Source organism: Ranitomeya imitator, chromosome 8 (genome assembly GCF_032444005.1).
Source record: "Ranitomeya imitator isolate aRanImi1 chromosome 8, aRanImi1.pri, whole genome shotgun sequence".
Taxonomy (NCBI): Eukaryota; Metazoa; Chordata; class Amphibia; order Anura; family Dendrobatidae; genus Ranitomeya; species Ranitomeya imitator.
The window spans coordinates 149145376-149289554 of NC_091289.1; the positions used below are offsets into that span (position 1 = coordinate 149145376).

General features: G+C 45.9%; 1 protein-coding gene across 1 annotated transcript; it reads left to right on the forward strand.

Annotated features, from left to right (window-relative positions):
• The first annotated feature begins 13927 nt into the window (after positions 1-13927).
• On the forward strand, positions 13928-94145 carry LRRC8C (leucine rich repeat containing 8 VRAC subunit C). Its single transcript, XM_069737536.1, has 3 exons — positions 13928-14155; positions 86755-86896; positions 91334-94145. The coding sequence occupies exons 2-3, from the start codon at positions 86759-86761 to the stop codon at positions 93584-93586; spliced, it is 2391 nt and encodes a 796-aa protein (XP_069593637.1). The 5' UTR covers positions 13928-14155; positions 86755-86758; the 3' UTR covers positions 93587-94145.
• Positions 94146-144179: the final 50034 nt, after the last annotated feature.

Genomic DNA, 144179 nt, shown 5'->3' on the forward strand with positions numbered 1-144179 from the left:
TCAGCCCTATCTCTGTACATGGAGCAGTGCATGCCCGGCCACAGAGCCCACCTCAGCCCTATCTCTGTACATGGAGCAGTGCATGCCCGGCCACAGAGCCCACCTCAGCCCTATCTCTGTACATGGAGCAGTGCCTGCCCGGCCACTGAGCCCACCTCAGCCCTATCTCTGTACATGGAGCAGTGCCTACCCGGCCACAGAGCCCACCTCAGCCCTATCTCTGTACATGGAGCAGTGCATGCCCGGCCACAGAGTCCACCTCAGCCCTATCTCTGTACATGGAGCAGTGCATGGCCGGCCACAGAGCCCACCTCAGCCCTATCTCTGTACATGGAGCAGTGCATGCCCGGCCACAGAGCACACCTCAGCCCTATCTCTGTACATGGAGCAGTGCCTGCCCGGCCACAGAGCCCACCTCAGCCCTATCTCTGTACATGGAGCAGTGTATGCCCGGCCACAGAGCCCACCTCAGCCCCATCTCTGTACATGGAGCAGTGCATGGCCGACCACAGAGCCCACCTCAGCCCTATCTCTGTACATGGAGCAGTGCCTGCCCGGCCACAGAGCCCACCTCAGCCCTATCTCTGTACATGGAGCAGTGTATGCCCGGCCACAGAGCCCACCTCAGCCCTATCTCTGTACATGGAGCAGTGCATGGCCGACCACAGAGCCCACCTCAGCCCCTATCTCTGTACATGGAGCAGTGTATGCCCGGCCACAGAGCCCACCTCAGCCCTATCTCTGTACATGGAGCAGTGTATGCCCGGCCACAGAGCCCACCTCAGCCCTATCTCTGTACATGGAGCAGTGCATGGCCGACCACAGAGCCCACCTCAGCCCTATCTCTGTACATGGAGCAGTGCATGCCCGGCCACAGAGCCCACCTCAGCCCTATCTCTGTACATGGAGCAGTGTATGCCCGGCCACAGAGCCCACCTCAGCCCTATCTCTGTACATGGAGCAGTGTATGCCCGGCCACAGAGCCCACCTCAGCCCTATCTCTGTACATGGAGCAGTGCATGCCCGGCCACAGAGCCCACCTCAGCCCTATCTCTGTACATGGAGCAGTGCGTGCCCCGCCACAGAGCCCACCTCAGCCCTATCTCTGTACATGGAGCAGTGCATGCCCGGCCACAGAGCCCACCTCAGCCCTATCTCTGTACATGGAGCAGTGTATGCCCGGCCACAGAGCCCACCTCAGCCCTATCTCTGTACATGGAGCAGTGTATGCCCGACCACAGAGTCCACCTCAGCCCTATCTCTGTACATGGAGCAGTGCCTGCCCGGCCACAGAGCCCACCTCAGCCCTATCTCTGTACATGGAGCAGTGCATGCCCGGCCACAGAGCCCACCTCAGCCCTATCTCTGTACATGGAGCAGTGCATGGCCGACCACAGAGCCCACCTCAGCCCTATCTCTGTACATGGAGCAGTGCATGCCCGGCCACAGAGCCCACCTCAGCCCTATCTCTGTACATGGAGCAGTGTATGCCCGGCCACAGAGCCCACCTCAGCCCTATCTCTGTACATGGAGCAGTGTATGCCCGGCCACAGAGCCCACCTCAGCCCTATCTCTGTACATGGAGCAGTGCATGCCCGGCCACAGAGCCCACCTCAGCCCTATCTCTGTACATGGAGCAGTGCATGCCCGGCCACAGAGCCCACCTCAGCCCTATCTCTGTACATGGAGCAGTGCATGCCCGGCCACAGAGCCCACCTCAGCCCTATCTCTGTACATGGAGCAGTGCCTGCCCGGCCACAGAGTCCACCTCAGCCCCATCTCTGTACATGGAGCAGTGCATGCCTGACCACAGAGTCCACCTCAGCCCTATCTCTGTACATGGAGCAGTGCATGGCCGGCCACAGAGCCCACCTCAGCCCCATCTCTGTACATGGAGCAGTGCATGCCTGACCACAGAGTCCACCTCAGCCCTATCTCTGTACATGGAGCAGTGCATGGCCGACCACAGAGCCCACCTCAGCCCTATCTCTGTACATGGAGCAGTGCATGCCCGGCCACAGAGCCCACCTCAGCCCTATCTCTGTACATGGAGCAGTGTATGCCCGGCCACAGAGCCCACCTCAGCCCTATCTCTGTACATGGAGCAGTGTATGCCCGGCCACAGAGCCCACCTCAGCCCTATCTCTGTACATGGAGCAGTGCATGCCCGGCCACAGAGCCCACCTCAGCCCTATCTCTGTACATGGAGCAGTGCATGCCCGGCCACAGAGCCCACCTCAGCCCTATCTCTGTACATGGAGCAGTGCCTGCCCGGCCACAGAGTCCACCTCAGCCCCATCTCTGTACATGGAGCAGTGCATGCCTGACCACAGAGTCCACCTCAGCCCTATCTCTGTACATGGAGCAGTGCATGGCCGGCCACAGAGCCCACCTCAACCCTATCTCTGTACATGGAGCAGTGCATGCCCGGCCACAGAGCCCACCTCAGCCCTATCTCTGTACATGGAGCAGTGCATGCCCGGCCACAGAGTCCACCTCAGCCCTATCTCTGTACATGGAGCAGTGCATGCCCGGCCACAGAGACCACCTCAGCCCTATCTCTGTACATGGAGCAGTGCATGCCCGGCCACAGAGCCCACCTCAGCCCTATCCCTGTACATGGAGCAGTGCATGGCCGGCCACAGAGCCCACCTCAGCCCTATCTCTGTACATGGAGCAGTGCATGCCCGGCCACAGAGACCACCTCAGCCCTATCTCTGTACATGGAGCAGTGCATGCCCGGCCACAGAGCCCACCTCAGCCCTATCTCTGTACATGGAGCAGTGCATGCCCGGCCACAGAGCCCACCTCAGCCCTATCTCTGTACATGGAGCAGTGCATGCCCGGCCACAGAGCCCACCTCAGCCCTATCTCTGTACATGGAGCAGTGCCTGCCCGGCCACAGAGCCCACCTCAGCCCTATCTCTGTACATGGAGCAGTGCATGCCCGGCCACAGAGCCCACCTCAGCCCTATCTCTGTACATGGAGCAGTGCATGCCCGGCCACAGAGCCCACCTCAGCCCTATCTCTGTACATGGAGCAGTGCATGCCCGGCCACAGAGCCCACCTCAGCCCTATCTCTGTACATGGAGCAGTGCATGCCCGGCCACAGAGCCCACCTCAGCCCCATCTCTGTACATGGAGCAGTGCATGCCCGGCCACAGAGACCACCTCAGCCCTATCTCTGTACATGGAGCAGTGCATGCCCGGCCACAGAGCCCACCTCAGCCCTATCTCTGTACATGGAGCAGTGTATGCCCGGCCACAGAGCCCACCTCAGCCCTATCCCTGTACATGGAGCAGTGCATGGCCGGTCACAGAGCCCACCTCAGCCCTATCCCTGTACATGGAGCAGTGCATGGCCGGCCACAGAGCCCACCTCAGCCCTATCTCTGTACATGGAGCAGTGCATGCCCGGCCACTGAGCCCACCTCAGCCCTATCCCTGTACATGGAGCAGTGCATGGCCGGCCACAGAGCCCACCTCAGCCCTATCTCTGTACATGGAGCAGTGCATGCCCGGCCACAGAGTCCACCTCAGCCCTATCTCTGTACATGGAGCAGTGCATGGCCGGCCACAGAGCCCACCTCAGCCCTATCTCTGTACATGGAGCAGTGCATGCCCGGCCACAGAGCACACCTCAGCCCTATCCCTGTACATGGAGCAGTGCATGCCCGGCCACAGAGCCCACCTCAGCCCTATCTCTGTACATGGAGCAGTGCATGCCCGGCCACAGAGTCCACCTCAGCCCTATCTCTGTACATGGAGCAGTGCATGCCCGGCCACAGAGCCCACCTCAGCCCTATCTCTGTACATGGAGCAGTGCATGCCCGGCCACAGAGTCCACCTCAGCCCTATCTCTGTACATGGAGCAGTGCCTGCCCGGTCACAGAGTCCACCTCAGCCCCTATCTCTGTACATGGAGCAGTGCATGCCCGGCCACAGAGCCCACCTCAGCCCTATCTCTGTACATGGAGCAGTGCATGCCCGGCCACAGAGTCCACCTCAGCCCTATCTCTGTACATGGAGCAGTGCATGCCCGGCCACAGAGTCCACCTCAGCCCTATCTCTGTACATGGAGCAGTGTATGCCCGGCCACAGAGCCCACCTCAGCCCCTATCTCTGTACATGGAGCAGTGCATGCCCGGCCATAGAGCCCACCTCAGCCCTATCTCTGTACATGGAGCAGTGCATGCCCGGCCACAGAGCCCACCTCAGCCCTATCTCTGTACATGGAGCAGTGCATGCCCGGCCACAGAGCCCACCTCAGCCCTATCTCTGTACATGGAGCAGTGCCTGCCCGGCCACAGAGCCCACCTCAGCCCTATCCCTGTACATGGAGCAGTGCATGCCCGGCCACAGAGCCCACCTCAGCCCTATCTCTGTACATGGAGCAGTGCATGCCCAGCCACAGAGCCCACCTCAGCCCTATCTCTGTACATGGAGCAGTGCATTCCCGGCCACAGAGCCCACCTCAGCCCCATCTCTGTACATGGAACAGTGTATGCCCGGCCACAGAGCCCACCTCAGCCCTATCTCTGTACATGGAGCAGTGCATGCCCGGCCACAGAGCCCACCTCAGCCCTATCCCTGTACATGGAGCAGTGCATGCCCGGCCACAGAGCCCACCTCAGCCCTATCTCTGTACATGGAGCAGTGCATTCCCGGCCACAGAGCCCACCTCAGCCCCATCTCTGTACATGGAACAGTGTATGCCCGGCCACAGAGCCCACCTCAGCCCTATCTCTGTACATGGAGCAGTGCATGCCCGGCCACAGAGCCCACCTCAGCCCTATCTCTGTACATGTAGCAGTGCATGCCCGGCCACAGAGCCCACCTCAGCCCTATCTCTGTACATGGAGCAGTGCATGCCCGGCCACAGAGTCCACCTCAGCCCTATCTCTGTACATGGAGCAGTGCCTGCCCGGCCACAGAGCCCACCTCAGCCCTATCTCTGTACATGGAGCAGTGTATGCCCGGCCACAGAGCCCACCTCAGCCCTATCTCTGTACATGGAGCAGTGCATGCCCGGCCACAGAGCCCACCTCAGCCCCATCTCTGTACATGGAGCAGTGCATGCCTGACCACAGAGTCCACCTCAGCCCTATCTCTGTACATGGAGCAGTGCATGCCCGGCCACAGAGCCCACCTCAGCCCTATCTCTGTACATGGAGCAGTGCATGCCCGGCCACAGAGCCCACCTCAGCCCTATCTCTGTACATGGAGCAGTGCCTGCCCGGCCACTGAGCCCACCTCAGCCCTATCTCTGTACATGGAGCAGTGCCTACCCGGCCACAGAGCCCACCTCAGCCCTATCTCTGTACATGGAGCAGTGCATGCCCGGCCACAGAGTCCACCTCAGCCCTATCTCTGTACATGGAGCAGTGCATGGCCGGCCACAGAGCCCACCTCAGCCCTATCTCTGTACATGGAGCAGTGCATGCCCGGCCACAGAGCACACCTCAGCCCTATCTCTGTACATGGAGCAGTGCCTGCCCGGCCACAGAGCCCACCTCAGCCCTATCTCTGTACATGGAGCAGTGTATGCCCGGCCACAGAGCCCACCTCAGCCCCATCTCTGTACATGGAGCAGTGCATGGCCGACCACAGAGCCCACCTCAGCCCTATCTCTGTACATGGAGCAGTGCCTGCCCGGCCACAGAGCCCACCTCAGCCCTATCTCTGTACATGGAGCAGTGTATGCCTGGCCACAGAGCCCACCTCAGCCCTATCTCTGTACATGGAGCAGTGCATGGCCGACCACAGAGCCCACCTCAGCCCCTATCTCTGTACATGGAGCAGTGTATGCCCGGCCACAGAGCCCACCTCAGCCCTATCTCTGTACATGGAGCAGTGTATGCCCGGCCACAGAGCCCACCTCAGCCCTATCTCTGTACATGGAGCAGTGCATGGCCGACCACAGAGCCCACCTCAGCCCTATCTCTGTACATGGAGCAGTGCATGGCCGACCACAGAGCCCACCTCAGCCCTATCTCTGTACATGGAGCAGTGCATGCCCGGCCACAGAGCCCACCTCAGCCCTATCTCTGTACATGGAGCAGTGTATGCCCGGCCACAGAGCCCACCTCAGCCCTATCTCTGTACATGGAGCAGTGTATGCCCGGCCACAGAGCCCACCTCAGCCCTATCTCTGTACATGGAGCAGTGCATGCCCGGCCACAGAGCCCACCTCAGCCCTATCTCTGTACATGGAGCAGTGCGTGCCCCGCCACAGAGCCCACCTCAGCCCTATCTCTGTACATGGAGCAGTGCATGCCCGGCCACAGAGCCCACCTCAGCCCTATCTCTGTACATGGAGCAGTGTATGCCCGGCCACAGAGCCCACCTCAGCCCTATCTCTGTACATGGAGCAGTGTATGCCCGACCACAGAGTCCACCTCAGCCCTATCTCTGTACATGGAGCAGTGCCTGCCCGGCCACAGAGCCCACCTCAGCCCTATCTCTGTACATGGAGCAGTGCATGCCCGGCCACAGAGCCCACCTCAGCCCTATCTCTGTACATGGAGCAGTGCATGGCCGACCACAGAGCCCACCTCAGCCCTATCTCTGTACATGGAGCAGTGCATGCCCGGCCACAGAGCCCACCTCAGCCCTATCTCTGTACATGGAGCAGTGTATGCCCGGCCACAGAGCCCACCTCAGCCCTATCTCTGTACATGGAGCAGTGTATGCCCGGCCACAGAGCCCACCTCAGCCCTATCTCTGTACATGGAGCAGTGCATGCCCGGCCACAGAGCCCACCTCAGCCCTATCTCTGTACATGGAGCAGTGCATGCCCGGCCACAGAGCCCACCTCAGCCCTATCTCTGTACATGGAGCAGTGCATGCCCGGCCACAGAGCCCACCTCAGCCCTATCTCTGTACATGGAGCAGTGTATGCCCGGCCACAGAGCCCACCTCAGCCCTATCTCTGTACATGGAGCAGTGCCTGCCCGGCCACAGAGTCCACCTCAGCCCCATCTCTGTACATGGAGCAGTGCATGCCTGACCACAGAGTCCACCTCAGCCCTATCTCTGTACATGGAGCAGTGCATGGCCGGCCACAGAGCCCACCTCAGCCCCATCTCTGTACATGGAGCAGTGCATGCCTGACCACAGAGTCCACCTCAGCCCTATCTCTGTACATGGAGCAGTGCATGGCCGACCACAGAGCCCACCTCAGCCCTATCTCTGTACATGGAGCAGTGCATGCCCGGCCACAGAGCCCACCTCAGCCCTATCTCTGTACATGGAGCAGTGTATGCCCGGCCACAGAGCCCACCTCAGCCCTATCTCTGTACATGGAGCAGTGTATGCCCGGCCACAGAGCCCACCTCAGCCCTATCTCTGTACATGGAGCAGTGCATGCCCGGCCACAGAGCCCACCTCAGCCCTATCTCTGTACATGGAGCAGTGCATGCCCGGCCACAGAGCCCACCTCAGCCCTATCTCTGTACATGGAGCAGTGCCTGCCCGGCCACAGAGTCCACCTCAGCCCCATCTCTGTACATGGAGCAGTGCATGCCTGACCACAGAGTCCACCTCAGCCCTATCTCTGTACATGGAGCAGTGCATGGCCGGCCACAGAGCCCACCTCAACCCTATCTCTGTACATGGAGCAGTGCATGCCCGGCCACAGAGCCCACCTCAGCCCTATCTCTGTACATGGAGCAGTGCATGCCCGGCCACAGAGTCCACCTCAGCCCTATCTCTGTACATGGAGCAGTGCATGCCCGGCCACAGAGACCACCTCAGCCCTATCTCTGTACATGGAGCAGTGCATGCCCGGCCACAGAGCCCACCTCAGCCCTATCCCTGTACATGGAGCAGTGCATGGCCGGCCACAGAGCCCACCTCAGCCCTATCTCTGTACATGGAGCAGTGCATGCCCGGCCACAGAGACCACCTCAGCCCTATCTCTGTACATGGAGCAGTGCATGCCCGGCCACAGAGCCCACCTCAGCCCTATCTCTGTACATGGAGCAGTGCATGCCCGGCCACAGAGCCCACCTCAGCCCTATCTCTGTACATGGAGCAGTGCATGCCCGGCCACAGAGCCCACCTCAGCCCTATCTCTGTACATGGAGCAGTGCCTGCCCGGCCACAGAGCCCACCTCAGCCCTATCTCTGTACATGGAGCAGTGCATGCCCGGCCACAGAGCCCACCTCAGCCCTATCTCTGTACATGGAGCAGTGCATGCCCGGCCACAGGGCCCACCTCAGCCCTATCTCTGTACATGGAGCAGTGCATGCCCGGCCACAGAGCCCACCTCAGCCCTATCTCTGTACATGGAGCAGTGCATGCCCGGCCACAGAGCCCACCTCAGCCCCATCTCTGTACATGGAGCAGTGCATGCCCGGCCACAGAGACCACCTCAGCCCTATCTCTGTACATGGAGCAGTGCATGCCCGGCCACAGAGCCCACCTCAGCCCTATCTCTGTACATGGAGCAGTGTATGCCCGGCCACAGAGCCCACCTCAGCCCTATCCCTGTACATGGAGCAGTGCATGGCCGGTCACAGAGCCCACCTCAGCCCTATCCCTGTACATGGAGCAGTGCATGGCCGGCCACAGAGCCCACCTCAGCCCTATCTCTGTACATGGAGCAGTGCATGCCCGGCCACTGAGCCCACCTCAGCCCTATCCCTGTACATGGAGCAGTGCATGGCCGGCCACAGAGCCCACCTCAGCCCTATCTCTGTACATGGAGCAGTGCATGGCCGACCACAGAGCCCACCTCAGCCCTATCTCTGTACATGGAGCAGTGCATGGCCGGCCACAGAGCCCACCTCAGCCCTATCTCTGTACATGGAGCAGTGCATGCCCGGCCACAGAGACCACCTCAGCCCTATCTCTGTACATGGAGCAGTGCATGCCCGGCCACAGAGCCCACCTCAGCCCTATCTCTGTACATGGAGCAGTGCATGCCCGGCCACAGAGCCCACCTCAGCCCTATCTCTGTACATGGAGCAGTGCATGCCCGGCCACAGAGCCCACCTCAGCCCTATCTCTGTACATGGAGCAGTGCCTGCCCGGCCACAGAGCCCACCTCAGCCCTATCTCTGTACATGGAGCAGTGCATGCCCGGCCACAGAGCCCACCTCAGCCCTATCTCTGTACATGGAGCAGTGCATGCCCGGCCACAGAGCCCACCTCAGCCCTATCTCTGTACATGGAGCAGTGCATGCCCGGCCACAGAGCCCACCTCAGCCCTATCTCTGTACATGGAGCAGTGCATGCCCGGCCACAGAGCCCACCTCAGCCCCATCTCTGTACATGGAGCAGTGCATGCCCGGCCACAGAGACCACCTCAGCCCTATCTCTGTACATGGAGCAGTGCATGCCCGGCCACAGAGCCCACCTCAGCCCTATCTCTGTACATGGAGCAGTGTATGCCCGGCCACAGAGCCCACCTCAGCCCTATCTCTGTACATGGAGCAGTGCATGCCCGGCCACAGAGCCCACCTCAGCCCTATCTCTGTACATGGAGCAGTGCATGCCCGGCCACAGAGCCCACCTCAGCCCTATCTCTGTACATGGAGCAGTGTATGCCCGGCCACAGAGCCCACCTCAGCCCCTATCTCTGTACATGGAGCAGTGCATGCCCGGCCACAGAGCCCACCTCAGCCCTATCTCTGTACATGGAGCAGTGCATGGCCGACCACAGAGCCCACCTCAGCCCTATCTCTGTACATGGAGCAGTGTATGCCCGGCCACAGAGCCCACCTCAGCCCTATCCCTGTACATGGAGCAGTGCATGGCCGGTCACAGAGCCCACCTCAGCCCTATCCCTGTACATGGAGCAGTGCATGGCCGGCCACAGAGCCCACCTCAGCCCTATCTCTGTACATGGAGCAGTGCATGCCCGGCCACTGAGCCCACCTCAGCCCTATCTCTGTACATGGAGCAGTGCATGGCCGACCACAGAGCCCACCTCAGCCCTATCTCTGTACATGGAGCAGTGTATGCCCGGCCACAGAGCCCACCTCAGCCCTATCCCTGTACATGGAGCAGTGCATGGCCGGTCACAGAGCCCACCTCAGCCCTATCCCTGTACATGGAGCAGTGCATGGCCGGCCACAGAGCCCACCTCAGCCCTATCTCTGTACATGGAGCAGTGCATGCCCGGCCACAGAGCCCACCTCAGCCCTATCTCTGTACATGGAGCAGTGCATGCCCGGCCACAGAGTCCACCTCAGCCCTATCTCTGTACATGGAGCAGTGCATGGCCGGCCACAGAGCCCACCTCAGCCCTATCTCTGTACATGGAGCAGTGCATGCCCGGCCACAGAGCACACCTCAGCCCTATCCCTGTACATGGAGCAGTGCATGCCCGGCCACAGAGCCCACCTCAGCCCTATCTCTGTACATGGAGCAGTGCATGCCCGGCCACAGAGTCCACCTCAGCCCTATCTCTGTACATGGAGCAGTGCATGCCCGGCCACAGAGCCCACCTCAGCCCTATCTCTGTACATGGAGCAGTGCATGCCCGGCCACAGAGTCCACCTCAGCCCTATCTCTGTACATGGAGCAGTGCCTGCCCGGTCACAGAGTCCACCTCAGCCCCTATCTCTGTACATGGAGCAGTGCATGCCCGGCCACAGAGCCCACCTCAGCCCTATCTCTGTACATGGAGCAGTGCATGCCCGGCCACAGAGTCCACCTCAGCCCTATCTCTGTACATGGAGCAGTGCATGCCCGGCCACAGAGTCCACCTCAGCCCTATCTCTGTACATGGAGCAGTGTATGCCCGGCCACAGAGCCCACCTCAGCCCCTATCTCTGTACATGGAGCAGTGCATGCCCGGCCATAGAGCCCACCTCAGCCCTATCTCTGTACATGGAGCAGTGCATGCCCGGCCACAGAGCCCACCTCAGCCCTATCTCTGTACATGGAGCAGTGCATGCCCGGCCACAGAGCCCACCTCAGCCCTATCTCTGTACATGGAGCAGTGCCTGCCCGGCCACAGAGCCCACCTCAGCCCTATCCCTGTACATGGAGCAGTGCATGCCCGGCCACAGAGCCCACCTCAGCCCTATCTCTGTACATGGAGCAGTGCATGCCCGGCCACAGAGCCCACCTCAGCCCTATCTCTGTACATGGAGCAGTGCATTCCCGGCCACAGAGCCCACCTCAGCCCCATCTCTGTACATGGAACAGTGTATGCCCGGCCACAGAGCCCACCTCAGCCCTATCTCTGTACATGGAGCAGTGCATGCCCGGCCACAGAGCCCACCTCAGCCCTATCTCTGTACATGTAGCAGTGCATGCCCGGCCACAGAGCCCACCTCAGCCCTATCTCTGTACATGGAGCAGTGCATGCCCGGCCACAGAGTCCACCTCAGCCCTATCTCTGTACATGGAGCAGTGCCTGCCCGGCCACAGAGCCCACCTCAGCCCTATCTCTGTACATGGAGCAGTGTATGCCCGGCCACAGAGCCCACCTCAGCCCTATCTCTGTACATGGAGCAGTGCATGCCCGGCCACAGAGCCCACCTCAGCCCCATCTCTGTACATGGAGCAGTGCATGCCTGACCACAGAGTCCACCTCAGCCCTATCTCTGTACATGGAGCAGTGCATGCCCGGCCACAGAGCCCACCTCAGCCCTATCTCTGTACATGGAGCAGTGCATGCCCGGCCACAGAGCCCACCTCAGCCCTATCTCTGTACATGGAGCAGTGCCTGCCCGGCCACTGAGCCCACCTCAGCCCTATCTCTGTACATGGAGCAGTGCCTACCCGGCCACAGAGCCCACCTCAGCCCTATCTCTGTACATGGAGCAGTGCATGCCCGGCCACAGAGTCCACCTCAGCCCTATCTCTGTACATGGAGCAGTGCATGGCCGGCCACAGAGCCCACCTCAGCCCTATCTCTGTACATGGAGCAGTGCATGCCCGGCCACAGAGCACACCTCAGCCCTATCTCTGTACATGGAGCAGTGCCTGCCCGGCCACAGAGCCCACCTCAGCCCTATCTCTGTACATGGAGCAGTGTATGCCCGGCCACAGAGCCCACCTCAGCCCCATCTCTGTACATGGAGCAGTGCATGGCCGACCACAGAGCCCACCTCAGCCCTATCTCTGTACATGGAGCAGTGCCTGCCCGGCCACAGAGCCCACCTCAGCCCTATCTCTGTACATGGAGCAGTGTATGCCCGGCCACAGAGCCCACCTCAGCCCTATCTCTGTACATGGAGCAGTGCATGGCCGACCACAGAGCCCACCTCAGCCCCTATCTCTGTACATGGAGCAGTGTATGCCCGGCCACAGAGCCCACCTCAGCCCTATCTCTGTACATGGAGCAGTGTATGCCCGGCCACAGAGCCCACCTCAGCCCTATCTCTGTACATGGAGCAGTGCATGGCCGACCACAGAGCCCACCTCAGCCCTATCTCTGTACATGGAGCAGTGCATGCCCGGCCACAGAGCCCACCTCAGCCCTATCTCTGTACATGGAGCAGTGTATGCCCGGCCACAGAGCCCACCTCAGCCCTATCTCTGTACATGGAGCAGTGTATGCCCGGCCACAGAGCCCACCTCAGCCCTATCTCTGTACATGGAGCAGTGCATGCCCGGCCACAGAGCCCACCTCAGCCCTATCTCTGTACATGGAGCAGTGCGTGCCCCGCCACAGAGCCCACCTCAGCCCTATCTCTGTACATGGAGCAGTGCATGCCCGGCCACAGAGCCCACCTCAGCCCTATCTCTGTACATGGAGCAGTGTATGCCCGGCCACAGAGCCCACCTCAGCCCTATCTCTGTACATGGAGCAGTGTATGCCCGACCACAGAGTCCACCTCAGCCCTATCTCTGTACATGGAGCAGTGCCTGCCCGGCCACAGAGCCCACCTCAGCCCTATCTCTGTACATGGAGCAGTGCATGCCCGGCCACAGAGCCCACCTCAGCCCTATCTCTGTACATGGAGCAGTGCATGGCCGACCACAGAGCCCACCTCAGCCCTATCTCTGTACATGGAGCAGTGCATGCCCGGCCACAGAGCCCACCTCAGCCCTATCTCTGTACATGGAGCAGTGTATGCCCGGCCACAGAGCCCACCTCAGCCCTATCTCTGTACATGGAGCAGTGTATGCCCGGCCACAGAGCCCACCTCAGCCCTATCTCTGTACATGGAGCAGTGCATGCCCGGCCACAGAGCCCACCTCAGCCCTATCTCTGTACATGGAGCAGTGCATGCCCGGCCACAGAGCCCACCTCAGCCCTATCTCTGTACATGGAGCAGTGCATGCCCGGCCACAGAGCCCACCTCAGCCCTATCTCTGTACATGGAGCAGTGCCTGCCCGGCCACAGAGTCCACCTCAGCCCCATCTCTGTACATGGAGCAGTGCATGCCTGACCACAGAGTCCACCTCAGCCCTATCTCTGTACATGGAGCAGTGCATGCCCGGCCACAGAGCCCACCTCAGCCCTATCTCTGTACATGGAGCAGTGTATGCCCGGCCACAGAGCCCACCTCAGCCCTATCTCTGTACATGGAGCAGTGCATGCCCGGCCACAGAGCCCACCTCAGCCCTATCTCTGTACATGGAGCAGTGCATGCCCGGCCACAGAGCCCACCTCAGCCCTATCTCTGTACATGGAGCAGTGCATGCCCGGCCACAGAGCCCACCTCAGCCCTATCTCTGTACATGGAGCAGTGTATGCCCGGCCACAGAGCCCACCTCAGCCCCTATCTCTGTACATGGAGCAGTGCATGCCCGGCCACAGAGCCCACCTCAGCCCTATCTCTGTACATGGAGCAGTGCATGGCCGACCACAGAGCCCACCTCAGCCCTATCTCTGTACATGGAGCAGTGCAGACTGTGCCCTCCTGCCGGCTGCTGACATCTCTGCTGACACTTGTGCTGCAGACTCTTCCTTTTTCCTGATATTGTTATCTATTTTTACCAGCTGCCCCCTCCCTCCGCGGTCACCAGGGCCCTCCGTGTTTTCGGCCGCGTGCAGGGGGCAGTCCCATCACACAGGACCCTCTCACCACCGCCCCCTGCTCCGTACAGGGGGGAGTCTGTGCGTCACTGCGGGGCTGGGCGGCTGCAGGACGGGAGAGGGCGGCGGGACACGGCGGCATCCCCACAGCCGGGCACCGGGCACCACGGGCATGAGGACAGGCTGAGTGCCCAGACGTCAGTCACGGTGAGTCGGGGCGGTGTGTGGGGGGCACGGCGTCCTCTGTGTGTGGGGGTGAGGGCTGTGGGGGGCTGCTGAGGAGGGCACCTGTGGGAATGTGATGCCCGGCAGCGGGGAATCGTCACCAGTGGCCACTCCACTCTGCCTCCCGGTCTGTGGCTAGCAGTGCGGACGATCGGTGAGATGAGGGCCATGCTCTCGTTAATGAGATCGGTGCAATGTCATCGTGCGATCTCCGATCTGGTACATGTCCTGGTGTATACGATGCCTGTCATCTGCCTGTGTCCGTCCAGCTATGGGGAACAGGACACATTGCCACACAAACTTTCCTAGGATTGTAGGAAGTCGCAGATTTCAGGTCTGTGTTGTCCGAAATGGGAAATTCTTGGTGGATAGTAGCAATCACCATAGCAACCGACCAACGGGAACGTGCTGGAGTGGTAGCAGATCCAGTCATCTCCATAGTAACACATCGCCCCGACCGCCCCTGCGGACCTAGAATGTCTGCTGTCTATGGCGGGACATTATCTACTGTCTTGGCTTGTGGTGTTTCTTTATGGTTCAACGTGTACAGGTGAAGCAGAGCACCGCAATGGCGCTATCTTTGTGTCTTGCATGGGACTGCGGGATAAAGGAAAACTTTCAGGTCTTTTGCATGGGAGTGCAGAATAAAGGAAAGCTGTCGGGTCTCTTGCATGGGACTTCAGGCTAAAGGAAAAGCGGTCAGGTCTCTTGTATGGGACTGCAGGATAAAGGAAAGCTGTCAGGTCTCTTGTATGGGACTGCAGAATAAAGGAAAGCTGTCAGGTCTCTTGTATGGGACTGCATGATAAAGGAAAGCTGTCAGGTCTCTTGTATGGGACTGCAGGATAAAGGAAAGCTGTCAGGTCTCTTGTATGGGACTGCAGGATAAAGGAAAGCTGTCAGGTCTCTTGCTTGGGACTGCAGGCTAAAGGAAAGCTGTCAGGTCTCTTGTATGGGACTGCAGGATAAAGGAAAGCTGTCGGGTCTCTTGTATGGGACTGCAGGATAAAGGAAAGCTGTCAGGTCTCTTGCATGGGACTGCAGGCTAAAGGAAAGCTGTCAGGTCTCTTGTATGGGACTGCAGGATAACGGAAAGCTGTCAGGTCTCTTGTATGTGACTGCAGGATAAAGGAAAGCTGTCAGGTCTCTTGCATGGGACTGCAGGCTAAAGGAAAGCTGTCAGGTCTCTTGTATGGGACTGCAGGATAAAGGAAAGCTGTCAGGTCTCTTGCATGGGACTGCAGGCTAAAGGAAAGCTGTCAGGTCTCTTGTATGGGACTGCAGGATAAAGGAAAGCTGTCGGGTCTCTTGTATGGGACTGCAGGATAAAGGAAAGCTGTCAGGTCTCTTGCATGGGACTGCAGGCTAAAGGAAAGCTGTCAGGTCTCTTGTATGGGACTGCAGGCTAAAGGAAAGCTGTCAGGTCTCTTGCATGGGACTGCAGGATAAAGGAAAGCTGTCGGGTCTCTTGTATGGGACTGCAGGATAAAGGAAAGCTGTCAGGTCTCTTGTATGGGACTGCAGGATAAAGGAAAGCTGTCAGGTCTCTTGTATGGGACTGCAGGATAAAGGAAAGCTGTCAGGTCTCTTGTATGGGACTGCAGGATAAAGGAAAGCTGTCAGGTCTCTTGCATGGGACTGCAGGCTAAAGGAAAGCTGTCAGGTCTCTTGTATGGGACTGCAGGCTAAAGGAAAGCTGTCAGGTCTCTTGTATGGGACTGCAGGATAAAGGAAAGCTGTCGGGTCTCTTGTATGGGACTGCAGGATAAAGGAAAGCTGTCAGGTCTCTTGTATGGGACTGCAGGATAAAGGAAAGCTGTCAGGTCTCTTGTATGGGACTGCAGGATAAAGGAAAGCTGTCAGGTCGTTTTATCACCAAGTCATTGTAGATGACCTGACAATGTTTGTAAATACGGCTGACACTCTGTTTTTCTTATATAGAAAATGCCATAACATATATATATATATATATATATATATATATATATATATATATTGAAGAAAACTATAATGTAACACTTTTGTTTTTCCTCCCTTTTATCATGAGCTGATCTCAAAGAGCTGAGACTATTTCTATGGACACAAAAGGCCTTTTTTTCTTTCAAATATTGTTCACAAATGTGTCTAGATCTGTGTTATATTGTAAGTGGCACATTTTAGATTGGCCTTTTATTGTGGCCAGCCTAAGGAGCACCTGTGCAATAATCCTGCTGTGTAGTCAGCATCTTCATATGCCACACCTGTCAGGTGAACGGATTATCTCTGCAAAGTGCTCAGTAGATTTAGACACAAAAGTATATATATATATAATGCCTCTTATCATATGCTAATGACATGTAGAGTCATGTTCACACTGTACAGAAGAGTCAGGTTACCCAGTATATAACCCTGCCCTCCACAGTGATGATGGACATCGCCCATTGCACCCAATGCACCCTTTTATCTGGAGCCGCTGGCAGCTTTGGCGGTAGTAGTGGGCTCCCTTACCTCTCGGGCTCCTGTGCAGGGGCATACGTTGCACCAATGTTATGGTTATGGTTAAGGGTATCTGTTATGGAATGCCGACGGGTTCACTTTAAAAGAGTATTCACAAAACATTTTATTACCTCCTATCATTAGGATAGATGATAACTTACCGATTGCTGTGGTTGTGACCTCTCTGACCCTTTGTAATCCCAATATCAGGGCTCTGAAACTTGAAAAAGCGCCCTCTATGTGTTCAAAAACATGTGACAATGTAGATGTAGCAGTCGGGTCTGTGTTACTTTAGGTTACAGCTTTTCTCCATTGCGAGATCTCCTGGAGTCCCATAGACAATGAATGGGGAGGGATGCCCATGCTTCACCTCTGCTCCATTCATTGTCTATGGGACTCCAGGAGATCTCTCAAAGGAGAAAAGCTGCAACCTAAAGTAACACAGATCCGACTCTGCTACATCTACATTGTGACATATTTGTGAACATTCTGAATATAGCACATAACACGAATATTCCTTGCTTCCCGATGGCGTCCCTGCTGGTGAGGTGGTGGGTACGTATAGTATTTGGAATATAGACTATCGAGTGGTAACCATCCTTGTATCACAACAAATGTCCTATATTGTGTTGTCAGGAAAACTACATCAGATCCCCGGTGGCGGCTGCTTCCTCCAGCTATGAATGCCTATTAAGTCAATTACAGTGTCATATCATACCGAGAGCCAGAAGACATTAATCTGATCTTCTGCCGCTCCTGGATTGTACATTGTATCCATACTGTCAGCGGCTGCATCATTGTATGCACAGGATGGGGACTTCATAGCCGCACGCACCCTATAAATGCAGGGTACAGTCGCTGGGGGAGGGTTGCACCCTGACTAGTGTTTATTGGCCAGTGCACCTTATTTTGGGAAGAGATTGTCCACTTCAGCAGCACTCCCCTACACTCCCCTCGCATTCCCCTACACTTCCCTCCCGCTGATGTACAGTGAACACAGCAACCATATGTGAGAGATCATATATAATTACACTGCATAGGCTACCCGGAATAAGCAATGTCTGCGATCACTCCTGGGGAACTACAAGTCCCTGCACAGAAGATTCATGTAGTTGTCCAGTCAAAGCAAGTTATTACTTATCCTTAAAATAGGTGATAACTTTCTGATAGGCGGGGGTCCGACTGTTGGGACGTGTACACATTGGCAGATCGTAGAATTTTTATCAGCATTACAAATTTTGTAGACTGTGAGCCCTCGCGGGCAGGGTCCTCTCTCCTCCTGTATCCTCACCCATCCCTTGTAGATTGTGAGCCCTCGCGGGCAGGGTCCTCTCTCCTCCTGTATCCTCATCCATCCCTTGTAGATTGTGAGCCCTCGCGGGCAGGGTCCTCTCTCCTCCTGTATCCTCATCCATCCCTTGTAGATTGTGAGCCCTCGCGGGCAGGGTCCTCTCTCCTCCTGTATCCTCATCCATCCCTTGTAGATTGTGAGCCCTCGCGGGCAGGGTCCTCTCTCCTCCTGTATCCTCATCCATCCCTTGTAGATTGTGAGCCCTCGCGGGCAGGGTCCTCTCTCCTCCTGTATCCTCACCCATCCCTTGTAGATTGTGAGCCCTCGCGGGCAGGGTCCTCTCTCCTCCTGTATCCTCATCCATCCCTTGTAGATTGTGAGCCCTCGCGGGCAGGGTCCTCTCTCCTCCTGTATCCTCATCCATCCCTTGTAGATTGTGAGCCCTCGCGGGCAGGGTCCTCTCTCCTCCTGTATCCTCATCCATCCCTTGTAGATTGTGAGCCCTCGCGGGCAGGGTCCTCTCTCCTCCTGTATCCTCATCCATCCCTTGTAGATTGTGAGCCCTCGCGGGCAGGGTTCTCTCTCCTCCTGTATCCTCACCCATCCCTTGTAGATTGTGAGCCCTCGCGGGCAGGGTCCTCTCTCCTCCTGTATCCTCATCCATCCCTTGTAGATTGTGAGCCCTCGCGGGCAGGGTCCTCTCTCCTCCTGTACCAGTTGTGACTTGTATTGTTCAAGATTATTGTACCTGTTTTTATTATGTATACCCCTCCTTACATGTAAAGCGCCATGGAATAAATGGCGCTATAATAATAAATAATAATAATGGCACTGCAGCCTGGAACCCCGACCATCTCTCCATCCAATTATTCTTTATAGGGAAAAAGGCGAGTGCAGCACCCAGCAGCCCTCTAGGGAATGAGTGCAGCGCCGGTTATGCATGTGCTCTGCCACTCCATTATAATGAGGATCAAAGCTCCTGGTTCTGCTTGTAGGTGGAGTTCCAGCTGTTGGGCCCCCACTGATAGGTGATAACTTATTTTAACTGGACAACACCTTTAACTTAAAGTAGACTGCTGATGTCTTTGATTATGTAAATGGAATACAAGCTTCCAATAGGTATGATATAGTGGATTGCCCCATGGGGCAGTGGAGTACTCAGTACCCGGTCCTGCGGTTCACAGGGAGATGTCACGGTGGCTGACCCGGTCCGTGGCCCTGGGACGTCCATGTAAAAGGGAAAGGTCTTTAAAGGGAATGTTCGTGATGCCACCGGTGGTATTCGGTCAGGGTGACCGACGCTGCTTCAAGGGGTCCGTTAGGGTGATGTTATGGCAGCTAGATGGTATACCTCCCCACAGGTCAAGTGTATCCCCAGGGCTTCCCGGTGTGTAGATGTTAGGATGGTAAGAGGCGCAGTGAAGAACGAGGACACAAGGTTGCAGTCTCTTTACCTTTACTGAAGACTTCAGCATCCACAGTCCAGGGCACCAGATCACAGTTCAGGCAGAGTCCCGCCGGTTTGGAGGCAAGTCCAGAGTCCCCTTGTCCAGGTGGAAATCAGTAGCCTCCCCTTGCGCTGCAGTGGTGTAGTTCCTTACTGCCTAAGGCTTCACATAAGGTCCTCACAGATGTAATGTCTTTCTCTCTGTCCCCCATATAGGATAGGACAAACCCGTATGACTGGTGGCTTGAGGCTGTTTATAGTGACTCAAGCACGCCCCGGCCTCCATAGGTTGCCACCGTGCCTCCTGGGTGTAGGGCGGACAGGTAACTTGCAATTACCTGTCCTGCCGGTCTCTGGAGCAAAGCATAAAGGTCCTTACTCCCTCGGTATTCCGGCTACTGGGATTCTGCGCCTCAGAAGGAGGCAGCCTGTGTAGGGCTGGTCCCCTTCTGGTATCCTCTCCTTTGCTACGACTTCCTTCACTCTCGCTGCAATACAGTTCTGCCTTCTGAATATATCTTTCTGGGAGCTGCAGCTCTAAGGGCATGCACAGCTCTGTGTCCTTTCCCCTTCGCTCACTGACAGGATCCTACCCCTGTCAGGGACCAACTAACTGACCTGAGCTCAGCCAGCAACTAACTTTCCCTACAGGCGACCATGTGGGGAGTGACCTAATAAATAGGAGAACGAGCTCCCCCTGGTGTCCTGGGGTATGAAATGTGTTGCATGTTTGTGATACCTGGTTGCAGTTATCCTTCTTTGCCTCCAAACGTAGCATCACTCTCCCCAAGAGGAAAGCAATACCACAGCGACGACCAGGACCCTGGGGCGCCGCACTAGCAACTCCAATTCCTTGATCCACCACAATCCTTTTTCTTGGGATTTTTTTTTTTTTTTGTGAGGCATAATTCTTTCTAATGGATGTATGTTCGGGTCAACTGAGCGTGCAGTTGTTTTCAATGGGGAGAGAGGAGTGAGCTTCTGCTACTACACACCCCTGGTGGAGCTTCACGGCATGTGAGATTCTTTGACTGATCCTTCCGTCCTTTGCCTACATTTTACCATTGAGGAAGAGCAGCCAGCCGACATCGTTCCCCTAGCCATAACCTGCCCACATTAAGGCAGGAAAAAATGTTCTAGCATTAATTTGGAATTTTCCTTTAAATCTGCCGTAATGTTTTAAGGAAAAAGCCCTTTAGATTTTCATTAGTTTCCCCATATCGGCTGCGGTCTGGAAATGATCATGGAGGACGGTGTATAATAATACCGCAGACACAGGAGGATCCGCTTTCGCTTTTGTAGCTGTCACAAATGCATAAAAGACTCCATTCAGTCACTTTTCATTGGACAATTCTTGGTAATATCAACCTGGACTGTGAGAAGACGCCTTGTAACCCAAGAAGGTCGTGCAGGGGAGTCGGTGTGTTCATCGCTCTTATGCTTTCACACATCAGGTTTTTGGTTTCAGGCACAATCCAGCAAATTTGCTAAAAAACGGATCCGGTGTAAATAGTGAAACAACGGATGCAAACTGATGCACTGGATCCGGCTCTATGTACTGCGCATGTTTTTTGAGTTCCTGGGCATGGAGAGGGAGAGAGAGATTTTTCTCCATGCTAGAATCAAAAACAAAGCTTCTGGGCATGCTCAGTGTGTTAAAAACGGATTTGGTCGCCGGAAATGTTCTTTCACACATCAGTTCCATGCGTTTATTGCCGGAAACGTCCCTTCAGGCTTTTTCGCCGGACACAAAAAACGTTGCAGGAGACGTTTTTTACATCCGGCAAAAAAGCCTGAAGGGATGGATCCGGCACAAAACGGATGAAACGCATGTCCTTCAGGCACAATCCGGCAGTAATACAACTCTATGGGGAAAAAACGGATCAGGCATCAGAAAAAAACTGATCCAGACTGTGCCTGAAACTGCCGGATTGTGCCTGAAACCAAAAACCTGACGTGTGAAAGCAGCCTTAGAGGAAAGCTAGCATCAGAAAATGCCCTATTGTTTAAATCAGGTTTTTGTGCTATATAGGCTTTTATTATATTTGTAGGAATGTTTATTTTTTCATATCACAATCTTTATTTAAAAAAAATATTAACCATACCATTTTCACATTGGCCACTGGAGCTTTTTTAGAATCATACTTCCTGATTTTTCAGGAAAAGTTTTCAGCAGGCTCGTTATCATCAGAGGCCGGATTCCAATGACATGTAACACCTCTATATACCAGTCACAATGGGCGATGTCACAGCTGACCATGCTCCCCTTCCATTATACATGCTCATTAGACACTTCAATACTAGTGATGAGCAAACGTGCTCTGATAAGGTGTTATCCGCCCTGCTCGGGTGCTAACTGAGTGACTTCGGCGTGCTGGAATAATATGTTCAGGTCCCTGAGCCTGCACGTCTCGCGGATTTTCGACATTTACAACACGTGCAGGAATTGCCTAACAAACAGGTAATTCCTGCATGTGTTGCGGCTGTCGTACAGCTGCGAGACATGGAGCCGCGGGGACCTGAACATATTTTTTGAGCACGCTGATGACACTTAGCACCCGAGCATGCTCAGATAACACCTTATCAGAGCATGTTTGCTCATCACTATTCAATACAAATGATAGGGTTGGGATTCGACCATTGTGTCTATGTACATGTGTTTTTTTCTGAAACAACAGGAAGTTAGTATCTAAAATAGTTTCCAGTGGCGGGTATGAAAATTGCAAGATTTATTTTGAAAACAGATTGTAATATCTAAAAAAAGCACATTGAAACAATAAAAAAATACATTTACCACAAAAAACTTATTTAGACAATAAGTCATTTTCTTTCCCTTTAATGATTCCTTTGTCTAATTCACTTGTTGCTGTTTCTTTTTCCTGTGTATACCTATTTTCCATGGTTTATTATCTACCCTTGGAATTGCACAATATTCCTGTTGCCTTGTACGCTGCAGCTGGAAGTACATAGTTAAGGCGATAAATGGCATATATTACCTAATGTGAAGTGTTTATATATCCACAGTGACTTATCTATAGGAGGAGCAGACAATTGCTTCCACATAAGGGCACTGTGACACTATAAGCAACTAATGGAGAAAACGGATGACATGAATGCAATTACATTAGAAGAATGTGGAAGATGTGTGTCTAAACCAGAAGCTTACTATATAAAAAGACACATATGCATGTTTTTTCTCAATATCTGACATGAAATCAGAATAAACCTTTCCCGTTTTAGGTCAATTAGGATTACCATAATTAATATTTGCCAAATTCCAGAATAATGAGAGAGAGAAAATGCTTTACGGTATTTTTATTAATTACAAGACGTCAAAAGTTTCCATACATTTCATTAGTATTTGGTACCATTGTCCTTAAACTGAATGACTTGGGTCAAACGTTTGGGATCTCCTTCCACAAGCTTCTCACAATAGTTGGTCGGAATTTGGGCCATCTCCTCCTGATACTGATGTAACTGATTCAGGTTTGTAGGTCGCCTTGCTCGCACCGGCCTTTTCAGCCTTGTCCATAAATCTTCAATAGGATTGAGATCAGGGCTTTGTGATGGCCACTCCAAAACATTGACTTTGTTATCCTTAAGCCACTTTACCATTTTGGCAGTATGCTTCTGTCATTGTCCATTTAGAAGACCCATTTCAATCCAAGCTTTAACTTCCTGGCTGATGTCTTGAGATGTTACTTCAGTATTGCCACATAATCTTTTCTCATGATGCCATCTATTTTGTAAAGTCCACCAGTCCCTCCTGCAGCAAAACAACCCCACAACCTGATGCAGCCGCCACCATGTTTCACAGTTGGGATGGTGTTCTTAGGCTTCCAAGTTTCTCCTTTTTTCCTCCAAACGTAACAATGGTCATTATGCCCAAAAACCTCAATTTTAGTTTCCTCAGATCACAGGACATGTCTCTAAAAATTAAGGTCTTTGTTCCTGTGTGCATTTGCAAACATTAATCTGGCTTTTTTATGTTTCTTTTGGAGTAATGGCTTCTTCCTTGCAGAGTGGCCTTTCAGCCCATGTTGATACAGTACTTGTTTCACTGTGGATATTGACACAATCTTACCACCTTCCGCCATGATCTTCACAAGGTCTTTTGCTTTTGTCCTCGGCTTGATATGCATATATCGGACCAAAGCACGGTCATTTCTGGGACACAGAACCCATCTCCTTCCTGAGCTATATTATGGCTGGACATTCCCATCTTGTTTGTACAGATGAACAAGGCACCTTCAGGTATCTTGAAATGTACCCAAGGATGAGCCAGGCTTGTGCAAGTCCACAATTCTCTCCCTGAAATCTTAGCTGATTTCCTGAGACTTTCCCATGATGCTACACAAAGAAGCAGTGTGTTTCAGGTGTGCATTAAAATACGTCCACAGGTGTGTCTCCATTTAACTCAGATGTTGCCAAAAAATCAGAAGCTTCCAAACACATGACATCATATTGGCAGTCCAGAATTGTGTAAAGACATGGTAATCTTATTATATGTAAACTTTTGACCTTGCAGTAAGTAATAAAAATGCCTTAAAACATTCTCTCTCTCATTATTCTGGCATTTGGCAAATATTAATAATTATGGTAATCCTAATTGACCTAAAACGGGAAAGGTTTATTCTGATTTCATGTCAGATATTGAGAAAAACATGCAGATGATATTTTATACACTGCTGATTTTGTTCTCCCACCTACAAAGAATGGAGAGGTCTGTATTTTTTATCAAAAGTACACTTCAACTGAGAGAGACAGAATCTAAAGAAAAAATCCAGAAAATCACATTGTATGATTTTTACATAATTAATTAGCATTTTATTGCATGAAATTAGTAATTGATGCAATGGAAAAATAGAACTTAATATTTGGTACAGAAACCTTTGTTTGCAATTACAGAGGTCAGACGTTTCCTGTAGTTCCTGACCAAGTTTGCACACACTGCAGCAGCAGGGATCTTGGCCCACTCCTCCATACAGATCTTCTCCAGATCTTTCAGGTTTCAGGACTGTCACTGTGCAACGTTGAGTTTCAGCTCCTTCCAAAGATTTTCTATTGGGTTTAGGTCTGGAGACTGGCTAGGCCATTCCAGGACAATGAAAAGCTTCTTATGGAGCCACTCCTTAGTTACCCTGGCTGTGTTTCGGGTCATTGTAGTGCTGGAAGATCCAGCCACGACCCATCTTCAGTGCTCTTACTGAGGTAGACGTTCCTGAGCATCCGCAGTATTGCCATTAGGGTCTTTAGAGGCATCCTCAACTTTTCTTATCTTTAGAGCCACATACAGCTTTCAAAGATGAGAATGAATGATGGGATGATGTCACCAATCAGGAGAAGGCAGCTGTACCAGCACTGTAACCATTTCATGGCTCCTTCACCTCATCCTCTTGGTGAGCTCCATCTTGCCATTAGTGCTGGGTCTGGTTTATGGTAGACCCAGCAGTAATGTACAGGGCTAGCAGTCAGCTATGAGCCATACATCAGGGGGCAATGAGCCACATTCTGGGGACAATTGCTGTAGTTCCTGGCCTTCTCCGCAGTGTGGGTTCACCTCCCCTTGTGTAATACGTAAATTCTTCAGTATAGTTCTGAATGAATGGTACACAATAAAGTTGTATATCTAACATTGTATAGCTATCGGTCTATCTATGTATATATCTAGGCATATATACATGTATTTTTATTGTAGGCTTTCTAGTTGGTTGCGTTTTGAGGTAGGCACAGGAAACTGTTTCAGTAAAATGTCCAGGCTGGTTTATTAAGACTCCATAAACCGCCCAGGATAACAAATCAGCCTTTTCCGGCACACTGTGAAAACATAAAGTAAATAGTCCATACAGTAATGCGGGTTCGCTCGCTCGGGTTAGTGTCCACCTCTTTAGTCCTCAGCAAAGACAAACAACACTGGAGATCTGGTCTCCTTTATATCTGCTAAACCAGGCCTGGGGTGGGGATATGCAAGCAGCCGGTCCCACCCATCTCTCTGACTGCTTGTATACCCGGCCCTGAAAGCTCTATTAACTCTCTCAGCACTTTATGGGCTTACATCACCGAGGCTGACAACTTCGATGATATACATCTCCCCTCGAGGACCTGTCCGGCAGCCATCTTAACATATATATACATATTTTGTATGATGCATCATACATGAGTTTATTTACTTACACACTGAAATATTGGTATTGTTATATTTACGTAGTGTGATTATATGTTTGAGGGGTATATCTGCAGTAGGTGCAGGGGTCCCAGTCGCACCCAGGCCCTTTAGATTATGTTCGGTCCATTTGGCCTCTATGAGAAAGCCAATACTGTTAGTACACATGGTTGTTGGGGGCCCTGCTGGAGATCTTGCATTGGGGTCCACAAGACACTGAACAGGCATATTCTATGGCAGCTTTTACTCTTCTATGTGAGACATTGGTTGAGATTTTTCTCTCCTACATTTAGATCTCACATTATGGTCTGAATTCTCTTACGAGATTTCATTTAATTGCACCTTTGATGTTATTCTTTTGGATTTTGATGCCTACAAGTTAGGACAATATATTGTGTAGAACTTTATTGAATATCATTAGATATTATAATAGTGTTTTATACTTGTGTTTCTCACTGTGGGGGAGTGTGTTTTGTAGTTTTCCATACCCTAGTGAAAGACAGTCTTTGCTTTCTGGTCGGGTTCACATAAGACCGTTGAGCAGAGCCCTTTGGCATGTAAGGTTTGTTTGTTCTTTGTTTTTGTTGTAATGTAAATATTTAGCAATTACTGTATGTATCTTTTCCATTGGGATGTGCGCGTGTGCTGTACACGTAGTTGGTGTTTATACATTTGCAGTTCTCCTAATCTGATGATTAGTCAGTGCCCGTTGGCTCCATAGCCTTAAACGTCATTAGTAGTTACATCGGACTATGATTTTTAACCTTATTAATAGAGTTAGTGTTCACAGTCCTAATACCGCCCCCCACTAAATGACCTTGTGAATATTTGAGTTGTGTCTGATAATAAAGTATTATTCACAAAAAAAAATCCAAAACTGCTGTTTTCTATAAGTTTCTTTAGTGGTTCCCAAGAAATTTGGTCTATTTTACCCAAAGTCTCCCTTTTTACTTGGAGCAACCCACACTCTCTATTTCTGAGAGAGTTGGAACTATGATGGTTTGATGAACATCCCAGTCTAAAGGCCTCTACATGTAGATGAAAGTCGGCCCAAACCAATAATATTGGCAAGATGATGTTGGGGAAGAGAAAGTTTCGGCCATTGGTATTTCGAAAGGCAATTCTTTTGTTTAGAGGGGAGATATCGTCTCTCCATTGAAAACATTAAAGTTGTGTATGAGGATTGGACACAAGAAGCAGTAGAATGAAACTGGAAGGGAGAAGATACAGATTAGATACTAGAAAAAACGTTTTGACAGTGAGAGTGATCAATGAGTGGAACAGGCTGCCATTAGAAGTGGTGAGTTCTCCCTCAATGGAAGTCTTCACATAGAGGCTGGACAGATATCTGTCTGAGATGGTTTAGTGAATCCTGCATTGAGCAGGGGGTTGGTCCCTTCCAACTCTAATATTCTATGATTCTATGGACGAACATTCAGCCGATGCTTTCGCATGTTGCCAGATTTAGATAACTTGAGTAGTAATTGGAAGGCGTATGATAAGAAAGTGTTCTCCAGAAATGTATCTTTAGTCCAGCCACAGAAACGTAACATCTTTATTGAATGTAGAGTAAAAACCTGTTGGAACAGAGTAACAACATAAAATGAGGTACAGAGCCTACGCGTTTAGAGCCGTTAACCTCCTCTTAGTCATGGGGTGATTAAGAGCGGATTCTCATAGGAATGCTACAGAGGAGCATTGTTCGTGCCTTGGATTTAAGTTACCGTCACATTAAGCGATGCTGCAGCGATATAGACAACGATGCCGATCGCTGCAGCGTCGCTGTTTCGTCGTTGTGTGGTCGCTGGAGAGCTGTCACACAGACAGCTCTCCAGCGACCAACGATGCCGAAGTCCCCGGGTAACCAGGGTAAACATCGGGTTACTAAGCGCAGGGCCGCACTTAGTAACCCGATGTTTACCCTGGTTACCATTGTAAATATAAAAAAAAAAAACACTACATACTTACATTCCGGTGTCTGTCGCGTCCCCCGGCGTCAGCTTCCCTGCACTGTGTAAGCGCCGGCCGTAAAGCAGAGCGGTGACGTCACCGCTGTGCTCTGCTTTACGGCCGGCCGGCGCTGACACAGTGCAGGGAAGCTGACGCTGGGGGACGCGACAGACACTGGAATGTAAGTATGTAGTGTTTTTTTTTTTTTTTTACATTTACAATGGTAACCAGGGTAAATATCGGGTCACTAAGCGCGGCCCTGCGCTCAGTAACCCGATGTTTACCCTGGTTACAAGTGAAGACATCGCTGGATCGGCATCACACACGCCGATTCAGCGATGTCAGCGGGTGATCCAGCGACAAAATAAAGTTCTGGACTTCTAGCTACGACCAGCGATGTCACAGCAGGATCCTGATCGCTGCTGCGTGTCAAACACAACGATATCGCTAGCGAGGACGCTGAAACGTCACGGATCGCTATAGTTATCGTTCTAAAGTCGCTCAGTGTGAAGGTACCTTAAGCCTATCTACACCCTGTGATCTGGTACACATTTTGCTTTTTGAAGATAGTGTTACCAGCTCTTGAAATTGGCTTTCAGCCTTAAGCCCCCCAACACATATTAATAATTCATTATCATTAGTTTCAGCTGATAATCTAAAGTGTATGGGCCAGGGGCCATATGGTTGTCAGGGAAGCTGTTGATCAGTCGTGTCCATTTTCAGATTACCGATCGCTTTGTTTTCCCAGAGTTAAGCCGATGGTATAGATGTATGTTGACCGGTTTTTCATAGGGGACGAAGGAGCGCTCCGCCAAATAAGTGCTCCTGTGTATGAGAGAGCCAGCCGGGATGTCTGTTGGCGGAACAATCGGCCAAAGCATTGGTCAATCAATAGCTAATGTATCTAATGTGTATGGTGTCCTTTACGCTCCTTAAAGGGAACCTGTCACCTGAATTTGGCGGGACTGGTTTTGGGTCATATGGGCGGAGTTTTTGGGTGTTTGATTCACCCTTTCCTTATCCGCTGGCTGCATGATGGCCGCAATATTGGATTGAAGTTCATTCTCTGTCCTCCGTAGTACACGCCTGCGCAAGGCAATCTTGCCTTGTGCAGGCGTGTACTACGGAGGACAGAGAATGAACTTCAATCCAATATTTCAGCCAGCATGCAGCCAGCAGGTAAGGAAAGGGTGAATCAAACACCCGAAAACTCCGCCCATATGACCCAAAACCAGTCCCGCTAAATTCAGGTGACAGAGTCCCTTTAAACTCCATTCCAATGCTTTTAATTCAGTAATTGAGTTGCAGACGATAATGGCCACTCACTGTCAGATGTATCCTTCCAGATGTGGCTCTCAGTAACGTCCCCGGAGGATGGTGTGAGGCCGGCATGCCTTGTTTATGCATGAAACACAAGTTTAATGTGGATTTAGAACCCAGATGAACTGAAGTCTCCTAATGAGGAACGTAAGACTCCTTTGTGTTGCCTCCTTTAGAAGTTTTCGTTAAAGTAAACAGCATGTCTGGTTGGTTTTGCATCTTATATACATCATCATCTCTGTAATAATCTTCTTGCAGGACGGAGCAGATTTATCCCAGGGGAGCTCCTATTACTTTGCTGCAGTCATTTGTATCAGCAGGAGTGTTACATCTGCATTGCTTGCTTTTTACTTTATGGCCCTCTTCGCTTGTGTATGCCTGCCAAAAAGCCTTACGGTATGTGGACGCTTGTAATTTATAGATGAATTTGCAATTGTCAATAAAGCAGAAGGGAAAAGTTAATTTAGTAAAAGAAAAAAGATTAAATGTGAGTACAATGTAATGAGAAGGAAGTCTTAGATGCCCACAAAAGTAAAGAATCCACGCTTTGGCATCAGATCTGGGCAGCTGCCCAAGGTCCATTGCTTTTTTGGTCCACCTGTTTTTATTTTGTTCGAACCCCTCTGATCACAATAACGGCCATAGCCCGTCTAAGTGGAGCGGAGGTGGAGCACGCGCCTCTGCTCCTTTCGTTCTTCCAGGTCTTTGTACTATGTGGCACCATTTTTCTGACACCTGTATTGCCAGTCTTGAGGTACATGATCTATATTCTACATAAACCCGCATCCTGCCATACATCAGGCAATATTTCCGCCCTGATTGATTGTCACCATTGGGTTGCGAGGGCGCTCCTGGGTGATTTTCACAGCCTATTTATGTAGGAATGAAGCCTATGATTTGGATTGTTGTCTTGGTAGCTCTAGTTATTTGCTGTTACCTCTGACTCTGGTCTTGTCTTCTGGCATGTTACGCCCTGTGTGAACTCCTGGTGATGACCCTTGGCTCCGTCATTGATGACTCTACTACTTCCTTTATGCTACCACCAACAATCTGAGACTGTTCAGAGACTAGACTTAGGGATCTTCCTGCATCAAGTCCATATCTGCTTTCAGGGGTTAAAGGGAATCTGTTGTAAGATTTTTGCATCATGTAGTGGCAGAGACACTGATTGCAGTGATGTGTGACTTACTAGGCTGCTTGCTTAGGTTCAATGTTTAATCAACAGGATAGTATCACTAGTGGACTAGTAAACCTGCTGCCAGGTAGTCCTCCATATTCATAAGCTCTGTATAACCCCGCCCCTATCACTGATAGGCAGCTTTCTGCCTATGTACAGTGTACACAGAAAATAGCTAGTAGGGAACTAGAAATGGTTAAGGGTGCTTTCAATGTGCATTTTGTCATAAGTTCGTTGGTCCCATTGGGGCTTACGTCCGAACCCCCCAATAAACAGGATTCGGACATATATGTCTAATGGAGTCAGACACTCAGATGCAGTCTTCGTCTGAGTGTCCACCTCCGGTAGGCGTATACGCCCGAAAATGATGCATGAGAGAGCACACGTCCTCTCTGTTGGTGCCATTATAGTCTATGGCCCCGTCGGCGCATACGCTCGAATCCCGTTTTGTGGGGGGGAGCGTTTCAGACGTATGCCCTGACAGGGCCAACGAACATGGGCAAGAACGCAATGTGAAACAAATGCCATTTTCTTAGCACAGGTATTTGGAGGGAATCTGTAACATGATAGTGGGGCTAGGAATCCTGAGTTCTCAGTGGCCGCCAACAATTCTTCCTGAGTGGGTGTTTTCATCAGTCCCTGGATCTATACCTGTAGTTGAATCACATAGTGGATTACGGTAATCTGATCGGCAGAATCTAACTTCTTTCATGTGTTTCTTCATAATTTACGTCCCTTTAATGCAACGTCTGCTGTTAGAGAGTGGCCTCGCTATATAAAAAGTTATGGTTTATTTTGTAGGAATCACCGATCTCCTTGCGCAGGCTGGTCTTGGTGCCAACATCAGCAGCCTTGATTTTGGTACTGTAAACCGTGACCTGGAAATTGGGGTCAAATCTTTTGACTCTGGGTTTGCTTTCACCAATAAACATTTTAGCATCAACCCTACTAGAAAGTTCTACAATAGTTATGCAGAGTTTGGTTGCCTGTAGGCATAAATCTGGAAATATTAAGGTGGACCTGAAGCTTAAACCTTGAATTGATCAGGGGTTGTCTGATATAACGGAAACGCTTCCGAAAGACAGTAATATATGTAAAATATGGAAATAGCATATACCGTACTCATCCTTTGACTCCCGGCTGTTTTGGTTCCGCTTCCTCTATGCTCCCAAATGTTCTCTTTTACATATCTAACAAGTATCACAGTCACAACCCATATGCTCCACGTGACCACTGCAGCCAGTGATTGGCTGCAGATGTTACCTGGGGTATACAGGTGTAACAACTACATCCAATGTAAACAGAAGATGACCAGGGAGCATCGAGGAAGCAGTGCTGGAATGGCAGGGATTTAATGGGGGAACATATATTGCTATTTCATTTTTCTCCCCATAAATTATTGCTTTTTGCATCTCTCATTATTTTAGACAACCAATCTCATTTTCATGATTTTATCTGGAAGATTGGAAGGGTAACTTTGCTTTTTATTTTGTATACTCAGTCCGATCAGAAGCGCGTTTTGTTAATAGTGATTAAATCGTTTTTGGCGTCCTTTCCTAAAACAACAGTCGACAATTCTCAGGGTTCATAGTGTACAGAAGACCTTTCACTAAATTTTTCATGTACAACTATGCACCCAATGGAATAATGGCTTCAGAGCGGAATTAAATGTTTGTTTTATTTCGCCTGTACATTGCGGAGATATTAACGATCAAAGTATTTGTCAAATAATTTTTTTTTAAGTCTAAGTAGGCATTAACAGACAGATTTCACTGGGGGCGTGTACTTCTTCCTGTCTATGATGCTGACCAATCATAATCAGGCAGCAACATACAGGGGAAAGAAGAACACGCCCCCACCATAGCTTAGATTAAGCTCAATGTGAGACAAACAGTCTGCTCACTGCAGAGTGAGGATGTGCTGGAGCTCCGCAGACCTGAGTGTGATTAGCTGACAGTTTTCAGCTCTCTTCTCTGGTGGTCAGTGTAGGGGGAGAGGCGATGCTGCAGAGTTGAGTCTCAATACAAACACTTTTAGTCTAATTTTGCAACGGAGAGGCACAATTAATAAAAAAAACAAAAACGAACATTTTATTCTTCTTTGCAGCACCTATTACTATGTGTGTCCAGTTCAACATAAAAAAAAATTGGTGAAAGGTCCTCTTTAAGGGATAAACGCATCATAGACATTTATGGATTATTGATAGGATGTGCCATAAATGACTGATAGGCATGAGGTCGCACCTCTGGGATCTACACCTATGCTCATCAATGGAGGTCCCCAAACCATGGAGGTCTTCATGTAGGTTGGGAATAAATGCTTCCTTCATTCAGTTCTATCTATGTTCCTCGGACGTTCTCTCCATGTAGATGGAATTAGTTAAAGATGGGCTCATAGGCTCGGACTCGTCCAATGTTTTTTGGCATTGCAGCTACTCTTTGGCTCCCACATGATTGCTCGGAATGACACTATTTTACAGGGCAATTATTCATGAGAATTCCTGCTGCATTCTCCAAAAATGCCTGCTATTACTTAGAGCCCTTCCTATAAGGATATCTCAGGGCATTTCTGCTCATGCAACTCCCTAATATGTAATGTTCACCAACAAAAACAAAATTTACATCCATGTCCTGCCTAAAAGACCTTAGAATCATCACCGTATAATTATGGTCATTTGTTGAAAGGGAAGATACCTGATGCGCCAGCTATGAGAAATCTAGCTTAGAAGCCATATGCAAATTAAGCTGGAAGTGCCCTGTGGGCGTGTTGCATTTCGAATAAGTAGTCCAAGTGCATTGACACGCCCCCAGTGCACTTCCAACCTGATTTGCATATAGTTTCTTTCTTTATTACTGCCACATTGGATCTGTACCAAAATGGTATAATTTTCATTGGGGGACAAGCGGTCTACACATTTATACCACTAGTTCGACATGTAAAACTTTTCTGTCCTGCAAAAAAGCATGGTCATCCTTCACTCATCCCAAAAACTTTTGCTGCACAACTGCAAATACCATTGTTGATCCTACAAAAGACAATGAAGCAAAAATGACCTCAATAACTGTGGTGAGGCTGGTATATATAAAAAATATAGATTTTATTAATAGCTCACTCACAAATATAAATACAATAACCACATTGAAATATATGGACAAGTGAAGAAGAGGGGAAGAAAACAGATACAAGCATCTCCATCTGATTCCCTCAATGCGTCAAGTAAGGGCACATGATATCAATAATTCATCATAATTGAACTCCACTGGGAGTCAATAGCAGTCAGTAAAAATATCTATATATAGAAGGGTTGGCATAATATATGTCTGCACACAAGTGTTGCTGCCCTACCAAACTATAAAGAGCCAATCATAGTACAAGATGCAGAAAATTCTTACCCATGTGCAGGGTGGATGTGATTTAAATCTAACTGATTTAAATCACGATTTAAATCACTAGTCAGTAAGGCTTGATTTAAATCACTGATTTAACTCAAAGTTTCTACCTAACTGAATTTGACTCCGCAGAGGTCCCAGCCTCTTCTTCACGGCAAAAATGTTACAACATGAACAGAGTTGAGAAAAAGACCTTAATCCTATTGTTCTACAAACCTATAAATACAGAATCAACCCCTTCAGTGCCAAGTCCAAGAAGTTAGACAATATGTTTCTGATTGTTTGGAGTGGAATAGATCTGCACAACACAAGAAGAATGTGAATCTAAGTGTGAGGAGGAGGAAGGGCAAGCAGACAAGAAAATGAAAGTGAAACTTTGAGCACAATACTGCAGCATAGCCACAGACAGACAAGTCTGGATCTGTTTGTGTGTACGATCTGAGGTTTATTACATTCTTTCCTTATAATGGCAGCAGGCCGTAAAAGAGACCCAGTTTGGGAATATTTTAATGAAGCTCCTTCGCCTATCGGTAAGGCAGGCATGCGTGCAAAATGCAAACGATGCAACAAAGAGATGCAAGGCCTGGTGGCGCGAATGAGGCAACATCATGAGAAGTGCGGTGATGAAGATGTCTGTCTGTGGCTATGCTGCAGTATTGTGCTCAAAGTTTCACTTTCATTTTCGGGGAGGCTGTCAACTGCAAATACCAGTACAACTCGTATGTCCAGGGACTGTCCTGATTTTTGTGTTCTGTAACTTGTCAAGTGACTTGCTTTTTTTTAACTAAGGGGGGAAACATGACGAGACGTGACAGACAGTAGCATACATTATGTCACATGCCGCCAATATAGAAAGTCATATGGGATTTTACTATTTAGCTCTAGAATTGACCGTGGCATCTCGACAGTTCCCATAGGCTATAGTAGAATATAGGAGAAGCTGTAATTTGGGGATTACTGTAACATGCTGACATATACACGATGTGCACAGTGTTGCATATTAGCGTTATTGATAGATATGGTAAAATGTGATTATTATGGGTATTAATAATAATAATAATATTATTATTATTATTATTATTATTATGGGTATTACCAGTTAGGCTGTGTTCACACTCCCATTGGGACATTCATTCTTTCTGTTCTGTTTTGAGGAACAGACAAAGGGAAATAATGGTCGAAGCGGATCCGTATTGTAATTGATGTAAATGGAAGAAGAAGTGCCACTACGATAAGTCTGCACTGTCTACATGTTAGACATCATTGATAAATCAGCGCTGAGAGCATTCCTCCTGATCGCACAGACAGACGCTGGAGATCTCGCACACTTAGACTATTGTACGAACTGTGTGGGTAATGACGACCATGGTCGGCTGCACGGAAAGACCTGTTGTCACAAGTATGAAGGACACAGAGAAGGTATAATGAGTGATGTGCATGCTCAGTATAAGGCTGGGGTCACACTTGCGAGTGCCATCCGAGAAACTCGCGCATCAATACCCGGCACTACCGCTGGCGGTTTGGACTGGCACGTTGACCTGCATAGAAATACATGGAGCCGCACGCTCCGATACCGAATGCTGAGTATTGATCCGAGAGATTCCCACGAGTTTGTTGCATTGCATTCGCAAGTGTGAAACCGGCCTAAGGGTTCATGCACACAACCATATTGTCAGGTCGAGTGTGAGTGTGCTTGTCTATGAGGCTGTGTATATGTCTGAATTTTTCCTTGGACAGATCCTAAGAAAAGAAAATCACATGCCCGAACTTGATCCTATATCCAGATCGCACTCGGCCATGCAAGTCAATGAGTCCGTGGAAAACATTGGACTGCACTCTTATGACATCTGAGTGCAGTCCGGACTGACACAATTGAGAAGGTGGAGACATTTTTTTTCTCCATCATCTTATCCAAGAGTATTGGATCACACTCTGCTGAGGGATTCCCAGAATTGCCCCATTTCTCTTGGATGAGAGAATCTATGGCCGCCTGCACCTGCACCAATGGTCAGTGCTTATACAGACTTTATTAATGCTTTGCTGATGTATCATAAAAAGGTAACATAAAATGATACAGAAACACAGATAAGGCCGGGATCACACATACGCGAGATACGGCTGAGTCTCGCAGGTGAAAACCCAGCTCTGGCGCCGGCACTCCGGAGCGGAGCGTGCAGCTCCATGTATTGCTGTGCGGCTGCACGCTCCACTCCGGAGTGCCGGCACCAGAGGAGGGATTTCACCTGTGAGACTCGGCCGTATCTTGCATATGTGTGATCCCGGCCTTAAAGGAATAATACTGTGCAATGTAAATGAATCCAGATTGATTCCCTGCCATTTGTGAGGCTTTAGCTACTTGTCTGCAGTTTGTCCTCCATTATTCATTCCCTGCAGGTCATCAGCTATATAAACTATTTTCTCTAAGGCCATGAGAGCAATAATATAAATCTGTTGTTCTCATCACACTTTGCCTTTGTTAAAAGCCCCTCTCCTGATTCCGGCCTAACAATATAGATGGTGAATAGTGGCCAAGTGTGCATAGTGTGAAAGTGTCTTCAGGCCGTGATCCCCAAGTCTCCCCAGCAGATCCTGTTGTAAAGGGAACCTGTCTTCAGCAGAACACTGATTACCTGCAGATATAGGGCTGCTCTGCAGGTGAATAGCGATAAACCTTGTGTAGCCGGATAATTGGAAGTGCAGCTAAATAGAGAAAATGAAGTTGTAATCTCCATGTAACGGCTCTCCCCGAATCTCCGATGTGGTGCCTGGGAGCGATCAGTGTGCATCACATAACGAATTCTTGAGTGACAGGCTGCCTGCAGCGTGAGTTCACCAAATTAGTGCTGTAGCCCATAATATATACCGACTACCATGCCTGTATGACACCAAATACCGCTATATCAAAAGGTAAACCAATATATCTAAGCAAACAAATAAAATGGTACATTATATGGAGATATATAAAAACCTTTGGTAGGGTAGGAACAATCTCACCAGACTTGTATAAAGATGTCCATATATGTTCCTAATTGGATCCTCTCACAGGGATATCATGGAAGGACGTAGAATAACGTTCTCATCAGCCATGTTCCAATCACCCAGGATCTGAAGTTGCGTTCGACGCATTCCCTCAATGTAGATTCATCAGGGGAATATAAACACAGCTACGTGGTCCTGGACAGCACAACATGTCCATAGAAGAGTTCTCCAGCGAGTGATCAATCTACTTTGAGGAAACGCATCGGGAGTAATGTCAGATCCTGGGTGATTGGAACGTGGCTGATGAGAGCATCATTCCACGTCCTTCCATGACAGCCCAGTGAGAGGATCCAGTTAGGGACACATATGGACATCTTTATACAAGTCCGTTAAGATTGTTCCTACCCTACCGAAGGTTTTATGTATCTCCATATGATGTACCATTTTACCTATTTGCCTAGACATATTGGGTTTGACCTTTTGATGTATTTGGTGTCATATAGGCATGGTGGTCGGTATATATCATTTGCTAGAGCACCACATTTTCTGCTTATTTGCGGCTTGTTTCTAAGACTGAGGTGCCTGTACATTAGCTTTTGTGTTTGTATGGCTCATTGTGGTTCAGGTTCTTGAGATCTTTCTACATTTTAAATGACCTAACAAAAGTTAAGTTTTAATGGCCACTTTCTGCTCATCTAGAATCTTGTTATCTATTAGTGGTTCATTTTCAAATGAATTACTGCTAATTTTTTCATAGAACAATTTATGCTCCATCCAGACAATGTCTATTTCAGGGAAGTCCTTGCAGATCTCAGCAAGACCATGCTAAACCGCATAGTGCATCCATCACAACAGCATGGCTTCCCAGAAGAAGAGTTCGGGTGGTGAATTGGAGTCCAGACCTTTCACCTATACAAAACATTTATCAAATTATGAAACAAAAGATCTGGAAAAGACCCCGGACTACTGAGCAGCTAAAATCATGGAAAAATGTCTAATGTTCCAACTTCTGATCTGTGTCGTATGTTCTGCTGTGAATAAAATATGTCTATAAGAGATTTCCAAATCATTACATTCTTGTTTTCCTTACATTTTCTCCAACTTTTTTTAAATTGGGATGTAGTATTGTTTTTTTTTCATATGGGCCAAAGGGACATTTTTGGCCCCCTATGTTCCAGAGAATGGGTGTGACTGCAACCCCTGTACCCACTATAAGACCCCTAGGTATAACTTTTACCTCTGTAGCTGTGCCTCTAAGTACCGTAGTACACCTAGCTAAAATCCGAAAAAGCCAGTTAAGCACCTGGAAATGTTGTCTTCGGACCCTACTTTTTGGGTTGATTTCTATTTCTAGTCATATTACTGTAAATTAATCTGGATTCAGACTAGTTGCTGGAGTAACTGGAACCGAACCCTAAAGTACCGTATTTTTCGGACTGTGAGATGCACTTTTTTCCCCTCAAAACTGGGGGGAAAATGTGGGTGCGTCTTAGGCCGTGATCACACATGCAAGAAACACGTCCGTGTCTCGCATGTGAAATCCAAGCTATGGCATCGGCACTTCGGAGTGGAGCGTGCGGCTCCATGTGTTGCTATGCGGCCGCACTCTCCGCTCCACAGTGCCGGCGCCACAGCTTGGATTTCACATGCGAGTCGGACAATTCTGCGGTGCTCTGATGCTGCAGGGCGATGATCTCATTTCCATATCAGGCTGGTTCGGCAGTATTTGGCGTTGCTCGGTGGTGCAGGGGCTCTGCCGACATTTCGGGAAAGCCCGGAGCCCTGTACTTCCATAGCTGCGATGCTGTGGCCTCTGGTAAAATGTCTGGCATACCCTGTTATTTACATCTTTTACTAGCACTTGCGGATTACTGCAAACATTTTTTCAAACTGAGTGTTTTTGGTTTTACCATTCTCTTTTGTGTCTTCAGGTTTCTTGGTGGTGTGTGAACATGTTCTTACAGACTTGTTCACTGTGCAAGTAGCCCATGTGTTCCTGTTTCCATGATTGTTCTCTTGTGTCTACAAGACTGGGGAGTTCCACCACTCCTCTTGGGCTATCTGCACAAAAGCTGTTCTGCCCTGTATGCACACATGGATTTTTCCTCTCTGAACCCTGTTCACACAGGTTATATACAGATGATCAGGTTTTTAAATACATCAGATAGGGATTGCATACATTAGTTAGGACTGCTCTGATAAGGGTATACCGTGAAGATTGGTAGAGCAGCTTAGTATACATTTTTTGCAAAAAACGTATCAACCAAATACCCTGTTATTTACATCTTTTACTAGCACTTGCGGATTACTGCAAACATTTTTTCAAACTGAGTGTTTTTGGTTTTACCATTCTCTTTTGTGTCTTCAGATGCAGCGCATGCGTACATCGAAATCTCGGCAACGAGATCTCGTTTCGAGTTCTCAGGAGACAAGATCTTGGTGCTGAGATCTCAATCTGTGCATGTGCCGCCATTGGCGGCCATTTTCTCAGAGGCCACTGCATCGCAACAATAGATGTGCGGGGGCTCCAGGCTTTCACAAAATGTCTGTAGAGCCCCCACACCTCCACTCACCGCTGAATCTGTCACACCAGTCTTAGATGGGAGACATATCGCTGGACCGCCGGACACCCTGTTATGACCTGGTGGTCAGGACAATAATGGACCTGGTGGTTAAGAGCACACGGAATGACCTAATAGTTACTGATAATAAGGACGAGCTCTGTGACGTGGGAACTCTGCTGACCGCAATCCCTAAACCTATCAAACACAGTAGAAATAGCCGTGGATTGCGCCTAACGCTCCCTATGCAACTCGGCACAGCCTAAGAAACTAGCTGGCCCTGAAGATAGAAAAATAAAGCCTACCTTGCCTCAGAGAAATTCCCCAAAGGAAAAGGCAGCCCCCCCACATATAATGACTGTGAGTAAAGATGAAAATACAAATACAGAGATGAAATAGATTTAGCAAAGTGAGGCCCGACTTACTGAACAGACCGAGGATAGGAAAGGTTACTTTGCGGTCAGCACAAAAACCTACAAAAAGACCATGCAGAGGGCGCAAAAAGACCCTCCGCACCGACTCACGGTGCGGAGGCGCTCCCTCTGCGTCCCAGAGCTTCCAGCAAGCAAGACAACAAATTAAATAGCAAGCTGGACAGAAAAATAGCAAACCAAAGAAATACAAGCTGGAACTTAGCTTCTGATGGGAAGACAGGTCACAAGAACGATCCAGGAGTGAACAGACCAATACTGGAACATTGACAGGTGGCATGGAGCAAAGATCTAAGTGGAGTTAAATAGAGCAGCAGCTAACGAATTAACCTCGTCACCTGTGAAACTCAGAAACACCCACCAGAGGAAGTCCATGGACAGAACCAGCCGAAGTACCATTCATGACCACAGGAGGGAGCCCGACAATAGAATTCACAACAACACCTCCTGTGACCTCGCTCCACCAGCGCTGGTATACCCACGTACGTAGTTTAGGGGGAATGCGGTGACAGGTTCCCTTTTACATATATATGTGGGCTGGACAATCCAAATAAAAATGTCCTGAATATTCCTTTTAAGTCTACAGAATTAATCGCTTACTGTGTAAATGCAAAACCTATTAAAAAACACAGATTTACGCAATTTCCCAGAACTGGTTAGATTTTATTAGCTGTGATAGAACATCTGAATCACGGCTTATGTTAGAAGTCGTGTGAAGAGACAAAGGTATGACATGAAGATCGTGACATGTTAGCATCTGCATACACTTGCATACATTACGTAATTTTCTCAATTGTGAGGTTTAACCCTTCAGGGGCCAGTGTGCCAACCTTAAAAATCCAGAAACTCTCCCTTCTTATTAGATTATTATACTGGTCAGGCCAATCATCTGGAATCTGGTCGATAACAGTAATGGTCGTCACTTAAGGTACCGTTACACTTAGCGATTTACCAACGATCACGACCAGCGATACGACCTGGCCGTGATCGTTGGTAAGTCGTTGTGTGGTCGCTGGAGAGCTGTCACACAGACAGCTCTCCAGCGACCAACAATGCGAAGTCCCCTGGTAACCAGGGTAGACATTGGGTTACTAAGCGCAGGGCCGCACTTAGTAACCCGATATTTACCCTGGTTACCATTGTAAATGTAAAAAAAAAAAACACTACATACTCACATTCCGGTGTCTGTCACGTCCCTCGCCATCAGCTTCCCTGCACTGACTGTGAGCGCCGGCCGTAAAGCAGAGCACATCGGTGATGTCACCGCTGTGCTTTGCGGCCGGCGCTCACAGTCAGTGCAGGGAAGCTGACGGCGGGGGACGTGACAGACACCGGAATGTAAGTATGTAGTGTTTTTTTTTTACATTTACAATGGTAACCAGGGTTAATATCGGGTTACTAAGCGCGGCCCTGCGCTTAGTAACCCGATGTTTACCCTGGTTACCAGTGAAGACATCGCTGGCTTGGCGTCACACACGCCGATCCAGCGATGTCAGCGGGTGATCCAGCGACGAAATAAAGTTCTGGCCTTCTAGCTCCGACCAGCGATGTCACAGCAGGATCCTGATCGCTGCTGTGTGTCAAACACAACGATATCGCTATCCAGGACGCTGCAACGTCAAGGATCGCTATCGTTCTCGTTGTAAAGTTGCTCAGTGTGAAGGTACCTTTAGTTTTAATGTACTCCAATTCTTTTGATGCACTAAAGAAAGTGTTTAGAAAGACTAAGTAGCATGAACTCATTACGGATGTTTTGACGGTGCTTGTTGAGTCTAGCATGCGTCGTCTGTATCGTCCGACCAACGTACTGCAAACCACAACCACACTCAATTAAACAAATGACGTAGCAGGATTGGCAATTAACATGGCAGTTGATTTTGAAGCTGGCACTTGTAGTACGGGACTTGAATTCCTGTGTCCCATTCAATATGGAAGCAAAGCACAGGCACTTAGGGGTCCTGCATGCAAAACAACCTGGTCTAGGGCATATCCGGGTTGTGCAAGACGATGAAGACTTGAGAGTTGTGTTGCTGGGCACGACAAGATTCCTAAGAGTACGATTTTTTCGAAAGATCGTTCTAGGTTGTGTAGGTATGTGCATTGATAATATCGAGTCAAATTACGTAGTGGATTGGTTAAAAGTAGTGATGAAACATGCTGTCCTTAGATTTTATTTTCTCGATGCATTACATTCCTTTAGTGGAGCTTTGATTGGCCTTTTTAACTATGTGTGCGGTCTGTGGAATTGTTTCTGATTGTGCATAGGCTGCCTTCCCTTTATATACTTTCCCCACTCTACCTATAACTGCCACCTGAGGAGGACGGAGCAATTCCGTTGAAACGCATAGTGGAAACTAATAAAAGAAGATTTTATATCAACTCACCGTCTCGCATGCACTCTTTTTTTGGCCCTTCTTGTTTAGTCCTCCTTAATGCGGCCCAAAGGCCAGCACCGACGACTTCATCATAGAAACTTCTCTCTACGTGAACTGAATATTATGAGATTCACACTAAATGTTTTTCAGCAGAGTAAAAATTCTCCACTTAACATTTTTCGGGAGTATGTTGTGTCAGTGTAATAGTTTCTACATTCTCACGTGCGTCAGAGGCTCAGATTCCACCCAAAAAATCTGAACCCAATTAGATCTGTTGGGCGCCGCTGGTTTTCGACATTTGTGGGTTGCGATACTTACATTTTATTCTTCTGCTGTTGCCCTAAAGGAAAAATACGACAATTAATATACTATGTTTATTAGATATGCATTAAGAAGGTCTATACAATGTCTAGGTATGTCCTATATCTCTTTGTGTGGATGAGTATGGGTGTTCAGAGAAAAGAAAAATTAACAATAATTTTTAAAAATATTAAGATTTGAGAGTCCTCAGTGGTTTATATCTTTTAATGGCTAACTGAAAAGATGGTAACAAATTGAAGCTTTCATGACTACTCAGGGCTCTTCATTGGGCATAATGGCAGCCAACGGTATTTTCCATTACCCCCTACGTGGGAGAAGGGTACAGACTGAGGGCGTATTCAGGAGTTAAGGCAAGGTTTGTGTCCCCGGTGTCTTCACCATCAGAAGTAATCCGGGGAGCAGGGCAAGCTAGAGCGCCCCCTAGCGTTAGGGACAGGGAAGGAGCCCCTGGTCCCGGGACATCCGACAACAGAGTTGTGACAACGTGTTTGTGGAGTTCTGATGGGCTTCCATAGCATCCAGTGGTCTGCTGGGAATCTTGCATTCCTCTGCCTATTCCTGTGAAATTCTTAGCAGACACGCTGTGTAACGCATCCTTTATAATGTGGACATTGACAGATAATTGGCTGCCATAAGCTGATTCTCACAGGCCTAGCAGGCAAATACTAAGCAGGCCTGCATGTTATATTGTCGGAATGCTCATCTGCTAAAGGAAGAAGATCCCAAAATAACACCACATATGGGAAACTTACATTTATAAGAATGTATACAATATACAGTATAAGTTACGGATTGACCTCCTTCAAGTTTGGAAGTTATCCCATATCCATAGAACATAGGGTAACTGGTGGACTGACTGTTGTGAGCCCCACCGATCCCCAGAACCAGGGATCTGAAGAGCCACGTGTGAATGTAGCGGTGGTTAATCATGTTCACAAATGCGCTCTTCATTCTAGCGGTGGTACCGAAAACCAACTTCACAGCTCTGGTTCTCAGTCAATGGTGATCCTAGAGGTCGGACATCCAAGAATGTGGAATATATACCCTATCCGATGGGTACAGACATCACCCTTTCTAAGTCAGTTTAGTCTCTGGCTTGCCCCAATAGAATATTTCATAAATATCATTGTAACATACACGTGGTTCAATACATTAGATCTGTAGTGTTTTCACGGCGCTATTGACCTGAAAATGAAAATCTTCCTAGTCTAAGAAAATGGCTGCACAAATTAATTTTTCTTCAAATTTCCGATTTTTTTTTCCATCCACTTAAAAAAATTATGCAAAATTTGGTAATGCCGTAATCGTAGTGACCTGGAAAATCGTATTGCCAGGTCATTTTTACTGCACAATGAATGCCATAAAAATAAAACCTAAAAAAACAATTGCGGAATTGCATTTTTTTTAGCAATTTCACCTGACTTGGAAACTCATTTCCCATTTTACAGTACATTGAATGGTAAAATGATCATACGCCTATGTGGATGGATAAATAAATGTGACTTTGAAGCAACAATATTTTTTGGAGTTGCGATGTTACAAGCCTTAGCATGAAGATGCCACCATAACCCATGACGAGGCCACCATAACCCATGAAGAAGCCACCATAACCTATGATGAAGCCACCATTACCCATGACGAGGCCACCATAACCCATGAAGAAGCCACCATAACCCATGATGAAGCCACCATTACCCATGACGAGGCCACCATAACCCATGAAGAAGCCACCATAACCCATGAAGAAGCCACCATAGCCTATGATGAAGCCACCATTACCCATGACGAGGCCACCATAACCCATGAAGAAGCCACCATAACCCATGATGGAGCCACCATTACCCATGACGAGGCCACCATAACCCATGACGAGGCCACCATAACCCATGAAGAAGCCACCATAACCCATGATGAAGCCACCATTACCCATGACGAAGCCACCATAACCCATGAAGAAGCCACCATAACCCATGATGAAGCCACCATTACCCATGACGAGGCCACCATAACCCATGAAGAAGCCACCATAACCCATGAAGAAGCCACCATAACCTATGAAGAAGCCACCATTACCCATGACGAGGCCACCATAACCCATGAAGAAGCCACCATAACCCATGATGAAGCCACCATAACCCATGATGAAGCCACCAACCATAACCTATGAAGAAGCCACCATAACCCATGAAGAAGCCACCATAACCCATGATGAAGCCACCAACCATAACCTATGAAGAAGCCACCATAACCCATGAAGAAGCCTGGGAATGTTGATATAATTATACCAATATATTGTTATAGCATATTATCCAATACCCGTGGATTTCCGCTGGTCATACCTTTGCCTCTAGCGATAGATCTTACATGTGAATCATGCCAGGTCCTCGGTGACTCTACTTTTAATCACACAGTTTAGGAGTTTCAGTAGGAGAAACCTGACGTTATGTCTGCGGCTGCCCAAGAATAGATCTTGTACCTTATCATTTTAGTAAACAAGAGCTTTTATGTGCGGATATAACGTATTCTTCACAGCAAGAAAGCGTCCCAGAATAAGTCTAGGTAATATCGGTGGCAGTCGAAGAAAGCAACTATTCACTTTCACAGGAAACGTTCTTGCATCCTGTGCAGAAGAATTTGATCAGTGTGGAGGCTGGAAAGCCGTGTTTACCTGGTAAAGGAAAATCTAGCCCATCTAAATGAGACATTTTATTGTAAGGATTACTGAATCACACGCTTCTGGAATATTCAAAAGTTTTTTTTTCCCCTAATGGAAAAACTAAATATTAACAACTTTTAAATCCTGGGAATATATAACTAGAGACGACTATTCTAAAGGATTTCACATGAACGGATCTATAGATTTTTGAAAAAATATGTGATACAAGCACTTTAAGGTAACAAAGTTGTTGCTACTCTATCTGAGTGCAACATAATGTAGACAGGAGCCCTGATTCCAGCGATGTGTCACTTACTGGGCTGCTTGCTGCAGTTTTGACAAAATCACAGTTTTCTCTGCTTCGGATCTTTGAGCTCTGCATAACCCTGCCCACATCACTGATTGGCAGCTTTCTGTGTGCACTGTGCATAAGAAGAAAGCTGCCAATCAGCGGTGGGGGCCGGATTATACAGAGCTCATGAATATTGAGGATTACATAGCAGCAGGTTTACTAGTCCTCTGGTGATAATCTCCTGCTGATAAAACATATATTTTTATAAAACCTACAGCAAGCAACCCAGTAAGTGACACATCACTGGGATCAGGGTCTCATTATGCTGTTGCAGATTAGGTAGCAAAAACCTGGTTACAGATTCCTTTTAAAGAGATTGTTCACCTTTGGGGACATTTATTTATTTATTTATTTATTTATTTATTTTAGTTCTGAAAATAAAATTATGAAATTTGTAAAAACTGATGGAAGGTCATGACTTAAATGCCACTCTCAGAGTTTGAAAGCGACATTTTTATGTGGTTAAACTACAGCAATTGGAGCTCACTCCAGCCTCTGTAGTTACAGCTACATGCTGGCTATGTAACACAGTCGTCGTCTGCCTGGTATGAAGCAGAATCAGCTCCTGATCTGGCTTTATTACGTTCCTTATCGACCTATGATGAAAATGTTTAGGTGTTAAATCAATTAAATTGTTAAAAAAATGATAGAAGTGTGATGGACAATCTGCTAATCACTTTATCAAAAATTACGATATGTTGTTTTCTCCCTAAAAAAAAATCATTCCAAGTTGCTCGCCTCTAGGTGTCTCTCTTTTCTTTCCTCTTCTGTATAAGTTGCAGTTCACTGCCTGTTGTCAAGTATAATCCTTCTCCAGCAGAAATGATGTCGGGACAGACTACAGAAAGTGGGGCAAGGTCTTTGCTTCTCTGCTTCTTCTTCACCGACAATTACACTGCATACGGACAGAAAAGAGAGCAGGAGCAATGCAAACTAGGAAGCGGATGAGAAGTAGCAGAGCATGGATGGTGCATGTATATATTAGACTGGTACGCACCTCTAAAGCAGTTATTTCTGAGTGATTTAAAGGGCTTCTCCAGTACTTTACATTGACATGTATTGATGGCCTATTCTTAGGATGACTTAGGATAAGTCATCAGTAATGGATAGAAGGGGGTGCGACACTTGACACCCCCGCTGATCAGCTGCTCCCACTGCAGGCGACAGCCACACCTGTAAAAAGGAACACATGCAGGACATATGAAAATGTAAGAGGTGGTGCAGTACTTTAATACTGATGAGCCATCCTTAGAATAGGTAATCAATAACAGATAATTGTAGGTGCAACATCTGGCTTCCGTGCGAATCGGTTGTTCCCGCTGCCGCAGGCCGCTAAATGTGATCTGTTACAGCGCTGCACAGCTCCGCCAACGGTATAGTGGTCGCGGCCGGGTACTGCACAGCTGCCCCCTATTCGAATGAAATGTGATGGATCTGCTGTACTCCGCTATGGCCACTGTACAGGTGACGGAGCTGTGCCGTTCTGCTCCACAGCTGATCACATGTGGCATTGGGAACAACTCATCATTGGGGGTGCCGGGTGTCGCACCCCCAACTATCTATTATTGATGACGTATTCTAAGGATAGGCCAACACTATTAAAGTACTGGACAACCCCTTCAATTTTTATAACTCCCGTTTTCCTTTTTACAGGAGTGAGAAAACTTTTTGAGATGTCCCATGTTGGCTTTATATTTCTGTTTAAGTGTCCCCTAAATACTGACCCTAAAATATATCATAATATGTTTATTTTTAGACTCTTTTAGGTATCCAGGTACAGATTATCAGTATGGTAATATCCACTTTTCTGGAACTGCGGATTTTTGTGGACTGGGAGAATAAAAGTGACCATTGACCGATTGATTCCTCACTCACGAAATCTTCTATTCGTGTTCCAGCTGGACCCCTGTAGATTTACCCCAGAAATAATGAAATTGGTAATCTCCAAATACTTCTTAAAGGGGATTATTGCAAATTAAAAAAAAAAATTTTTTTGAAAAACCTTCAACTAGACACTATATTGTTAGGTTAAATACCTTTGTTCTTTTATTCCTTATAAAATACCAATTTGGACAGTTTTCCTTTGTACCTTTCCTCTGTTATCCACCCTGGAAAAGAATAAAATGACAAGATGAACAATAACACCGGATGTCAGTTTATTCTTACATTTCCGGGAGGAATAACACAGGAATCGAAAAATATGAAGTTTTAAGAAAAGATATCGGAGAATCATTATTTCATAAGGAATGTAAGTGTTTTCTAAAACTCCCATGTCAGGAGAGCGGACAAGTTTTCTCACTTTTCAGAGTTATAGTCTTCCAGCCTTTGGGGGAAATCGGACAGACGGACATTGCAGGAAATCTGTCTGAGTCACTTGTCTTGCTGTCTGTACTGGCTTCCCTTACTGGTTCTGAGTAATATAAATGTTTATGTACTGGCAACCGATTATTTACTTAGGAAGTAAGCAGCAGGGTTTATCTCCCGATCCCATTTCAAGGCTGTTGCGTCTCTTTTCCCCCTTTTTGGAAGAAGAGATGTTGATATTTTACATCATATTTGTTGTGTTTTTTTTTTCACTTTTTTCTTCGTATACTTATTAAAATAGTTTAATGATCAAGATTTTTTCCACTTGTTAGATTTTTCAGGGTTCTACCCTAAAGGAAGATAAGAATGTAAGGCTTATTTACACTTGCCGGACCTCGGCTATAATCAACCACGTATCAGCTACATAGAAGTCGATTGTCGGTCGTTTCCTAGCCCGTTTTGACCGTTCTTCTGATGCACATGGTATAAACACTAATAGATTGTTCAAAAGCACTTGTCATGTTTACACAGGATCTTGTGCCGTTGAGAACCATGATTTTTAAGTCAGATGAAAAATCATTTCACCCAACGAACATGCATTTTGCTCACTCGCTGTGCGCTCAGCAGCCTGTTTATTATGGTCTATTATTGGAAAACTAGTGTTTATAGGAATTCTCTTTTTTGATAATTATCCAATTATCCCCATCTCTGTCCTGGTATGCAGGGCCTCAATCTCTGTCCTGGTATGCATGGCCCCATCCTCATCCTGGTCTTATTGGCCCCCATCCCCATTCTGGTATGCAGGGACCTATCCTGTTCCTGGTATGCAGGGACCTATCCTGTTCCTGGTATGCAGGGACCTATCCTTATCCTTGTATGCAGGGACCTATCCTGTTCCTGGTATGCAGGGACCTATCCTGTTCCTGGTATGCAGGGACCTATCCTTATCCTGGTATGCAGGGACCTATCCTGTTCCTGGTATGCAGGGACCTATCCTTATCCTGGTATGCAGGGACCTATCCTGTTCCTGGTATGCAGGGACCTATCCTGTTCCTGGTATGCAGGGACCTATCCTGTTCCTGGTATGCAGGGACCTATCCTTATCCTGGTATGCAGGGACCTATCCTGTTCCTGGTATGCAGGGACCTATCCTTATCCTGGTATGTAGGGCCCCAATTCATATCCTGGTACGCAGGGACCCCATCCCTGTCCTGGTATGTAGGGGTCCCATCCTTATCCTGGTATGATTGGCCCCCATCCTGGTATGCAGGGACCTATCCTTATCTTGGTATGTAGGGCCCCAATTCCTATCCTGGTACGCAGGGACCCCATCCCTGTCCTGGTATGTAGGGGTCCCATCCTTATCCTGGTATGATTGGCCCCCATCCTGGTATGCAGGGACCTATCCTTATCTTGGTATGTAGGGCCCCAATTCCTATCCTGGTTCGCAGGGACCCCATTCCTGTCCTGGTATGTAGGGGTCCCATCCTTATCCTGGTATGATTGGCCCCCATCCTGGTATGCAGGAACCTATCCTTATCTTGGTATGTAGGGTCCCAATTCCTATCCTGGTTCGCAGGGACCCCATTCCTGTCCTGGTATGTAGGGGTCCCATCCTTATCCTGGTATGATTGGCCCCCATCCTGGTATGCAGGAACCTATCCTTATCTTGGTATGTACTGTCCCAATTCCTATCCTGGTACGCAGGGACCCCATCACTGTCCTGGTATGTAGGGGCCCCATCCATATCCTGGTATGATTGGCCCCCATCCTGGTATGCAGGGACCTATCCTTATCTTGGTATGCAGGGACCTATTCTTATCCTGGTATGATTGGTCCCAATCCCTATCCTGATATGGAGGGACCACATCTCTGTCCTGGTATGCATGGCCTATCTTTATCCTGGTATGATTGCTCCCCTTCCCCATCCTGGTATGCATGGCCCCTATCATTTAAAAAAAAAAAAACATTCTATTTACATTCCCTGTGTGCCCTTGCAGCGTCCTGCTCCGGTGCCAGCAGCTGCTTTATGCTTGTAAGCAGCGCATGGCAGTGTTGTCATGCGCTGCTTACAAGCCACCGAGGACAGCTGCCGGAATACTCACCGCTGTCTGTGCCAGGACTATGTGCGTGGAGTGCAGTGAGTATTCATTGCTCTTTAGCAAGCACAGTGTTTGCAGCAGTCGCTGGGTTCCTGCAGCATCCGGCTTTAACTTGTGCCCCCTACTAAAGGGAAGGAATAGTCATTGCACTCCACGCCTATGGGGGTAGAATGCAGTGAATATTCATTGCCTTAATTAGCCGGCACACCAGAACACTTGGCAGCTGCAGGAACCCAGCTGCTGCAGCTAACACTGCGCTCTCTATTAAAGAGAAATTCATAGTTACTCCTTTCCATGCCCATGGGCCTGGAATGCAGTGAATATTCATTTCTCTTTAGCAGCGAGCACAGGAGTTAGCCGCAGCATCTGGTTCCTGCCTCCTGTGACCCGCTTCTGCCGCTCCCTCACCTTCCCACCACTGCCACACACACACACCCCCCCACCACAGCCAGATCAGGGATATCTGGACTATAAGACACACCCCCATTTTCCTCCACATTTTTGGAGGAAAAATGTGCGTCTTATAGTCCGAAAAATACGGTATATTTCCTTTGTCGTCTGTACTGGAACAACACAAAAAAAACTGAGAAAAAAAGGGCTAATTGTACACAATTTTGCAGAAAACTCCATAAAGGTACCAGACAAAATAGTTGTTTTCCTCAACTGATATTTGGTTGCACAACCTTTGGAATAAATGTGTGCAATAAATTGCTGCTTATAACCATCAACAAGCTTCTTTAACCTCTCAACTGGAATTCATGACCAATCTTCTTTTGCAAACTGCTCCTGGTCTCTCATATTTGCAGGGTACCTTCTCCTAACAGCAATTCTAAGATCTCTCCACAGGTGTTCAATGGGATCTAGATCCAGACTCATCGCTAGCCAGTTCAGAACTCTCCATCTTTTTGTTTCCATTTATTTCTGGGTGCTTCTTGAAGTATGTTCGGGGTCATTGTCCTGCTGGAAAACCCATGACCTAGTACGCAAATCCAGCTATCTGACACTGGGCACTACATTGTGACCTAAAATCCTTTAGTAATCTTCAGATTTCATAATGCCTTGCACATAGTCAAGGCGCCCAGTGCCAGAAGCAGCAAAACTACCCCAAAACATTTTAACCTCCACCATATTTGACTGTAGGTACTGTGTTCTTTTCTTTGTAGGCCTCAATTTCCTTCTCTTTTTGTTGACCATGCTTAGTGTGGCACCCACAGACACACAATGCAGAGATTGAGTCAACTTCTCCCCTTTTTATCTGAGTTCAGGTGTGATTTTTATATTGCCCACACCTGTTACTTGTCACAGGTGAGCTTGAATGACCATCACATGCTTGAAACACAGTTTTTTATCCACAATTTTGGAAAGGTGCCAATAATTTTGTCCAGCCTACTTTTGGGGTTTTTGTGTGACATTAGGTCCAATTTGTCTTTTTTCTCAGTTTTTTGTGTTCCAATACACACAAAGGAAATAAAACATACCGTATGTATAACAAAATGCTGATTGTTCATTGACCTATAGACTTTAACTGGCGTGTTTGAACCTAGACTATGATCCAAAATGGAGAAATCTCTGTTATTTTTTTTTTTGGGACCGCGCGATAAACTTGCAGGAAACTTAGATATATCAATATGCCCATTGCGTCTTTTCAAAGCCGGCGTACATCCATTGTTTTTTAAACAGAAGACTCGTCAGGAAAATGCCATTAACGTTTTCCCTGAAGTGTTTTTTCTGATGTTGTTTTTGAACTTCTTTTGCGACAACTTTTCCACTAGTGTTTTTTCTTCTTTAATTTCATATATAAGATTGTGGCGGCCTCCAAGAAAGAGGCCGCCAGAACAATAGACTGGGTGAAAAAAGTGGGAGCGCTCCCTGTGTTATACCCCAGAGAGATCGCCATGATTTATTTCACCTGGATGTGTTGTATGCGGCACAACACAGATGCAGGTATAGAACCAAATGATGGAGGGCTGCTGCTCCAGCCCCCCGAGGGTTGGAAGGAGAATCAAGGTACGGAATGTAAATTGTGGCGGTGATGTCCCAGTGCTGCCAAGGAGCAATGGTGGACCAGATGTAGGGGATCAGATTCATTTAAAACAAAAACTATAAAACAATGCGTTTTGGAGTTGGATCAACTCCTTCTTCAGGTATAATAATACACAAAGTGATCACCCATCCCTTATATAGGGGTAGGGTGTGGCATTTGTAACCAATTAAAACACAACTTGATTTTTTAATATACAGACATATGAACTAATAAAAACTACATAAAACCACATGGAAATAATGTATAAAATGTAATGTTTCAATGAATTTATGTTTGACTATACTTGAGCAGATACCAGACCATGTCAATAATAGATTTCTAAAACGAATCAATTGTGAATCCTAATAAATTTTTAAATTATCTATGCTAGTGCCCGAAGGGTTAAATGAAACTATTGAGAATGCATGGTGAGGTGTTAAATGCAAGGAATAAAAATACGGTACTTTTATAGAACTATTTCCAATTTACACATTAATTCTATGTGGTTTTATGTACCGTAGTTTTTATTAGTTTATATTACAATTTAAAAACAAAACACGTCAATTTCGGCTAGATTGGCTGACCATCTAATGTGTATGATGGCCTCCAGACTTCCCCCTGACAGATGATGTTGGAGAAGAGAAGAATAGGTCATGGATGAATTTGTCCTTTTTTACTCCTGAAACATACCGTAAGTCACAGCCAGAAGTATCTGGTAGCAGCTTTCTCCCCTTTTTATCGAAAACACATGCGCGCTCGGCCAAACCGAGTGTATATCTGAAATGGTTGAACCTGAGGTGAGAACTTTAGGGTGAATGAACATATTGCCCAGATTTCCGGTAGAAAATCCACATAGTAAGGGTAGGTGCACACGACCTATTTATCCACACCTGAGAAAAACGCTCCTAATATTCTGACCAAACTTTGATCAGAGCGGCATCAGTTTTTCTTGGACGTGGAGAGTTAAAAAAAAAAAAATTCCGCCTTCTCCATTCTGTCAATCTATGAAAATTGGACTACACTTGGATGCCATCATACTGAAATCCAAATTTTTTTCACGGATCCTTCAACTTGCATTGTCGATTTGGATCTGACACTCGGATCAAAATTAGACATGTCTCCAATTTTTTTCGCGGACCACTCGGGGGCAATCGGGCAAAATAAGAAGACGATTGGCCATTAACACCACAGTTCAGTCCTCATACATTTTACATGTTGTCAGCAGCACATCTCCTGTTTACATGATTGCATGTTAGGGCCCATGCAAGATGCGACCATCCGGTGAACTAGTATTTATCCACTCACCGGCTGGTCTCTGCCATGTTTACATGCTCCAGTGATTGAGGATACAGTTTTTCATTATATTTCCTGTAAATCAAAGCTTGGCTGCAATATTCAGTGACATTTGGGTTGAGCTGCGTAACATGGATCTGCTGGATATTATAAGCCTAAGAAGCAGCTGTTCAGTTTGGTTGCACCACCTAGCAACTTGCTTTATGATAAATACCCGGAGGCCTCTGACCAAATGTTCTTCAATATAAACGCAAGTGCACAAACCACATTTTATATATATACGATGGGAGAAATCACTTATTGGCTGAGTCACCGCCAGTTTCTAATGCTTGTAAACTCAATACTCAACTTTTTCCCCTTGAAGTTCCAGTTCTTGGACCCACTTTTACATCATCGGCAACTTTGGACACACATTGTACCATTACGGACACAGTGATTATTATTAAGTTGGCCCGTTTTAGAAGTAAAATAATTTTGGTAATAATAGTGCCATAAATAGCAATTTAAGCGGATCAGAGATCCCTATTATCACCCTCTAAATGAATGGGGCTGAAAAGTTGTGTCAGTGCAGAATACAAGCCAGGGGCATAGTGACAATTTGGACTTTAGGATAATTGCTGAGTTCCCACGAGTCGGTCACAAGTTTGCGTAACTGGTCCCTGTACTTAGACAACTTGAGCTCATTTGCTAGATAATGTGCAAATTAGACCAGCCGTTATTTATTTATTTTTTTAAAGGAAACCTGTCACTCCTATTCATGCTGCCCAGACCAAGAGCAGCATGAATCAGAATGATTGCAGACAGAGACTAGTCCAACGCCACCCATGGCCATTTTTTTCCTTCTAGAAGAGGTTGATAGGTTTCTCCCATCTGGAGAAACGGTCCCCTGGGGAGAAGCCGGCTGCGGATGGCACCGGAACGTTTCAGAGAAAAATATACCAAGGTGCATTTGAGCAGCTAGACTTTGACCGTGGTTTGAGTAGCATGAATTGAGTGACAGATTCACTACGATGTTGGCTCGCTCTCCAGGAGAATCACAGCAAAGGTGTCACTATTCTGTCTAACTTGCTGTCCAAAAACCATTGTCAAGTGTAATCCGTCTCTTGAAAGCGAGACACCAGGACGGATTACACTAAGAGCGGATCGTATTTTTGTGTTTCTGCTCTCGCTCTTTTTTTTGTCAAGCTACATAAATGCCTAACAGAGAGATGGGATTTAAAGAGGTTATCGTTAGGATAGGTCATCAACGTCTGTTCGATCGGGGTCCGAAACCCGGCACCCCCACTGATCAGCTATTGTTGGTGTCAGTGGCCGCTGGCTGGAAATGCTCACTAGCGGAACTGTCCGTCTTCTGATAGTCGCCACCGCACCACACTTCCAACTTCTATTGATTTGAATTGGAGGCGGATGTGCAGTACCAAGCCGCCACCGCTATCAGAAGACGGCCAGCTCCCAAGTGAGTAACGTGTTGTGAATTCTGTTGTCGAACTCCCTCCTGTGGTCGTGAATGGTACTTCGGCGAGTTCTGTCCATGGACTCCCTCTGGTGGCTGTGAGTGAAGCTGCTGCTTCTGAGGTTCCTTACACAGGTGACGTGGTTTATCCTTTGGTTGGCTGCTCTATTTAACTCCACTCAGATCGTTACTCCATGCCAGCTGTCAATGTTCCTGCATTGGTTCAATTCGCTCTTGGATCTTTCTGGTGACCTGTCTTCTCCAGCAGAAGCTAAGTTCCTGATAGTATTATTTGTTCATTGTATCCTTGTCCAGCTGGTTATCATGATTTTGTCTTGCTAGCTGGAAGCTCTGGGAAGCAGAGTGGCACCTCCGCACCGTGAGTCGGTGCGGAGGTCTTTTTGCACACTCTGCGTGGTCTTTTGTAGTTTTTTGTGCTGACCGCAAAGATACCTTTCCTATCCTCTGTCTGTTTAGTAAGTCTGGCCTCCCTTTGCTGAAACCTGTTTCATTTCTGCGTTTGTGACTTTCATCTTTACTCACAGTCAATATATGTGGGGGGCTGCCTTTTCCTTTGGGGAATTTCTCTGAGGCAAGGTAGGCTTTATTTTCTATCTCTAGGGCTAGCTAGCTCTTAGGCTGTGAAGAGGCGTCTATGGAGAGTCAGGAATGCTCCACAGCTATTTCTAGTTGTTGTGATAGGATTAGGGTCTGCGGTCAGCAGAGCTCCCACATCCCAGAGCTTGTCCTGCGTGAGTTTAACTATCAGGTTGTGCTGGGTGCTCCTAACCACCAGGTCCATAACAGTACAGCTGGCCCAAAGTATTAATGCATCTCAATAGAGGGATAAGAGAAGTTCTGAGACCATTTTTTTTTCTTTGCACTGTGTTTTGTCTTTCTTTTCCCCTAAACATTTGGGTGGTTCAGGACACAGGTGTAGATATGGACATTCAAGGTCTGTCCTCTTGTGTGGATCATCTCACTGCAAGGGTACAAAACATTCAAGATTTTGTGGTTCAGAATCCTATGTTAGAGCGTAGAATTCCTATTCCTGATTTGTTTTCTGGGGATAGATCTAAGTTCTTGAATTTCAAAAATAATTGTAAACTGTTTCTAGCTTTGAAACCCCGCTCCTCTGGTGACCCCGTTCAACAAGTAAAAATCATTATTTCTTTGTTGCGTGGTGACCCTCAAGACTGGGCATTTTCCCTTGCGCCAGGAGATCCTGCATTGCGTGATGTTGATGCGTTTTTTCTGGCGCTTGGATTGCTTTATGATTAACCAAATTCAGTGGATCAGGCAGAGAAAATCTTGCTGGCTTTGTGTCAGGGTCAGGATGAAGCGGAGGTGTACTGTCAGAAGTTTAGAAAGTGGTCTGTGCTTACTCAGTGGAATGAGTGTGCCCTGCCGGCAATTTTCAGAAAGGGTCTTTCTGAAGCCCTTAAGGATGTCATGGTGGGATTTCCCACGCCTGCTGGTCTGAATGAGTCTATGTCCTTGGCCATTCAGATTGATCGGCGCTTGCGTGAGCGCAAAGCTGTGCACCATCTGGCGGTATTCTCTGAGCATAGGCCTGAGCCTATGCAGTGTGATAGGACTTTGACCAGAGCTGAACGGCAAGAACACAGACGTCGGAATGGGCTGTGTTTTTACTGTGGTGAATCCACTCATGCTATCTCCGATTGTCCTAAGCGCACTAAGCGGTTCGCTAGGTCTACTATCATTGGTACGGTACAATCTAAATTTCTTTTGTCCGTTACTCTGATTTGCTCTCTGTCGTCCTATGCTGTTATGGCATTTGTGGATTCAGGCGCTGCCCTGAATTTGATGGACTTGGAGTTTGCCAGGCGCTGTGGTTTTTTCTTGGAGCCCTTGCAGTATCCTATTCCATTGAGAGGAATTGATGCTACGCCTTTGGCCAAGAATAAGCCTCAGTACTGGACTCAATTGACCATGTGCATGGCTCCTGCACATCAGGAGGATATTCGCTTTTTGGTGTTGCATAATCTGCATGATGTGGTTGTTTTGGGGTTGCCATGGCTACAGGTCCATAATCCAGTGTTGGATTGGAAATCTATGTCTGTGTCCGGCTGGGGTCAGGGTGTACATGGTGATGTTCCATTGTTGTCAATTTCGCCTTCCACTCCTTCTGAAGTCCCTGAGTTTCTATCAGATTACCGGGATGTATTTGAAGAGCCCAAATCCGGTGCCCTACCTCCTCATAGGGATTGCGATTGTGCTATTAATTTGATTCCTGGTAGTAAGTTTCCTAAGGGCCGTCTGTTTAATTTATCTGTGCCAGAGCACGCCGCTATGCGGAGTTATATAAAGGAGTCCTTGGAGAAGGGTCATATTCGCCCGTCGTCGTCACCATTGGGAGCAGGGTTCTTTTTTGTGGCCAAGAAGGATGGCTCTTTGATACCTTGTATAGATTACCGCCTTCTTAATAAGATTACAGTCAAATTTCAGTATCCTTTGCCGCTGCTGTCTGATTTGTTTGCTCGGATTAAGGGGGCTAGTTGGTTCACCAAGATAGATCTTCGAGGGGCATATAATCTTTTGCTAATTAAACAGGGCGATGAATGGAAAACAGCATTTAATACGCCCGAGGGCCATTTTGAGTACCTGGTTATGCCATTCGGGCTTTCTAATGCTCCATCTGTGTTTCAGTCCTTTATGCATGACATCTTCCGAGAGTACCTGGATAGATTCATGATTGTATATTTGGATGACATTTTGGTCTTTTTGGATGATTGGGAGTCTCATGTGAAGCAGGTCAGAATGGTGTTCCAGGTCCTTCGTGCGAATTCCTTGTTTGTAAAGGGGGCAAAGTGTCTCTTTGGAGTTCAGAAGGTTTCATTTTGGGGTTTCATTTTTTCCCCTTCTACTAACGAGATGGACCCTGTTAAAGTTCAGGCCATTTACGATTGGACTCAGCCGACATCTGTGAAGAGCCTGCAGAAGTTCCTGGGCTTTGCTAATTTTTACCGTCGCTTCATCGCTAATTTTTCTAGTATTGCTAAACCGTTGACTGATTTGACCAAGAAAGGTGCTGATGTGGTCAATTGGTCCTCTGCGGCTGTAGAGGCTTTTCAGGAGGTGAAGCGTCGTTTTTCTTCTGCCCCTGTGTTGTGCCAGCCAGATGTTTCGCTCCCGTTTCAGGTCGAGGTTGATGCTTCTGAGATTGGAGCAGGGGCTGTTTTGTCGCAAAGAAGTTCTGATGGCTCGGTGATGAAACCATGTGCCTTCTTTTCTAGAAAATTCTCGCCTGCTGAGCGCAATTATGATGTTGGCAATCGAGAGTTGTTGGTCATGAAGTGGGCATTCGAGGAGTGGCGACATTGGCTTGAAGGAGCTAAACATCGCGTGGTGGTCTTGACGGATCACAAGAATTTGACTTATCTCGAGTCTGCCAAATGGTTGAATCAGGCTCGATGGTCGCTCTTTTTCTCCCGTTTTGATTTTGTGGTTTCATACCTTCCGGGATCTAAGAATGTGAAGGCTGATGCCCTGTCAAGGAGTTTTGTGCCTGACTCTCCGGATGTTCCTGAGCCGGCGGGTATTCTCAAAGAGGGGGTAATTTTGTCTGCCATCTCCCCTGATTTGCGGCGCGTGCTGCAGAAGTTTCAGGCTGATAGACCTGACCGTTGCCCAGCGGAGAAACTGTTTGTCCCTGATAGATGGACTAGTAGAGTTATCTCTGAGGTTCATTGTTCGGTGTTGGCTGGACATCCTGGAATCTTTAGTACCAGAGATTTGGTGGCTAGATCCTTTTGGTGGCCTTCTTTGTCACGGGATGTGCGTTCTTTTGTGCAGTCCTGTGGGACTTGTGCTCGGGCTAAGCCCTGCTGTTCTCGTGCCAGTGGGTTGCTTTTGCCCTTGCCGATCCCGAAGAGGCCCTGGACGCATATTTCCATGGATTTTATTTCTGATCTCCCTGTTTCTCAAAGGATGTCGGTCATTTGGGTGGTTTGTGATCGCTTCTCTAAGATGGTCCATGTGGTACCCTTGTCTAAGTTGCCTTCCTCCTCTGATTTGGTGCCATTGTTTTTCCAGCATGTGGTTCGTTTGCATGGCATTCCAGAGAACATCGTCTCGGACAGAGGTTCCCAGTTTGTTTCGAGGTTTTGGCGGTCCTTTTGTGCTAAGATGGGCATTGATTTGTCTTTTTCTTCGGCTTTCCATCCTCAGACTAATGGCCAAACCGAACGAACTAATCAGACTTTGGAAACATATCTGAGATGCTATGTTTCTGCTGATCAGGATGATTGGGTGTCCTTCTTGCCTTTGGCTGAGTTCGCCCTTAATAATCGGGCCAGCTCGGCTACTTTAGTTTCTCCTTTTTCTGTAATTCTGGTTTCCATCCTCGTTTCTCTTCAGGGCAGGTTGAGTCTTCGGACTGTCCTGGTGTGGATACGGTGGTGGACAGGTTGCAGCAGATTTGGACTCATGTGGTGGACAATTTGACATTGTCCCAGGAGAAGGCTCAACGTTTCGCTAACCACCGGCGCTGTGTTGGTCCCCGACTTCGTGTTGGGGATTTGGTTTGGTTGTCATCTCGTCATGTTCCTATGAAGGTTTCTTCTCCTAAGTTTAAGCCTTGTTTCATTGGGCCATATAAGATTTCTGAAGTTCTTAATCCTGTGTCATTTCGTTTGGACCTTCCAGCTTCTTTTGCCATCCATAATGTGTTCCATAGGACGTTGTTGCAGAGATACGTGGCGCCTATGGTTCCCTCCGTTGATCCTCCTGCCCCGGTGTTGGTTGAGGGGGAGTTGGAGTATGTGGTGGAGAAGATTTTGGATTCTCGTGTTTCGAGACGGAAACTCCAGTACCTGTTCAAGTGGAAGGGTTATGGTCAGGAAGATAATTCCTTGGTTTTTGCCTCTGATGTTCATGCTGCCGATCTTGTTCGTGCCTTTCATTTGGCTCATCCTGATCGGCCTGGGGGCTCTGGTGAGGGTTCGGTGACCCCTCCTCAAGGGGGGGGTACTGTTGTGAATTCTGTTGTCGAACTCCCTCCTGTGGTCGTGAATGGTACTTCGGCGAGTTCTGTCCATGGACTCCCTCTGGTGGCTGTGAGTGAAGCTGCTGCTTCTGAGGTTCCTTACACAGGTGACGTGGTTTATCCTTTGGTTGGCTGCTCTATTTAACTCCACTCAGATCGTTACTCCATGCCAGCTGTCAATGTTCCTGCATTGGTTCAGTTCGCTCTTGGATCTTTCTGGTGACCTGTCTTCTCCAGCAGAAGCTAAGTTCCTGATAGTATTATTTGTTCATTGTTTCCTTGTCCAGCTGGTTATCTTGATTTTGTCTTGCTAGCTGGAAGCTCTGGGATGCAGAGTGGCACCTCCGCACCGTGAGTCGGTGCGGAGGTCTTTTTGCACACTCTGCGTGGTCTTTTGTAGTTTTTTGTGCTGACCGCAAAGATACCTTTCCTATCCTCTGTCTGTTTAGTAAGTCTGGCCTCCCTTTGCTGAAACCTGTTTCATTTCTGCGTTTGTGACTTTCATCTTTACTCACAGTCAATATATGTGGGGGGCTGCCTTTTCCTTTGGGGAATTTCTCTGAGGCAAGGTAGGCTTTATTTTCTATCTCTAGGGCTAGCTAGCTCTTAGGCTGTGAAGAGGCGTCTAGGGAGAGTCAGGAACGCTCCACAGCTATTTCTAGTTGTTGTGATAGGATTAGGGTCTGCGGTCAGCAGAGCTCCCACATCCCAGAGCTTGTCCTGCGTGAGTTTAACTATCAGGTCGTGCCGGGTGCTCCTAACCACCAGGTCCATAACAGTAACGCCACCCGCTGCTGATACTGATAACAGCTGATCGGCGGGGGTACCTGGTGTCGGACCACGGCCAATCAGACATTGATGACCTTATCTACAGACAGGTCATCAATGCTAAAGTAGTGGACAACTTGTTTATGTTCAGGGCAGTCAATCCTTTGGACAGTAGCAGGAACAATGCATGCTGAGAAGTGAGGGAAAGGAAGTCTGACCCCTATAGAGCAGACAGAATGGTGAAGAAGTGCGACAAAGAGGATGGCGAGTTCCAGAGTATGAAAATCAGGACAGTTACTGCACATATGAGACTTGTATGTGTATCCAAAGCTGCTTTAACTTGTTGTGGGGAGCGAGGGAAGCAAGATAATGTTTTTACAGGTTTAACTTGAAAAGTCAGGGTCAACAAAAAAATGCAGTGTTTAGTCTCTTTAGGGGCTTGTCCAGACTTAGGATACAAGTCTGCAGTCACTCTGCAGACTTGTGAATCCTCACAGTGGCGGTGCCGGATCTGGCAGTCATGTGCCTGAAGGTATGCAATTTCCATACTCCCATCTACACAGGTACGTACTGGGACTGAAATTCAGCCCCGGCATTTGAAATCACACAGGCCCATGTTGTCCCTGTCCCCATGAACCAGATGGGATATATTACTAATATTACCGTGGATGGAGGAAAGAAAGATGTTCTAGAAGAGCAATATTTCTAATGATACCCGTGGCCTGCTGGGGTCAGTGACGGGAGTCAGCGACTTTGTGCTCCGTCACAACTCTTAACAGTATGGGTGTCTTGAGAACACTGATTCTGTTAACAACGTAGCAGACAAGGCGGCTCATGACAAGACAGGCCCTTCTGGCATTTGTCAGAATTGCCAGATGGCCAGTCCGGCCCTGCATCTACATTCCGCTAGACGTGTGATAACATACCAGAACTGATATAGTATGACCATATTTAGAGGAAAACTCCACTAGAACTATAGAAAACATATGAAAAAACCAGAGCTTTTAAATTCCAAAACATAACCAAAAATGCTACAAAAAAATACCGTAAATAAACTAGTGTAAGGCAAGAAAGGGGTGTATAAAAATGTATAACTTTATTATAGTACAAATATTAAAGCCAAACACACAAGTACAAAACATAAAAACAAAGAAAACAAACAAAACTGGACAGGTCTACAGAATGATGATACAAACTGGCAGGGGCCGGCAATCCAATAGAACAGAGGCGCTCACAAATATATGATAAGTCTACATACCAAAAAATGCACAATAAATATAGAGGCAGAATGTCATATCACATGGCATGTATGGAGGACAGAGCAACGTAATGGAAATCCACTAAGATAAATGGGGATAGAGTACTCCACATATCACAGGCAAAAACAGACCATGATGTGAGTGGGAAGTAACATGTAATAACCCGGCCACATTATAATAAAGCTGACAGTGCAACGCCAAAAGTACATAGGGATGAAATGATAGGCATATCTTACCCGTGGACGCCGTGACCCACCGCACAGATACCCCAACGCGCGTTTCGCTGATGCTTTTTCAAGGGGCAGTGTGATAATGTGCCCAACCAGAGCCTTATATAGTCCCATGTGCAGTCAGAAAAAAAAAAAAAAGGAAAGAAAAGAAAAAGCCCCCCCCCCCCGGCCGCATCTGACGAGCGCATGTGGGCGGAGCCTACATCGCCCAATCATACAGGCCGGCGTCATGAAGTGGGGAGTGACTAGACGTATCGGGCTTTGCACAATACATTTGCATTGAGCGAAGCCGCGGGCACGTCTAGTTGGCACATACTTGCAGTCGTACGCTCCTGGCGCTGGAGAATCCTTACAGAATGACTGCAGACTTGTAACCTAAGGCCGGACAACCGCTTTAATGGGTTATTCGCAAAGGAAATTACTTATCCGCTATAGGGGATAACTTGTTGATCGCTGGGAGTCCAACTGCTAGGTTTCTTTCTAACGATCCCAAAGACAGGGTTCTTGATCATGGGCACCAGACCCCGCAGAGCCCTGCCTTGAATGGAGCATGTGCACCTGCGCTACTTTCATGAAAAGCATACTGCACCTCCATTCTTCTTACCCCTGGCTGCGACCCATTCAATTGCTATTTATTTTTTCCTGCTAGTGTATCGTTACCATAGTGGTTAGTAAGTGGCTTTTGATCTGTAAAATCTGGGGGCCAAGATTTATTTTAGTCCATAACCAAAACAGACTGTAAGCAATGGTTGTGTTTTGCAGAAAATTGGGAAAGTACAAAGGTGACGAGTTTCGTTTCCTTTTCCCTGCCCGCACCAATGCTCATCCTGTGCCCCGTCATTCAGCTCACAGGTTTCTTTAAAGGGAAAACTTTAATATTAAAATATAAGACACTGGCTAAGTTCTAATGAGCTTTATAAACTGCCCCGTACATGAGTATTGTGTACCTTTCTGATGCATTTATAATATTTAATAAAGTTGAAATAATATTCCCGATACAAAAGTGTTCTCTTCTTATGCAATTATTCACCGAAAATAGAAATAAATATAGCGCCACCTACTGGTGAAGCACATGATCTGCCATATTCATACACATTACTTAGTGCATTAGGAAGCACAACATAAAGCATCCTTACGCAGCTTTATAATTATGTGGAAAATCATCTAAATAGCAGGAAATGTCTTTTTCCATAGCATCCTTCTCTATTCCTCGTGGTAGGTCATTTGTGCGGAGATCCAGGCCTTCTGGAGCCTACCATGTAATTAGACCTTGTCATCTATAATTTACTCTGCAGACAATATCTAATAGGGAATAATATTACTGTAAAAGAAAGGCTTTCATATTCTTTTATGAAACATACTTCCGACACCTCGGACATAGTTGAAATATTGCTTTGTGCGCGTTGCCCTCATTAGCAGCAATGTGATTGACCAACCATATTAATTATTAAGCACTAATGTACTGGCACGCAGTGCAGACTAATGCAAATGAAATTGGCCATATCGGTATTTTAAAAAGAAAAAAAATAGCCCACGAATTTAAAGGGGTTGTCCACCACAACTTTTTATTTTACGTTTTGTAAATGAGTCCAAGGTGATTTTGAAATAAAAACCCAAGAAATATTTACTTACTGGACCCCGACATTCTTCAGTTCTGCTGCCAGTGTTCCCCCGCTGGTCTTCTCACTTCCGCTACTGGCAGGAAATGGGGGTGTTGGGCCAGATGACCGCTGCAGCCAGTCATTGGCCACAAATTGTCAGCAGCTTTTACCTATCCAAGTTGGAAGAAACAGCTCCTCGCTCTCTTTCTGACTACTAAAGCCACTTAATGGATAGTGATTGGTTTCAGTGGTCAACTGAAGCCCACCCATCCCTTTCGGAAGACGAAGCACAGAGACCGACAGGGGAAATCATCAGCAGTATGGGAAGAGGTGGGGATCAAGTAGGGGAGATATTGCTGAGCACAGGTGGGTGCCACTATTGTTAATTGTGTTAGTCATGGGCTGTTTGTGGTCAGCCTTTGAGGTTTATCACTTTTGGGACTAGGTGCTCAACCTTTGATATATGTTCCTTAGGGGGTACAACCAGGTATTCAGGAAGGTACTTCCACTGTTTTTGTGCTGTGTTTTTAATATGTAGTACAGTGCCTGTCTCAAAACCTTGGAGTATTTTGCTGTAATTTTTTGAGTAAAGGGAACTTTCAGCTGCCATGGATTCTCAAGATCCGAGTTTTTCTACATAAAACATATACACTTCCATTTTGTATATGCAGACGGCAATAGTATACATAAGAGGAAATGACTTCTGACTCGCAGACGCTTACTGGAGTGTGAGAAGCCGAGGTTTATTATTCTTATGTCACAACATGGCAGTAATGTAGACAATTATATGTTGTAATCAATGGATAATTGATCTACTATATCATTGTATCTTGTGTTTATGGACAAACAATATGATAAACTCACAATAACAATAGGTTATATAGTTAAATGACCCACCTCTTCAGTCTGTGGAGTGCTCCTGCTTCTTCAGCTGGTCTCTGCTAACCTCCTCCAGAAAACGTGTCCCGTACATGACTTACGAGATCATTGGAACCGGTCACTGACCATTATCCTGTAAAGATTGTAGCAGAACATTTCACAGGAGAATGTAAGGGCAGCAGATCTCGACGGCAACCCGGAGAGACGTTAAATGATGCAACAAGACAATGACCCAAAAGAACAAAGTAAATCAAGAATGGTCAAAATTGAATATTTGTGTCTTGGTAAGAGTCCTGACCTTAAAGTGATGTCACCTTGACACTGAGACGTGACTATACATTGTCCTGTATAGTCTGTCTGCCTGGTGCCCTCCATGTGTCTTCTGCTGCCTCCTCTGTTGAGACTGATGTGCCGGGGCTCCTGCATCCAAGATGGTGGCTGCAGTGGAATGGGGATCGCACAGGTAAGTCTAAACCATGCCTTCCCTGACTTTCCAGTGCCGTGATGGCTTGGTTCAGACATGCCACTGCTCCCTATTCCATGTATCTATCTTGGATGCAGGAGGATCGGATTGCCAGTCTCAGAGGAGGAGGCTGTGGGAGGCAAATAGAAGAGCACCAGGTGGGAGACAAATGTATAGTCACGTTTCAGTGTCAACCCGGAGGCCCACTCTAACCCTATTGAGATGCTGAGGGCAAGACCTGAAGAAGCTGTGAATGTGAGGCATCCCAGAAATATTGACAAATTAAATCATATTTGCAGCCAGTTATGGTCTAAATTCCTCTCCAACTTTGTTCAAATCTTTGATGGAGGTAATTGCTGCCAACAGGGAATCTACAGATTATTAATATTCTAGGGTTCACTACTTTGTCTCTGTGCTGTGGATGTTTATTCAATGTACTTAATAAAAGTTGTATTAATATTATTTCACGATGCTGTTGTTGGATGTTCTGGGACCAAGGGCTCCTTCGCTGTCCCTAACGCTAGGGGCTCCTGTGCCCTCCCTGTTCCCCGGATTACTTCTGATGGTGAAGATGCCAGAGCCACGTACCTTGCCTTAGCTCCTGAATCCGCCCTCAGTCTGTATCCTTCTCCCACCCAGGGAAGAGAGGAGTAGTAGTGTACTGTAATACACCAACCAAAATACATACAATCATACAAATATACACACACAAACAACAGAGGTAAATACCGGGGAGTGGAGGATGGGGTAGAACCAAAGTAGGAGAAGGACGGGGATTGGCACACACCCAAATCCTAGCCACAGTCTCAGATAAATCCATCAAACTCCTTCTCAAACAACAATCACCATCCTAGCCATGCAGTATGAAGCTAACTCTGACAATGAATGCTAGCCAGGGCCCAGATTATATAGGGGATGGGAGTGGCTAACATTGAACAGCTGAGAGCCCTAATGCAGGAAAGCTTCCAGGAGCTCTCAACTGAACAGATTAACACCTGCACTGCTGAAAGAAACCTGCACCGTTTAATATGAAGGTGAAGTTCTTCTAAACAGTGCAGGAGTAGGAGAAATCAGACGCTGCGATCTCCTGGCTCATCTCTATCACGGTAAACCCGTGACATATTAAAGGGGTTGTTCATTACTAAGACAATCCCTTCTTAACCTAAAGGTTTATCTCAGATAAAATAAAAAAGCTTATACCCCCCCTCCCCGTGCCGGCATCGTTCTGAGCCCCCGAATCATGAGTGCCGACACCGCTGGAACGGCGCTGGCACGGGAGGTGAGCATGAGCTTTTTTACTTCATCGGAATCAGGCATGGGGTATGAGAAGGGGTTATACAAGTAGTGGACAACTTCTTTAAATCATGAATGGTTCAGAAGTGTTTTATTAGTAAAGTTAGACTCTGTTTGTCTATAATTGTGACTTAGATATTGGATAACTATTTGAACTGATTTTATTAGTTATCTGTGGAGAAATAAAAGTAATTCATGCTAAGTTACGTTCTAATAGATGAAAGTCACGGACTCCATAAGTGCTTGAGTAAAGCTGGAGTCACACATAACGATATCGTTAACGATATTGTTGCAACGTCACGCTTTTTGTGACGTAGCAACGATCCCGCTAACGATCTCGTTATGTGTGACAGCGACCAACGATCAGGCCCCTGCTGGGAGATCGTTGGTCGTTGGGCAATGAACAGAACCTTTTTTTGGTCGCTGATCACCCGCTGTCATCACTGGATTGACGTATGTGACGCCGATCCAGCGATGTGTTCACTTGTAACCAGGGTAAATATCGGGTTACTAAGTGCAGGGCCGCGCTTAGGAACCTGATATTTACCATGGTTACCATTGTAAAAGTAAAAAAAAAAAACACTACATACTCACATTCTGATGTCTGTCACGTCCCCCGCCGTCAGCTTCCCTGCACTGTGTCAGCGCCGGCAGTAACAGCGGTGACATCACCGCTGTGCTCTGCTTTACGGCCGGCGCTGACACAGTCAGTGCAGGGAAGCTGACGGCGGGGGACGTGACAAACATCAGAATGTGAGTATGTAGTGTTTTTTTTTTTTTTTTTTTACTTTTACAATGGTAACCAGGGTAAATATCGGGTTACTAAGCGTGGCCCTGCACTTAGTAACCCGATATTTACCCTGGTTACAAGTGAACACATCGCTGGATCGGCGTCACACACGCAGATCCAGCGATGACAGCGGGTGATCAGCGACCAAAAAAAGGTCCTGATCATTCCCCAACGACCAACGATCTCCCAGCAGGGGCCTGATCGTTGGTCGCTGTTACACATAACGAGATCTTTAGCGGGATCGTTGCTACGTCACAAAAAGCGTGACGTTGCAACGATATCGTTAACGATATTGTTATGTGTGACTCCAGCTTTAAGCTTTAGATGAAGAATCTTACTGTAGGTGGTGTTTGAGGTTGTACGTGTCTGGCTTGGGTTCCTTAGTATAAAATATGAAACAATCGTTAACTTTTCTCATGTGTGACATCTGTCAAGATATGTAGATGTAATCTTCTTACATTTTGCATGTTTAGACTAAGCATTTATCCGTGTATGGCATGCCGGAATAAACATGGGTGGTAGTAAGAATTCAGTCACTTTGTAGTTATACAATATTCTTCTGCAAGTCATTTCTATAATGTTTCTTGTATATGTTTATATATGTATGTACATACTACTTGATGTTGGAAATACAATACCAGAAGGAAATTTCAAGGAGTTATGAAAATCAAAGGGTCGATAGACATGTTAATGTTATGGAAACCACATTTTTAAAACATCTTGCTTTATTCAGTATTGAGTATGAGCGCCAAGTAAGCAAATCTCCGCACTTAGGCACCGTGCACACATTGAGTATTTGGTGAGTTTCTCACCTCAGTATTTGTAACCAAAACCAGGATTGGAATAATCAGAGGAAAAGTATAATAGAAACACGTCACCACTCCTGTATTTATCACCCACTCCTGGTTTTTGCTTACAAATACTGGGGTAAAAATCTCACCAAATACTCAATGTGTGCACATGGCCTTACACACCTTGGCTGCTATCAGTGAGGTTATTAATGGTTGTCTGAAGAATGCACTGACACGATGAATGCATTTGTGAAAATCATCAAGATCCGCTGCTGGCAGCTCCCACTGGTATTGCCGATCAATGATGTCCAAGATGGAAGTTGGCTAAATGATGGACTAAATAATTGTTTGCCCAACAGAAATCTAATGGGTTTAGTTGGTATTTTACTCTGGTCATATTCTGTGCAAATATAAGTCTTATTGTATTTGAAGACACGGCGGATGTGCTGTAAATGGAATATCCGCAATGTATTACCATAACAAGTGAGATTCTATTAAATCGCCCACACCTTGGCCAATGAAAGCCACATTGAAACCACACAAATATTGACCAGAAGTAGGGATTTTATTTCACCCCTTGCAAAACAAATCAACGCAGCCTGAGGACCACTGATGCAATCACTCTTATGATGGAGGACGCTGTTTCATCAGGTTCATGGACTGTGCGGTCAAGCAAGAACTCAACTACTTGATTCACAACTAGAGATGAGCGGTATTCGAGTCGAACTGTTCGCCAATTTCAAATTCGAGCTGTTTCGGGCGGTGTTCGAGTCGTTCGACAAACTTGAACAATTTGCTTAACCCCTTCATGACCCAGCCTATTTTGACCTTAAAGACCTTAAAGACCTTGCCGTTTTTTGCAATTCTGACCAGTGTCCCTTTATGAGGTAATAACTCAGGAACGCTTCAACGGATCCTAGCGGTTCTGAGATTGTTTTTTCGTGACATATTGGGCTTCATGTTAGTGGTAAATTTAGGTCAATAAATTATGCGTTTATTTGTGATAAAAACGGAAATTTGGCGAAAATTTTGAAAATTTCGCAATTTTCACATTTTGAATTTTTATTCTGTTAAACCAGAGAGATATGTGACACAAAATAGTTAATAAATAACATTTCCCACATGTTTACTTTACATCAGCACAATTTTGGAAACAATTTTTTTTTTGTTAGGAAGTTATAAGGGTTAAAATTTGACCAGCGATTTCTCATTTTTACAACGAAATTTACAAAACCATTTTTTTTAGGGACCACCTCACATTTGAAGTCAGTTTGAGGGGTCTATATGGCTGAAAATACCCAAAAGTGACATTCTAAAAACTGCACCCCTCAAGGTGCTCAAAACCACATTCAAGAAGTTTATTAACCCTTCAGGTGCTTCACAGCAGCAGAAGCAACATGGAAGGAAAAAATGAGCATTTAACTTTTTAGTCAAAAAAATTATCTTTTAGCAACAATTTTTTTATTTTCCTAATGGTAAAAGGAGAAACTGAACCACGAAAGTTGTTGTCCAATTTGTCCTGAGTACGCTGATACCTCATATGTGGGGGTAAACCACTGTTTGGGCACACGGCAGGGCTTGGAAGGGAAGGAGCGCCATTTGACTTTTTGAATCAAAAATTGGCTCCACTCTTTAGCGGACACCATGTCACGTTTGGAGAGCCCCCGTGTGCCTAAAAATTGGAGCTCCCCCACAAGTGACCTAATTTTGGAAACAAGACGCCCCAAGGAACTTATCTAGATGCATAGTGAGCACTTTGAACCCCCAGGTGCTTCACAAATTGATCCGTAAAAATGAAAAAGTACTTTTTTTTCACAAAAAAATTCTTTTAGCCTCAATTTTTTCATTTTCACATGGGCAACAGGATAAAATGGATCCTAAAATGTGTTGGGCAATTTCTCCTGAGTACACCAATACCTCACATGTGGGGGTAAACCACTGTTTGGGCACATGGTAAGGCTCGGAAGAGAAGGAGCGCCATTTGACTTTTTGAATGAAAAATTATTTCCATCGTTAGCGGACACCATGTCGCGTTTGGATAGCTCCTGTGTGCCTAAACATTGGCGCTCCCCCACAAGTGACCCCATTTTGGAAACTAGACCCCCCAAGGAACTTATCTAGATGCCTAGTGAGCACTTTAAACCCTCAGGCGCTTCACAAATTGATCTGTAAAAATGAAAAAGTACTTTTTTTTTCACAAAAAAATTCTTTTCGCCTCAATTTTTTCATTTTCACATGGGCAGTAGGATAAAATGGATCATAAAATTTGTTGGGCAATTTCTCCCGAGTACGCCGATACCTCATATGTGGGGGTAAACCACTGTTTGGGCACACGGCAGGGCTCGGAAGGGAAGGCGCGCCATTTGACTTTTTGAATGGAAAATTAGGTCCAATTGTTAGTGGACACCATGTCGCGTTTGGAGAGCCCCTGTGTGCCTAAACATTGGAGCTCCCCCACAAGTGACCCCATTTTGGAAACTAGACCCCCCAAGGAACTTATCTAAATCCATATTGAGCACTTTAAACCCCCAGGTGCTTCACAGAATTTTATAATGCAGAGCCATGAAAATAAAAAATAATTTTTCTTTCCTCAAAAATGATTTTTTAGCCTGGAATTTCCTATTTTGCCAAGGATAATAGGAGAAATTGGACCCCAAATATTGTTGTCCAGTTTGTCCTGAGCAGGCTGATACCCCATATGTGGGGGTAAACCACTGTTTGGGCGCACGGCAGGTCTCGGAAGGGATGGCACGCCATTTGGCTTTTAAAATGGAAAATTTGCTCCAATCATTAGCGGACACCATGTCACGTTTGGAGAGCCCCTGTGTGCCTAAACATTGGAGATCCCCCAGAAATGACCCCATTTTGGAAACTAGACCCCCAAAGGAACTAATCTAGATGTGTGGTGAGGACTTTGAACCCCCAAGTGCTTCACAGAAGTTTATAACGCAGAGCCATGAAAATAAAAAAAAAAATTATTTTCTCAAAAATGATATTTTAGCCTGCAATTTTTTATTTTCCCAAGGGTAACAGGAGAAATTTGACCCCAAAAGTTGTTGTCCAGTTTCTCCTGAGTACGCTGATACCCCATATGTGGGGGTAAACTACTGTTTGGGCACATGCCGGGGCTCGGAAGTGAAGTAGTGACGTTTTGAAATGCAGACTTTGATGGAATGCTCTGCGGGCGTCACGTTGCGTTTGCAGAGCCCCTGATGTGCCTAAGCAGTAGAAACCCCCCACAAGTGACCCCATTTTGGAAACTAGACCCCGAAAGGAACTTATCTAGATGTGTGGTGAGCACTTTGAACCCCCAAGTGCTTCATAGAAGTTTATAATGCAGAGCCGTAAAAATAATAAATACGTTTTCTTTCCTCAAAAATAATTATTTAGCCCAGAATTTTTTATTTTCCCAAGGGTTACAGGAGAAATTGGACCCCAAAAGTTGTTGTCCAGTTTATCCTGAGTACGCTGATACCTGTTGTGAGTTCTGTTTTTGGGCTCCCTCTGGTGGTTACTGATGGTACTGGGTGACTTGTCTTTCCTGGGTCTCTGGGTTCCACCTGTTCCATCAGGATATGGGAGTTTCCTATTTAACCTGGCTTTGCTGGCATTTCCTCGCCGGTTATCAATGTATCCAGTGTGTCTTGTTACCTCTGCTCCCTGCTCCTAGAACCTTCTGGTCAAGCTAAGTTTGGATTTTCCTGTTTTGGTGTTTGCTTTATTTGGTTTTTAGTCCAGCCTGCAGATATGTGATTCTTGCTGCTGGTTGCTCTAGTGGGCTGAAATTGCTCCTCATGTACCATGAGTTGGCACATGAGTTCAAGTAATTTCAGGATGGTTTTTTGAAGGGTTTTTCGCTGACCGCGCAGTTCACTTTTGTATCCTCTGCTATCTAGCTTTAGCGGGCCTCATTTTGCTGAAACTGTTTTCATACTGCGTATGTGCTTTCCTCTCATTTCACCGTCATTATATGTGGGGGGCTGCTATTTCTGTGGGGGATTTCTCTGGAGGCAAGAGAGGTCTGTGTTTCTTCTAATAGGGGAAGTTAGATCTTCGGCTGGAGCGAGACGTCTAGGATCATCGTAGGCACGTTCCCCGGCTACTTTTATTTGTGTGTTAGGTTCAGGGTCGCGGTCAGCTCAGGTTCCATCGCCCTAGAGCTTGTTTGTATCTGTGCTTGTCCTTTAGTGATCCCCTGCCATTGGGATCATGACAGATACCCCATGTGTGGGGGTAAACCACTGTTTGGGCACACGTCGGGGCTCAGAAGGGAAGTAGTGACGTTTTGAAATTCAGACTTTGATGGAATGCTCTGTGGGCGTCACGTTGTGTTTGCAGAGCCCCTGATGTGGCTTAACAGTAGAAACCCCCCACAAGTGACCCCATTTTGGAAACTAGACCCCGAAAGGAACTTATCTAGATGTGTGGTGAGCACTTTGAACCCCCAAGTGCTTCATAGAAGTTTATAATGCAGAGCCGTGAAAATAATAAATACGTTTTCTTTCCTCAAAAATAATTATTTAGCCCAGAATTTTTTAATTTTCCCAAGGGTAACAGGAGAAATTTGACCCCAATATTTGTTGTCCAGTTTCTCCTGAGTACGGTGATACCCCATATGTGGGGGTAAACTACTGTTTGGGCACATGCCGGGGCTCGGAATTGAAGTAGTGACGTTTTGAAATGCAGACTTTGATGGAATGCTCTGCGGGCGTCACGTTGCGTTTGCAGAGCCCCTGATGTGCCTAAACAGTAGAAACCCCCCAAAAGTGACCCCATTTTGGAAACTAGACCCCGAAAGGAACTTATCTAGATGTGTCGTGAGCACTTTGAACCCCCAAGTGCTTCATAGAAGTTTATAATGCAGAGCCGTGAAAATAATAAATACGTTTTCTTTCCTCAAAAATAATTATTTAGCCCAGAATTTTTTATTTTCCCAAGGGTTACAGGAGAAATTGGACCCCAAAAGTTGTTGTCCAGTTTCTCCTGAGTACGCTGATACCCCATGTGTGGGGGTAAACCACTGTTTGGGCACACGTCGGGGCTCAGAAGGGAAGTAGTGACTTTTGAAATGCAGACTTTGATGGAATGGTCTGCGGGCGTCACATTGCGTTTGCAGAGCCCCTGGTGTGCCTAAACAGTAGAAACCCCCCACAAGTGACCCCATTTTAGAAACTAGACCCCCCAAGGAACTTATCTAGATATGTGGTGAGCACTTTGAACCCCCAAGTGCTTCACAGACGTTTACAACGCAGAGCCGTGAAAATAAAAAATCATTTTTCTTTCCTCAAAAATTTTGTTTTAGCAAGCATTTTTTTAGATTCACAAGGGTAACAGGAGAAATTGGACCCCAGTAATTGTTGCGCAGTTTATCCTGAGTATGCTGGTACCCCATATGTGGGGGTAAACCACTGTTTGGGCACACGTCAGGGCTCGGAAGTGAGGGAGCACCATTTGACTTTTTGAATACGAGATTGGCTGGAATCAATGGTGGCGCCATGTTGCGTTTGGAGACCCCTGATGTGCCTAAACAGTGGTAACCCCTCAATTCTACCTCCAACACTAACCCCCCCACACCCCTAACCCTAATCCCAACTGTAGCCATAACCCTAATCACAACCCTAACCCCAACACACCCCTAACCCTAATCCCAACTGTAGCCATAACCCTAATCACAACCCTAATCACAACCCTAATTCCAACCCTAACCCTAAGGCTATGTGCCCACGTTGCGGATTCGTGTGAGATATTTCCGCACCATTTTTGAAAAATCCGCGGGTAAAAGGCACTGCGTTTTACCTGCGGATTTTCCGCGGATTTCCAGTGTTTTTTGTGCGGATTTCACCTGCGGATTCCTATTGAGGAACAGGTGTAAAACGCCGCGGAATCCGCACAAAGAATTGACATGCTGCCGAAAATACAACGCAGCGTTTCCGCGCGGTATTTTCCGCACCATGGGCACAGCGGATTTGGTTTTTCATATGTTTACATGGTACTGTACACCTGATGGAACACTGCTGCGAATCCGCAGCGGCCAATCCGCAGCCAAATCCGCACCGTGTGCACATGGCCTAATTCTAAAGGTATGTGCACATGCTGCGGAAAAGCAGCAGTTTCCCATGAGCTTACAGTTCAATGTAAACCTACGGGAAACAAAAATCGCTGTACACATGCTGCGGAAAAACTGCACGGAAACGCAGCGGTTTACATTCCGCAGCATGTCACTTCTTTGTGCGGATTCCGCAGCGGTTTTACAACTGCTCCAATAGAAAATCGCAATTGTAAAACCGCAGTGAAATGTGCAGAAAAAAACGCGGTAAATCCGCCATAAATCCGCAGCGGTTTAGCACTGCGGATTTATCAAATCCGCAGCGGAAAAATCCGCAGAGGACCAGAATACGTGTGCACATACCGAAACCCTACCCCTAACCCTACCCCTAACCCTACCCCTAACCCCTACCCCTAACCCTACCCCTAACCCTAACCCTACCACTACCCCTAACCCTATTCTAACATTAGTGGAAAAAAAAAATTTCTTTATTTTTTTATTGTCCCTACCTATGGGGGTGACAAAGGGGGGGGGTCATTTATTATTTTTTTTATTTTGATCACTGAGATATAATCTATCTCAGTGATCAAAATGCACTTTGGAACGAATCTGCCGGCCGGCAGATTCGGCGGGCGTACTGCGCATGCGCCCGCCATTTTGGAAGATGGCGGCGCCCAAGGAGAAGACGGACGGGACCCCGGCAGGATCGGTAAGTATGATGGGGTGTGGGGGAGCACGGGGGGGGGGAATCGGAGCGCGGCAGGCGTGGAACGGAGCACGGGGGGCTGGAACGGAGCACGGGGGGGTGGAACGGAGCACGGGGGGGGTGGATCGGAGTGCAGGGGGGGTGATTGGAGCACGGGGGGGTGGTGATTGGAGCACGGGGGGAGCGGACAAGAGCACGGGGGGGAGCGGAGCACTGGATGGAGGGGAGCCGGAGCAGTGTACCGGGCAGATCGGGGGGCTGGGGGGGCGATCGGTGGGGTGGGGTGGGGGAACACTAGTATTTCCAGCCATGGCCGATGATATTGCAGCATCGGCCATGGCTGGATTGTAATATTTCACCCGTTATAATGGGTGAAATATTACAAATCGCTCTGATTGGCAGTTTCACTTTCAACAGCCAATCAGAGCGATCGTAGCCACGAGGGGGTGAAGCCACCCCCCCTGGGCTAAACTACCACTCCCCCTGTCCCTGCAGATCGGGTGAAATGGGAGTTAACCCTTTCACCCGGCCTGCAGGGACGCGATCTTTCCATGACGCCACATAGGCGTCATGGGTCGGATTGGCACCAACTTTCATGACGCCTACGTGGCGTCATGGGTCGGGAAGGGGTTAAAATTCGGCTATTCGATAACTGTTAGTTCATCAAAAGCCTATCTTGATTTTCACATTAAGACTGTTTATCAATGATAATAGACTGTTTCAGTGTATAGTGGGCAGGGGGGGGGGGGGTTGGTGGGGATAGATCTGTGCTGAAATAATGCCGATCTCCTTTTTTTCTTTCTTTCCCGCATTTACAGTGGGGCGGTGCAGTCTCTCAGCCTATCAGCAGTGCACACACACAGCAATGTGCATGTGATGCACACAAGCATGGGCATGTGTCATTGGCTGTGCATGTCACATGTCCTTGCCCTATAAGAACCAGCCATTTTCCCCGTCGCCACCATTTCCTCATTGCTGCAGCTTAGTGTTAGACGGCACCACAGCTACTGTGGGTGCTATAGAGTATAAGAATCTTTTTTGCGAGCGAATTTTCTGAGAGATAGGTTTAGGGAGTCGGGACTAGTTGTAATATCAGCCATTTTCAGGGTAGGTTACAGCAGTTCATAGCATTTTTTACCTTTTTGCCAGGCAGGTCTGTGCCAGTGCTGTGCAAGTGTTTGTCACAGCATTTGGTGTAATCTAGCTCAGCCAATCCTTTTGGGCTAGTAGCATTGTCTGGTAGTCATCCGAGTAGCCCGCCTGTGAAGCTAGCTACACCGCCTGTGTATCTCAATTTTTACTGCATCTAACCCAGTAAATAGTTTTGGGCCTAGGAGCAGTGTCTGCACATCAGCGGAGTAGCCCGCCTGTGAAGCTAGCTACACCGCCTGTGTATCTCAATTTTTACTGCATCTAACCCAGTAAATCGTTTTGGGCTTAGTAGCAGTGTCTGCACGTCAGCGGAGTAGCCCGCCTGTGAAGCTAACTACAATGCCTGTGTATCTAAATTTTTACTGAATCTAACCCAGTAAATAGTTTTGAGCCTACGAGCAGTGTCTGCACGTCAGCGGAGTAGCCCACCTGTGAAGCTAACTACAACGCCTGTGTATCTAAATTTTTACTGCATCTAACCCAGTAAATAGTTTTGGGCCTAGGAGCAGTGTCTGCACGTCAGCGGAGTAGCCCGCCTGTGAAGATAACAACACCGCCAGGGTATCTAAATTTTTACTGAATCTAACCCAGTAAATAGTTTTGAGCCTACGAGCAGTGTCTGCACGTCAGCGGAGTAGCCCACCTGTGAAGCTAACTACAACGCCTGTGTATCTAAATTTTTACTGCATCTAACCCAGTAAATAGTTTTGGGCCTAGGAGCAGTGTCTGCACGTAAGCGGAGTAGCCCGCCTGTGAAACTAACTACACCACCTGTGTATCTCAATTTTTACTGCATCTAACCCAGTAAATAGTTTTGGGCCTAGGAGCAGTGTCTGCACGTAAGCGGAGTAGCCTGCCTGTGAAGCTAGCTACACCGCCTGTGTATCTCAATTTTTACTGCATCTAACCCAGTAAATCGTTTTGGGCTTAGTAGCAGTGTCTGCACGCCAGCGAAGTAGCCCGCCTGTGAAGCTAACTACACCGCCTGTGTATCTAAATTTTTACTGCATCTAACCCAGTAAATAGTTTTGGGCCTACGAGCAGTGTCTGCACGTCATCGGAGTAGCCCGACTGTGAAGCTAACTACACCTCCTGTGTATCTAAATTTTTACTGCATCTAACCCAGTAAATAGTTTTGGGCCTACGAGCAGTGTCTGCACGTCAGCGGAGTAGCCCGCCTGTGAAGCTAGACCCCCTGTGTATCTAAATTTTTACTGCATCTAGCCCAGTAAATCGTTTTGGGCCTAGGAGCAGTGTCTGCACGTCAGCGGAGTAGCCTGCCTGTGAAGCTAACTACAACGCCTGTGTATCTAAATTTTTACTGCATCTAACCCAGTAAATAGTTTTGGGCCTAGGAGCAGTGTCTGCACGTAAGCGGAGTAGCCCGCCTGTGAAACTAACTACACCACCTGTGTATCTCAATTTTTACTGCATCTAACCCAGTAAATAGTTTTGGGCCTAGGAGCAGTGTCTGCACGTAAGCGGAGTAGCCTGCCTGTGAAGCTAGCTACACCGCCTGTGTATCTCAATTTTTACTGCATCTAACCCAGTAAATCGTTTTGGGCTTAGTAGCAGTGTCTGCACGCCAGCGAAGTAGCCCGCCTGTGAAGCTAACTACACCGCCTGTGTATCTAAATTTTTACTGCATCTAACCCAGTAAATAGTTTTGGGCCTACGAGCAGTGTCTGCACGTCATCGGAGTAGCCCGACTGTGAAGCTAACTACACCTCCTGTGTATCTAAATTTTTACTGCATCTAACCCAGTAAATAGTTTTGGGCCTACGAGCAGTGTCTGCACGTCAGCGGAGTAGCCCGCCTGTGAAGCTAGACCCCCTGTGTATCTAAATTTTTACTGCATCTAGCCCAGTAAATCGTTTTGGGCCTAGGAGCAGTGTCTGCACGTCAGCGGAGTAGCCTGCCTGTGAAGCTAACTACAACGCCTGTGTATCTAAATTTTTACTGCATCTAACCCAGTAAATAGTTTTGAGCCTACGAGCAGTGTCTGCACGTCAGCGGAGTAGCCCACCTGTGAAGCTAACTACAACGCATGTGTATCTAAATTTTTACTGCATCTAACCCAGTAAATAGTTTTGGGCCTAGGAGCAGTGTCTGCACGTCAGCGGAGTAGCCCGCCTGTGAAGCTAACAACATCGCCTGTGTATCTCAATTTTTACTGCATCTAACCCAGTAAATAGTTTTGGGCCTACGAGCAGTGTCTGCACGCCAGCGAAGTAGCCCACCTGTGAAGCTAACTACACCGCCTGTGTATCTAAATTTTTACTGCATCTAACCCAGTAAATAGTTTTGGGCCTACGAGCAGTGTCTGCACGTCATCGGAGTAGCCCGACTGTGAAGCTAACTACACCGCCTGTGTATCTCAATTTTTACTGCATCTAACCCAGTAAATAGTTTTGGGCCTACGAGCAGTGTCTGCACGTCAGCGGAGTAGCCCGCCTGTGAAGATAACTACAATGCCTGTGTATCTAAATTTTTACTGCATCTAACCCAGTAAATAGTTTTGGGCCTAGGAGCAGTGTCTGCACGTCAGCGGAGTAGCCCGCCTGTGAAGCTACACCCCCTGTGTATCTAAATTTTTACTGCATCTAGCCCAGTAAATCGTTTTGGGCCTAGGAGCAGTGTCTGCACGTCAGCGGAGTAGCCCACCTGTGAAGCTAACTACAACGCATGTGTATCTAAATTTTTACTGCATCTAACCCAGTAAATAGTTTTGGGCCTAGGAGCAGTGTCTGCACGTCATTGGAGTAGCCCGCCTGTGAAGCTAACAACACCGCCTGTGTATCTAAATTTTTACTGAATCTAACCCAGTAAATAGTTTTGAGCCTACGAGCAGTGTCTGCACGTCAGCGGAGTAGCCCACCTGTGAAGCTAACTACAACGCCTGTGTATCTAAATTTTTACTGCATCTAACCCAGTAAATAGTTTTGGGCCTAGGAGCAGTGTCTGCACATCAGCGGAGTAGCCCGCCTGTGAAACTAACTACACCGCCTGTGTTTCTCAATTTTTACTGCATCTAACCCAGTAAATAGTTTTGGGCCTAGGAGCAGTGTCTGCACGTCAGCGGAGTAGCCCGCCTGTGAAGCTACACCCCCTGTGTATCTAAATTTTTACTGCATCTAGCCCAGTAAATCGTTTTGGGCCTAGGAGCAGTGTCTGCACGTCAGCGGAGTAGCCCACCTGTGAAGCTAACTACAACGCATGTGTATCTAAATTTTTACTGCATCTAACCCAGTAAATAGTTTTGGGCCTAGGAGCAGTGTCTGCACGTCATCGGAGTAGCCCGCCTGTGAAGCTAACAACACCGCCTGTGTATCTAAATTTTTACTGAATCTAACCCAGTAAATAGTTTTGAGCCTACGAGCAGTGTCTGCACGTCAGCGGAGTAGCCCACCTGTGAAGCTAACTACAACGCCTGTGTATCTAAATTTTTACTGCATCTAACCCAGTAAATAGTTTTGGGCCTAGGAGCAGTGTCTGCACATCAGCGGAGTAGCCCGCCTGTGAAACTAACTACACCGCCTGTGTTTCTCAATTTTTACTGCATCTAACCCAGTAAATAGTTTTGGGCCTAGGAGCAGTGTCTGCACGTAAGCGGAGTAGCCTGCCTGTGAAGCTAGCTACACCGCCTGTGTATCTCAATTTTTACTGCATCTAACCCAGTAAATCGTTTTGGGCTTAGTAGCAGTGTCTGCACGCCAGCGAAGTAGCCCGCCTGTGAAGCTAACTACACCGCCTGTGTATCTAAATTTTTACTGAATCTAACCCAGTAAATAGTTTTGGGCCTACGAGCAGTGTCTGCACGTCAGCGGAGTAGCCCGACTGTGAAGCTAACTACACCACCTGTGTATCTAAATTTTTACTGCATCTAACCCAGTAAATAGTTTTGGGCCTAGGAGCAGTGTCTGCACGTCAGCGGAGTAGCCCGCCTGTGAAGCTAACAACACCGCCTGTGTATCTCAATTTTTACTGCATCTAACCCAGTAAATAGTTTTGGGCCTACGAGCAGTGTCTGCACGTAAGCGGAGTAGCCTGCCTGTGAAGCTAGCTACACCGCCTGTGTATTTCAATTTTTACTGCATCTAACCCAGTAAATCGTTTTGGGCTTAGTAGCAGTATCTGCACGCCAGCGAAGTAGCCCGCCTGTGAAGCTAACTACACTGCCTGTGTATCTAAATTTTTACTGCATCTAACCCAGTAAATAGTTTTGGGCCTACGAGCAGTGTCTGCACGTCATCGGAGTAGCCCGACTGTGAAGCTAACTACACCGCCTGTGTATCTAAATTTTTACTGCATCTAACCCAGTAAATAGTTTTGGGCCTAGGAGCAGTGTCTGCACGTCAGCGGAGTAGCCCGACTGTGAAGCTAACTACACCGCCTGTGTATCTAAATTTTTACTGCATCTAACCCAGTAAATAGTTTTGGGCCTAGGAGCAGTGTCTGCACGTCAGCGGAGTAGCCCGCCTGTGAAGCTACACCCCCTGTGTATCTAAATTTTTACTGCATCTAACCCAGTAAATCGTTTTGGGCCTAGGAGCAGTGTCAGCATGTCAGCGGAGTAGCCCGCCTGTGAAGCTAACTACACCGCCTGTGTATCTAAATTTTTACTGCATCTAACCCAGTAAATAGTTTTGGGCCTAGGAGCAGTGTCTGCACATCAGCGGAGTATCCCACCTGTGAAGCTAATTACACCACCTGTGTATCTAAATTTTTACTGAATCTAACCCAGTAAATCGTTTTGGGCTTAGTAGCAGTATCTGCATGTCACCGGAGTAGCCCACCTGTGAAGCAACACTGCTGGTGTATCTAAATTTTTACTGCATCTAACCCAGTAAATAGTTTTGGACCTAGGAGCAGTGTCTGCACATCAGCGGAGTAGCCCACCTGTGAAGCTAACTACACCACCTGTGTATCTAAATTTTTACTGCATCTAACCCAGTAAATCATTTTGGGCTTAGTAGCAGTGTCTGCATGTCACCGGAGTAGCCCACCTGTGAAGCAACACTGCTGGTGTATCTAAATTTTTACTGCATCTAACCCAGTAAATAGTTTTGGGCCTAGGAGCAGTGTCTGCACGTCAGCAGAGTAGCCTGCCTGTGAAGCTAACTACACCGCCGGTTTATCTAATTACTAATTTTTAGCTGCATCTAACCCAGGAAATCCTTTTGGGCCTAGTTGCATTTTGTGCTAATCAGCAGAGTACCCCACCCATGAAGCAAGCTACACCGCCTTCTTCCTTTCTCAATCTAACCCCTCGGATCTGGGGTGTCCGCTCTTCCTCCAGCTCTCTCCTTCTCACAGGTGGACTACCGCGTGTATTCACACTGTGGCGAATCTTTTGGGCCCAGGCATAAGAAGTCGTCGAGGTAATGGATAATATGTGCCACCTTACAAACGTCCATGATGACCCATTCGAGGAAGCAACTAAACGCCTCAAATAGTGAGCAGGATATGGATCACCCCATGGGTAAACAGCGATCTATGTAGTATGCTCCTTCACAGAAGCAGCCCAATGGGAGGACACTATTTGGAGGCACAGGAAGTAACCGGAACGCCCCCTCAATGTCTGTTTTGGCCATTAGGGTGCCAAACTTCTTGACCCGCCTGATTGTCTCGTCAAAGGAGGTACAGTACATAGTACTGTACTTGGTTCCGCGTCAATGTTGTCATTTACTGACCTGCCCCTTGGATATGACAAATGGTGGATTAGTCTGAATGTATTGGGTTCCTTTTTTGGCATGACTCCCAACGGGGGTACCACTACGTCTTCTAAGGAAAGTGTTCTGAATAGACCCGCCGCCATTCTATCTAAAGATATTTCTTTTTTTAATTTTTTTGTCAAGACGTCTGGGTGTTGGTAGGGTGATTTTAGATTTTTACTCCAGCCTTTCTTGATTTTAGAAGGGCATGACATGCCTATATCTGTGTCTCCTCCTCCTTTTACTCCTCCACCTCTTTTCTTTTCGCATGACTATATGTAGTTGTGACTTTTCCATGTGTTTGTTGTGTCTTCTGAGCAGTTTGTCAGCTTTTGGACACCTTTTAAGGTGTTTTGTATGTGTTTTCTATGTGTTTGTATGTGTTTGTGTTTGCCTGCCATTGGTTTCAATGGGGTTCGACGGTGTTCGTCAAACGTTCGACGAACATTTGTCGAACACGTCCCAATTCGACGAACCGAACTCGAACACTAGGGGGGTGGCTCAACACTATTCACAACGGGACTTTGCTACCCCTTTACTCAGTAGGGTTACCAGTATTCAGACCTCCAGTGATCATACATATATTATCTGTCCTGTGGATAAGTATTTAGTGGGAAATTCCTTTAATTTCTAATTACAATTAACTGTTTGAACACTTCAAGACTTGAATACAGTTACTCCTGCTGATTATACTGTAGTATACCGACCTTTACTAAGAGGCCTGATCTGGAGTCTTACGAACTCTGTATAAGATCTCTTTTGTTTCTCAGAGATATTCTCCTGGAGAGAATCCCTCTGTAAGGCCGGGGTCACACTTGCGAGTGCAATGCGAGAAACTCGTGCAAGTCTCTCACATCAATACCTGGCACTGCCGCCAGCACTCGTGACCGGAGCGTTCAGCTACATAGAAATACATACAGCCGCACACTCAAATCCCGAGTGCCGAGTATTGATGCGAGAGACTCGCACGAGTTTCTCGCATTGCTCTCGCAAGTGTGACCCCGGCCTAATACAGACCACCACCATTTATTGTTTATACAGAATAGGACATAAATAATGAAGTAGGGTCCTGTGTTCTTGTACACGTGCCATCCATACTGTAATATGGCTTTGTACAGGAGGCCTAAAGGTACCGTCACACTTAGCGACTCTGCAGTGATATCGACAACGATCCGGATCGCTGCAGCGTCGCTGTTTGGTCGCTGGAGACCTGTCACACAGACAGCTCTCCAGCGACCAACGATCCCGAGGTCCCCGGTAACCAGGGTAAACATCGGGTTACTAAGCGCAGGGCCGCGCTTAGTAACCCGATGTTTACCCTGGTTACCATCGTTAAAGTAAAAAAAACAACCACTACATACTTACCTACCGCTGTCTGTCCCCGGCGCTGTGCTTCTCTGCTCTGGCTGTGAGCGGCCGGGCAGCCGGAAAGCAGAGCGGTGACGTCACCGCTCTGCTTTCCGGCCGCTGTGCTCACAGCCAGAGCAGAGAAGCACAGCGCCGGGGACAGACAGCGGTAGGTAAGTATGTAGTGGTTGTTTTTTTTACTTTAACGATGGTAACCAGGGTAAACATCGGGTTACTAAGCGCGGCCCTGCGCTTAGTAACCCGATGTTTACCCTGGTTACCAGCGAAGACATCGCTGAATCGGCGTCACACACGCTGATTCAGCGATGTCAGCGGGAGATCCAGCGACGAAACAAATTTCTGGACTTTCTTCCCCGACTAGCGATATCACAGCAGGGGCCTGATCGCTGCTGCCTGTCACACTGGACGATATCGCTAGCCAGGACGCTGCAACGTCACGGATCGCTAGCGATATCGTCTAGTGTGACGGTACCTTAATAGCAAAGTCATTTTCATAAACGTTCAGGAAATTCCTGAAAAAATGTTGAATATTATCAGATTGTTGAGTCATTTCTGTTCTTTGAGGCCTAATGTACTCACATTGAAAAAAATTAAAGGTGTCACTATCTGGACAACCCCTTCTTAAATGCTGTAATCCCCCAAGTAAGATAAAAACCCAGTGTTGTCCGCGCCAGGTGTGTTTTGCCACATGAGCATTGCAACCTACCAGAGGCCGCAGATGGCTTGCAGCACTCACACTTCCCTCCGATGTCCGAGTTTTGGGCAATGGAAGTCTAAGCTCTGCAACCCATCATCGACTACTGATTGGTTATAGCACTCACATCACATAGCAGTGTCACGTGAGTGTCGGGGACCCGGTGCAGGAGGTGAATGTCATTTTTTTTTTCATTTTACAAGGTGGTCGATGATATTTTAGTAGGAGTTGTCCAACTAGTAACCCCTTTAAACCCTGTTAATGATGACTTGGGTCTGCATTAAATGATCCCAGAAAAAGAGGTCTGCCAGAATTACTCCAAACCACAGTGACTACTTTTCTGGAAAGTCATAAAACCTCTCAGAAGAACATCCAAAGGGCTGCTAAGGTCAGATATCTAATGGTGTTATTAATTATTATTATTATTATAGCGCCATTTATTCCATGGCGCTTTACATGTGAGGAGTATTATTGTCAGCTGGCTGATAGACACTGAGAACTAACATTCCTATAACTTATGTAGGGAGCCAGTGCAGGGCTTTGTATACAGTATTTTGTAGAAGAAGCACCCTTTCCTTCCATATAGTGTAGCTGGACCACTCGTCTACATGTACTTTACAGGTTTGCAGGTTAGAAATCTTTTCTAAGACAAACTTAACTTTAGTAAGACACAGTGTCGGACTCGGGTACCAAGGGCCCACCAGTAGCCAACTCCAGGGTTCCACTTTTCAGCTACATGCAAATGTGACTTTATCCTCAATCACAAATCTATATAACAATAAACTGGGTAGATTGGGAAATGAATAAGATCCGCCTTTGTACATAGTGATTCAAGTATATAGTGCCAAGTACTGCTCATATAATATAAGAGGGTGGTGGCCCACCAGAGGAATCTCCTGTTCTCCTGACGGCCAGTCCAAGCCTGAGTAAGAGAAAGTGGGAACAGGTAACAGCATGGAAGGTACTATTGAACAAAAATTACCTTTTTATCAGATTTTGGCTACAATGGAAGCTCAGCTGCTTTCACACTATGAATAAGAGCGCCTCTTTGTGCCAGATATGCGCAAGTTTTTAATTCACTTTCACATGATTTGCTTGTTTTTTGGATTTATAATAAACGGTTTTTATTCATTGGATGAAAGGGACACAAAATCCCTCCATTCTCGTCTTGTTTTGCTGTGTTGCACCCATCAATGCAGTATTCTCAGCTTCACATGGTATGGACATTCATGGTGAGCTCTATACCTTTTGGTAGCTGAGTTGCAGTACCGAGAACGGCCACTACACGGCGTACAGAGCTGTGTTTCGCTGCTGTACACTGGTTACTTCTGGCCACTGTGGGAGCTGCTAAAAGCTGATATGTGGGGGTACTTGGTATTGGACCCCCACCAATCTGGTAGTGATAGTATAAGGATCATTATTAGAATCCTAGACAAACCCATTAAAGTAGTTATCCACTTTCAAACTTTTGTAAAATACCTAAAATTACAAATTCAGCAGGTACTCATCCTCCCTGGCCGCTGCTCCAGTTTCAGTGGTTTGACTGTAGAAGTGATACTATGTCATCAGCGTGCGTCACCACTCTATCCAATCATTGAGCTAAGTGGCTCCTGTACTCAGCTCTGTGGCCCCTGCCGTCAACCTCTGCACAGCTGCGGAGCTCGGTAATTGGCTAAATCACACTGTTTACACTTACTGCCAAAATACAAAGCCCGGAGCAACGGAGGAGAGCCAGCGCTGGACCTCTGTGCCGTCAACCTCTGCACAGCTGCGGAGCTCGGTAATTGGCTAAATCACACTGTTTACACTTACTGCCAAAATACAAAGCCCGGAGCAACGGAGGAGAGCCAGCGCTGGACCTCTGTGTCGTCAACCTCTGCACAGCTGCGGAACTCGGTAATTGGCTAAATCACACTGTTTACACCTACTGCCAAAATACAAAGCCCGGAGCAACGGAGGAGAGCCAGCGCTGGACCTCTGTGCCGTCAACCTCTGCACAGCTACTGAGCTCAGTAATTGGCTAGATCACACTGTTTACACCTACTGCCAAAATACAAAGCCCCGAGCAACGGAGGAGAGCCAGCGCTGGACCTCTGTGCCGTCAACCTCTGCACAGCTGCTGAGCTCAGCAATTGGCTAGATCACACTGTTTACACCTACTGCCAAAATAAAGAGCCCCGAGCAACGGAGGAGAGCCAGCACTGGACCTCTGTGCCGTCAACCTCTGCACAGCTGCTGAGCTCAGCAATTGGCTAGATCACACTGTTTACACCTACTGCCAAAATAAAGAGCCCCGAGCAACGGAGGAGAGCCAGCGCTGGACCTCTGTGCCGTCAACCTCTGCACAGCTGCTGAGCTCAGCAATTGGCTAGATCACACTGTTTACACCTACTGCCAAAATAAAGAGCCCCGAGCAACGGAGGAGAGCCAGCGCTGGACCTCTGTGCCGTCAACCTCTGCACAGCTGCTGAGCTCAGCAATTGGCTAGATCACACTGTTTACACCTACTGCCAAAATACAGAGCCCCGAGCAACGGAGGAGAGCCAGCGCTGGACCTCTGTGCCGTCAACCTCTGCACAGCTGCTGAGCTCAGCAATTGGCTAGATCACACTGTTTACACCTACTGCCAAAATACAGAGCCCCGAGCAACGGAGGAGAGCCAGCGCTGGACCTCTGTGCCGTCAACCTCTGCACAGCTGCTGAGCTCAGCAATTGGCTAGATCACACTGTTTACACCTACTGCCAAAATACAGAGCCCCGAGCAACGGAGGAGAGCCAGCGCTGGACCTCTGTGCCGTCAACCTCTGCACAGCTGCTGAGCTCAGCAATTGGCTAAATCACACTGTTTACACCTACTGCCAAAATACAGAGCCCGGAGCAACGGACGAGAGCCAGCGCTGGACCTCTGTGCCGTCAACCTCTGCACAGCTGCTGAGCTCAGCAATTGGCTAGATCACACTGTTTACACCTACCGCCAAAATACAGAGCCCGGAGCAACGGACGAGAGCCAGCGCTGGACCTCTGTGCCGTCAACCTCTGCACAGCTGCTGAGCTCAGCAATTGGCTAAATCACACTGTTTACACCTACTGCCAAAATACAGAGACCGGAGCAACGGACGAGAGCCAGCGCTAGACCTCTGTGCCGTCAACCTCTGCACAGCTGCTGAGCTCAGCAATTAGCTAAATTACACTGTTTACACCTACTGCCAAAATACAGAGCCCCGAGCAACGGAGGAGAGCCAGCGCTGGACCTAGAGACGTATTGAATTTGTTATTTAAGATATTTTAAAGAAGTTTGGAACCCATTTTCCTGAATGTGGACAATCCCTTTAAATATAGCCAGCAATAATGCAAAGGTTCCCATCTGGTAAACAATGGGGAACCATTTATTTTTGTGTTATTATTACATATTTGAGTCTGTGCACATGGCTGAGTGACACAGGATACATCACCATCCCAGTAACTAAAAAGATTACATTATAAGAAATTACCGGCATTATAAAACCAATTAGAATAAAATGTATGATGTCCATTGTTTAATCACATAAAATTAAAAGTCTTAGAAACATGAAAAGATATCATATAATTGCTGGCTAAACTGATGAAAAGCAGCAGCTACGCAACATATTAGATATATAATATGATAAATAAATTAAAAAGTCCAAATGATAATAGTGCAATGTTACATGCTATGGTACAAGTATTGGTGTGACAGGCCTATGACAGTTGATACATCAGTGTTATTTCTGCCTTACAGGACAATGATTCCGGTTACTGAATTCCGCCAGTTCTCGGAGCAGCAGCCGGCATTCCGAGTGCTCAAACCATGGTGGGATGTATTTACGGATTACCTATCCGTGGCCATGCTTATGATTGGTGTTTTCGGCTGTACATTGCAGGTAATTGCTATATTATTGATTTGGCTAATGCCCCTCTATTCCTAATTCCTCTACATTATATTTATTTTCTTTTTGGGAAGGATTCTACTTATCGATGGAGGATAATGGCACTATATAAATAAACGGTATTATTAATGAGATATTGATACAGCAAGTAAACTTTGGGTACCACCAGAAAAAAAAACAGTAAACCATTGATCTAGTAAATGTTTTGGGTTTGATCTCGTCATTAAACCTTAAAGAAGTTGTCCAATACTTGGACGACCTCTTCTCATACCCCACACCTGGCCCCGATAAAATAGAAAAGCTTATACTCACCTCCCATGCAGGCGCCGTTCCAGCGGTGTCGGCACTCGCAGTTCTGGGGCTCTTGTTCAGTTGTTTTGACACGTGACCCCGATTCCCAATCGGCGCTAGCGTCACTGTTTCCGCCTTCGGACAAATCAAACACCAAGAGGAAGTCCGGGCCGTGGTGATCTCTCACTTCCTCTTAACGCTCGATTTGCCTGAAGGCGGAGACAGTGACGCCATTGCTGATTCGGCCCCAGACTCACCTGTCATAAGAACCACACAAAAGCCCCGAGAACACAAGTGCTGACAACCGCTGGAACGGCGTCGGCATCGGAGGTGAGTATAAGCTTTTTCATTTTATCAGCGCCTAACATTTAGATCAAGAAGGGTTGTCGTAGTTGTGGATAACCCCTTTAAATTCCAAAAGATTTTATCAATTTGATATTTTTGGAGTGTATCAGTTTTGGGTTGTGGCAACCTATTAATGAGTCTAAGTGCAACTATACAAAGAGGCCAAATGTAATTATACGATTTATTTATATTGTGTTATCTGTTCAATATGAGCTTTATGTAGGATGTCAAAAGACTCGGCACTACCTTATCTCTCAGGTAAGTCTATGATTAAGTAGTCAGGTGGTATCTGCTACCTTTTTACTCAGTGATTAAAGAAACTCAAGATACGGAACATGTGCACACCAAGTCATTATTCCATTGCATATTTTCATTCTTTTTAGCGTTTTTTTTAAGCACTTTTTCAGGCAAGTTTCGGATTCGACCCACCTGAAAAAGACATTGTGTGCACATTCCCTTGGAGAACGTTTTTGCTGGATCTGTTCCCATTTCTCGTTTCCGAATGAAATGTTAATGTTGAAGGATAAATACAGGACAAAAAAACATCTCTCCGATATATATATTTGTAGCCAAAATATCCATAAAACTCTGATAACTGATAAGCCGTTATTTAAACACTAATTTCCTTCTGAATTGAATTCATTTCGGTGGATAATTTGAGGAAATTCCATTGTGACTTCACATCTGATATTGTAATTTGTCTCTTAGGCCTTATTGTCTGAGAAACAACGTTGGAATTTGTTCACCTGCTTGATTCACCTTATATTCATGTTGTTTTTTTACCAGAACAAACAATCCAAATAATAATTACATTACAAGGCATTTCCTCTAAGATGCTATCTCTAACCTGTTTGGATCCAGAAGTTTGCATTCTCTCAAGACTCATAAAAATTCATGTGTAAAAGGTGGTGGAAATGTCAGAAATCCGGATGTAAAGAGGACCCGTCTAACAGTCTTACAATAATTCTGTAATATTGTTACCTGGTGGAAATGTCGCTGTTCTCTTAAATCCAACATTATTTGTTTTATGTTCCTCACCATTTCTGAAAAACGGCCCCCTCTTCCCTGTATGCAAATCTAGTGTTGTCAGCCAAGGGGGTGTAGTCCTCAGCTCTTCTCTTTGGGTGTCTTCTTCAGGATCATGCCCTCTTGGCTAACAAGACTAGATTTACATACAGAAAAGAGGGCAGGGAATGGCTCAGAAACAGAGAAGATCAGGAAAAAAAGACAGGAAAACCTTTCCTAGATTCAGGAGAATTGCAGCATTTAGACTTGACAACATATTTGTGGCAAGTTACGGGTCCTCTTTGAAGTGATGCTTAAAAGGGTTGTCCATCCGACACATAGCAGATAATGCATTAATATAATAAAAATAAAATAACTGATACTTACCAGCTATAAAATAACTGATACTTACCAGCTACACAATAACTTACACTTACCAGCTATAAAATAACTGATACTTACCAGCTATGCAATAAATTACACTTACCAGCTATAAAATAACTGATACTTACCAGCTATACAATAACTTACACTTACCAGCTATAAAATAACTGATACTTACCAGCTACCGTATTTTTCCGACCTTAAGACACAGTTTTTTCCTCCAAATTTGGGAGGAAAGTGTGGGTGCGTCTTATGGTCGGAATGTAGCATGTGGGGAGGGGGCAGCAGCTAGTGGGATCGCACTGTGATCCCACTTGCAGGAGGCAGAAAAATGTCCCAGCTGCCCGTCCAGCACTCAGGAAACCACTCCCCGCCCACCTGTGAGCTGAGCAGTGAGCGGGGAGCAGCACATGAATACTCCTTCCCTGAATCAGGGACACACATGGTTTCCCCAGCGCTGGATTCCTGCAGCAGCTGGGAAGATCTGTGTGTCCAGTGGAGGAGCAGGCAGCAGCAGGGGCCAGGGGAGACAAGATCGCTGCATACCTGCCTGGCTGTGCTGGATGCTGAGGCATAAGGACCTGTGTGATGTCATGAAGTGGGCGGGCTGGAGCGTCACATGTCATCACAGGCCTTCAGAGTCATCACTAGAATCTGCTGGCTTCCTCTTATGACCTGTCCTGTGGAGAGGCAACAAGAGGGAGAGCTCTGTGTGTGCAGTCATGGGATGCTCCAGCTTTTCACCTCACCACAGTGGCTGGCTGCTACAATTAAAAGGTTAGTCTTTACAACACACAATAAAGCACTCTGCCACTCCTGTGGTGAACTATAACTCCCAGCATGCCATAGGATCTGCAGGACATGCTGGGAGTTATAGTTCTCCCAATGAGGTCTTAAAGCAGCACTCCAGTGTTATTTTTCAGTGCTGGAATGGTGCTTTAAATAGAAGCCCTGTGCCCCCATTCTTATACTCACCCTCTAGCATCTTCATATAGTACTTTACAGACACCACACTGGTCCCACAGCACCATCTTCTACCCGGTGCTTCCAACATAATAACATACTATTATATATAATAACACCACATATAATAGTATGCTATTATATTTTACCACTTTTTTTTTTTTTGCTTCAAATATTTTTTTCCCTATTTTCCACCTCTAAAACCTGGGCGCGTCTTATAGTCCAGTGCGTCTTATAGTCTGAAAAATACGGTATACAATAACTTACACTCACCAGCTATAAAATACCATAACTTATACTTACCAGCTATAAAATAACTTATACTTACCAGCTAATTCTTCTACTGCACCAGTGGTCCCATCATTCTTTGTGAGCTTTTCCGAAGTAAGCACAACACGACCCCCTGCCACCAATTACTGGCCTCAGAAGTCATGTTCCAACCCTGCTACCACCATCATCGTCACTGAGGCCATTGTTTGGCAGCAATAGTCACATGCATGTGCTTTGAATGTGATCACTTCCAATGAGTTCATATAGACCAGTGCATCCACTAAAGCAGCGGGCAAATTAGTAAGCTATTTTATTATTTGAATAAATCTCTAGCTTTAAAACTGTTTGACAACCCTCATTTAAGTCTGGATGATTATGACCATGTCATAAGAGTAATCGTAGCCATTGTAGAAAATAGCCATGTCCGATGTTATGGGGTCTGGAGGTTAATTTGGGATCACATATGTGCAGACAAATCACTCTGTTTTGTAGGTAAAAATAAGCTATTGGATTTCTGTTAATGGTGCTTTAATGTAAATTTTGTTTTTTTGGTGGGACCCCTTGTTAATATTAAAGAGTAAGCAAACTTTTTTTAAAAAAATGTAATTATACACCGGACATTACAAAGTTATGACTTTTTGTAATATACTTAATTTCCTTTTTTTGCTTCCTTGTCTTCCCACACTATACAGCACTGCTGATTCAATACTTAACTCATGGTCCTTGAGAAGCTGCTTTTAACTTCTGCTCTACAAAGATCCTTACACTATAGTCCAACAGCCTGTGTACAGAACCTTCCTTGTTTGATACGCTCTGCTCTGACTGTTCTCAGACAGGGAAATTTCTGTACACAGACTATTTGAATATAGTGGATGGATCTTTACTGAACAGCAAGTAAAAGCAGATTCTAAAGACGCATTGAAAGAATACTTCAGCATAGTGTTTGGGAGGGAAGGAAGAAAAATAAGGTAATGACGTATATTACAAAAAATCATAACTTTGCAATTCCTTAAGTATAATTAAATAAAAAATAAGAATTTAATTACTTTTTAGGAGTTATTTGGAGTTAAAATACTGCCTTAAAGCCATTCATAGAATTTACATTAGTTATGGAAGTTAAAATAATTATTTTAGAAATAATTACAACCTTTTCTTGTCCTTCTTTATAACCAGGTAATGCAAGACAAGATTATATGTCTGCCAAAGAGGGTACATCCAGTCCAGAACGCTTCCATCTATAATGCTTCTGGTGCCACTAATATGCCTCTTCCAGCTCCCAAACCAACTGGGACTGTGGAAATGAGGGGATTAAAGACAGACTTGGATCTCCAACAATACAGCTTCATTAACCAGATGTGCTATGAGCGGGCTCTTCATTGGTATGCAAAGTATTTCCCTTACTTGGTTCTCATCCACACTTTAATTTTTATGGTGTGTAGCAACTTTTGGTTTAAATTTCCTGGATCAAGCTCCAAAATTGAGCATTTCATTTCCATATTGGGGAAGTGTTTTGACTCGCCTTGGACAACCAGAGCCTTATCTGAAGTATCTGGTGAGGAGCCAGAGGAGAAGGACAACCGAAAAAATGCTCTGAACAAAACAATTGCCACCCCTTCGGCTGTAGAGAGTCCACTAGTGAAGACCCAGTCACTAAAATCCATACCCGAGAAATTTGTGGTTGATAAAACTACAGCAGGAGCCCTGGATAAAAAGGAAGGAGAACAAGCTAAAGCCTTATTTGAGAAAGTTAAAAAATTTCGACTCCATGTTGAAGAAGGAGATCTTCTTTACGCCATGTATGTGCGCCAAACCATACTGAAAGTTCTTAAATTCCTCATTATTATCTGTTACAATAGTGCACTTGTTTCCAAAGTACAGTTTACTGTGGATTGTAACGTTGACATACAAGATATGACGGGATATAAGAACTTTTCTTGTAATCATACAATGGCACACTTGTTTTCTAAATTGTCCTTTTGTTACTTGTGTTTTGTTGGAGTCTATGGACTTACGTGCCTTTATACTCTCTACTGGTTGTTCTATCGATCCTTAAAAGAATATTCTTTCGAGTATGTGCGTCAGGAAACTGGTATAGATGATATCCCAGATGTCAAAAACGACTTTGCCTTCATGTTTCACATGATAGACCAATATGACCCACTGTACTCAAAAAGATTTGCCGTTTTTCTATCTGAAGTAAGCGAAAATAAACTGAAACAGTTAAACTTAAATAACGAATGGACAGCTGATAAGCTGAGGCAAAGGTTACAGACTAATGCTTACAACCGCCTGGAGATACAATTATTTATGCTCTCCGGTCTTCCAGATACTGTCTTTGAGATAACCGAGCTGCAGTCTTTAAAGCTTGAAATCATCAATAATGTCATGATACCAGCAACAATTGCTCAGCTTGATAACCTTCAAGAATTGTCCTTGTATCAGTGCTCTGTAAAAATTCATACGGCAGCCCTAGCTTTCTTAAAAGAAAATCTAAAGATACTGAGAGTAAAGTTTGACGACGTTCGAGAACTTCCACCATGGATGTACAGTTTGAGAAACCTGGAGGAACTGTACTTGATTGGCTCTTTAAGCCCTGATATATCCAAAAATATAAACCTTGAATCTTTCCGGGAATTGAAGAGTCTCAAAATAATTTATATAAAAAGTAATTTATCTAAAATCCCTCAAGGAGCAGTTGATGTTTCTGGTCATCTTCAGAAGTTAAGTATCCTTAATGATGGAACCAAGCTGGTAATGCTAAACAATCTTAAGAAAATGGTCAACTTGACAGAGCTGGAGCTTATACACTGTGACTTAGAGCGAATACCTCATGCAATTTTCAGTCTTCTAGCTCTTCGAGAACTGGATCTTAAAGAAAATAATCTTAAATCCATTGAAGAAATACTTAGTTTTCAACATTTGCGTAAACTCACAATATTAAAGCTGTGGTACAACAGTATTACTTACATACCAGAACACATAAAGAAACTTTCAAGTTTGGAACGACTGTATTTCAGTCACAACAAGATAGAGGTGCTTCCTTCTCACCTGTTCTTATGCAACAAACTTCGATACTTAGATTTATCTTATAATGATATTAGATTCATCCCTCCTGAGATTGGAGTTCTCCAAAGTTTACAATATTTCTCAATTTCTTGCAACAAAGTGGAAAGCGTGCCAGATGAACTGTATTTCTGTAAGAAATTGAAGACCTTAAAAATTGGGAAGAATAACTTAAGTACTCTCTCACCAAAGATTGGTAACTTAGTATTTCTGTCTTACCTGGACATTAAAGGTAATCATTTTGAATCTTTGCCTCCAGAGCTTGGAGATTGCAGGGCCTTAAAGAGAATCGGACTTACTGTAGAAGACACCTTATTTGAGACACTTCCATCCGATATTAGAGAACAAATGAAATCTGAATAGGACAAATCAGCCTTACGTCGGGATCTATTATGGGACTGGAAGGGAAATAAAATGAGAGGGCGGTTGTCAGATCAAAAGGATTGATTCATGATTTCTGGACCTTATTAATTTTTGTCATGGCCCACTCATATTGGGCATTATTTTAATGGACATGTTGTTGGTCGATCTGTTTCAACACGGTAGTGTTGACTCAGAATGAAAATCACCTTAGACAATCTGGCATTAAATTAATCTATTGCAGGGCAATATAACTTTTTGTCAGACCTATGTAGCCTTTCATTTTGGGTTTTCAAATGCTCAGGTACTGTCTGTAGATCTGAGGAACATTTATATTTTGTTAAAATCTGTAACAATTATTTTGTGAGCTATTTTGTTACTGTTTCGGGGACCAAGCTATCATGAAGTTCATCAAGTATATCTGTTTTGTATGACTAACTTATCACTCAAGTCTTTCATGAATGTTAGTTTGTGCCTTATTTAATCACCTATTGAAAAAAAAAAGTGTTTCGGACTTTTCTATTCTAGAATGTCATGCACTATAAAATTTATTTTGAACATGGATGAGCTACTTTTAATTTTTTCAGACTTTTTATGTTGTGTACAATATTCCAATTTCAGCGCTATTGACAGAAAAATAAAAATGTTATGGGTCTCAGAAAATACCATCATAAACCACCAATTTAAAAAAAAAAATCGGAATTTTATTTCTTCGTTTAAATGAAATTTTAAAAAAATCTCAGCAAGTTTGATATCACCATGATCATACTGACCTGGAGAATTGTGGTTCAGATTAATTTTTATCAGAAAATGTATGCCATAAAAGAACTCACATCATGGATTGTATTATTGCTGTCAAAATACAACATTTGGAGGTCTTCAAAATGCTGCAAACCTTAAAGAGGTTGTCCAGTCCAAATTGATAAGTCTGCAGTCACTCTGTATGTGACTGCAGACTTATGAATACCCCCAGTGCAGGCACTGTGCGCTACGGGGATTTGCTGGTTTCCGACCTGGGACCGGAGGGTATGTATGAGTTATACATGCTCCCGGCCAGTGGGTGCAGCCTCGCTACATACACTCCCACTGGTCAGCCACGTCTCTAGATTGGGCGCTGCCTCGCTCAATATAGATTGAGGCCACTCTCAATAGATGGGCTTTGGCCGGGAGTATGTATAACTCATATACAGTGGGGCAAAAAAGTATTTAGTCAGTCAGCAATAGTGCAAGTTCCACCACTTAAAAAGATGAGAGGCGTCTGTAATTTACATCATAGGTAGACCTCAACTATGGGAGATAAACTGAGAAAAAAAAATCCAGAAAATCACATTGTCTGTTTTTTTTAACAATTTATTTGCATATTATGGTGGAAAATAAGTATTTGGTCAGAAACAAAATTTCATCTCAATACTTTGTAATATATCCTTTGTTGGCAATGACAGAGGTCAAACGTTTTCTGTAAGTCTTCACAAGGTTGCCACACACTGTTGTTGGTATGTTGGCCCATTCCTCCATGCAGATCTCCTCTAGAGCAGTGATGTTTTTGGCTTTTCGCTTGGCAACACGGACTTTCAACTCCCTCCAAAGGTTTTCTATAGGGTTGAGATCTGGAGACTGGCTAGGCCACTCCAGGACCTTGAAATGCTTCTTACGAAGCCACTCCTTCGGTGCCCTGGCGGTGTGCTTTGGATCATTGTCATGTTGAAAGACCCAGCCACGTTTCATCTTCAATGCCCTTGCTGATGGAAGGAGGTTTGCACTCAAAATCTCACGATACATGGCCCCATTCATTCTTTCATGTACCCGGATCAGTCGTCCTGGCCCCTTTGCAGAGAAACAGCCCCAAAGCATGATGTTTCCACGACCATGCTTTACAGTAGGTATGGTGTTTGATGGATGCAACTCAGTATTCTTTTTCCTCCAAACACGACAAGTTGTGTTTCTACCAAACAGTTCCAGTTTGGTTTCATCAGACCATAGGACATTCTCCCAAAACTCCTCTGGATCATCCAAATGCTCTCTAGCAAACTTCAGATGGGCCCGGACATGTACTGGCTTAAGCAGTGGGACTCGTCTGGCACTGCAGGATCTGAGTCCATGGTGGCGTAGTGTGTTACTTATGGTAGGCCTTGTTACATTGGTCCCAGCTCTCTGCAGTTCATTCACTAGGTCCCCCCGCGTGGTTCTGGGATTTTTGCTCACCGTTCTTGTGATCATTCTGACCCCACGGGGTGGGATTTTGCGTGGAGCCCCAGATCGAGGGAGATTATCAGTGGTCTTGTATGTCTTCCATTTTCTAATTATTGCTCCCACTGTTGATTTCTTCACTCCAAGCTGGTTGGCTATTGCAGATTCAGTCTTCCCAGCCTGGTGCAGGGCTACAATTTTGTTTCTGGTGTCCTTTGACAGCTCTTTGGTCTTCACCATAGTGGAGTTTGGAGTCAGACTGTTTGAGGGTGTGCACAGGTGTCTTTTTATACTGATAACAAGTTTAAACAGGTGCCATTACTACAGGTAATGAGTGGAGGAAAGAGGAGACTCTTAAAGAAGTTACAGGTCTGTGAGAGCCAGAAATCTTGATTGTTTGTTTCTGACCAAATACTTATTTTCCACCATAATATGCAAATAAGTTGTTAAAAAAACAGACAATGTGATTTTCTGGATTTTTTTTCTCAGTTTGTCTCCCATAGTTGAGGTCTACCTATGATGTAAATTACAGACGCCTCTCATCTTTTTAAGTGGTGGAACTTGCACTATTGCTGACTGACTAAATACTTTTTTGCCCCACTGTATACCCTTCATTCCCGACTCAGAAACCATCAATTCCTTGCAGCGCAGAGACTTACCGAGACTTACCACTCACTGAAAAATAAAAAAGACTATTAGAGAAGCATATTAAACGTCCTAGCTTTGAGGATGGGTACTGAGGTGAAGGTATGAGCCTGAAATAGTCAATACTATTTGGAAAGTGTGAATATGCAGAAAAGAGAATACAAACAAGAAGTGGCACCACATAGTTATAGTAAAGCACAGTGGTGTCAGACTGACCTCTCCTTTCCAAAAAACGCACTCAACGGGCATTTCGCCTCAGGCTTCGTTATCTCTATGCGAAACCTTAATGCGAAACGCGCGTTGGGTCAATTTTTTTTATTCTCTTAATTCTAACAGGTTTGGGGTATTTTGTGGAACTGTCAATGTTATTTCAGCTGTGTATTATTTATGGGATATCTTTGTGTAGATAATTGCCATTTTGAATCCAATTCTCCTTGATATATCCAGGATCTACAGTATCTTTTTTACATTAATGTTTTTGTTCAAGTACATGTGAATCCCTGATCAATGTCAACTATTGGTGAAAGCTCTCCGCAGCAAGACACCAATTCTTCCACCTGACTCTTTGGGACCTGCATGGGAGACTGTTGTGAATTCTGTGGCAGAGCTCCCTCCTGTGGTCACGAGTGGTACTGCGGCTTCTGAGTTTCCTTCCTCAGGTGATGTGGTGAAGTCGTTAGGTGCTGCTCTATTTAACTCCACCTAGTGCTTTGCTCCTGGCCTCCAGTCAATGTTCTAGTATTGGTCTTGCTTCCTCCTGGATCGTTCCTGTGGCCGTCTGCTCTGCATAAGCTAAGTTTTGCTTGTGTTATTTTTGTTTTGCTATTTTTTCTGTCCAGCTTGCTTAATTGGTTTTTCTTGCTTGCTGGAAGCTCTGGGACGCAGAGGGAGCACCTCCGTACCGTTAGTCGGTGCGGAGGGTCTTTTTGCCCCTCTGCGTGGTTGTTTGTAGGGTTTTGTGTTGACCGCAAAGTTATCTTTCCTATCTTCGGTCTGTTCAGTAAGTTGGGCCTCACTTTGCTAAATCTATTTCATCTCTGCGTTTGTATTTTCATCTCTACTCACAGTCATTATATGTGGGGGGCTGCCTTTTCCTTTGGGGTATTTCTCTGAGGCAAGGTAGGCTTGTTTTTCTATCTTAGGCCTAGCTAGTTTCTCAGGCTGTGCCGAGTTGCATAGGGAGCGTTAGGCGCAATCCACGGCTGCCTCTAGTGTGGTTGGACAGGATTAGGGATTGCGGTCAGCAGAGTTCCCACGTCTCAGAGCTTGTCCTATGTCTTTTGGTTATTGTCAGGTCATTTTGTGTGCTCTGAACTTCAAGGTCCATTGTGGTTCTGAATTACCTAATCATAACAGTACTGGAGGCCCAAAGTACTAATGCTTCTCAATAGAGGGAAAAAAGAAGTTCTGAGACCATTTTTTTTTCTTTGCACTGTGTTTTGCCTTTTTTTTCCCCTAGACATTTGGGTGGTTCAGGACACAGGTGTAGTGATGGACATTAAAGGTCTGTCTTCATGTGTGGATCATCTCACTGCAAGAGTACAAAATATTCAAGACTTTGTGGTTCAGAATTCTATGTTAGAACCAAGAATTCCTATTCCTGATTTGTTTTCTGGAGATAGAGCAAAATTTCTGAGTTTCAAAAATAATTGTAAACTGTTTCTGGCTTTGAAACCTCGCTCCTCTGGTGACCCAGTTCAACAAGTTAGGATCATTATTTCTTTATTACATGGCGACCCTCAAGACTGGGCATTTTCCCTTGCGCCAGGAGATCCTGCATTATGTAATATTGATGCGTTTTTCCTGGCGCTCGGATTGCTGTACGATGAACCTAATTCGGTGGATCAGGCAGAGAAAAATTTGCTGGCTCTGTGTCAGGGTCAGGATGAGATAGAGATTTATTGTCAGAAGTTTAGAAAGTGGTCCGTGCTCACTCAATGGAATGAAGGTGCGCTGGCAGCTATTTTCAGAAAGGGTCTCTCTGAAGCCCTTAAGGATGTCATGGTGGGATTTCCCATGCCTTCTGGTCTGAATGAGTCTATGTCTTTGGCCATTCAGATCGGTCGATGCTTGCGTGAGCGTAAATCTGTGCACCATTTGGCGGTATTATCCGAGCATAAACCTGAGCCTATGCAGTGCGATAGGACTTTGACCAGAGTTGAACGGCAAGAACACAGACGTCAGAATGGGCTGTGTTTCTACTGTGGTGATTCCACTCATGCTATCTCCGATTGTCCTAAGCGCACTAAGCGGTTCGCTAGGTCTGCCATCATTGGTACGGTACAGTCAAAATTTCTTTTGTCCGTTACTTTGATCTGCTCTTTGTCATCTTATTCTGTCATGGCATTTGTGGATTCAGGCGCTGCCCTGAATTTGATGGACTTGGAGTATGCTAGGCGTTGTGGGTTTTTCTTGGAGCCCTTGCAGTGTCCTATTCCATTGAGAGGAATTGATGCTACGCCTTTGGCTAAGAATAAGCCTCAGTACTGGACCCAGCTGACCATGTGCATGGCTCCTGCACATCAGGAGGATATTCGCTTTCTGGTGTTGCATAATCTGCATGATGTGGTCGTGTTGGGGTTGCCATGGCTACAAGTCCATAACCCAGTATTAGATTGGAAATCAATGTCTGTGTCCAGCTGGGGTTGTCAGGGGGTACATGGTGATGTCCCATTTCTGTGTATTTCGTCATCCACCCCTTCTGAGGTCCCAGAGTTCTTGTCTGATTACCGGGATGTATTTGATGAGCCCAAGTCCAATGCCCTACCTCCGCATAGGGATTGTGATTGTGCTATCAATTTGATTCCTGGTAGTAAGTTTCCTAAAGGTCGACTGTTTAATTTATCTGTACCTGAGCACGCCGCTATGCGGAGTTACGTGAAGGAGTCCTTGGAGAAGGGTCATATTCGCCCGTCATCGTCGCCATTGGGAGCGGGGTTCTTTTTTGTGGCCAAGAAGGATGGTTCGCTGAGACCTTGTATAGATTACCGCCTTCTAAATAAAATCACGGTCAAATTTCAGTACCCCTTGCCGCTGCTATCTGATTTGTTTGCTCGGATCAGGGGGGCTAGTTGGTTCACCAAGATAGATCTTCGTGGTGTGTATAATCTTGTGCGTATTAAGCGGGGCAATGAATGGAAAACTGCATTTAATACGCCCGAGGGCCATTTTGAGTACCTAGTTATGCCTTTCGGACTTGCCAATGCTCCATCGGTGTTTCAGTCCTTTATGCATGACATCTTCCGAGAGTACCTGGATAAATTCCTCATTGTATACTTGGATGATATTTTGGTCTTCTCGGATGATTGGGAGTCTCATGTGAAGCAGGTCAGAATGGTGTTCCGGGTCCTGCGTGCTAATTCTTTGTTTGTGTCTCTTTGGTGTTCAGAAGGTTTCATTTTTGGGGTTCATTTTTTCCCCTTCTACTATCGAGATGGACCCTGTTAAGGTCCAGGCCATCTATGATTGGACTCAGCCGACATCTCTGAAGAGTCTGCAAAAGTTCCTGGGCTTTGCTAATTTTTATCGTCGCTTCATCTGTGGTTTTTCTAGTATTGCTAAACCATTGACCGATTTGACCAAGAAGGGTGCTGATGTGGTCAATTGGTCTTCTGCTGCTGTGGAAGCTTTTCAAGAGTTAAAGTGTCGTTTTTCTTCTGCCCCTGTGTTGTGTCAACCAGATGTTTCACTTCCGTTCCAGGTCGAGGTTGATGCTTCTGAAATTGGAGCGGGGGCTGTTTTGTCGCAGAGAAGTTCTGATTGCTCGGTGATGAAACCATGCGCCTTCTTTTCCAGGAAGTTTTCGCCTGCTGAGCGAAATTATGATGTTGGCAATCGAGAGTTGCTGGCCATGAAGTGGGCATTCGGGGAGTGGCGTCATTGGCTTGAAGGAGCTAAGCATCGCATGGTGGTCTTGACTGATCACAAGAACTTGACTTATCTCGAGTCTGCCAAACGGTTGAATCCTAGACAGGCTCGTTGGTCGCTGTTTTTCTCCCGTTTTGACTTTGTGGTTTCGTACCTTCCTGGCTCTAAAAATGTGAAGGCGGATGCCCTGTCTAGGAGTTTTGTGCCCGACTCTCCGGGTTTGTCTGAGCCAGCGGGTATTCTCAAAGAGGGAGTAATTTTGTCTGCCATCTCCCCTGATTTGCGGCGGGTGCTGCAAAAATTTCAGGCTAATAAACCTGATCGTTGCCCAGCGGAGAAACTGTTTGTCCCTGATAGGTGGACGAATAAAGTTATCTCTGAGGTTCATTGTTCGGTGTTGGCTGGTCATCCTGGAATCTTTGGTACCAGAGATTTAGTGGCTAGATCCTTTTGGTGGCCGTCTCTGTCGCGGGATGTGCGTTCTTTTGTGCAGTCCTGTGGGATTTGTGCTCAGGCTAAGCCCTGCTGTTCTCGTGCCAGTGGGTTGCTTTTGCCCTTGCCGGTCCCGAAGAGGCCTTGGACACATATCTCTATGGATTTTATTTCGGATCTTCCCGTCTCTCAAAAAATGTCGGTCATTTGGGTGGTTTGTGATCGCTTCTCTAAGATGATCCATTTGGTACCCTTGCCTTCCTCCTCTGATTTGGTGCCATTGTTCTTCCAGCATGTGGTTCGTTTACATGGCATTCCGGAGAACATCGTTTCTGACAGAGGTTCCCAGTTTGTTTCAAGGTTTTGGCGGGCTTTTTGTGCTAGGATGGGCATTGATTTGTCTTTTTCCTCAGCTTTCCATCCTCAGACTAATGGCCAGACCGAACGAACCAATCAGACCTTGGAAACATATCTGAGATGCTTTGTTTCTGCTGATCAGGATGATTGGGTGTCCTTCTTGCCTTTGGCTGAGTTCGCCCTTAATAATCGGGCCAGCTCGGCTACCTTGGTTTCGCCGTTTTTCTGCAACTCTGGGTTCCATCCTCGTTTCTCTTCAGGGCAGGATGAGCCTTCGGACTGTCCTGGTGTGGATACGGTGGTGGACAGGTTACAGCAGATTTGGACTCATGTAGTGGACAATTTGACCTTGTCCCAGGAGAAGGCTCAACGTTTCGCTAATCGCAGACGCTGTGTGGGTCCCCGACTTCGTGTTGGGGATTTGGTTTGGTTGTCATCTCGTCATATTCCTATGAAGGTTTCCTCTCCTAAGTTTAATTCTCGTTTCATTGGTCTGTATAGGATTTCTGAGGTTCTTAATCCTGTGTCTTTTCGTTTGACCCTTCCAGATTCTTTTTCCATCCATAACGTATTCCATAGGTCATTGTTGCGGAGATACGTGGCACCTATGGTTCCATCTGTTGATCCTCCTGCCCCGGTTTTGGTGGAGGGGGAGTTGGAGTATATTGTGGAGAAGATTTTGGATTCTCGTGTTTCAAGGCGGAAACTCCAGTATCTGGTTAAGTGGAAGGGTTATGGTCAGGAAGATAATTCCTGGGTCTTTGCCTCTGATGTCCATGCTGCCGATCTTGTTCGTGCCTTTCATATGGCTCATCCTGGTCGGCCTGGGGGCTCTGGTGAGGGTTCGGTGACCCCTCCTCAAGGGGGGGTACTGTTGTGAATTCTGTGGCAGAGCTCCCTCCTGTGGTCACGAGTGGTACTGCGGCTTCTGAGTTTCCTTCCTCAGGTGATGTGGTGAAGTCGTTAGGTGCTGCTCTATTTAACTCCACCTAGTGCTTTGCTCCTGGCCCCCAGTCAATGTTCTAGTATTGGTCTTGCTTCCTCCTGGATCGTTCCTGTGGCCGTCTGCTCTGCATAAGCTAAGTTTTGCTTGTGTTATTTTTGTTTTTTTGTTTTTTCTGTCCAGCTTGCTTAATTGGTTTTTCTTGCTTGCTGGAAGCTCTGGGACGCAGAGGGAGCACCTCCGTACCGTTAGTCGGTGCGGAGGGTCTTTTTGCCCCTCTGCGTGGTTGTTTGTAGGGTTTTGTGTTGACCGCAAAGTTATCTTTCCTATCTTCAGTCTGTTCAGTAAGTTGGGCCTCACTTTGCTAAATCTATTTCATCTCTGCGTTTGTATTTTCATCTCTACTCACAGTCATTATATGTGGGGGGCTGCCTTTTCCTTTGGGGTATTTCTCTGAGGCAAGGTAGGCTTGTTTTTCTATCTTAGGCCTAGCTAGTTTCTCAGGCTGTGCCGAGTTGCATAGGGAGCGTTAGGCGCAATCCACGGCTGCCTCTAGTGTGGTTGGATAGGATTAGGGATTGCGGTCAGCAGAGTTCCCACGTCTCAGAGCTCGTCCTATGTCTTTTGGTTATTGTCAGGTCACTTTGTGTGCTCTGAACTTCAAGGTCCATTGTGGTTCTGAATTACCTAATCATAACAGGAGACCACATTTTATTCCATTTGAAAGCGTTGAACCAAAACAATTTTTCTAAATGGACAACATACAATACTTTGCAAACAAAATCGTAAATTAGTAGAGAGAAGAGACTGCCTCATTTAGGATGTTATAATATAGCTCTAGGAGAGAAAGGGAGAAAGGTTACCAAAATAATTCTCTTTGAAGGATGCCCAACGTGTCATGTATATTATAGACAGTCCATTGATTCCTCCTACCCTGTAAATCTGTATATTCCAAATATCGGTACTGCAACTAAATTGAAGACTTGTACCAAGATTTCCCCACAGATTACTAGAGATTACAGGATCAGGACACCCTGTGATTAGCCTGTGCTAGAGGATACCTTTCAAACAATTTAGAAATCATTTTACAGTGGATAAGATTCATTTTGAGTATTTGAATCCAAGAAAAAGTCTTCACTTAAATCCAGAAATATTTGGACTGTGATACAAGTTTTGACATTTTAGCTGTTTACTAAAATATATTCAAGATACAATTATATAATCAATATGGGCTTAACCCCTTCGTGACCTTTGACGTACTTGTCAAAGGCAGAGGCTTTTGATGGTTACTCACACACCGAATTTGTATTTTCCTCCACGTGACAGCTGCTTTCATTTGTTAAATCCCGCTATTAATCTCTGACAGCAACATTTAATACAAGTTGGCAGAGAGGCGCGTGTCATTTATCGCTCCCTTCGGCACGCCCATGACGTGATCACAGGGTGCCGATGGGTTGCTCTGAGCCATGAGTCTCAAAACTACCATGCCTGTCATTACGATCCTCCCGTGAAAAGCCAGCCCATGGCTAGCATTCACAGGAGATCGTGATTTCAGCTATCCAGTGGCATGTAAAATTTTGGACACCCCTGGTTAAAATTACTGTTGTTGTGAACAGTTAAGCAAGTTGAAAATGATCTCTAAAAGGGCTAAAGTTGAAGATGACACATTGCATTTGTATTTTAGGTATATATATATATATATGTATATATATATATATATATATATATATATATATATATATACAGTACAGACCAAAAGTTTGTACACACCTCATTTAAAGATTTTTCTGTATTTTCATCACTATGAAAATTGTACATTCACGCTGAAGTCATCAAAACTATGAATTAACACATGTGGAATTATATACTTGACAAAAAAAAGTGTGAAACAACTGAAATTATGTCTTATGTTCTAGGTTCTTCAAAGTAGCCACCATTTGCTTTGATGACTGCTTTGCACACTCTTGAAGCTTATCAAGAGAATGCCAAGAGGTAGTCACCAGGAATGGTCTTCCAACAATCTTGAAGGAGTTCCCAGAGATGCTTAGCACCTGTTGGCCCTTTTGCCTTCACTCTGCGGTCCAGCTCACCCCAAACCATCTCGATTGGGTTCAGGTCTGGTGACTGTGGAGGCCAGGTCATCTGGCGTAGCACTCCATCACTCTCCTTCTTGGTCAAATAGCCCTCACACAGCCTGGAGGTGTGTTTGGGGTCATTGTCCTGTTGAAAAATAAATGATGGTCCAACTAAACGCAAACCGGATGGAATAGCATGCCACTGCAAGATGCTCTGGTAGCCATGCTGGTTCAGTATGCCTTCAATTTTGAATAAATCCCCAACAGTGACCAGCAAAGCACCCCCACATCATCACACCTCCTCCATGCTTGACGGTGGGAACCAGGCATGTAGAGTCCATCCGTTCACCTTTTCTGCGTCGCACAAAGACATGGTGGTTGGAACCAAAGATCTCAAATTTGGACTCATCAGACCAAAGCACAGATTTCCACTGGTCTAATGTCCATTCCTTGTGTTCTTTAGCCCAAACAAGTCTCTTCCGCTTGTTGCCTGTCCTTAGCAGTGGTTTCCTAGCAGCTATTTTACCATGAAGGCCTGCTGCACAATGTCTCCTCTTAACAGTTGTAGAGATGTGTCTGCTGCTAGAATTCTGTGTGGCATTGACCTGGTCTCTAATCTGAGCTGCTGTTAACCTGCCATTTCTGAGGTTGGTGACTCGGATAAACTTATCCTCAGAAGCAGAGGTGACTCTTGTTTTTCCTTTCCTGGGGCGGACAGCATGTGAGCCAGTTTCTTTGTAGCGCTTGATGGTTTTTGCCACTGCACTTGGGGACACTTTCAAAGTTTTCCCAATTTTTAGGACTGACTGACCTTCATTTCTTAAAGTAATGATGGCCACTCATTTTTCTTTACTTAGCTGCTTTTTTCTTGCCATGATACAAATTCTAACAGTCTATTCAGTAGGACTATCAGCTGTGTATCTACCAGACATCTGCACAACACAATTGATGGTCCCAACCCCATTTATAAGGCAAGAAATCCCACTTATTAAACCTGACAGGGCACACATGTGAACTTAAAACCATTCCCGGTGACTATCTCTTGAAGCTCCTCAAGAGAATGCCAAGAGTGTGCAAAGCAGTCATCAAAGCAAAAGGTGGCTACTTTGAAGAACCTAGAATATAAGACATAATTTCAGTTGTTTCACACTTTTTTGTTAAGTATATAATTCCATATGTGTTAATTCATAGTTTTGATGCCTTCAGTGTGAATGTATAATTTTCATAGTCATGAAAATACAGAAAAATCTTTAAATTATAAGGTGTGTCCAAACTTTTGGTCTGTACTGTATATATATTGTAATTTTTTACATTTTAAAAATTACAAAAAGGAAAATGTAGATTTGTGTGCTCAGATAACTTTGACCAAGGTTTCAGACCTTAATTGACTTGTTAGAGTTATGGCTTATTCACTATTATCATTAGGAAAGGCCAGGTGATGCAAATTTCCCAGCTTTATAAAAACCCAGCCTCCAATAACATTGTGCCTAAAAGCAGCAGCCATGGGTGGAGGTCCACAAAGCAGGAGAAGGTTATAAGATGATAGCAAATCATTTTCAAGTTGCCTCTTCCTCAGTTCGAAATGTAATTAAGAAATGGCAGTTAACAAGAACAGTTGAGGTCAAGATAAAGTCTGGAAGACCAAGCAAAACTTCAGTGAGAGTTGAAGCCTTCACACAGTTCCAGATGTAGAAAAATGAAAGCGTTGTGGGTCTCTCAAAATGGCAACACAACCAAAAATGTTTTTTTTGTTAAAAATTTCTGAATCGTTTTTACCACTTCAATAAAAACTATAAATGTTTTGTATCTGCATACTTGTACTAACCTGGAGAATCATATTGCTTGTTCAGTTTTACCATATATAGAACAAGCTAAAAAGAAAATCCAAAAAAACAATTGTGGAATTGCACTTTTTTTGCTATTTCAACACACTTTGAATTTTCTTCCCACTTTTCAGTGCATCACAAAATAAAATGAATGATTTCTTTCAAAAGTACAATTTGTTCCGCAAAAAAACAAGCTATCATATGTCTGCGTGGACAGAGAAATAGAAAAGCTATGACTCTTGGATGAAGGGGAGGAAAAAACGTGAATGGAAAATCGTAATCTCGTGAAGGGTTTAGAGTGCAGACTCTCAGCTTTAATTTGAAGTTCTTCACATCCTAAATGGAGTAAGGGTTTAGGAATTAAAGCTCTTTAACATGTAGCTGTCTCTATTTATAGGAACTAAAAGTAATCGGACAATTATCTTCAAAGCTTTTTATAGACTCTCATCAAAGTTCTTATATTTATTTAAATATATTGAAATCATATCATATAGCACTGTGTACTTACAATTGCTCGTTTTGCCTTTCTGCCCAAAAATTTTTTTGACTTTGCTCTATGTAGAAAAAGGAAGTCTCTTTTCCCTGCATTTATCATTCCCATCTTAAACTCCTGACTCAGCTGCTCCTCCTCCCCCTCCAGGGACTTTTGCAGTGACTCATGACTCATACAGGGAAAATTAACCTACTGTTTCTACAGAGCTTAGGCTACTTTCACACTAGCGTCGTTCGACGCACGTCACAATGCGTTGTTTTGGAGAAAAAACGCATCCTGCAAAGTTGCCTGCAGGATGCGTTTTTTCTCCATAGACTTTCATTAGCGATGCATTGCGACGGATTGCCACACGTTGCATCCATCGTGCGACGGATGCGACGTGTTTTTGCAGTCCGTTGGGACAAAAAAACGTTGTATGCAACATTTTTTTGTCCGTCGGTTCTGCTTTTTCCGACCGCGACAATGAAGGCCACCAAAAGGACCTACCAACCAAATCTCTGGTACCAAAAATGCCAGGATGACCAGCCAACACGGAACAGTGAACCTCAGAAATCACTCTACTAGTCCATCTGTCAGGAACAAACAGTTTCCCCACACGACAGCGGTCAGGTTTGTCAGCCTGAAATTCCTGAAGAACCCGTCGTAAATCAGGGGAAATGGCAGAAAGGACCACCCCCTCTTTCAGAATACCGACCGGCTCTAAGACCTCAGGAGAATCAGGCAAAAAATTCCTAGAGAGGGCATCAGCCTTAATATTCTTAGAACCCGGAAGGTACGAGACCACGAAATCAAAACGAGAAAAAAACAAGGACCATCGAGCCTGTCTAGGATTCAACCGTTTGGCAGACTCTAAAGATCGGTCAAGACCACAATACAGTGCTTAGCTCCCTCAAGCCAATTTCGCCACTCCTCAAACGCCCACTTCATAGCTAACAACTCCCGATTGCTGACATCATAATTGCGTTCAGCAGGCGACAACTTACGGGAAAAGAAGGCACACGGTTTCATTAAAGAACCAACAGGATCCCTCTGAGACAAAACAGCCCCTGCCCCAATCTCAGAAGCGTCAACCTCAACCTGAAACGGAAGAGAAACATCCGGTTGACAGAACACTGGAGCATAAGTAAAACGACGTTTAAGTTCCTGAAAGGCAGAGACAGCCGCAGGGGACCAATTCGCCACATCAGCGCCCTTCTTCGTCAAATCAGTCAAGGGTTTAACCACGCTGGAAAAATTAGCAATGAAACAGCGATAAAAATTAGCAAAACCCAAAAATTTCTGAAGGCTCTTCGCGGATGTGGGCTGAATCCAATCATGAATGGCCTGAACCTTAACCGGATCCATCTCTATAGACGAGGGAGAAAAAATAAAGCCCAAAAAGGAAACCTTCTGCACCCCAAAAAGACACTTAGACCCTTTCACAAACAAGGCATTGTCACAAAGGATCTGAAATACCATCCTGACCTGCTGCACATGAGACTCCCAATAATCGGAAAAAATCAAAATATCGTCCAAATACAGTGGGGCAAAAAAGTATTTAGTCAGTCAGCAATAGTGCAAGTTCCACCACTTAAAAAGATGAGAGGCGTCTGTAATTTACATCATAGGTAGACCTCAACTATGGGAGACAAACTGAGAAAAAAAAATCCAGAAAATCACATTGTCTGTTTTTTATCATTTTTTTTGCATTTTATGGTGGAAAATAAGTATTTGGTCAGAAGCAAACAATCAAGATTTCTGGCTCTCACAGACCTGTAACTTCTTCTTTAAGAGTCTCCTCTTTCCTCCACTCATTACCTGTAGTAATGGCACCTGTTTAAACTTGTTATCAGTATAAAAAGACACCTGTGCACACCCTCAAACAGTCTGACTCCAAACTCCACTATGGTGAAGACCAAAGAGCTGTCAAAGGACACCAGAAACAAAATTGTAGCCCTGCACCAGGCTGGGAAGACTGAATCTGCAATAGCCAACCAGCTTGGAGTGAAGAAATCAACAGTGGGAGCAATAATTAGAAAATGGAAGACATATAAGACCACTGATAATCTCCCTCGATCTGGGGCTCCACGCAAAATCCCACCCCGTGGGGTCAGAATGATCACAAGAACGGTGAGCAAAAATCCCAGAACCACGCGGGGGGACCTAGTGAATGAACTGCAGAGAGCTGGGACCAATGTAACAAGGCCTACCATAAGTAACACACTACGCCACCATGGACTCAGATCCTGCAGTGCCAGACGTGTGCCACTGCTTAAGCCAGTACATGTCCGGACCCGTCTGAAGTTTGCTAGAGAGCATTTGGATGATCCAGAGGAGTTTTGGGAGAATGTCCTATGGTCTGATGAAACCAAACTGGAACTGTTTGGTAGAAACACAACTTGTCGTGTTTGGAGGAAAAAGAATACTGAGTTGCATCCATCAAACACCATACCTACTGTAAAGCATGGTCGTGGAAACATCATGCTTTGGGGCTGTTTCTCTGCAAAGGGGCCAGGACGACTGATCCGGGTACATGAAAGAATGAATGGGGCCATGTATCGTGAGATTTTGAGGGCAAACCTCCTTCCATCAGCAAGGGCATTGAAGATGAAACGTGGCTGGGTCTTTCAACATGACAATGATCCAAAGCACACCGCCAGGGCAACGAAGGAGTGGCTTCGTAAGAAGCATTTCAAGGTCCTGGAGTGGCCTAGCCTGTCTCCAGATCTCAACCCTATAGAAAACCTTTGGAGGGAGTTGAAAGTCCGTGTTGCCAAGCGAAAAGCCAAAAACATCACTGCTCTAGAGGAGATCTGCATGGAGGAATGGGCCAACATACCAACAACAGTGTGTGGCAACCTTGTGAAGACTTACAGAAAACGTTTGACCTCTGTCATTGCCAACAAAGGATATATTACAAAGTATTGAGATGAAATTTTGTTTCTGACCAAATACTTATTTTCCACCATAATATGCAAATAAAATGTTAAAAAAAACAGACAATGTGATTTTCTGGATTTTTTTTTCTCAGTTTGTCTCCCATAGTTGAGGTCTACCTATGATGTAAATTACAGACGCCTCTCATCTTTTTAAGTGGTGGAACTTGCACTATTGCTGACTGACTAAATGCTTTTTTGCCCCACTGTATACAATCAAGAATTTATCAAGATAATCCCGGAAGATATCATGCATGAAGGACTGAAAAACAGATGGAGCATTAGAGAGTCCGAATGGCATCACAAGGTATTCAAAATGGCCTTCGGGCGTGTTAAACGCAGTTTTCCATTCATCACCCTGTTTAATACGAACAAGATTATATGCCCCCCGAAGGTCAATCTTAGTAAACCAACTAGCTCCCTTAATCCTAGCAAACAAATCGGAAAGCAAAGGTAAAGGATATTGAAACTTGACCGTGATCTTATTCAAGAGGCGATAATCAATACATGGTCTTAAGGAACCATCTTTTTTAGCAACAAAAAAGAACCCCGCTCCCAACGGTGAAGAAGATGGCCGAATATGCCCTTTCTCCAAAGACTCCTTAATATAGCTCCGCATGGCGGCATGTTCAGGTACAGACAGGTTGAAAAGTCGGCCCTTAGGAAACTTACAGCCTGGAATCAAGTCAATAGCACAATCGCAGTCCCTGTGCGGTGGAAGGAAACTGGACTTGGGCTCATCGAATACATCCTGAAAATCAGACAAAAACTCCGGAATTTCAGAAGAGGAAGAAGGGGCGATAGACATCAGAGGAATATCATTATGAACCCCCTGACAACCCCAACTAGTCACAGACATGGACTTCCAATCCAAAACAGGATTATGTACCTGTAACCAGTTAAAACCCAGCATGATAGCATCATGCAAATTATGCAACACCAGAAATCGACAATCTTCTTGATGGGCTGGCGCCATGCGCATGGTCACCTGTGTCCAAAACTGGGACTTATTTTTAGCCAAGGGTGTAGCATCAATGCCCCTTAAAGGAATAGGGTTCTGCAATGGTTGCAAGGGAAAACCACAATGCCTAGCAAAGTCAAAGTCCATTAAGTTCAAGGCAGCGCCTGAATCCACAAACGCCATGACAGAAAATGATGACAATGAACAGATCATTAGCACTTGCCAGTTGTCAATGTTTCTTTGGAAGTATTGGATCTCTGCCTGGCCTCAGCTGCTTAGCTGCCAGTTCAGCAAAGATAAGTGTCTGTTTCTTTTTCTGAAGCACACTTGCTGTGTGCTTATTTTCAGTGCTGATCTTTTGTTTCTATTTGCTCCAGCTTAGACTGTCAGTTGTTTTTCTCAGTCTGGTTGGATTCTCTGGAGTTGCAGTTATACTCTCCACATCTTTAGTTAGGTGGTAGAGTTTTGTATTTTCTGCTGTGGATATTTTTGTAGTATTTTTATGCTGACCGCTTAGTATCCTGTCCTGTCCTTTTCTATTTAGCTAGAAGTGGCCTCCTTTGCTAAGCCTGTTTTCTGCCTGCGTGTGTCTTTTCCTCTCCAACTCACAGTCATTATTTGTGGGGGGCTGCCTATCCTTTGGGGGTCTACTCTGAGGCAAGATAGTTTTCCTATTTCCATCTTTAGGGGTATTTAGTTCTTCGGCTGTGTCTAGGTTTTGTTAGGCACACCCCACGGCTACTTCTAGTTGCGGTGTTAAGATCAGGGTTTGCGGTCCGTATAGTTACCACCTACTCCAGAGAAAGTTTTCATGCTGCTCCAAGGCCACCTGATCATAACAATTATATAATATGATGACTGGAATATGTTAAGAAGATAGAAATTTTGATGGGAGTTCTTCGATTGGCTGCATGGGCTTTTTCCTCTGTTGTCCATCATCAATTAAGCAGGTAAAAGGTCTGGAGCTGATTCTAGGTGTGCCATCTGCATTGGAAAGATGTTGCTCTGAACCCATGACATGCGGTCAAAGGAGCTCTCAATGGAAAAGAAACAGACCATCAATAGGCTGAAAAAAGAACTCCATTAGAGACATTGCAGGAATGTTATGAGTGGTCAAATCAACAGTTTGGTACATTTTGCAAAAAAAGGAACCCAGTGGTGAGCTTGGGAAGTTAAAAAGGCCTGGATGTCCACAGAAGACAACAATGATGGATGATCCTTCCCATGGTGAAAAAAAACCTTCACGACATCCAGTAAAGTTAGATTAAAGAACACTCTCCAGTAAGTAGTTGTTTCAGTATCTAAGTCTACCATAAAGAGAAGACTTCATGAGGGCAAACACAGAGGGTTCACCACAAGGTGCAAACCATTAATCAGCCTTAAGAGTAGGAAGGCCAGATTAAACTTTGCCAAACAACATTTAAACAAGCCAGCCTAGTTCTGGGAAAGCATTTTTTGGAATGATGAAACTAAGCCCAACCTGTACCAGAATGTTGGGAAGAAGATAGTATGGAGAAGACTTGGAACAGCTCATGATCAAAAGCACAACACATCCTCTGTAAAATATGGTGGTAGCAATGTGATGGCATAGGCTTTATGGCTTCCAATGGCACTGGGTCACTAGTGTTTATTGATGATGTGACTGAAGACAAAAGAAGCTGGATGAATTCTGAAATGTACAGGGCGATACGTTCTGCTCAGATTCACCCAAATGCAGCATGGTTGACTGTATGTACTTCACAGTTCAGGTGGACAATGACCCAAAACAATGCAGAAGTAAAACAAAGTAGTGGCATATTGTGCAATGGCCGAGTCAATCACTAGATCTTGACCCCGTCGAGCAGCATTTCACATGTTTAAAACAGAACTTAAGGCAGAACGACCCACAAACAAGCAACAACTGAAGTGAGCTGCAGTAAAGGCGGCAAAGCATCACAAAGGAGGAAACTCAGGGTTTGGTAACCTCCATGGCTTCCAGACTTCTAAAGTCATTGCCTGCAAAGGATTTTCTACAAAGTATTAAAAAAGAACATTTTATATATGGTAAAGTCACTTTGTCCTTTTACTTTTGCGTAAATGATTGTAATGACTAAATGTTTAACAAAGGATATTTTTGCTCGACCCCTTTAATTAAACCTGAAAATCTGCACTTCAATTGCATATCAGTTGTTTCATTTTAAATCAAGAATAGTGGCATGCAGAGCTGAAATCCCCAAGATTCAGTCACTGTACACATATTAATGGACCCAACTGCATATGACAGAGAGGTCAAATATTGAAAAACTTAAATGTCATAAAATGGCGATTCTGATGACTGTTATTTTGCTATGCAGAATGCTTCTCTCCATAACTTCTTCCATAATTCTCAAATAACATATTATACGTCTGATAAACCAAGTGTCAGTTCCATGCTGCTATATCAGACTTCTTTTAAAGGTAATATTTTAATATTTGTGACTTGATTTTCCAATTTCATTCTGGTCATATAGATCACAGTTCCTCTTTGGAGTAAAGAATGTTAATGTTATTGTTATATTGCCTTATTTAAAGAGGGTTTCAAGAACGTAAACGTTTCTGGCCCATTCTTAGGATAGACGATCAATGGTTCACTGGTCCAACACCCTGCTAGCCTCTAGATCAGTGTTCCCCAAGTCCGGTCCGCAAGAGCCACCAACAGGTCATGTTTTCAGGATTTCCTTAGTATTGCACAGGTGATAATTGCATCATCTGTACAGGCAATAATTCCATCACCTGTGCAATACTAAGGAAATCCTGAAAACATGACCTGTTGGTGGCTCTTGAGGACCGGACTTGGGGAACACTGATCAGCATAAGTACCCAGCATGACTGTTCGTATGGACGAACTGGTGTGCCTGTTCAAGCAAAGGGAATACGAAATTTCCATGAGCATGGAACTTGTACTTGATTGATAATACAATTTTTAACCAATGTGCCTGTAACACATTAAAGCCTACAGAATATCTGACACATGGTAAAAGGAAACTGTGGTGTAAACATGCAAATTATACAATAAATCTTTATTTGAAAATAATTCTTAAAATGTGTAAAAGTTTTATGCACTTGGCAAAAGAACTTGACGGCGCCCTTAGATCCTCCAGTACAGTATTTCAGTGGAAATTTGCTGTCAAGACTCCATTTATGCTGTTCATGCCGCAATCCTATATGAAGGCCGGGGTCACACCAGTGGCGTAGGAAGGGGGGTGCGGGGGGGGCGGTCCGCCCCGGGCGGCACAATGCGGGTGGCGGCCGCGGCCGGCGCTGCAGGAGAAGAAGGAAAAAAAAAAAAAAAAAAAAGAAGACGCCCCTTTAAATCTTCGGGCGGCGCCGTCCGCCGCCACGACCAGGGCCAGCTCCCCCCACCCCGGGCCCCGCCCCCCGCTCTAATACTCACCTCTCCTGGTTCCTGCGGCTTCAGCGTCCTCTGATTCTGCGACGTCTCAGAGCAGAGGGCGCGATGACGTCACTACTGTGCGCGCCGCTCTGCCTCTCTGTCCTGAGCGTCGCAGAGCCGGAGAGACGCTGACTGCACCGGACCTACGCTAGGAACGGGAGAGGTGAGGATTTTACTTTTTTTTTTTTTCTTTATGTCTGACTGTCTGGGGGCAATGCTGGACACACTGGGGCAATACTGGAGACCATGGGGCAGATTGCTGGACACACTGGGGCAATACTGGAGACCATGGGGCAGAATGCTGGACATACTGGGGCAATGCTGGAGACCATGGGGCAGAATGCTGGACACACTGGGGCAATACTGGAGACCATGGGGCAGATTGCTGGACACACTGGGGCAATACTGGAGACCATGGGGCAGATTGCTGGACACACTGGGGCAATACTGGAGACCATGGGGCAGAATGCTGGACACACTGGGGCAATGCTGGAGACCATGGGGCAGAATGCTGGACACACTGGGGCAATACTGGAGACCATGGGGCAGATTGCTGGACACACTGGGGCAATACTGGAGACCATGGGGCAGATTGCTGGACACACTGGGGCAATACTGGAGACCATGGGGCAGAATGCTGGACACACTGGGGCAATACTGGAGACCATGGGGCAGATTGCTGGACACACCGGGGCAATACTGGAGACCATGGGGCAGAATGCTGAACACACTGGGGCAATACAGGAGACCATGGGGCAGATTGCTGGACACACCGGGGCAATACTGGAGACCCTTTGGCAGATTTCTGGACACATTGAGGCAATGCTGGAGACCCTGGGGCAGACTTCTGGACACACTGGGGCAATGCTGGACACTGGGGCAGATTGCTGGACACACTGGGGCAATGCTGGACACTGGGGGTAATATGCTGGACACACTGGGGCAGACTGCTGGACGACACACTGGGGAAAGGCTGGACACTCGGGCAGATTGCTGGACACACTGGGGGCAGTGCTGGACACACTGGGGCAGATTGCTGGACACACTGGGGGTAATATGCTGGACACACTGGGGCAGATTGCTGGACAACATGGGGGTAATATGCTGGACACACTGGGGCAGATTGCTGGACAACATGGGGGTAATATGCTGGACACACTGGGGGCAGGACTTGAGGCATGGGCAGAATGTAGATACGGGGCATGATTGGAGATACGGGGCAGGATTGGATCATGGGGCAGGACGGATACGATGGAGGCTGGTGGGGCAGGATGGGGAGATCATATGGGTTAGAATGGATACTCATGAGGGCAGGATGCGAGAACATATGGCTGGAGCCAGGAATGAGATAAACGGGGCCAGGGTGGGGAATAGTGTTACCATAGGGGATAATTAAGGGATATTATTACTGCAGTGATGTATTTATTTTATTTTTTGAGTATACTGTTTTAAATGGGGGGGCGGTCCTGTTACTGTGCAGAGTGACACTATATCGCCTTTTTATCTTCATGTGGTGTAATGTAGAAGTTGTGAAAAATTAAGTAATGTGTTCTGCAAGCGGAGCTCGAGATAACTGTGTTATTTCCTGCAGAAACGAGTCCTGGCTGGAAGGAATGATGGCGGTCTGTGCTGGATGAAAGATGAAGGACTTCACCTAGAGACATCACTGGTGAGTCAGTGTTACCTATACACTGACACTATACACTGTATACCATATAGAGGTCCTGTGTATAATGTCACCAGTGATCTCTGTATTACCTCTACACAGACACTGCATACTAAGTACAGATCTCCTGTGAATACTGGCACTTATGGTGATAGTATTGTGGTTTTTTTTTTATTACTGATCAGTATTGTAGTATTCAGTCACTATGTGGTGGTAATATGTGGTCTGGAAATGGTGTTGTGGTATTTGTCCCTTGTATGTAGTATTATTCGGTCACTATGTGGCCTGGTCATGGTGTGGTGGTATTAAGTCACAGGTTTGGCATGTGGGGGTGACACCATTAGGCCCAGTTTACGTTCTACAAAACAGGAAAACCATTTTTGGTAACCTTTGTGTGTATTGAGTGGGGGGGGGGGGGGGGCGCCAAACTCGGGAACAGCCCCGGGCGGCAAAAGCTCTAGCTACGCCTCTGGGTCACACCACTGTATTTTCTCCCATCTGAGAGAACTTAGCCAATTACGCTAACGACACTCTGGTCAGACTGTAATGTGATCGGATTTTTTCTGATGAGGAGAAAGAAAAAATTGGAGTCTCCATCTTCTCCGTTCTGTCAGTCCGTGAAAATCGGGCTACACTCACGTCATCCTAGAGTGGTACGATTTTTTTCTACGGACTCGTTGAATTCCATGTCAGAGTTTGATCCGAATATTGGATGCAAATTGTTCATGTTTTGATTTTTTTTCCCTCAGATTCTGTTCGAATCGGTCCTATAGCATAACAATAATCCGATATTTTGTGGATTGCACTCGGACCGAAAATATGGTCGTCTGCACGAGCCCTTGCTAATAGCAATCTGTTATCATCACATACTACACAAATACAGGGTGTCAACACCATATTTTAGTGACCGCTAGCCCACGTGATATTAAAAGAGCGACCGCTTGCTTGAGACACTGCAGAGGCTGCTGTGATCACAGGATCTCTGCACTTCGTGTTCTAGAACACAGGCTAATATACATAATGCTGTGCATATTCTAACAGCTTTTTAACTGGATTATTGGGATTAGGATTTAATTCTGCAATGCTGTTGATTTAAAGGGCTTGATCTTTTTGGTGGTTCATTTTTCCAGATTTTGAAGCCACCACCAAAATTCTCTCCTTTCTCAGAGCCCAAATAATCAATGGAAGATCCCTTCTTATCTTCTGTGAAATCCTGGAAATTATGCCTGCAACAGAAGACCAAACCATTGACCAGATAGATTATATGTCTTGTTATTTTTGCCTATGGCAACCGTACTGGCTACACATCTCAGATTATTGTGAGGCCCATGAGACGTTAGCAGTATTGTTGGCTGAGTTTATAACAGACTACAATGACCTAATAATAATATTTTTTGTACTTGGATACAAGAACAGCCTTATTTTTAAGATTCGTAGTATTTGGTTACAGCAGTATTCACCGCTCCTTGCATTAGCTCTCTGATTATGGGAATATTGACAATAATTCTAGAAGCGGATGATTCTGCTGATATCCGACAGGCGGTGACGGAATAGAGACAAACCATTGTTGTTGGGTAGCTGCATGTACTATCTGATGATCTGAAGTTCTCCGTGAATCTGATGTGTTTGCTTTGTTAAATCTTGATAATGTAGGAATGTATGCAGGCTAGTGGCTTGATGTAAAGGGGAGTTTTGGTTCCGGAGCGGTCAACATGTGCACACTATCAACATGTGACTCAATAACTGGAAGTTTCTTCACCCATTCTGGCAGAATGAAAACTTCACTGGGAGCTTCATGGCATGACTCTCTCTGGTTGAGCAGCGGCATGCAAGCCTTACACTACCAAGCACAATGCCAAGCGTCAGATGAAGTGTTGTAAAGCCGCCACCACTGGAGCAGTGAGAACCTTTTCTGTGGATTGACAGATCATTCTTCTCTATCTGGCATCTGATCGAGGAGTCTGGGTTTGGTGAATGTTAAGAGAACGTTATCTGCTTGATGGTATTGTGCCAGCTACAAGGTTTGGTGCAAAAAGAAAATACTACGGGGTTGTTTTTCAAGAGTTGGCCTAGACCCTTTCATACCAATGAAGAGAAATCTTAATGCTTCAGTATACAAGATGTTTGGGACAATTGTATTCTTTTGACTTTTTGGAACAGTTTGGTGAAGGTCCTCATAACTGTGCCCTACAGCACAAAGCAAGGTCTGTAAAGACATGGTTGGGTAAGATTAGTATGACTGACTCCGACAGAGCAGTGGCCTCAACCCCATCGAAGACCTTTGAGAAGAACTGGAACAGAGATTGCAAGCCAAGTCCTCTCATCCAAGATCAGTGTCTGACCACGCGAAATGTCTGGTTAAATGAACCAAAGATCACATATCTTGGTACCGTGTTAGTCGCGGTACATTCTGGTATCCTCCATTAAAAGGTTAGCCATTAAAAGGTATCAACTACTGAGGACTCTCAATTCTAAATATTTTCCAAAGATCACAGTGACACATTCCAAATTCTTGTTGAAAGTCGTTCCTGGAGAGTGGGAACTGTTATAGCTGCAAAGGAGGACCAAGTATATATCAACGCCTATAGATTTAGAAAGTGATGTCCTACAAGCTCCTGTAGATGTAAAACCTTTATCCATGTGGTGTTGAGAGTTCTGTGTGATTCATCATTCCAGAGAACGAGGTTTACACCGCCCAGAGTTCAGATGTTATGTGCTTTATATCACGTCAGCTGACACTTGACATTGTGGATAGTGATTTCAGAGTTTCATCTATGGATGAATCATTTTTGCATACTACTCACTTCAGCACTGGTGCATCAATCTCCACTTCACACTACGAATATCTACAGTACATGGTTGACGCTCTTGCAGGAATCCACACCGCGTATACTGTATGTACATGTTTTATGTAATGTTTTCTTCTCCGTGACAGTATTTAAAAGTCTTCATATAATTCATAGAAATTATCTAGTCTTTAAAATTGCCTAATTAGTATATTTTGATATGTTAGAAAAAGAACATCTAGCTGCCATCCTCCCTATAAGTAGTGTAAGACTCATGCTGGTGTGGTAGTTGGAGGCAGATATATATCGCCCAGGTGTTTGTCCTATGTGAATTAGGCCACTCAGTATCTTCAGGGTGCTAATGGGTTAATGATTGCAGGAATAAAAGATGACCAGCTGGGTGTTTCCAGTGTCTGCCTGGGGCACACAGATTGCCTGCCTGTGTGGGACAAACGTGAGTGAGAGCTCTGCTCAAGAATTGTGTGATGTTAGCTGGGTGGGAGAAGCCCCCCCAGTTGTTGAGATAGCAACGTATTTGTTTAGTTAGTGCCGGACAGGCTAGGATTTATTTTTATGTTTTGTTTTTTGTGTTGCTTTCACGTTAATAAATCTGACCTGAGGTCAGCCTGCTCAGAAACCTGCTGCACGCCTCAGATTCAATGCACAAACCACTTGTCCTTTGACCCCAGCAAAGGCGATCCCGGAGTGTTTTGTCACATTGTGGTGGAGAACGCGGGCATACCGTGGCACAGGCGACAGCATGGAAGACGTGGTGAAAGCCTTAGTACAGTCCACTGCCGTACAGCAGCAGGCCACTGCCGCACAGCACGAAGCTAATCGCTTGATGGCCGCACAGCTGAAGGAGTTAGTGGACATGACGGTTGCAGACCGCCAACTTCTCCAACAGGTGGCGCAGCGCCTGGTGAGCATGCCTGACACTGACCCAGAAGCAGAGTCCAGAAGGATCCATGTGAGTCGATACTGGCAAAAGCTGACTGCAGAAGATGACGTCGAGGCATACCTGACAACGTTTGAGCGGACGGCATTGAGAGAGAAGTGGCCGAAGGCACGATGGGCCAATTTGATTACCCCGTTTCTCTCCGGCGACGCCCAAAAAGCTTACCATGATTTGGACCCGGAGGTCGCTCAGGACTTTGAGAAGCTGAAAGCTGAGATCCTGGCCCGGCTGGGTGTGACGACGGCTGTCCGTGCACAGAGGGTACATCAGTGGACATACCAGCAAGATAAACCGGCGCGGTCTCAGATGTTCGACCTGATCTACTTGACAAAGAAATGGCTGCAACCCGAGGTACTGACAATACCCGAAATAATCCAGCGGGTTGTCCTGGACAAGTACCTGAGAGTACTACCCCCAGCACTGAAAAGGTGGGTAAGCCAAGGAAATCCCACGACAGCGGATCAACTTGTGGAGTTGGTCGAGCGTTATTCCGTGGCAGAAGGACTTCCCGACGACACCGCCAACCCCCGGTCTGTGCCTCCTCCTCGTGGAACCGGTAAGACTGTTCCAGGGACCACGGGTGAAGGAAAATCGCTTAAAACTGTGGTGGAGGAGTCCGGGACTGTTCGCACTCCGAGACCAAGAGTATTGGACGGTGGTCCCAGTAGGGGACCTGTTAGGTGTTTCCGCTGCCATGAGAAGGGTCATGTTTCTGCGAACTGTCCTGTTACCGCTGAACCCATGCAGTGCGACGTTATAGACTCTAGAAAACGCATGTCTTTGGTTACACAGCTAGTGAGTGTGAATGCGGGTCAAAATGATACAGTGAAACACCTGTGTGAATTATCTGTTGATGGGAAAAATGTTGTGGCATTACTAGACTCTGGAAGTGTGGTGACTCTGGTGAAAGCTAGTCTGGTGGCACTTCCGTCTGGTCCGTCTGACAAGTTTTCTGTGACGTGTGTGCATGGTGACACCCGCTCGTACTTAACAGCGGTCATATGGATTTCTACTCCCTATGGGTCAGTGCAGCACAAAGTGGGACTCGTCCCCGCATTGTTACAGGATGTAATCCTGGGAAGGGATTTTCCCTATTTCTGGCAGTTGTGGGAGAATCAGTTGCTCCTTCACCGTAGCTGTACCCGTGAATCTTCTCCCATGCCATCTGGAGGTCCCGAGTCCCTAGAGGAGACCCCACAGGAAGATGTTGCTGGGGAAGTTGGTGAATCTAACCTTCAGTACCCCTTCTCCGTCATGGCGGGGGAAACAGAGGAAACTGAGGAACCTCAGCGAGAGGCGGAGGCAGACAGCCATCCGGCACCCTGCCTGCCAGATTTGGGAGTCCAGGTGGATGACTTCCACAGCGAGCAAATGAAAGATCCTACCCTAACTCCGGCTAGGAAAAATGTAAAAATGATAGATGGGGTACCCGTAGAACCTGACACTAGGCTAGCGTACCCGTATATGGTTCTTGAAAATGATTTGCTCTACCAGGTAGAAAAAAAAGGGGAAGACACAGTGCAACGGTTAGTGGTACCCAAACCTTATCGGCAGAAGGTACTGGATTTGGCCCACGGACATATAATGGGGGACATCTGGGGGTACAGAAAACCACAGAAAGGATATTGCATTGTTTTGTGTGGCCTGGAATACATTGTGATGTGCGTAACTATTGTGAGTCCTGTCCAGAATGCCAAATCGCGGCCCCTAAATCTCAGTTCCGTAGCCCTTTGGTACCCCTTCCTATCATCGGGGTCCCTTTTGAGAGAATTGGGATGGATTTGGTTGGGCCCCTTCCCGATCCGCACGTGGGCACCAACATATCCTCATCATCATGGACTATGCCACTCGTTACCCGGAAGCCGTCCCTTTGCGTAACACAGCTACCAAGACGATCGCCAAGGAATTGGTACAAGTGTTTAGTCGGGTGGGAATTCCAAAACAGATACTCACCGACCAGGGGACTCCCTTTATGTCAAGGGTAATGAAGGAGCTCTGCAGGCTCTTACAAATAGACCCGTTGCGTACGTCTGTCTATCACCCTCAAACAGATGGCCTGGTTGAGCGCTTCAACAAAACCTTAAAACAGATGCTCCGGAAGGCGATAGACAAAGATGGGAAGAACTGGGATTACTTGTTACCCTATTTGCTGTTTGCCATTAGGGAAGTTCCCCAGTCTTCCACAGGGTTTTTGCCTTTCGAACTGTTGTACGCCCGTCGTCCCCGGGGACTGCTGGACGTCGCAAAAGAAACCTGGGAAGGTCAAGTCACTCCCTTTAAAACGGTGATCAACCATGTAACACAAATGCAGGATCGTATTGCCGCTGTCATGCCCATTGTTAGGGACCATATGTTACAGGCCCAGGGAGCCCAGAGGCAAAGTTATGATAGAGGCGCTAAGGTCCGTACATTTGCACCCGGCGATAGGGTGTTGGTCCTAATCCCTACGGTGGATAGTAAATTCCTGGCGAAATGGCAGGGCCCATTTGAGGTCCGAGAAAGAGTTGGTGAAGTGAACTATAAAGGGTACCAGCCGGGTAAGAGAAAACCGGAACAGATTTATCATGTGAATCTGATAAAATCCTGGAAAGACCGCTCTGCCCTAACGGCGGATCTGCCCCGTCCGGTTTGTTCACCTACTGTACCAGAGGTGCAGGTTGCTGAGACTCTCTCAGAACGACAAAAATCTGAGGTTAAGCAATTTTTGTTACAGAACCGACAGTTTTTCTCCGAAAAATCTGGCCGGACTAAGTTGGTGAAACATGAGATTGTCACAGAGCCTGGCGTCACTGTTCATGTGAAGCCCTACCGGATTCCGGAAGCCCGCCGTGAAGCCGTCTCCCGGGAAGTGATGGCAATGTTGGACTTAGGAGTCATTGAGGAGTCACACAGCGCCTGGTCCAGTCCAATTGTGTTGATACCTAAACCGGATGGCTCCATCCGGTTTTGTAATGACTTTAGGAAACTGAATGCAGTTACTAAATTTGATGCGTACCCTATGCCTCAGGTCGATGAGTTGATCGACCGGCTTGGTAAAGCCCGATACATTACGACCCTGGATTTAACAAAGGGGTACTGGCAGATTCCTCTGGCCGAGGCGGCCAGAGAGAAGACGGCCTTTGCTACACCGGAAGGTCTGTTCCAGTATGTCTATATGACGTTTGGACTTCACGGAGCTCCCGCAACGTTCCAGAGATTGATGGATCGAGTCTTGAGGCCTCACAGACAGTACGCTTCTGCCTACCTGGATGACATCGTAATTTACAGCATGGACTGGGAAACTCATCTCCAAAAGGTACAAGCGGTGATTGATGACCTGCGAGATGCAGGTTTAACGGCAAACCCCAAGAAATGCCACATCGGGCTTGAAGAAGCCCGATACTTGGGCTACGTGATTGGCCGAGGAGTGGTTAAACCCCAGATCGACAAAATACAGGCAATTCAGGGCTGGCCACAACCAGTGAACAAGAAACAAGTGCAGGCTTTCCTGGGGATTGCCGGCTATTATCGCCGGTTCATACCCAATTTTGCAGCCATGGCTACTCCCTTGACGGATCTTACCAAGGGGAAGGGTTCCGTCATGGTAAAATGGACCTCAGCTGCTGAAGAGGCCTTCCACAGCCTGAAACGGGCTTTGTGCTCTCAGCCCGTACTAGTTACTCCTGATTTCAGCAGCGAGTTTGTGGTACAAACTGATGCCTCTGATACTGGTGTCGGAGCTGTACTTTCCCAGGTGAGGGACGGAGTCGAACACCCGGTCCTCTACCTCAGTCGGAAACTGAATGTACATGAGCAGAGGTATGCGGTGGTTGAAAAAGAGTGCCTAGCCATTAAGTGGGCTCTCGACTCCCTCAAGTATTACCTAGCCAGTAGGAAGTTTAGGCTGGTCACAGACCATGACCCTCTCAAGTGGATGCACCTCCACAAAGACCGTAATAGTCGGGTAACCCGGTGGTTCCTTGCCCTGCAGGCTTACTCTTTTACGGTGGAGCACCGACCTGGGGTGCAGATGGGGAATGCCGATGCCCTATCCCGAGTGCACTGTTTCAAAAGTGTTCTTGCTCGACCGGAGTGGTCTGAGCAAGGGGGGGGGGGGGATATGTAAGACTCATGCTGGTGTGGTAGTTGGAGGCAGATATATATCGCCCAGGTGTTTGTCCTATGTGAATTAGGCCACTCAGTATCTTCAGGGTGCTAATGGGTTAATGATTGCAGGAATAAAAGATGACCAGCTGGGTGTTTCCAGTGTCTGCCTGGGGCACACAGATTGCCTGCCTGTGTGGGACAAACGTGAGTGAGAGCTCTGCTCAAGATCTGTGTGATGTTAGCTGGGTGGGAGAAGCCCCCCCAGTTGTTGAGATAGCAACGTATTTGTTTAGTTAGTGCCGGACAGGCTAGGATTTATTTTTATGTTTTGTTTTTTGTGTTGCTTTCACGTTAATAAATCTGACCTGAGGTCAGCCTGCTCAGAAACCTGCTGTACGCCTCAGATTCAATGCACAAACCACGTGTCCTTTGACCCCAGCAAAGGCGATCCCGGAGTGTTTTGTCACAGTAGCCAGAATGGAAACCTGCTGCAAAGAATACACAATGCTCAAAAGTACATGGGGCATCAATTAAAATAATTGTCCCATTAATGACGCTGGAAACCAGTTTAATGCTGTTTTTGCTGCAGGGATCTAGCATTTAGCAGCAGTTTCTCTTGCCAGTTGCAGTTAGTTCTCTGGCAACCTATGGGTTTGCAATCGCTGAGTTGCATTATGTGAGTATGATTGTCCCAGCTGGATTATCTTTTAGGAAATCGTCCCTTTTGTCAATTTATTCATACAATTCCAGAAGGAATAACATGATTTCTGCTTGTAAAGAAAGATGTTCTAGAATTAATATTTCATGGAAAATACAATATTCGCTAACACCTACATGTCAGGAAAAATGAAGTCCTCTTTATGCAGCAAGATGATGCAGCAGGATGAGAACCCTAAAAAGATGTGCTGGTGCGACAATTCCTTGTAAGATGTGATCACCAGTTTAAGCCACGGACTGCCGCTGCTGAAGGTATATAGTATTACATAGTATACATGTAATCGAATAGACGTCATTGTAATAAGAGACTCTCAGAACTTTCTGACTCATTGAGGAATCTTGCTTTCTAATCTCCATATACCCTAAAAGGAATTATAAAGAAGGGTCATCTTCACAAGAAATCTTCTTTTAAAGGGGTATGTTTGGGATCATCAAAATCAGGGTACATAATAACATTACTTTGGGAATCCCCTCACAATTCCTCTCCTACTCCCTACTGGTCTTTGTTTATAGGGGCTATCCAATCACTGGGCTCAGAAGTGATAAGATAAATAGAACAGGACCAGTGATTGGCTGCAGTGGTCACATATTGATAATGAATCTACATTCTGTAAACAAAGACTGCCAGGGAGCATTGAAGAGGCTGTGCTGGAGAGGTACGGGCTTCAAATGATAAGCAATGCAAATGTTATTTTACACCCATCATAGAATGTTAGTGTTGGAAGGGACCTCCGGGGTCATCGTGTCCAACCTCCTGATCAATGCAGGATTTATTAATCCATCTCAGACAGATGTCTGTCCAGCTTCTGTTTGAAGACTTCAATTGAAGGAGAACTCACCACCTCTCACCAGCCTGTTCCACTCATTGATCGCCCTCACTGTCAAAAAGTTTTTTCTAATATCTAATCTGTATCTTCTTCCTTTCAATTTCATTCCATTACTTCTCTTGTTTCCATGTGCAAATGAGAATAATGATGATCCCTCTACACTGTGACAGCCTTTCAGATATTTGTAGACAACTATTAAGTCTGTTGGCCTTCTTTATTTCAAGCTAAACATTCCCAGATCCTTTATCCGTTCCTCATAGGACATACTTTGCAGTCTGCTAACCATCCTGGTAACTCTTCTCTGAACTTGCTCAAGTTATTCTATGTCCTTTTGTAAAATGTGCCCAGAACTGGAAACAGCATGAGGCCTGACCAAGGAGTAGTAGAGGGGTATAATTACTTCACATGTCTAGACTTTGTGCTTCTCTTAATATATCCTAGAACTGTGTTTGCCTTTTTGCTGCTGTATCACACTGTTGACTCATGTGCAGTCTGTGATTTATTAGTATACGCAAGTCTTTTTCACACATGCTGTTACTTAGTTCTATTCCTCCCATTCTATAGATGTAATTTTCGTTTTTCTTGCCCAGATGTACTGTAGAAGTTTGCATTTCTCTCTGTTAAATACCATTTTATTAGTCACTGTCAATTGTTCTAGCTTATCTATATCATTCTGAATCCTTTCCCTGTCTTCTCTAGTGTTAGCTATCCCTCCTAGCTTTGCATCGTTTATAAAATTTGATTAGTTTGCTTGCCTCCATTGCTTGCCTCTTACCTAATATCAGATCTCGGTAACCATGTAAGATTGGCGTCTTTCAGAATATACTTCTGTATTTTTATGGAAGCAGACAGACATGTTTGGGTTGTTGCTCAATGCTATGTTTTGCGTTAAGTATAGGCTGTTTTTTTATGCTTTTTTGCAGACATGTATAGTTACTGGTCTGCAGAAGTGCTGGCGGCATCTATAGATGATATGTCACCAGCAGTTCACACTTGGTATTTCTCCTGGGAAGATAACCACCTTGCCCAGCACTGAATTTGAATCTGGGAAGGTTTATAGAAATAAATCTCATGTGCTAGACCTATTCTTTAGTAGGTTTATATCACTATGCAGCAATGGTAGAAGCATCTGAGAACCCTTCACTGTGAAGAATAGGACATTGTTATTGTGAGTCGTTAACTGTAGTATAATTTATATATAAATTATACCCTGTGGTAAATGTTCCCTCACCTGGAAGACAGTTCCTCCCTGTAAGGGAATAATATACAGTTAGAAGCAGAATATCACTGAGCGCTCTACATTATTGTAGGTAATTCACATAACCTAATACTGGGATTTTTCACAAGATGAATTATAGCATTTGTACCCAATTTGGAAGTCATTTCCTATCCATAACATCGCCCGGCTGTCTCCAGAGAGGTCTCACTGATAATGAATGGCTCGGAGGTGCGTATGCTTGATCTCTGCTCCATTCAAATGATCTATAAGACCCACATTTTCCAAAATGCTGGGGATCCCAGTGGTCGGTGGTCAGGTGATCATAAAGTAATCCCCTATCCTATGGATACGGTAAGACTTCCAATTTTGATACAAACTCTTTCATTTTTAACAGAATTGGCTTCATTATGTTCATCAAACCCACATACTTAAGTATATGCAGCAATATAATAAAAAAAAGGAAAGTTGAATATAATATCTGACAAAACCAATTTTGAGAGTTAGCACTGAAAATCTGGACATCTATCTATCTGGACATAGAGGCATAATGATCAATACTGTTAAATTTTTAGCCTGTGCAAACGTAGATAGACTTAAAGGGAAGCTGTCAGCAGGATTTAACACTATAAAGTAATATTATGGACATAATGGCGCTATTACACTGAGTAAATTCATATCTTTGTTGAAGGAATCTGATCAGTGGTTATTTTTTCACTATGATTTTAAGTTTTCTTCTGATGACGTCTTCTGTGCATAGGGGAGGGCCTGGGGAGTTGGATCTTCTTTTCCTCCGCCCCTCCGACTGCCTCCGGTGCTTCAACAGGTTACTGATTATTCATTGACCTGCCTCTAGTTTGAAATTTTGCACAGCCATGATCTTTGGGTTGTGCATACACAGTGTGAGATTGCAAGTCTGGTCTTCAATAAAATGGCGCTGGAGTCGGAGCATGCACAAATTGAGAGAAGTGACCTTTAGAAACACAGGAGTAAAATGGAGAAGACGGAGCAGTAGAAGACTCAATATCCCAGGCCCGCCCCAATGCTCAGAAGAAATCATAGGAAGAAAATCAAAATCATGATTAAAAAAGAACCACTGATCGGATTCCTTCAACAAAGGTATCAATTTAATCAGTGTGATAGCTTCATAACTTTACATTGTAGTGTTAAATCCTGCTGATAGGTTCTCTTTAACCACTTCCTGACATTAGACCTACAGGTGCTTCTCACAAAATTAAAATATCATCAAAAAGTTAATTAATTTCAGTTCTTCAATACAAAAAGTGAAACTCATATATAGAGTCGTTACAAACAGAGGGATCTATTTCAAGTGTTTATTTCTGTTAATGTTGATGATTATGGCTTACAGCCAATGAAAACACCTGCAGAGGCTTTCTAAGCATTTAAAAAGGTCCCTTAGTCTGTTTCAGTAGGCTCCACAATCATGGGGAAGACTGCTGACTTGACAGATGTCCGGAAGGCAGTAATTGACACACTCCACAAGGACGGTAAGACAGAAAAGGTCACCTGATGGTTTTTGTCCTGATGAAGAGGTCCTGCGTTGGCTCTGCAAACCTGCTAAAATAACGTTTTCAAGGAAAATATACATTTTATGAATTTATCACCAGGTGACAGATCCGTGTTTGGTCTCTGCGCTTGTTTTATAGTGAAAACCCTATTTTGCGCTCGCTTATTTCCAAGTTTTCCACATTACTAATTATGACTAATGTCATTACAATAATCCATATATGTTGGTATATAGATCTGCTTTTACACTAACATCTAAGTGACTGTGTTGATGTCTCACAAGTTATATCTTCACCAGCCTGATTGCCTACTTGTAGTGTAATGTTTGTGTAATTGAAACCTATTTTTTCGTAATTATTCTAAGAAAATGCAAATATTTTGCGCGACATACAGTAGGATCCTCTAATTATTCCTTTATTACACTAGGTTACATATGCTCCAGATGTTTTTCCATTGTTATAATTGTGATGGGAGTTCCCCATATTTAGGACTATGGTGCTTTTTTCCATCCACCATTCTAGCAATTTCTGCAAATAGCCTGTTATTATTAACAGTTCACGGTAAACTATCTAAATATCTATTGTGACATGCAGATTTATTACTACCTTGTCCACTTTTTCTTTTGTCTCAGAGCAGACAAAACTCTACAGAGTTCTCTACCTCCCTTCCTTTTGAGAATCCCCTGGAGACTTGAAGATATTGTGAAGGCCAATGGCACAAAGACACATATTTCCTGTCTGCAAAAGACAGGAGGAGAGGAGGACATGAGCTAAAGTTCATTCCCTGTGTAATAGTAAAACTCGGTCTTTAATATTGACTTGCTGATGCTCTTCAACACTGAAATTCCATCATCAAAAAGGAAAAGTTGTGGGATCATGGAAATCGCAGGATGGATAGATATGTTAATTATATGCAAATGATTAAAAAAATGGAAATACATTTTTTAAAACATCTGAATTTATTCAGTATTTAATATACGGTAAGTTCCAAGCGCAGACATCATCACCCTTATCATGCCTGCTATCAGTGAGGTTACTAATGGCTGTCTGAGGAATGTTCTGCCACACTCAATGCACTTAGGCAAATCATCAAGATCTGCTGCTGGCAGCTCATGTGCAAAAGCCGAATGATAAAATCCCAGACGTGCTCGATGGGAAATTCTGCAGGCCATAGTATCCTGTGTAGGTCATGCAGGCTGCTCATCATAGTATGAGAAACATGCGGCATGGCATTGTAGTGTTGAAACTTAGCTCCTGGGACACTTTGGAGAAAAGGGTGTACCACCGGTTCCACAAACAAATCAATGGAATGCCGAGCTTTTAGTGTATCTTGAATGAAGACTAGAGGGGTCTAGTAACCATAAAATATGCCACCCCACACCATAATCCCAGGAGTAGGACCGTTCTGACAGTCTCTCGTGAAGGTCTCTTAATTGAATTGGTCAGGATTGAACAGGTAGCTGCCAACAGTGGAGCTTGATGATTTGCATGATGAAGTGTATTCAGCAGAACAGAACGTTCTTCAGACAACCATAAATAACCTCACGGATAGCAGCCAAGGCTGTAAATGAGGGGATTTCTGTGCGTAGTGCTCATACTTAAAACTGAATAATTCAAAATGTTTTGAAAATGTTGTTCCCATTTTTTCATCTTGGGCAATTCAATAACGTATCTATCCATCCTGTGATTTCCATAATTTCATGACTTGACCTTATTGGTGTTGCAATTTGAATGTTGAAGAGTGTATACACTGTGGTAGATCGGCTCACTTGGCTGCACATAGAGGTAGACACAGGAACTCTGTCTCTTTAAATCTTCCAGTGGATCATTAAAGGTACTGTATAAACCAGTGCAGCATTTGCAAAACAAACACAGCCTTTCTGGTCTAATGGGAAAACAAAAACATAATGTATGGCACAGTATGTGTTGCTGCAGGGATACAGATGCTCAGGAACAAACGACAAAAAGTTCAGCTTTCCTTTTCACGAATACACAGCTTGCACCTCCAGACCCACTCAACACTGAATGAGTGAGAAGGCTGTGTATTTATGCTCTGGACTCCACCCTGGGGTGGAGATATGGAAAAAAGCCTCCAACCCACTCTACAGCTGTTCTCTCAACCTAGCCCTAAACATGGCCAATTAAATCCTCTCAGCACTTAGTGTGCTGGAGCGTTTTCCTAGGTTTGCATCACTGAAGCTAATAACCTCAGTGATACATATCTCCCCTTCAGTACTTTGTCAGTGACTTTGTCACAACGCAAGTTCTTGTCATCATTGATGGAACAATGAATTCTGAATTATAGCGGCAAATTCTATAGGAAAATATCAGAACATCTGTCCATAGGCAGAATCTCAAGAGAAGGAGGGTCATGCAGGAAAACAATGACCCAAAGCACACAAGTCATTCTACAGAATTGTTAAAGAATTCCCAAGTCAAAGTTCTGACCCTAATTCTATAGAAATACTCTGGAAGGACCTGAAGGAAGAAGTTCATGGAAGGAAACCCACCAACATAACTGAGTTGAAGCAGTTTTGTAGGGAGGATTGGGTTAAAATTCCTCCAAGTCGATGTGCAGGACTAATCTTAATGGAAAGATGCGGTTATTATTGCTGAATAAGGGAGTTACACCACATACTGAAAGCAAAGGTTCATAGAATTTTGCCACTCATAGACATGGGATATTGGATCATATTCGTCATTTTAAAAAAAATAACAAAGTCTAATATTTTGTATTATTTTTTTATTTATTTGGTTCTCTATTTTAGGACTTGTGCGGAAAATTGATGTAGTAATGAAATTCATGCAGAAATATAGTAAATTCTGAATGGTTCATAAATGTTTAAGTACCGTAGTGAATCGGTGTCTGTGTGTTTATATAATGTATATTCGTGTATATACTGTACATACACACATCTCTTTTACCTCATTCACATAAAATACCCTACAAAGTACACACAGTAAACCCTCTTATAATTTTAGTAATATTTTGCCACTCCCGATCATTTTTCATTATTTGCATACTTTCCGATCACATTTTTCCCAGGGTAGGCTCTAGCATGAGTAATATATAAGTTGCTGGTTCCCCCTAGTGGCTATAACATATTTTACACTCATTCTTTTCTAAATTGTTGATGTAATAAGAGTGATAGGATTTTTCATCAACTGCTGCAATAAAATCTAAGACATAGAACTGTGTAATAATTACAAGTGTGTAAATCATTAAATCTATAGCCATCTTCCTTGTGTAAAGCCAGTGCCATTGTTAATGTTAGTGTGGCACCCCTAGGGGTATTTGCCACAAAAATAGTTACTGACAGTAAGTACAAATACTAAAATAGCAAGACTGCACTACCACCTCCGGCCAGAAGGGGGAGCTCCAGAGACTCCCCTTGATCCATTCTGGTCTGAGAGAAGAACTGGCAGTTGGGCTAAGGAGCTGAAAGTGAGAGGTCATACAGTTGAATCTCTAACAGCCCTGTGACTGTTACCAGGCCTAAATCACCGGCCTGAGGAGAAGAGGGATAGAGAAAAAGGACATTGTGAGAACCGGGTAGCATTAATCACTACCCAGAACAGGCGCAAAGACGGATACCGGATCCGTGGCTGTATTCATTATATATAATACAGCAACCGGAAAAACGTGAGGTGATATCAGCTTCACTAGGGTCGGATGCAGCAACAGACACAGAGTTCAGCGGTACTCCCAGAGGGGGTAAACCGATAAAAGGACTCGGGTTGCCCGTCGAACCAGGACCCGGAGGGGACAGATTGGGCCGGCAGCCAGTTCACATACAGCAGCAGGGCCACACAGAAATTGCGCACAATAAGAGGCGAAGACCCCGGCAGGGTCAAAGTAACTCAGAGTTCCCATACAGACTCCGGTGACAGGACTGGTTGTAAATCCCTTTATGTTAAAGTAAACTGGTTAAACGTTTCAGTGCCTCAGTCTTTCATTTGGACAATAGCCATCTATCCAGGATCGAGATCGTCACCGCTGGGAGAACCTGCTGCTGATCAAGTAAGTGCCTGTCCCCTCACGATACCCCTTACACTGTGCATTGCCTGAGGCCACAGCACCGGGTCAAGCCACCCGTGACATCCCCCTCAAGAGACAGACTCCATTGGTCCGGTGCTGGGTATCCCGGTCTCCTGGGCGTCACAATTGGCGTCACGAACAGGATCTAGCCAGCCCGTATACCGGGTATTGTGTGCCGTGATTGGAGCCCAAAACTGTGAAAACTGGGATGAAAAATCTTGAAAATTGACTTTATTAAAAAAAAATCCATTCCCCATTGAAAACTATTGACAGTGACTTTTCCCCATTGGTTATAATGGAGTAAAGATGGCCGCCATCCCTTGAGGTAATCACTTCATAACCGTTAGGCACGAGACTGTTAATTGAGCTACGCCATCACCTGAGCCCCAGTCTAACTGAAAAACTTCAGAATCCGCCATTACAGAGCGCGGTGGGTGGGAGCAGCAGGGGGCGTGTCATTGTGGGCGGCACCAAGCTGAGCGCTCTGACATCAGAGCAAGGGGAAAATCGATCCTGCTGCACAGCGGAACGAATCTACACTATCCCGACGGAAGCGGAGGACCGGAAGGGTCCGGATTAACTAAGGGGGCACAGTATGTCGCAGCACGGAGACGCCGCAGCACTCGGCAACGCTAATGCAGCTGAAAGACAGAGTGTCAATAGAGAGTCCGGCAGCGCAGCGGTGCAAGGAGTGGCGCCCATCATGCCGGTGCTGATGCCATATACCCCGGGTGGCCCATGGCTTCCAATGTATGAAGGTGAGCCTAATACCCTTGACGATTTCAGAGAAAAGATGCTGGCCCATTTTGACATGTTCCCTGTGGGTGAAGTTCAGCGTGTTAGTCTCCTGATGATGCAGTTAAGTGGCCATGCTAAGCGAGAAGTCACAGCATGGGCAGCTGATCTAAAAGGCACTGTTGAACGCATATTTGCTGGATTAAAAGCTACATTTGAAACCACGGCCAGCAGCAAAGCTAAAATACGATTCTTTAGTTGCAAACAAAAAGCTAATGAGGGCGTGAGAGACTTTGCCTTAAACCTGCAGGAAGCCCTTAAATCACTTACACTGGCTGAACCCATTTTTAACACCGGAGCGGATAAACTGCTAAGAGATCAATTTATTGAGGGACTCTACACCCCTCACCGGGGGCATGTGAGCATGCTTGTTTTTAAGAACCCTGAATTGACATTTGCCCAATTAAAGGAGAGCGCTATACGTCTCCAGCTGGCAGAGGCACCTCGGGATCAGGATCCTGCGCAACCCATGGCAGAGGCACCTCAACAACAGGGAGTGCCAGTGACATCAGCTATGTCTGGGGCCATTGCTAAGCCCCTGGGGCCCAGTACTAATGAGGCTCTTCAACAAAAGCTTGACTCTTTAGCTGATGTTGTTGCTTCAATGGCTAAAACCATGCAGGAGATGAGAGGACACAAGATGGAGTTGGCAAACTGTAGAGAGGATGTTCCATGGATGAGACCCCGGAGATACCCGACATGGAGAGGACGACCCCGCGACCGCTACCAACCGGATGGACAGCCCATTTGCCGCCGTTGCCAGCAGCCGGGCCACTTTGCACGAGATTGTGATTTAAACGGGAATCCCCTGGGAATGCGGGCCGCTTCGCAGGAATGAACTTTCAAGGCCCAACACCCTGGCACGACAGGTACATCGGAGGACGACCCATTATCCCTATCGTGCTGGACGGAATTCCCCTCAACGCTTTGCTGGACACAGGTTCCCAGATTTCATCTATACCGTATATCCTTTATAAGAGGTACTGGGCTGATGCAGATATTGATAAAGGGCCCTCTGATGTTGAACTAGATATATGGGCCAGTAATGATAAGTTGGTACCGAAACTAGGATTCAGGGAGATGACCATAAAGATTGGTAAAGTAGAACTGAAGAAACAGGGTATAATTGTTGTTGATGTTGACCGGCGGAACTGTGAACCAACTGTATTGATAGGAATGAATGTGTTAGAGAACTGCTTTTCCGAAGTCATTTCTGTCTTACAGCAAATTGCTGAAACTGCCCAATCCTGCCAGCAGAGAGTTCTCCGGAGGGAAATAAAAGTATTGATGTTAAGGCAACAGGTAGAAGTTGCAGGTGGAGAAATCGGCAGTGTGAGGGTAAGTGATCCAATGTCTATTGTAATCCCACCAAAAACAGAAATGCTGGTATGGTGTAGAGCAGCCATTGGTACTAAGGGACGAGATTATCAAGCCTTAATAGAACCAGTGTACACCGACAGCAGGCCCACTATACTCACAGCACGAGGGATAGTCGAGGTACACCAGGGACGAGTGCCGGTACGACTTTTGAACTGTGGAGAGGAAGAGGTCACTTTGCCAAGGTATGCTACAATGGCAAAGCTATATACTGTTGACAACAATGCCATCACAACCATTGAGCCCTTAGAACCAACCTGTCAGGTGGAAGGCAATGGCTCAGATGGAGAAATGGAGGATTGGTGCCAACAGCTACACGTGGGCATAAATTCAACACCTACCCATCAAAAACAAGGGGTGTATAGGCTAGTGACGGAATATGAACAAGTCTTCAGTAAACACCCATTGGACTTCGGACGGATAGAAGGGGTAGAACACACAATCCCCACAGGTGACCATCCCCCAATAAAAGAAAGATATAGACCCATACCGCCCACTCACTATCAATGTGCAAAAGATATGCTGAGGGAAATGAAACAGGCCGGGGTAATAAGAGACAGCTGTAGCCCCTGGGCGGCCCCTCTAGTGATTGTCAAAAAAAAGGACGGAACCATGAGAATGTGCGTAGACTACCGGAAGATTAATAACATCACCCATAAAGACGCCTACCCCTTGCCTAGGATAGAAGAGTCCTTAACTGCTTTGAAATCTGCTAATTATTTTTCCACCTTAGACTTAACAAGCGGGTATTGGCAAGTCCCTGTGGCTGAGAGAGATAAGGAAAAGACGGCATTCACCACACCAATGGGTCTATGTGAATTTAATCGCATGCCGTTCGGACTCTGCAACGCATCCGGTACCTTCCAGCGGCTGATGGAATGCTGCCTCGGACACAAGAACTTCGAGACCGTCCTCCTGTACCTAGATGATGTGATCGTCTACTCAAAGACTTACGAACAACACTTAATAGACCTGGCAGAAGTGTTCGAAGCCTTATCCAGGTATGGCATGAAAGTCAAGCCATCCAAATGTCACCTTCTCAAGCCAAAGGTACAGTACCTGGGACACATCGTGAGTTCGGAGGGAGTAGCACCAGATCCCGAGAAAATAAGCGCCATAAGGGATTGGCCAAGACCTACCAGCGCAAAAGAAGTGAGACAATTCCTGGGATTGGTGGGTTACTATCGCAGATTTATAAAAGGATTTACCAAGTTGGCAGCACCCTTGCAAGACACCTTGGTAGGGCAGATGAAGAAACCTTCAAACCGAAACCCTCCTTTTCAGTGGAACGACGAAAGGGAAGACTCCTTTGAACAACTAAAGAAGGCACTAACCGGAGAAGAGGTTCTGGCATACCCAGATTACCATAAACCTTTCATCCTCTACACCGATGCCAGTAATGTGGCACTAGGAGCGGTGCTGTCACAAAAGCAAGAAGGTCGGGAGAAAGTCATCGCCTTTGCAAGTAGAAAGCTCCGGCCTACCGAAAGAAATTCAGAAAATTACAGCTCCTTCAAATTGGAACTACTGGCAGTAGTTTGGGCTGTGACGGAGCGTTTCAAACACTATCTGGCCGCTGCAGAATTTATTGTCTATACTGACAACAATCCGTTGACCCACCTGGACACAGCCAAATTAGGTGCGTTAGAACAGCGATGGATAGCCCGGTTATCTAATTACAACTTCATAATCAAGTATCGAGCAGGTCGCAAGAATGGAAATGCCGATGCCCTATCCCGGATGCCACACTTGAGAGATGTAGAAGAGGAAACGGGGGAGCTTGAAGAAATTGAACTACCAGCCTTCCATCGTCCCAAGGCAAAACATCATCAGTCAAGTACCTATCAGAAACAACAAGAGGTGAATTTTAATCCGTTAGCACACCATAGATGGGCTGACACCCAAGACAGCAATCCGGCTGTGAAGTTGGTGAAGGAACTGTTGACTGAGCAAAGTGCATATCCCTATGAGGATGCCCCAGAAGAGACGCATCAACTCTGGAAAGAGAGAGGCAAAATGTTCCTGTATCAAGGGAAGCTCTGTAGAAGATACACCAATCCGAAAACACATGAATTGGTTTGGCAGATTATTGTGCCTAAACAAGATGTGAAGATGGTCCTCGAAGCTTACCATAATGGTGCTGGTCACTTCGGTTGGAAAAAGTTAGAAGTACTTCTAAGAGAAAGATTTTATTGGGTCGGGATAAGAAAATCAATCGAACAGTGGTGCAGAAATTGTGGCCCGAGTAACCTCAGAAGAAACGATCAAAAGAACCAAAGAGCACCACTGCAGCCCATAATCACCAAACAACCACTTGAACTTGTAGCCATGGACCACGTGAAGTTGACACCAAGCCGGTCCGGCTATGTCTATGCCTTGACCATCGTGGACCATTATTCACGTTTCTTGGTAGTAGTACCCGTAAAAGATCTGACAGCAAAAACAGCAGCCAAAGCGTTCCAAACGTACTTTTGTAGACCCCATGGATATCCGGAACAGGTTCTCACCGACCAAGGTACAGCCTTTGAATCAGAGATCTTCAGAGAATTCTGTAATATGTATGGTTGCAAAAAGATCCGGACGACGGCCTATCATCCACAAACAAACGGCTTATGCGAGAAGATGAACCATATTGTAATAGACCTACTAAAGACTTTACCTGAGACAGAAAGGAATCAATGGCCAGAGAAATTGCCTGACTTGGTGGATCTGTATAATCATGTCCCGGTGAGCTCCACCAACTGCACCCCAGCTTACCTTATGCGTGCAAGACCCGGCCAATTACCAATCGATCTAGAAATGGGAATTCTGAAACCAGACGCAGAAGTTCAAGACTCCAATTGGGATATCATACGGCAAAAGCAGTATCGCCAAGTGCAAGAGAGTGTGGAAAGAAGCCTTCAGCAAACTAGAGAAAGACAAGAGCGAACTTTCAACCAGAATGCTCTAGCGACCCCATTAAGACCGGGTGACCAAGTGCTCAAGAGAAATCGTCGAACCAATAAACTGGACAATCAGTGGGAAGCCGTACCCTACACAGTTTTACCAACAAGAGTGGATAATCCTAAAATGTGTCTCATTAGCAAAAACGGAGGCTTAACATCTGTACTAGTGTCAAGAGACAATCTTAAATTATGTCCGGAAGCATTGAAAGAGCCAGACGTTGTCCAGCCAGAACCAGAAGTTATTCAACCCATACAGGTTCAACCAGTAAAGGAAAAAGAAGAGGAAGTGTATCACACCTGTATAGGAGACTTTCCCAAAACCCTACTAACATACCATGGTGCAGTAGTGGTTCCCATGGTGGCCTTTTACCCAACACCGAACCCAATACCAGAAGTCCCAAGACAGGAAGAGGCTGACCCCGTACTACAGGAGGTTCCAGGCCAGGAAGAACAGATTCCTGGTCAGAGTAATCCCATTCACGGTGGACTTGCCAACTCCATAGTCGTGGAATTATCTTTAGCAGAGCGGGCAGATACTACATCCGCAGTAGACAGTAGTACACCACATGAAGAGACACCGCTATTACGTAGATCACAGCGTAGTACCCAGGGTCAATTACCGGCCAGGTATGCAGATTACCAACTATAAAGCTCATAATGTGAATTGTATATATGTTATGCTGTATATAGTTAAACAGAAAATGTAGTATAGTCATTGCTATCAGTCTGCAACGTTTAAGCCCAGTGCCTACAGAGACTTGTCTGTATGAACTTATTGCATATTCTTGAACTTTTTATCAGCCCGGAGGCACTAAATCAAAGCTCCGGAAAGACTGCTTTTTGAACTTTGCTTTTTGCTCTTTTTGAACTTTCTTTAGACTTTATATTGATAACTCCGTTGGAAAAATGGAACTAAATTCCTGGACACTAAGTACAGTGCCGTTCCTAATACCTTCAAGGATAGAACTGTATTAATGGACGCTATTTGAAGTGACTTTTTACAGAACTCTATTTTTGTTTCCTTGAGTGGTTTTTGTAACTTTTCATTTTTAAGACTCTGTACATATTAATTGTTATTTCAAAATGTTATTGTCCCACAGTCCCGGAGTACTGTTCTTAACTAAGGGGGAATGTGGCACCCCTAGGGGTATTTGCCACAAAAATAGTTACTGACAGTAAGTACAAATACTAAAATAGCAAGACTGCACTACCACCTCCGGCCAGAAGGGGGAGCTCCAGAGACTCCCCTTGATCCATTCTGGTCTGAGAGAAGAAATGGCAGTTGGGCCAAGGAGCTGATAGTGAGAGGTCATACAGTTGAATCTCTAACAGCCCTGTGACTGTTACCAGGCCTAAATCACCGGCCTGAGGAGAAGAGGGATAGAGAAAAAGGACATTGTGAGAACCGGGTAGCATTAATCACTACCCAGAACAGGCGCAAAGACGGATACCGGATCCGTGGCTGTATTCATTATATATAGTACAGCAACCGGAAAAACGTGAGGTGATATCAGCTTCACTAGGGTCGGATGCAGCAACAGACACAGAGTTCAGCGGTACTCCCAGAGGGGGTAAACCAATAAAAGGACTCGGGTTGCCCGTCGAACCAGGACCCGGAGGGGACAGATTGGGCCGGCAGCCAGTTCACATACAGCAGCAGGGCCACACAGAAATTGCGCACAATAAGAGGCGAAGACCCCGGCAGGGTCAAAGTAACTCAGAGTTCCCATACAGACTCCGGTGACAGGACTGGTTGTAAATCCCTTTATGTTAAAGTAAACTGGTTAAACGTTTCAGTGCCTCAGTCTTTCATTTGGACAATAGCCATCTATCCAGGATCGAGATCGTCACCGCTGGGAGAACCTGCTGCTGATCAAGTAAGTGCCTGTCCCCTCACGATACCCCTTACACTGTGCATTGCCTGAGGCCACAGCACCGGGTCAAGCCACCCGTGACATCCCCCTCAAGAGACAGACTCCATTGGTCTGGTGCTGGGTATCCCGGTCTCCTGGGCGTCACATTAGTAATCTTTAAGTGGACCTGATAGGTCCCCCATAGCCCCCAAATCACCAGCATTTATTCCTAAAGCATGGCTGGAAGAAGAGAAGAAACCTGATGTCAACGGAGGAGGCGAAGATCAAGCTTTTTCAAGGGACTGTTGGGCAGGGAATTTACAGTAAATAGGAATATATGAATGTTCGTGATTTGGGGGGAATGGGGGACCTGTCAGGTTCCCTTTAACTAGGCCCCATAGCAATTCCAAATATGTAAGAAAGCAGACTTATTGGAAGGTGATGAAATGATGAAATTGCTTGTAAATGCACAATTATGCAGTCATGACTGACGTAGAGATGTTAGCCCCCATTATACTATGTGGCAGCATACATCGCATTGGTCAAAATCCAGTATATGTATGTAATAGACAGATTTAAAGGAGTTGTCTGGAGATCTAATACTGTGTTTATGACCTATCCAGAGTATAGATCCTCAATATGGGATCCGATACTCAACGCTTCCACCGACCATCTGTTGTTAGCTATTAAACTGAAAATTCTGACACAAATTATTATTATTATTTATTATTATAGCGCCATTTATTCCAAGGCGCTTTACATATGAGGAGGGGTATACATTATAAAAACAAGTACAATAATCTTGAACAATGCAAGTCACGACTGGTACAGGAGGAGAGAGGACCCTGCCCGCGAAGGCTCACAATCTACAAGGGATGGGTGAGGATACAGGAGGAGAGAGGACCCTGCCCGCGAGGGCTCACAGTCTACAAGGGATGGGTGAGGATACAGGAGGAGAGAGGACCCTGCCCGCGAGGGCTCACAATCTACAAGGGATGGGTGAGGATACAGGAGGAGAGAGGACCCTGCCCGCGAGGGCTCACAGTCTACAAGGGATGGGTGAAGATACAGGAGGAGAGAGGACCCTGCCCGCGAGGGCTCACAATCTACAAGGGATGGGTGAGAATACAGTAGGCGAGAGGACCCTGCCCGCGAGGGCTCACAATCTACAAGGGATGGGTGAGGATACAGGAGGAGAGAGGACCCTGCCCGCGAGGGCTCACAGTCTACAAGCAAATCAAATTTAACATTTTTCATTAAAACAATCATTTCATCATAAAACAAAAAAAGATCTAAATTTGCCATTGTAAAATAATCATGCAGTCCACTCACCACTAGCCACCAATCCTTAAAATAAGTGGGAGCAGAGCAGGGCTGGAAGTATAAAATTTCAAATCACCCCTTTCATCCCCTTAGAAATAAAGAAACAAAAATTAAAAATATAAACATATTTGGTATGGCTAAATATCAAAGACTGACTGTCACTTCCAAACAGAAAACAGGTCACCCATCAGCCTATGGCAGTTTTAGTTACAGCAGGATCCAGCCTACTGATATAACTGAGGGTTAGCAACCCAGGAGAGGATTCATATTAGGCAGGTTCCCAGCAAAGAAGATCGCTACGTCATTGGCTGCTGGGCATGAATTGGCCAATTTCTGAGCCAAGAGTCTTCATTTCATCCTATTCTCTAAAGCAAGAACACAATTCTAATTTCATATATTTCATGTTTACTTGCAGTTTTATTTCTTAGTTATATTTGGTATGGCCACATTCATAAAAAGATGAGCTATTAAAATTTTACATAACTAACTCAATCAGTAAATGCAGTAACTGCTTTTTTTTTGGATCACTTCGCCTAACTAAAATTCAATCATTCAAAAGTACAACTCATCCCATGAAAAAAACAAACCCTCATATGGCTATGTAGATTAAAAATTGGTGTCAGGGCTTGTTCACACCACCGTATTTTCGGTTCAAGTAATGCCCGTAAAAAAAAAACGGACCAATCGGCCATGGCAGATGAGCATTTTTTTTCACTGAGCAGAGCTGTGCGTGAAAAAAATTGCAGCATGCACAAGTTTCTTCCATAAATCAGATGAGACTCACCCATTGAAATCTATAGGTGCCCCCCAAAAAAATTAGACGTCATACAGAGACAGACACAGTACTGCCTCCGATTTTCACAGACACATTGTAATTCTGTAACATAGGAAACTGTAAATGGTCGCGAAAATGATTAATGGCTGCTGCTGTAAAAAAAAAGTAATTTGCATACGGACGACAATTGAGAAAATAATCGTCCAAATTTTCTAGATGAAACTCTGAACTTTTTTTTTATACTTTTGTGTGAACCTACCCTTATTGGAATGATTTCACCTCCAATCCACCTGTACGACTAGCGCACAGTGCGGCTCGGTCACCGGCGGCTATTAAAAATATGTTTATCTCTGAAGAACGAGAGTCTAAAACTGGGGGAACCATGACTAGGACGTATGCCAGAGCACTCAGATAAGAACCAGGTTATGGTTGTTATAGATCAGGAGTCCCCAACTCCAGTCCTCAAGGCCCACCAACATGTCATGTTTTCAGGATTTCCTTAGTCTTGCCCAGGTAATAATTGCATCACCTGTGCAATGCAAAGGAAATCCTGAAAACATGACCTGTTGGTGGGCCTTGAGGACTGGAGTTGGGGACCCCTGTTATAGAGGACAGATTTCCTAAGATGGAGCTTTTTCAGTGGCCTGGGGGCAGGGTCAATTTCTAGTGAGGGGAAGGTTAACACATTAGCGGTGTAGTTTAGGGAGCATGACCGTAATTGATTGGCCACTGTGCTCCGGGTATATAGGATTCCATGGGTCTGTCCGTGGGCATATCAGCGTCCCACCCTCCTTCCCTTATATTTGTTTTTAACAGACTTAGTTAATGTCCAGTTAAGATGCATAATTAATATGAGGCAAGTGCAAGAAGGGGCTGCGTCATGTCATGGCAGCTAGTGGGATCGGGTCTTTGGAAAATTGAGTGGTGGTATGGTAAAAGGTAGGGGGGAGACCCTGTTTTGGGAGGGTCACCTCCCACCTTTGGCAGATGGTAATGAATACTCAGGGTCCCCTTTGGAGTAAAATCTCAGAGGGAAAATGTATGGCGCACTATTAAACAGGAGGGCCCCTGAATTGGCGAGTTGCGGTTGGGGGCAAAAGAGCTGATGGTGACGGGTCTTTTTCTATGTGGTTGCTTCCAAAGACCATTTTCTCATATTCAGGTAAATTAATATGTTATTGAAAAATGTTAATATTATTTCATAAAGGCCACTGTGGCCATTTCATCTAAGTCTGTCATTATTGAGTAGAGAGTTGTCATTATTGAGTAGAGAGTGGGTAAGTGGATTTGAGGGGAGTTTATGGGAGGTAGAGGGTATTGAGGTGGTTTAGAGGGTAAGGGTGAACCATTCTTCGGTTATGCTGCAGCGTTTCAGGAACAAACATACCTGGCTGTGGTCGTACAACCGGAGGCTGATACATGCTGCACACGGTATCAGCTGGCAGGTTCTCTTTAACACAAATGCAGTCTCCTATGTTTAAAAGCATAATTGCCTAATTAGTGAGATGTCCTTATGTGTCGCTAGTCCAGTTCCTGGCCCTGTCAGATCATAGGCTTGTAATCTGAGGTCTACTCTTGCATTAATTTCTTTCTTTATCTGTATACACTTATTAGCACCGTCATTCGGAGTTTTGCTATTATTTTTGTTTATTTTGGTACAGATCCGCAGCCAAGAGAACTATAATGTAAATCCAAAAACAACCCAGTTATTAAAGTGTTTGTGGTGGAGTTAACTGCTGCGGCTCAGCACAATACATGGACAAGAAAGTGACTTATCCCTAACTGCTGGAGCCGACATGATCATCTTCTCCTTGGCAGGACAAGGCTGTGATTTCCCTTTACCTTGGCGATTCGCCCGGACACTGCTCCTTTCTTTTGATAAGATACTGCACATTTCAACAGTCTAAAGCCAAAGACAGATAGTTTGCTCATTTGCTGACCCATCTTCATTGTTCTGTAGGGGTGAACAAGCAAATGGAGAGAAGTAAATCAGAGGAGGACCTAATGGAAACCCTGTATAGGTCATGTCAAAGTTATATGATTTTTAATCAAATGGAGTCATGTTTAAAGCTTAGGGGAAATAATGTACTATTGTCTTCACTGATTTAAAAGGAATCTGTCAGTAGGATGAAACCTGCTAAGTCATCTATATGTAGAGATGAGAATGGAGGGGGTGAATCATGGGCGCCGCCAAAGCATTACAGGTCTTCTTGAGGTTAAGAATCAAATTTATTCATGCAACACACTTTGAAGTAGATTTAACTCCTTCTTCAGGCATGCACACTACTTGCCGCCCATGAGCCAGCAGATATATGTAGACATAGTGACACCACCCACTCACTGCCTAATGCAGAAGCTTGTTCTGCCTGGGTGTTTGTAACTCTTTTATCTTTTTTTCTGAGCTCCAAAAAGTTAATTTATGACTTCATTAATGTTCAGCTCAACTTTGATGTGGGCTGTGGTCATAGATTAAGTACTGTTATATCTCACATGGTCAGGTGGAGCCTCCAAGACCTTGGTTCAGAGGGGTATTAATTGAGAAACATGGACAGGTGGAGCAACAGGAAGGCTAGTTTGGGGTGAAGTGGTTGGTGTCAAAGATATAACAGGCTGCAGAAAAAAATGCCAGACTTGTTTAAATCTGGCACAGCGATGGTAGATGTTTGATATGTTGTTGCATGAGTCGAGTTTGAGTAATGCAGACTGTGGACATGATTTGAACACTAGAGTCTCAGTTCCGTAGGATAGGTCATCAATGTCTGGTCGGTCGGGGTCTGACACCCGGCACCCCCACCGATCAGCTGTTCTTAGTGTCGACGGTGCCCCGAAATGCTCAACTGTGGAGCTGCTCTATCCTCTGATAGTGGGAGTCGATGTGCAGTACCATGCCACGGCCACTACCAGAAGACGTAGCAGGTCCACAATCATGCAGTTCCGGCCGCCAACGCTGATGCCAACAACAGCTGATCAGCGGGGGTGCTGCTGGTTGTTGAACCCCGTCCAATCAGATATTGATTACCTATCCTAAAGATAGGTCATCAATGATAAAGTAGTGGACAGCTACTTTAAATAAACCTAGGGATACGATGTCAGTGATCCACTCTGGGCAACCTGAAAAACCCCACTCGGAGCACAGCAGAGGGCAGCGGACCCAAGAGAAGAAAATGGAGCATGGGTTACCCTTTTGTTCGGGATGTAATAAGATTCCGTCTTCTTTTTGGACTGCAATGTATTAGGTTTTGTCCAGTCCAATGCCAATGGCTACCTTCCCTTACCCTCAAAGAGTTTACTGCTCATTTCCATATCGGGATGTAATTGGGGCCATTGCATCACATCAACTGATGACTGCTGGTAGACATGCGTGATCGGCAGGTATCGGACACCTGTCATATTCATTAAATAGAACAAGAGCAGCAGCACAGGTGGCTCAGTGGTTAGCACTGTTACTTAGCAGCGGTGCGGTACTAGGTTCAAATCCCACCAAGGACAATATTTGCAAGGAGTTTGTATGATGTTCTCCCTGTTTTTGCGTGGGTTTCCTCCAGGTTCTAAGTTCATCATACTAAGTTATTACTATGCATCAGACTTATTAAA

What these genes read in the sequence shown, in the direction of transcription:
- LRRC8C (XM_069737536.1), top strand. Translation starts at nt 86,759, where the DNA reads ATGATTCCGGTTACTGAATTCCGCCAGTTCTCGGAGCAGCAGCCGGCA. An exon ending in TTTTCGGCTGTACATTGCAG is followed by an intron (nt 86,897 to 91,333) that starts GTAATTGCTATA and finishes CTTTATAACCAG; the next exon opens with GTAATGCAAGACAAGATTAT.